Source organism: Neoarius graeffei, chromosome 26 (assembly GCF_027579695.1).
Source record: "Neoarius graeffei isolate fNeoGra1 chromosome 26, fNeoGra1.pri, whole genome shotgun sequence".
NCBI lineage: Eukaryota > Metazoa > Chordata > Actinopteri > Siluriformes > Ariidae > Neoarius > Neoarius graeffei.
Genome location: NC_083594.1, coordinates 21541199 through 21685377, shown reverse-complemented (window position 1 = coordinate 21685377; position 144179 = coordinate 21541199). Strand labels below are relative to the sequence as shown.

At 41.8% G+C, this 144179-nt stretch overlaps 1 protein-coding gene across 1 annotated transcript; it reads right to left on the bottom strand.

Moving 5' to 3' along the window:
• Positions 1-69052: 69052 nt before the first annotated feature.
• slc6a11b (solute carrier family 6 member 11b) lies at positions 69053-143970 on the bottom strand. The gene is made up of 15 exons (XM_060910488.1): positions 143889-143970; positions 143327-143533; positions 137882-138016; positions 136871-137011; positions 131410-131491; positions 130308-130440; positions 125614-125748; positions 111288-111391; positions 110727-110851; positions 98327-98439; positions 97838-97975; positions 87420-87522; positions 86730-86830; positions 85710-85880; positions 69053-69398 (listed from the first exon to the last, which is right to left on the bottom strand). The coding sequence occupies exons 2-15, from the start codon at positions 143517-143519 to the stop codon at positions 69249-69251; spliced, it is 1824 nt and encodes a 607-aa protein (XP_060766471.1). The 5' UTR covers positions 143520-143533; positions 143889-143970; the 3' UTR covers positions 69053-69248.
• Between the last annotated feature and the right edge of the window lie 209 nt (positions 143971-144179).

Here is a 144179-nt window from a genome sequence, read left to right as displayed (position 1 = left end):
TAGAATTGCGGAATGTGTAAAGGACATCAGACACTGGATGCTTATTAACTTCCTTCTGCTTAACTCTGACAAGACTGAAGTACTTGTACTAGGACCGCATGCAGCTAGAAGTAAGTTTTCTGATTACATAGTAACTCTGGATGGACTTTCTGTTTCTTCACGTGCAGCAGTAAAAGACCTCGGAGTGATTATTGACCCCAGTCTTTAATTCAGAACTCACATCAATAACATTACCTGGATAGCTTTCTTTCATCTCAGAAATATTGCTAAGATAAAAAATTTAATGTCACTACACGACAGAAAAAAAAAAAAAAAAAACTAGTTCATGCTTTTGTTAACTCCAGGTTGGATTACTGTAATGCCTTACTGTCTGGATGTTCCAATAAGGGCATAAACAAGCTCCAGTTAGTTCAAAATGCAGCAGCAAGAGTCCTTACTAGAAAATATGACCACATCACCCCTGTCTTATCCACACTGCATTGGCTCCCAATCAAATTTCTTATTGATTATAAAATATTACTGTTGACCTTTAAAGCACTGAGTGGTCTTGCACCACAGTACCTGAGCGAACTTCTGGTCCTTTATGACCCACCACGCCTACTTAGATCAAAAGCTGCAGACTATCTGCTGGTACCTCGTATAGTGAAGGCTACATCAGGGGGCAGAGCCTTTTCTTACAAAGCCCCACAGTTATGGAACAGCTTTCCAAGTAGTGTTCGGGAATCCGACACAGTCTCAGCGTTTAAGTCTAGACTGACAACATTATCTGCTTAGTCAAGCTTTTTGTTAATGGTGTTTGAGGTAAAGGTGTAGATCTGGAGGGTCCTCAGACATAGAGTTTTGGTAAATTGGGATGTATGAATGCTGTCAGTCCCCCACTCGCTTGCTCACTCGAGTTTGTTGACGGTGTAGTGGCTGGCTGCTTTATGTTCCCGGGGCTCCCTCATGCCTGTGTTTACCTTCTGACTCTCCCCTTTTACAACCCTGATTCCCAAAAAGTTGGGACAAAGTACAAATTGTAAATAAAAACGGAATGCAATGATGTGGAAGTTTCAAAATTCCATATTTTATTCAGAATAGAACATAGATGACATATCAAATGTTTAAACTGAGAAAATGTATCATTTAAAGAGAAAAAATTAGGTGATTTTAAATTTCATGACAACAACACATCTCAAAAAAGTTGGGACAAGGCCATGTTTACCACTGTGAGACATCCCCTTTTCTCTTTACAACAGTCTGTAAACGTCTGGGGACTGAGGAGACAAGTTGCTCAAGTTTAGGGATAGGAATGTTAACCCATTCTTGTCTAATGTAGGATTCTAGTTGCTCAACTGTCTTAGGTCTTTTTTGTCGTATCTTCTGTTTTATGATGCGCCAAATGTTTTCTATGGGTGAAAGATCTGGACTGCAGGCTGGCCAGTTCAGTACCCGGACCCTTCTTCTACGCAGCCATGATGCTGTAATTGATGCAGTATGTGGTTTGGCATTGTCATGTTGGAAAATGCAAGGTCTTCCCTGAAAGAGACGTCGTCTGGATGGGAGCATATGTTGCTCTAGAACCTGGATATACCTTTCAGCATTGATGGTGTCTTTCCAGATGTGAAAGCTGCTCATGCCACACGCACTAATGCAACCCCATACCATCAGAGATGCAGGCTTCTGAACTGAGCGCTGATAACAACTTGGGTCGTCCTTCTCCTCTTTAGTTCGAATGACACGGCGTCCCTGATTTCCATAAAGAACTTCAAATTTTGATTCATCTGACCACAGAACAGTTTTCCACTTTGCCACAGTCCATTTTAAATGAGCCTTGGCCCAGAGAAGACGTCTGCGCTTCTGGATCGTGTTTAGATACGGCTTCTTCTTTGAACTATAGAGTTTTAGCTGGCAACGGCGGATGGCACGGTGAATTGTGTTCACAGATAATGTTCTCTGGAAATATTCCTGAGCCCATTTTGTGATTTCCAATACAGAAGCATGCCTGTATGTGATGCAGTGCCATCTAAGGGCCCGAAGATCACGGACACCCAGTATGGTTTTCCGGCCTTGACCCTTACGCACAGAGATTCTTCCAGATTCTCTGAATCTTTTGATGATATTATGCACTGTAGATGATATGTTCAAACTCTTTGCAATTTTACACTGTCGAACTCCTTTCTGATATTGCTCCACTATTTGTCGGCGCAGAATTAGGGGGATTGGTGATCCTCTTCCCATCTTTACTTCTGAGAGCCGCTGCCACTCCAAGATGCTCTTTTTATACCCAGTCATGTTAATGGCCTATTGCCAATTGACCTAATGAGTTGCAATTTGGTCCTCCAGCTGTTCCTTTTTTGTACCTTTAACTTTTCCAGCCTCTTATTGCCCCTGTCCCAACTTTTTTGAGATGTGTTGCTATCATGAAATTTCACATGAGCCAATATTTGGCATGAAATTTCAGAATGTCTCACTTTCGACATTTGATATGTTGTCTATGTTCTATTGTGAATACAATATCAGTTTTTGAGATTTGTAAATTATTGCATTCTGTTTTTATTTACAATTTGTACTTTGTCCCAACTTTTTTGGAATCGGGGTTGTAGTTATGCTGTCATAGTTAGTTTTGCCGGAGTCCCTGCTTGTACACAGTGCAAAATGTATACTGTTCCTACTTATTCAGGTGACATTGGGCATACCTAACAACCTGTGTTTCCACCCCCCCCAATCTGTCCCTCTGAGTTACATGTCAATCCTGAGATCAAGATGCTGACCTCTTCTGCTCCTCAGATCTGCCTGATCCATCCTGATGCCCTGTGTCTGGTTGGAGTCTCATCACATCACTCCTGTGGAGGACGGCCCCATATGGACAGTTGAAAGTCACACTTGGAAGACGCTCTGGACACTTACAGTAATGTAACTTTAGGACTGCAGTTGTCATGAACAGTTTTGCACTCAAGTTTCCAACAATGAAGAGGTACAACATCAACGAAACTGATGTCATGTTAAAACTGTTCATGTTATAGTCATGTTGTCTGTTGTTGCCCAAATGAGTATGGGTTCCCTTTTGAGCCTGGTTCCTCTCGAGGTTTCCTCCTCATGTCGTCTGAGGGAGGTTTTCCTTGCCACCGTCGCCACAGGCTTGCTCATTGGGGATAGATTAGGGATAAAATTAGCTCATGTTTTAAGTCATTCAAATTCTGTAAAGCTGCTTTGCGACAATGTTTATTGTCAAAAGCGCTATACAAATAAACTTGACTTGGCTTGACTGGATGTCAGAGAATGGAATTACATCTGGATTCTAGGACAGTACTGTAAAGCCACCTCTTATACACAGTTTATCTGGTCTGTAAATCACAACTTGTATATATTTTAAGACTCAACATGCCACATAGTAAGTAGCATATTAGCACAACAAAAGAAACCACACAACGGTTTACTCTGATAAAAAACAGTTAACCTATAACTTTGAGGCATTGACCTGTTTCCAACTGAAACAAGCGTCAGCTACAGTGGTGCTTGAAAGTTTGTGAACCCTTTAGAATTTTCTATATTTCTGCATAAATATGACCTAAAACAACATCAGATTTTCACACAAGTCCTAAAAGTAGATAAAGAGAACCCAGTTAAACAAATGAGACAAAAATATTATACTTGGTCATCTATTTATTGAGGAAAATGATCCAATATTACATATCTGTGAGTGGCAAAAGTATGTGAACCTCTAGGATTAGCAATTACTTTGAAGGTGAAATTAGTGTCAGGTGTTTTCAATTAATGGGATAACAATCAGGTGTGAGTGGGCACCCTGTTTTATTTAAAGAACAGGGATCTATCAAAGTCTGATCTTCACAACACACGTTTGTGGAAGTGTATCATGGCACAAACAAAGGAGATTTCTGAGGACCTCAGAAAAAGCGTTGTTGATGCTCATCAGGCTGGAAAAGGTTACAAAACCATCTCTAAAGAGTTTGGACTCCACCAATCCACAGTCAGACAGATTGTGTACAAATGGAGGAAATTCAAGACCAATGTTACCCTGCCCAGGAGTGGTCGACCAACAAAGATCACTCCAAGAGCAAGGCGTGTAATAGTCGGCGAGGTCACAAAGGAGCCCAGGGTAACTTCTAAGCAACTGAAGGCCTCTCTCACATTGGCTAATATTAATGCTCATGAGTCCACCATCAGGAGAACACTGAACAACAATGGTGTGCATGGCAGGGTTGCAAGGAGAAAGCCATTGCTCTCCAAAAAAAACATTGCTGCTCATTTGCAGTTTGCTAAAGATCATGTGCACAAGCCAGAAGGCTATTGGAAAAAAATGTTTTCTGGATGGATGAGACCAAAATAGAATTTTTGGTTTAAATGAGAAGTGTTATGTTGGGAGAAAGGAAAACACTGCATTACAGCATAAGAACCTTATCCCATCTGTGAAACATGGTGGTGGTAGTATCATGGTTTGGGCCTGTTTTGCTGCATCTGGGCCAGGACGGCTTGCCATCATTGATGGAACAATGAATTCTGAATTAAACCAGCAAGTTCTAAAGGAAAATGTCAGGACATCTGTCCAAGAACTGAATCTCAAGAGAAGGTGGGTCATGCAGCAAGACAACGACCCTAAGCACACAAGTCATTCTACCAAAGAATGGTTAAAGAAGAATAAAGTTAATGTTTTGGAATGGCCAAGTCAAAGTCCTGACCTTAATCCAATCGAAATGTTGTGGAAGGACCTGAAATGAGCAGTTCATGTGAGGAAACCCACCAACATCCCAGAGTTGAAGCTGTTCTGTAAGGAGGAATGGGCTAAAATTCCTCCAAGCCGGTGTGCAGGACTGATCAACAGTTACCGGAAACGTTTCATTGCAGTTATTGCTGCACAAGGGAGTCACACCAGATACTGAAAGCAAAGGTTCACATACTTTTGCCACTCACAGATATGTAATATTGGATAATTTTCCTTAATAAATAAATGACCAAGTACAATATTTTGTCTCATTTGTTTAACTGGGTTCTCTTTATCTACTTTTAGGACTTGTGTGAAAATCTGATGATGTTTTAGGTCATATTTATGCAGAAATATAGAAAATTCTAAAGGGTTCACAAACGTTCAAGCACCACTGTACATAACCTAATGGACACAATAAGAAAATGACATTAATCAGTATGACTCAGCAACTCTGTTGCAAAAATAGGTTTAACTAATTCAACAAAAGTACCATCTCTATATTGTATATACTAGAATAGCTTTGTTAGAGATGCTTGTGCCCCACCATGGGGAGCTCAGTTAAATTGCTGAGACATAAAATAATTGTATGTTTTACATGTATAAGAAGTTGATCCCATGAGAAAAAGCACAAGTATAAACAGCTGTTCCTACAGTGCCTTGCATGTGCTCCAACCTGGAACTAAAATGGACTTAACTTGTCATCATTTCTTTTACAAAATATGTCTAACATTTGAAGGTGCAAAGGCTTTTTTTTTGTGCCACAAAGATTAACTAATCAAAAAGACAACTGTTAGCTGTTACTCACCCTCAGAAACACCAACTCATCACACCAGAAAATCATTCCCCCATGTTTGCTGATTCTGTGACCTTTTTTTGGCAAACCCAAAAAAGTCTATTGGCTTTTTTAAAAAAAAAAAACATTCTTAGAGTGGTGTTTGAAAGTTTGTGAACCCTTTAGAATTTTCTATATTTCTGCATAAATATGACCTAAAAAATCATCAGATTTTCACACAAGTCCTAAAAGTAGATAAAGAGAACCCAGTTAAACAAATGAGACAAAAATATTATACTTGGTCATTTATTTATTGAGGAAAATGATCCAATATTACATATCGGTGAGTGGCAAGAGTATGTGAGCCTCTAGGATTCGCAGTTAATTTAAAGGTGAAATTAGAGTCAGATGTTTTCAATCAATAGGATGACAATCAGGTGTGACTGGGCACCCTGTTTTATTTAAAGAACAGGGATCTATCAAAGTCTGATCTTCACAACACACGTTTGTGGAAGTGTATCATGGCATGAACAAAGGAGATTTCTGAGGACCCCAGAAAAAGCGTTGTTGATGCTCATCAGGCTGGAAAAGGTTACAAAACCATCTCTAAAGAGTTTGGACTCCACCAATCCACAGTCAGACAGATTGTGTACAAATGGAGGAAATTCAAGACCAATGTTACCCTCCCCAGGAGTGGTCGACCAACAAAGATCACTCCAAGAGCAAGGCATGTAATAGTCAGCGAGGTCACAAAGGAACCCAGGGTAACTTCTAAGCAACTGAAGGCTTCTCTCACACTGGTTAATGTTCATGAGTCCACCATTAGAACACTGAACAACAATGGTGTGCATGGCAGGGTTGCAGGGAGAAAGCCACTGCTCTCCAAAAAGAACATTGCTGTTCATCTACAGTTTGCTAAAGATCACATGGATAAGCCAGAAGGCTATTAGAAAAATGTTTTGTGGGCGGATGAAACCAAAATAGAACTTTTTGGTTTAAATGAGAAGCGTTATGTTTGAAGAAAGGAAAACACTGCATTACAGCATAAGAACCTTATCCCATCTGTGAAACATGGTGGTGGTAGTATCATGGTTTAGGCCTGTTTTGCTGCATCTGGGCCGGAACGGCTTGCCATCATTGATGGAACAATGAATTCTGAATTATACCAGCAAATTCTAAAGGAAAATGTCAAGACATCTGTCCATGAACTGAATCTCAAGAGAAAGTGGGTCATGCAGCAAGACAACGACCCTAAGCACACAAGTCGTTCTGCCAAAGAATGGTTAAAGTAGAATAAAGTTAATATTTTGGAATGGCCAAGTCAAAGTCCTGACCTTAATCCAATCGAAATGTTGTGGAAGGACCTGAAGCGAGCAGTTCATGTGAGGAACCCCCCCCCCCAACATCCTAAGAATTGAAGCTGTTCTGTACGGAGGAATGGGCTAAAATTCCTCCAAGCCAGTGCGCAGGACTGATCAACAGTTACCAGAAACATTTAGTTGCAGTTATTGCTGCACAAGGGGTTCACACCAGATACTGAAAGCAAAGTTCACGTACTTTTGCCACTCACAAATGTAATATTGGATCATTTTCCTCAATAAATAAATGACCAAGTATAATATTTTTATCTCATTTGTTTAACTGGGTTTTCTTTATCTACTTTTAGGATTTGTGTGAAAATCTGTTGATGTTTTAGGTCATATTTATGCAGAAATATAGAAAATTCTAAAGGGTTCACAAACTTTCAAGCACCACTGTATATAATGTCCAGGTTTGTGAAGTGCCTAGACTAGTCTGATTTGCCATTGTGCCATATGCTTTACATTTTTGATAATGGATTTAATGAGGCTCTTGGGGATACTCAAACATTTTTTTTAAGTAACCAAACTATGATTGATACTTTTCTATGACTTTGCCTTGGACATGTTTAATAGCTCCTTTCTCTTCATGATGCTGGTTGCTTAGGCATGCTCACCAACAAACTTTACACCTGTTCCAAGACGGCCTAATTTATATTGGGATTACATGGCCCCATAACTGCACACACATCGACTCCATTCAGTTAGCCATGTGATATCTAAGGGTAAATTGTTGCGCCAGAACAAATCTTTATTTGTGATTATTTATTTTTTTTTTAAACTTTACATCTTGAAGTTATTTTTTATAAACTTGATTCATGGCATATAATCCCAGGTAATTACAAGCTTTCAGATTGTAACACTACAAAATGTGAAAAAAAATTCAAGGGGATGAATACTTATGCAAGGTACAGTACATGTTCACAATTACTTAGAGTGCACTGGATGGAACAATGCACATTAGCCTGGAATTCTGAGCCTATAAAGTAAAGAGTTCCGAAGATATTGCTATAGGAGTGTATGAAATGGTGATTCAGTTCCTCTCCTTTGGCTAATGGTTCATCCTCTGCAGTTCAGTCTTTTTTTTTTTTTTTGTCTTTGTTATACAGCTGACCTCATTTCTGAAGTGAACCAAAGCTCCACTGTGTCAGAAATACAACCCGTGCTCGAACACTGAGTGTAGGAGAGAATGAAAATGAAATTGAAAAAGGTCACCGGTTAATTTGAAACAATCATTTCCTCAAGCTTTCAGACCACAAAATGTAGGCTTTTAAGTACTCCCCTTTCTCTCACACACACACACACACACACACACACACACACACACACACACACACACACACACACACACCATTTTTATTTGTAAGATCTGGAGCACAGTTATGTTCAAAAGAATAAAATGTTGAACTGCCTTTTAAAAAAGGATTTTTAAAAGATGAAAACTGAATGCAAACCCACCTTTAGGTGTTTATGTTTAGAATGATACATTTTGTGCTTCTTTACACATTAGTTGTCCACCTTATACAAATGGGCATAATACATTTGTTCATGTGATGTAACTCAAACATATCTCAGTGCTGTTCTTTACAGGTTATAATGCCTGACCTTTCTTTGAGTCTTTCACTGTGTGAAACATTCCATATTCAATGGCATCAGTAGCACAGGGGGAAAAAATCCAGTGTCTGCTGATCTTTAATGACCTAGTATGGCAAATACGTACATTGCATGATTTTGAAACGTCTCTTAGGAATATGAAGTAAATTTCTTCAGAATGAAATTCAGCATTAAGTTGCTAATTTCTCTCTCTGATCTGCTCATGAATTTTAAAATTAATTTTGGATACAAGCAACAGCACCGGGGGGAATCAAAAATGAAACATCTGTGCCAGAATCCACTCTGAACTCAACTTCCCAGCACACACAACAGTCCACAAACATGGCTGCCATGGACTACAATCCCCACCATTACATGAGTCACCAGAGAATTAACAGGCACACCTGCTTCCAATCTCAATGTTTTTTTTGTAAACAGACTCCAAACATTGCACATTGTTTGAAGTAAACATGCAGTTTATTCTTGTCTGACTTCACCAAGTCATATTATTATGATTGCTATTCTGGTTTTTGATCTCATTCTAGTTCTTGAATTTTTTTAATTTTGCCCTGTTATTATTGTTTGCTGATCACATGTCCCCTTGCTTGGTCTTGTTTATAATTTTGTGAGTTTTGGATTTGTTTGCCAGTTTTTAATAAAGTTCTAAACTGCATTTGCATCCATCTGCAGACTGTTTTATGATGGATTTACTTTGCCATCCCCATGGAGCAAAGATAAAAGCTGGCAGAAAGCCATTTCAGCCCAAGGGAAACTTGTGGGAGAACAACAGCAATGGTTGGTTGAGCTCAACACTAAATCAGCTTACCACCAGTTTCCCAAGCTTTTCCATCACATCAAGCTCCAGGTATGCCTCTGTTTCCCATCCCAATAAATCTTTGGGGAAAACCTACCAATGTAAGTTTTTTTTTTTTTTTTTTTTTAATTTATTTATTTTTTCCTTGCAGTGCTCCCTGTATGCCCAAGACAGCATCACTGATCACCAGAAGATTGGAGTTTCTCAATCGACTCACCAGTAAAGCTCTTGGACAGGCCACAGCTGTATGGGAGAAAGCCAGTGAACCTCTAGCCTCCTATGACCGCTTCACAGAAATGTTTTTGGCCACACCCCCAAAGAGAAATAAGTCAAAGAGAGCAGCTGCTGGCTGTCAAACAAGGGAAAAGACATGCAGCAGATTATAACTGAGAGTTCCATACTCTTGCTGCTGGAAATAGCTGGAATGAGCCATCACTTTAGGCTGCTTTTTGTCAGGGTCTGAATACTGAGGTCCTCATGGAACTGGGGGCTCCGCAATGGTCAGGTTTCCCTTAATTTGTTCATTGACCTGGCTATCAACCTTGATAACTTCATCCACAATCTCCCAGCATATCATGCAACAGCCAATTCTGTAAGTATGATGGCACATCATAAGCCCATGCAGATAGCCTGGGCTGTGTTAAGTCTTGCAGAACATGAGAGAAGGAGGAAGGGAGAGGCTATGTTTCTACTGCAGGGTCCCAAATTACTTCATGTCTCAGTGCCCCACTTGTGTGAGGAGCACCACTTCCTTCCCCTTCGCTGCTTAAACCACCATTCCTTCAAGAACATCTGCAGTGAATCCATGTCCGTTATTATCACACCAATCTTTCACACTGAATGTTCAGATAAGGCACTCAGAATTTGTCTTTATTCTCTCAGCCTTGATTGATTCTGGCAACTTCATTGATCATGACACCATGTTAAAGCTCAAGTTCTCACACAACCACTCCAGCATCCTCTTTGGATCAAAGGCATCAATGGAGGTCCCGTTGGAACCAGTGTTATCACTCTGTACCAAGTCTCTCCAACTCCATCAATGCTTTCCATCATGAGTCCATTTCCTAGTCACCTTCCTTCCAAGTCATCATCGGACCAAAACACCACATTATACTGGAGTTCCCTTGGATGCAAGGTCATGATCCTTAAATTTCTTGGCATGACAAGGAGATCATAAGGTGGTCCATGCAATGTCACTACCACTGTTTACACCTCCCTCACACTGTCATTGCATCCATCACAGTAGAAAGTCCAAATACTCCAGTTACCACTGTCCATCACTGAAGCATATCAAGACTTCATTGTAGTATTCACTAAAACCAGAGCTAGCAGCCCATAAACCCAGTTAGATGTCAGCCTAGGGTATGAAGGACAAAGGGTGAATGAGGCAGCAAGTGAAAACACAAACTGTTGTGGACTGCCACAACAGATTTCCTTCAAATAACAAATGTAGTATACTACATAATACAGTAGTACGTATACTACATAGTACAGTCACCACATGACAAACCACCAAGGCAAAAGCCTAGCCATTTCTTCAGGGGTAAGTAAATACCAACAAAACCCACCATTAAACTCTACCCCAAATATACCTTCCCTAAAAAAAAAAAAACCACCCAACACTTCCTTATCTCCCTACCTAATCCAAAACCAGGAGAAAAAACCCCCACAATAAACAAAAAGGCACTTACCCCCTTACAGCCAAGGTAACAAAAATACAAACAAAACATTTCAATATATTATTGCCAAATTCACCTCTGAAACAATCTCGGTAGCTAATTTTTTTTTTTTACAAGGGAATATTGTTCAAACTAATATATAAACAAGTCTGACACCTGACATGCAATATGGAGATAAGGTTGATCAAAACCTCTCTTTCATTTCCTGTTTCCTTTATGTACCCCCCTCCAGCACACAGCACTCCCAAAATGGAAACAGTCCCATCTAGGAACAGGGAGGGGAAAAAAAAGAGACACACAGGTAAGTACAGGACACCCACAAAATAAGGGAAGGGATGAAGAAACCCCATAACACTCCGGGGGAAAAAAATCAGGAAACCAGGGAACAAGACGTGGCATATGCAACAACATTTTCTGAACCTTTCTTACATTAAATGACTATGGAAAGGCAAAACCCATAATGCCAACTGCATTAAATGTTGATTTTTTTATTACACATCCAAGGAAGAAAAACAAGAGGGTTATGATCAGTGTATACCACAGTAAGGCAGGAATGAGAATTGAGATAGAAATGTTGCAGTTCTAAAAGCAATGCCAAAATTTCTTTCTCAGTAGTGCTGTAAAGCAGCTGGTAATTATTTAACTTTTTAGATTAAAAACATACAGGGTGGGCGGCACGGTGGTGTAGTGGTTAGCGCTGTCGCCTCACAGCAAGAAGGTCCTGGGTTCGAGCCCCGGGGCCGGCGAGGGCCTTTCTGTGTGGAGTTTGCATGTTCTCCCCGTGTCCACGTGGGTTTCCTCCGGGTGCTCCGGTTTCCCCCACAGTCCAAAGACATGCAGGTTAGGTTAATTGGTGACTCTAAATTGACCGTAGGTGTGAATGTGAGTGTGAATGGTTGTCTATGTGTCAGCCCTGTGATGACCTGGCGACTTGTTCAGGGTGTACCCCGCCTTTCGCCCATAGTCAGCTGGGATAGGCTCCAGCTTGCCTGCGACCCTGTAGAAGGATAAAGCGGCTAGAGATAATGAGATGAGATGAACATACAGGGTGCTCAACTCCGAGTGTCTTGCCGAATCAACAAAGCACCAGCACTGGTGTCACATGCATCCAACTCTAGTTTAAAAGGATTTGTAAAATCAGGAGCAGCCAGAACAGGAGCACTACACAACAGAGCTTTCACATTGTCAAAAACTTTGACAGTCATTACTCCAGTCAAATTTGACATGAGCCCTGAGTAGATTTGTTAGTGGGAACACTCCCACAGAAAAGTTTCTACAGATTGAGTGGTAATACTCAGCCATTCCTAAGAAGCAGCGCAGAACTGGGTCATGGTGGACAGCATTCACCTTATCAGCAGGGGCCTGCACTCTGCCCTGACCCACTTCTCTACCCAAATAGAGTGCCAATCAAAAGTTTGGAAACACCTACTCCATAGGTTTTTCTGCATTTTGACTATTTTCTACAATGTTGAACAATAATGAAGACATCAAAACTGTGAAATAACATGGGAAACATATTTGGAATTATGTGGTAAAGTGTTAAAGTTTCATTTTTAGATTCTTTAAAGTAGTCACTATTTACCTTGATGACAGCTTTGCATACTATTGCCATTATCTTAACTGGCTTCATGCAGTAGTTGCCTGGAATGCTTTTCAATTAACAGGTGTGCCTTGTCAAAAGTTAATTAGTGGAATTTTTTGCCATCTTAATGCATTTGAGACCATCAAACAGTAAATAATAAAAATACAGTAAATAGCCCTATTTGACAACTGTAGTAACCTATGTCAAGAACTGCTCAACTAAGTAAAGACTAATAACAATTCATCATTCATTTAAGACGTGAAATGTATTGTAATTAATAAAAATAAAGAAAAAACATTGAATTAGAAAGTGTGTTGTAGTAATCCCTGATGTGGGCGGGGCACAGAAGCACGGCAGGTGAGAGTTAATGTTCACACAGACACTTTATTTTGCTGTTTCCATTAGCTTTTCAGCTTTTCTCACTCACACATGCAACACACACACATTCTGGTCAGGGGAGAGATTCTTCTCTGCTCTCCCCCTCCTTTTATACTCCAACCCTGCAACAAACAAACACACACATTAATTGACACCAGGTGTAATGACTTAGCCACTTACCTTCCCCGACCCCGCCCTCCATTTACAGACTGCTGCTTGGCCACGCCCCTGCTGCCACATACCCCCACCGCGTGACTCAGGCTGGGGAGCCGTCCAGCCTGAAGCTGACTCCCCCCCCCGATGGGACAGGAAGACCGCCACCACCATCTGTGCCCCTGGCCTGTGGATCACCTCGAACTTAAATGGCTGGAGAGCGAGATACCAACAGGTGATCCGCGCATTGGCATCCTTCATGTGGTGGAGCCACTGGAGGGGCACGTGGTCCGAACAGAGAGTGAAAGGGCGCCCCAGCAGGTAGTATCAGAGGGTGAGGACCACCCACTTGATGGCGAGACACTCCTTTTCAATTGTGGTGTACTTGCTTTTGCGCATCGACAGCTTTCGGCTGATGTACAGCACCGGGCACTCCTCACCCTCCACCTCCTGGGACAAAACGGCCCCCAGCCCCCTGTCCGATGCATCAGTCTGCAAAATAAAGGGGAGAGAGAAGTCAGGGGAGTGTAAAAGTGGCCCCCCACGCAGTGCAGCTTTTACCTCAGAGAAGGCCTTTTGGCATTGCTCCATCCACTGGACCGGATCTGGAACCCCCTTTTTAGTGAGGTCAGTTAGCGGGCTGGTGACGTCCGAATAGTTAGGCAGAAACCTACAATAATAGCCAGCCAGCCCCAAGAACCGCCTCACCTCCTTTTTGGTCTTGGGCCTCGGGCAGGCCGCAATCGCTGCTGTCTTGTTAATTTGGGGACGCACCTGCCCATGACCCAAGTGGAACTCCAGATACCGTACTTCCACCCGCCCAATCGCACACTTTTTCAGGTTAGCTGTGAGGCCCGCTCGCCTCAGCAACTTTAGGACAGTCCTCAGGTGTTCCAAGTGCCACAGCCAATCATGACTGTAGATTATTATATCATCTAGATAGGCGGCCGCGTAGGCAGCATGAGGGTGGAGGACCCTGTCCATAAGCCGCTGGAACGTAGCAGGCGCCCCAAACAACCCAAAAGGGAGCGTGACAAATTGGTGTAAACCAAACGGTGTGGAAAAGGCCGTTTTCTCTCAGGATAGAGGAGTCAAGGGGATCTGCCAATATCCTTTGGTTAGATCAAGTGTTGAATAAAAGCGAGCAGCGCCTAACCAATCAAGCAACTCATCAATGCGAGGCATTGGGTATGCATCAAATTTAGACACCGCGTTGACCTTTCTATAATCCACACAGAACCGGACCGACCCATCGGTCTTGGGAACCAGGACCACTGGGCTGCTCCAGTCACTGTGGGACTCCTCGATTACGCCCATTTCGAGCACGGCCTTGAGTTCATCCCAAACCACCTTTTTCTTGTGTTCGGGCAAGTGGTAAGGGCGGCTACGCACTACCACCCCTGGAGGCGTTTTGATGTGGTGTTCTATGAGGTGGATACGACCCGGAAGGGGCGAGAACACGTTGGAAAATTCCTTCTGCAACTTGGCTACCTCCGTGAGTTGGGTCGGCAAGAGGTGGTCTCCACAAGGGACCGGAGTGGTCCGAGATGTTATCTTTTTTACCTCCGGTCCCAGCTCCGCCTTCTCTGGGACTACCGATGCCAACGCCACGGGGACCTCCTCATTCCAGTGTTTTAAAAGGTTGAGGTGGTAGACTTGCAGTGCCCCACCCCTATCCGTTCGCTTCACCTCATAGTCGACGTCCCCGACTCGCCGTGTGACCTTGAAGGGCCCTTGCCAATTGGTGACTAATTTAGAACTCGACGTGGGCAATAATACGAGTACTTTGTCTCCCGGTGTGAACTCTCTAAGGCGCGTGCCCCTGTCATACAGCCAGCTTTGACGTTCTTGTGCCTGCCATAAATTCTCCTGGGTTAAGTGCGTGAGGGTGTGGAGTTTTGCACGCAGGTCAAGAACGTACTGGATTTCATTTTTACTCGGTGAAGGTCCCTCCTCCCAATTTTCCTGCAGCACATCCAGAATGCCACGTGGCTTATGCCCATATAATAATTCAAAGAGAGAAAACCCTGTGGAGGCTTGTGGGACCTCTCGTACTGCGAATAACAGGGGCTCGAACCACTTATCCCAATTACGCGTCTTCACTTACGAATTTCCGGATTGTTTTTGAGTGCCTGGTTAAATCGCTCTACTAATCCATCCGTTTGTGGGTGATAGACACTGGTGTGGATAGACTTAATCCCCAGTAACCTATACAGCTTGCGCAATGTGCGTGACATAAACGAGGTGCCTTGATCTGTCAGAATTTCTTTCGGAATCCGGACCCGGGAGATAAAGCGGAAGAGTGCCTCTGCAATACTGCGTGCTGCGATATTGCGGAGAGGCACTGCTTCTGGATATCGCGTTGCATAGTCCACTAGAACTAAAATAAAGCGATATCCCCGTGCTGACCGATCTAATGGCCCAACGAGATCCATCCCAATTCGCTCAAACGGGGTCTCGATTAGAGGAAGAGGGTGCAACGGTGCTTTTGGAGTGGCCGCAGGATTGACTAATTGGCATTCACGGCACACCACACACCACCGACGGACATCCCCGCGATATTCCCTGGCCAATAGAACTGGGCCATTATTCGGGCTAGTGTTTTGTCTTGCCCCAAGTGTCCAGCCATGGGATTAAAGTGAGCTGCATGGAATACGAGTTCCCTACGGCTCTTTGGGATTAACAACTGGGTTACTTGTTCCTTCGTTTGAGTGTCCTGCGTCACTCGGTACAATCTATCTCTAATAATGGCAAAATAGGGGAAGGTTGGTGCCGCGCTCAGCTGAAGAGTTTGACCATCGATTACTCTCACTTGGTCAAACGCATGCCGCAGAGTCTCATCCCATGACTGCTCTAATGGGAAATCCCCAAGGGACTCCCTGAGAGAGGGAGGAGGAGCGGGCTGCTCCTCACTCTGACGCAGTATCGACGTGGACTGCTCTGCGGCAGCTTCTCCAGCCAATGCCACACCGGGATCCTCCCATGACCTACTAAGGCAGGACCCACTACGTGTTAAATACTCCATTAATTCTTTAAATCCCGGCCAATTAGTTCCCAAAATCAACGAGTGGGTAAGACGAGGACTAACCGTTGCCTTTATTCTATGCGTTTGGCCCCGGAATAGAATATGGACAGACACTAGCGGGTAATGGTGAACATCCCCATGCGCACACAACACCTTCACCGCTTGTGCTCCCCCCAATGCCTCACCTTGCACCAGGCATTGGTGAATTGAGGTCTGATTACAACCGGAATCCACCAAAGCATGATATGTATCCCCTTGAATACTCTCCGGTATGCGATACGTTCCGGCTCGATCGGGGGCAGTTTCTGGCGCGTCGGGGATCCGGATGACAGCACCCACCTCCCTTGCGGAGCTCTGACTCTGGAGATGCTCCAATTCCCTGCCGCACCAGCACACTGGCCCAGGCTTTCCCTCTGCACTGGTATTATGGGTGTCACTCACCTGAGGGGGAGACAACACATGGGAGGACACCATGGGTGCGATGGGCCAGCTGGGGAGGAGCCAGCCGCCACCTTCGTGGCAGGGGAACGGGGTGGAGAGGGGGACAAGAGACAGGAGGGAGAGAGAGAGAGAGAGAGAGAGGGAAGAGAAGCGAGGGGAGACGCCTTGTCTACCTGCCGTCAGAGCCGCCTCCAGATGGTCCTCCGCCAGCTCGATGGCTCGTTCCAGCGACGCCGGGCAGTGACACTGGACCCATTCCGCCGTTCCTTCCGGAAGTTGAGAGATAAACTGCTCTAGTGCCACCAGATCAATGATCTCCTCGGCGTCACGGTCTTCCGCCCTCAGCCACCGCCGGCAGGCATCCCGGAGATGCTGGCCGAATGCAAATGGCCGGCCGACCTCCTCCAGTGTCAGCGTCTGGAAACGCTGACGGTGTTGCTCCTGGGAGCGGCCGAGCCACTGCAGGATGGCTTTCTTTAGGCCCGCATAGACCAGCCGGCTGTCAGCAGGGAGCTGCGAGCTGCACCTTGCCAGTCAGGAGCGGGAGGAGGCGCGCTGCACGCTGCTCCAGCAGCCACCCCCATGCCTCGGCTGCTTGATCAAAGAGAGCGAGGAACAGCCCATGGCTGTTCATATTGCTCACCCATGACTGTACGGCAAAGTTGGAATCCAACCTCATTGTCAAGTTTGCTGATAACACAACAGTAGTGAGCCTCATCAGCAACAACAATGAAAGTCTCTCTGTCAGCCTTTAAGACATCAGTACTAGCTTACCAGGCTCTTAAGGGGTTAGGGCCAGCATACCTCCAGTGTCTGATCTGCCCCTACATGCCTGCCAGATCCTTATGCTCTGCTACTACTGGTCGCCTGACCCCCCCCCCCCCCCCCTCCACTCCTATGTACCCAGCCCGCTCAAGACTGCTGTCTGTCCTGGTTCCCCATTGGTGGAATGACCTTCCCGTTGAGGTCAGAACTGCTGACTCCCTGACCACCTTCAAGCACAGACTGAATTCTCACCTCTTCAGGCTGCACCTCTCCCCTGCTTCCCTGCCCACTGTGTAACTGCATTTTGGTCTAGACCAACCCAGGCTGTGTACTGTCCAGCCTGGGGCTAGCCATTTTGAGTTCTCTATTTAGTTGTACTTTATATGATTGGTTTGTTTCCTTGGCTGTTTGAGTATTGGTACTCCAACAGAATATTACACTAGATATTACTGTCACTTGTTCAGTTGGCACTAGAACTTTCTTGTCTAGAAATTCAGCACTTCATGTACCTGAGTTTTGCACTCACTGTATGTCGATCAAAATAAGAGCATCTGCTAAATGCCATGTAATTTAACGTAATGTAAAAAATACCATACAGAGAGGAGGTGGAACAACTGAGGAGCTGGTGACACACCAACAGTCTGTCTTTTAATGTAGACAAAACAAAAGCGATTGCTGTTGATTTCCAGAGAGGGTCGGATGACCACCCTCCTTTGCTCCTCAGTGGCTCTGAAGTAGAGAGAGTCAGAAGCACCAAGTTTCTTGGTGTGCAAATTTCTGACAACTTCACCTGGTCCATCAACACCAACACCAATGTGAGGAAAGCACAAAAACATCTTCACTTCCTACGGGGACTGAAGAAAACCAGCCTTCCGCCATCTAGCATATCTAGCATCTATTCATTATAAATACACTATATTGCCAAAAGTATTTGCTCACCTGCCTTGACTCACATATGAGCTTAAGTGACATCCCATTCCTAATCCATAGGGTTCAATATGACATCGGTCCACCCTTTGCAGCTAGAACAGCTTCAACTCTTCTGGGAAGGCTGTCCACAAGGTTTAGGAGTGTGTTTATGGGAATTTTTGACCATTCTTCCAGAAGCACATTTGTGAGGTCACACACTGATGTTGGACGAGAAGGCCTGGCTCTCAGTCTCCACTCTAATTCATCCCAAAGGTGTTCTATCGGATTGAGGTCAGGACTCTGTGCAGGCCAGTCAAGTTCATCCACACCAGACTCTGTCATCCATGTCTTTATGGACCTTGCTTTGTGCACTGGTACACAGTCATGTTGGAAGAGGAAGGGGCCAGCTCCAAACTGTAAAAACAGTCTGCATACAGTGCATGCAGTGCTTGATTTTATACACCTGTGGTCATGGAAGTGATTGGAACACCTGATTCTGATCATTTGGATGGGTGAGCAAATACTTTTGGCAATATAGTGTATCTTAAATTTCTGATCATAATTAATTAAGCTTTTTACGATTATAAATAAACTTAACCCACACAAGCTGGATCTTTGCTTGACTATTCACTAAGACTGTCCCTTATTTCTTCCCATTTCAACCCTTTCATGTCTAAATGATGAACTTTCATGACTTCATGGCTTTCATGACTAACTGAATCCTTTCTGTTTTAGATTTAACTTCAGAATTTGCATTTATCATTCCTGTTATAAAAGTATCCATTTTCTTTTTTCTCAATCCAAACCTTCCTTTGATCTTGCTCATATTCTATGCCCCTTAGCACTCTGCTGTTCACTATTCTTCTTGTCCTCACCAGCCATCTTTACTGCTTCTGCATCTGATATCCCTTCCTTTGTTCTTATCTGCTGAATCTTAACTTCACATTGCATTACTACCGTACATATCCCCAGTAAGCCACACCATGTTCACCACTACTATGAAAACATTTTGGTAGAACTCCATTACCACACTTTCCATATTCGCGGTCACACCTAGCACACCTTCTCTTTCCCGTACAGTATTTAGCTATGTGACCATATTCCTGATACTTAAAACATCTCATAAGTTGTGGAATGAATTCTCTTACTGAATATCTTACATAAGCAAAGTCCAAATCCTTGGAAATTTCCTTGATCTCAAACTCCACTAGAACAGGTTCTGTTTCTTTTTTTCTCCCTTTCTCTACTCTTCACTTTATCCTATTAACTGTGTTGTTATGGACTTTTAAATGTTCAGCCAGATCCCTCCTACTAAAGTTAATGGGAACCCTGGTTATCACACTCAAACCTCAATGAGATTTCTGCTCCCCATTTCTGACTGTTTTTGAGACTTTGACTATTCCTGATAACCCAGACTTGATTGCTGAGCCATATACTATGCAACCATAATCTATTCTTGTTCAGATTAATTCCATATACATATATTTCAGTGATTCAATGTCAGTTCCCCAGTCTTCCCCTGCCAGACATCTCATGACAGTAATGACTTTCTTACTTTCCTTCACTATACTTCTTGTATGCTCTCTCCAAGTTAGTCTAGGGGGTCATCTCAGCACACAGCACTCCCAAAATGAAAACAACTCTACCAAGGAAAAGGGCGGAAAAACCACACACAGGTCAGTATAAGACATGCTCAAAATAATGGAAGGGATGAAGAAACCCCATAACACCCTATGACTGTGCTATTCATCTCCTCACTTTCACCACACCTCCATATAATCATATTTACACATTTTCACTCTCTGAGCAACAGGCCATGGAGGATTATGTTCAAGAAGCCCTCCAAAAAGATTATATTTGTCTATCCACCTCTCCAACTTCAGCAGATTTCTTATTTGTGCAGAAAAAATGGGGAGGACTTTAATCCTTTATAGGGGACTGAATCAGATAGCAGTAAAATATCCCTATCCTCCCCCACTGGTCCCCTCAATCTTGGAAAAACTTTGTTTCCCCAAGATATTTGCCAAATTTGATCTCTGCAGTGACTATAACCTCATGCTCACAGGGTGACGAGTGGAAGACAGCCTTTGGCACAAATTCTAGCCACTTCGAGTACTGCATTATGCCTTATGGTCTATTTTGAGTCCCAGCGGTGTTCCAGTGATAGCCTGGTGACAGATGTGCTCAAGCTCAAGATCACCTTTACCATTCTCAAACACAGATTCTTCCAAGCCTTTCATCATGGAGGTAGGTGCCTCAAAATCAGAAGTCGGAGCTGTTGTCCCAACATCATTGCAAGAAACCCAAATACCATCTGTCAACCTTTTTCTCTAAGAAGCTGTCCCTGGCTAAACAAAATTATGATACTGGGAACTGTGAGCTACTGGTGGTTAAGATTACCCTGGAAAAAATGGAGCTACTGGCTGGAAGGAGCAGCTCACCCTTTCACAATCTTCACCAACCAATAGAACCTTGAATACCTGATAACAGCCAAGCCCAGTGGATTTATTTTTATCCAGGTTTAATGTCAAACTCTTGTATAAATCAGGCACCAAGAACACCTGACTCTCTGACTTGCATTTATCCTTCAGATTCCCTGAACCAAGGTCATGAATCCATACTCCTTCCCTCCTGTTTCAATTGAGCCATAACTTGGAATTTTGACAGAGTGATCAACTACTCACCTAAATATCGAGTCCTTTCTGCATGTCCACCTAATCAAACCTTTGTTCCAAGTCACTTAAAAGTAAACTCATAAACTGGGCCCACACAACTCAAGCCACTGATTTCTCCTGGTAACCAATGCACTTATAACCTGCTCAAGACAACATACTCATGGCTAAATATGTTAACCAATATCCATAGATACATATCTTCTTGCACAGCGAGTACCAAAGCTTAGGTGCACTGCACCCTACCAGCCATTTAGCTTATGCAATCCACTCTACTCACTCATAGTACCCACTCCTCAATGCCTACAGTCCCACATATCCACTGATTTCATCAATATCCCTACACAAGCTCACCCCTCCCTCTTCAGCACAGTATTCACCTGTGCAACTTTACGTTGTTATGCAAATGTTGAGTGCAGGTCAGTTTGAGTGAAGCAGCACCTGACAAAGAGAAAGAAAACTTGTGTGCGTGCTTGACACAAGTGCGATACATGCATTAGTGCAGAATGTGTAGCCTTCACAAGACACAGTATCGGATGGTATAAAAATAAGTGTGCTTTTATGCAAGAATAAAACTGAATAAATAAAAAAAATGGCTCAAATTACATGTTTTAGAATAATTAGTGAAGGAGACAGTGCGGATGATAGAAAATAAGAATTAAAAAAAATTAAATTCAAGTGTTGACTGTGTGAAGTCCAGACTGATGGTAATGAACTACATACATCAATTTACAGTATATAAGGTACTGTGCAAAAGTCTTAGGCACCCTATTTTTTTTTTCATACAAACTTTGGTATAGATTTCTATGTTATGACTTCTATCGAGCCAGTACAAAAACATTTTAGAGTTCCAAATGTTTGTTTTCCAGCAAATAATTAAATGTTACAGAAAAAAGTTTGTATCTGAGCAGCATATTACATACCACTTTTCAGATTAAAAAATAAAACATAATGAAGGCTACTGTGTTTTGCTGCAAAATTAAGATGCAAATGTGACAGTCAAAGTGTCCAGAAGAACTGTGGCTGGTTCTGCAAGATGCTCAGTAAAACCTACAGCTCATTTCCTTATAAAACTGCACTCATTGTACCTGAGACTACTATTTTTTCTTTTATTTAAAGCAAAGGGTCGTTTCGCACCAAATATTGACTTTGTTTCATTTATTATGGCTTACTGCTGTTTTATAGTATTTTTTGTTCCATGTTGAAACATTTCATTCCATCATTTTAAGCCATTTTTGGTCTCCAGCATTTATTTACATGTGCCTAACACTTTTGCACAGTACTGTATATTAATGTTGCGTTTAAGAGAGATGATATCAGACAGTGTAAAAATATGAAGTGTTGTGCATGAATATGCCAGTTGAGCACCATTCATTGAACATGCTCATATTGTTTAGTGAACTGAACAATTCAGTTTACAACTAATGAATGTGAACGTGTGTCAGTAATAGCACCGAAGGTCAAAGTTTGGAGCGACATCCGAACATGGCCGCTCCAGACTACATCTCCCAAGCACCACATTGCCCTGCCTCTCCTGAGTATGAGGAGCACACCTGTTCCCTATCATCTCTGTATCACCGCTCTATTTAAGCTCAGCAAACACTCACCTCAGTGCAAAGTATCGTTCTGTGTCCTCATGCCTGATCATACCAAGCCTTCTAGCTATTGTGCCTGACCTCCCGTGACTTTGACTTTGTTTACGTTTATACCTGACCTTGACTTCTCGCCTGTCCTTTGATATTCCGTCTGCACATTGATCGACCCTTGCCCAGCACTGACTACATCTTCAGTCTTTTGATTTGGATCTGGTTTCCAGTTTGCAATGCACCTGCTCTCCCCTGCACCTGCATCTCCTGCAGATGTTGCCTGCACACTGACAGTGTAGCTCATGGGTGAGAGTGAACGATGCTCACTCAACAGAAGTAGGGATAATGGGCAAAATGTAACTTTCATATTGTGCTATGAAATCCAATATATTAGGATGTCTGGGGATCGCACCTTGGAAAATTATTATTATGTGATCATCTTGATTTTCTCAAGTTCTTTGTCAAGTTCCTTGTCTTGACCAGTGTTGTCTTATGGCAATGCACTGGCTGTGACACTGTTTAGTTGCTTATATCAATAAAGTAGACTCCAGGAACATTATAATGGTCAGTAAAATTTGATATTTTTAATTGCTGATCAAAAATTTCACATTAGATTCAGTGCGGCTCATTTAAAAAAATCAGAAGACATGAACATGTACTAGTTCATTTTTGGGATGGTGAACCATGAACATGAACTGGTTCATTTTAATCTGTGTGAACTGAACTTTGAAGGATGGAAAATAAGAATAGGTAATAAAAAAAAAACATTTAAATTGACGTGTAGACTGTACAAATTAACAGCTATTTCTCATTACCATCCATTTGGACTACACACAGTCTGCACTTGAATTTAATAATCTTTTTTCTTAATACCTATTCTTATTTTCTGTCATCCACACCACACTCAACATACAAAAACATGCATACATATATTAGCCCTGAACAAAATTGATGTATTTTACAGAAACATTTGAATCAATTTTTATTCAGTTTTATTCTTGCATAAAAGCACACATTTTTACACTGTTTCATACTATCTCTCAGGAGCGTTACACATTCTGCACTAATGCATGTATCATTCTTATATCAACCAAGTGCACTCATATTTTTTTTGTCAGGTGCTGCTTTGCTAAAACTGACCAACACTCAACATTTGCATAAACATGTAAAGTTGCATAGGTGATAACTGCGCTGAAGAGGGAGGGATGAACTTGTGTAGGGAGAAAGAGGAGGGGCATCCCCTTTGGCTTGGGACAAAAATCTCCATAATTCTAGTGTTAAAATACACAAAACTGACATGTGAATAGAAGATAGAAAAAAATAGAAGAAATTCTGAAGGAGCAAGTTACTGAAGTCAAATGTCATCGGTCCTTAATGCTGACCGTTTCCAATAACCCTGCTGAAACCCACCTATCTTTAAAGGGGACATATTATGAAAAACTCACTTTTTCAGTGCTTGTGCACATATATTTTGGTATATGGAGTGCTTACCAACCCATAAACTTGGAAATAAACCAACCCAATCAATTTCTTTTGGGCTGCCTATTTCAGAAAACATGTGCTTTCCATGTCACAAGTGGAGCTCAATGGAATTATGCCACCTCCCCATCTGAACATCTCCACTCCTGGCATGAGAACTGCTTTGTGAATGAATATTCATGAGGACAGTGTAACCTGACTGGCTGGTGAAAGAGAGGGGCAGGGTGAACAATGGCTCATTATCGTTTAAAGGAACAGGCACTCAAATTGGCTGTTTTGAACAGGTCCGTTTAGACAGGGTGAGAAGGGAGCTGTGGTGCTTTATCCTTGTGGTATTTTGAGCAAAGCATGTCACAGACAATTCATTAAGACTTCAGAGAACTGTGTAAACTTGTGGAAAAAGGGAAATGTGGAAAATGTGTCCCCATAACAGTCAATTTTCAGTAAGAGCCTTCCTGCTATGTCCTTCCTTATCTTTCTTGGTGCTTTTCGTCTTCTCTCTTCCTCTGTCCTCTTTTTGTTTCTCATGCACTCGCATTCCTCCCTCACCCCATCTTTTCCTCATCCTGTCCCCTTCACTTACTAGTCTTTGATGAGCTCAAGGGCATTTGTGCTCTGACGCAATGTGCAGATGCATGATTGCCTTCACTGCATTTTGGTCTTTCCACTGCTTCTGTTAGCTATCATTTGCATCTTATTACAATTTAATCATAAAGACTCATCATTTGCATTATACAGCTGGTATTATTGAAACAAATGCCTAACATTTCCAAATCAGGCATACTCTTATAAAGGAGAAAGGGGTGGAAATTAGTGCTTATCTCCAACTGGAGGCAGGGCATGCTACTTTGGATGGCTTCCATAATAATAATAATAATAATAATAATTATTATTATTATTATTATTATTATTATATAATATGAAATGCTCTCAATTCTTTTTAAAAAAAAAATCAAAATGCTCTAAAACTTCTCATGTTCCCCATATAGATGTTTAAATAAGATCAAGATGTAATATATGAATTTTCAGCTGTAATTCTGAAAATGATAGTGAACAAAATTTGGACTATGGCACAATTTATACAGCTCCTCATGTTACTTTTGTTGTAGAAAATGAAATTCCTTTACCAGTATTTAATTTTAGCATGAGTACAGGTGGGTCTATCTTTAACCTTAAAGATTTAAACTATCAAATTAAATCAAATATTATTGGTCATAAACACCCATACACAGTACAACATGCAGTGAAATGGCTTTGACAACTGCCCAGTGACATTAAGCAGGAATTACATAAAAACAGAATTTACTTTCAAGGAAATAGAAAAAATTAAATAGAAAGCCTATAAAAGATAGATGATGAAAAATGCATGAACAGTATTGTTGTTATGATGCAACAATTATGTAGGCAACATATGTGAACAATTATCCAATGCGTCAATACTTCAAAATGAGGTGTAAAGGTCTGGGTCCCCCTGTGCACATGATGCCCTGTGTTGGCCTGTCTGGGCTGCCAGGTGTAGTGGTGTGCACCTGTTGGCGGTTGCCATGTCCATGTCAGCACCTGCCTGCTTCACTGGTGGCTGGGAGATGATAGGTTTTGCTCTCTTTTTGCATTTATATAATCAAAGATGTTTTGTTGTGAAAAAAAATGTCAGAAGAGAAAAAAAAAGGCAGATGGTATTTCATGGTATGGTCTGAGAGTCCAGCTTGCCTATCAATGATGCCCTGAGTCCTGAGAACATTGGAAACTGATGGCAGAATTGCAAATTATATCCTGTCATCAATGTCATCAAAACCATGTTATTAGAACCCATCACACACTGTTGTTATTTAGTCTTGTAGACTGTTAAGTGTTACAAGATGTTCCTGGAGAAATTACATTTCATTCCAATGTATACAAGCTACAGTGGTGTTTGAAAATTTGTGAAATCTCTAAGAATTTTCTATATTTCTGCATAAATATGACCTAAAACATCATCAGATTTTCACACAACTTGTATATATTTTAATACTCAACATGCCACATAGTGAGTAGCATATTAGCACAACAAAAGAAACCACACAACAGTTTACTCTGATGAAAACAGTTAGCCTATAACTTTTTGAGGTATTGACTTGTTTCCAACTGAAACAAGCATCAGCTACATAACCTAATGGACACAATAAGAAAATGACATTAATCAGTATGACTCAGCAACTCTGTTGCAAAAATACAGTGGCGATTCTAGAGTGATTTACTCCCCGGGCGAAACCCCCTGCTGGCCCAACCCGACAACCACCTCCCACCCACCACCTAAGAAAACACTAACTTCGTCCAGAACGCACACGACCCCATACACAAACTCACAACAGCTATTTTCAAGAACAAATTTCCAGTTTTAATGACTAGTGCAATAAAAAATACAAAGATAAACAAAAATACTCAATGACTTCGCATTACAGCTATCCACAGTTATTTAAGAAAGCACAACTGCACTACAGCACCACCCGATGGTCAAAATATTGCACAAGTCAGTCAGTTTTACCAAGAGTGCACAATGAATTATCATAGAGTACCATTCACCATTATTAACAAGAAGACTTAAACCTCCATTAAAGTCGCAACATATAAATAACAAAAGAAGCTAAACAGTTAAACAATCACAATTACAGAATAACATGAAGTGACAAAAGATCTAAAAATACTATACATTAAAGTGGGAAAAATGGTAAAACGCAATCATGTATCATAAATAAATGAACTAACAACAGAGAAGAGGTAAATCCTATACATATTACTGTACACATAAGAAATAACAAACACTATTGTGTATCATAAATAACAAGAAGTAACAAATGAAGAAGTTAACACTCTTTAAAGTGGCAAAAATGGCAAACCACTATAATTTGTCATAAATAACAAGACGTGCAAAAGAAGTAAGAGGAAAACAGTCTATATACATTTAAGTGGCAATTATATTCAGGATGTAAAAGTGAAAGCACAACCTAAAAGTTGGCTTTTCTGGCCTTCCTGGATGCAAATTCTTCCACAATGTCTTCATATGAGATTTGTTCCCCTAAGGCGTGGTTTATGCTGATCACAGCAAGGCCACTGAACCGTTCCTGTGACATTGTTGACCTTGGGTAAGTCTTGATCAGTTTTAGCTTCGAGAAGCTACTCTCTGCCTGAGCCACAGTGACAGGCAGAGTGGCAGGCTACACTACTATGACATTACACAGAGTCTTAAGTAATACATTACGACTTGATCATTGCCATTCTAGTAACAGCAAATTTATAACGGGCCGTGTCCGCGACGTACAACACACGACGAGAAATGTTTAAACGACCATGTAAAGCTGTTAACATTCTGTTGGCTAATACAGAGCCCAACATTAACCCAAGGCAATGACAGCAATAACTTTAAACGTTTTGTTGCAAAGCCTAATCGTTATGCTGAAATTAATTTTGTGTTGGGGGGCAGGCCAGGCCAGGTCGTCCGACTTAGCAAGCATCAATAATATAAGGCTAATTAGGGCACTAATTCATGTCACTCACTGAAATTGATTCATAAAGCATACCTTTTTCTTTTGCTCGTTTCTCCTCCTCCTCTTTCCTTTTCTTCTGGAATTGGGCACCTGATGGCTTTGACCTTTTCCTATCCATTAGATCTATCTCCGAGTATGACTCCGTTTATTTGTCATTCGACCTCCTCCTGAATGATTCCCCCTTCCCCCAACACAAACTCACCGTCAGTGTGTAGTGGTGATCACCTAACGCGAGAGGTGAGACTGAACCATTTCAACTTGACCAATTGACCACCACGACCACAATAGAGTGCTTCGAGGTCAGCGCGAACCCAGTGGCGGCCATATTGGAAGTCAAAGGTCGCTGTGTCAGTGCATTGTTGTTGTTCAGCGACGCAAAAAGGGGTGACAATGCCGAATACGTGTGTCATTGTTGGCTGTAGTAGCCGGGTGGAAAAGGGTGGCAAAAGCTTCTACAGACTCCCTAAAGTCGTGACTAACCAGGGAATTGCAGCACAGGAGAAAAGCGAGTGGAGGAGACGACAGTGGCTAGCTGCCATCAACCGATCAAATTTAGGACAACTTGACTGTATCCGGATTTGTTCTGATCACTTTGTGACAGGTAGGTTAAATTGTCTTGAATTTCATAGTTAGTAAAATAAATGTGATACAAACTATTATCTTTTCTATGTACTTTCAGCAATGATTAATGGATATTTGTCACATTAGGTAGCTTATGTCTACTGCAGTGCATTGTTGCATCAAATGGCATTTAAGATCTAAGCCTAGTAATGTTTATGTACACATGCTTTAGTTCACAAAATGGACTTGGGTGAAACACTAGATAGTTCACAAGATCGATGTATGTCACATGCGGCAACAAGCTGGGGTCAGCTTTCCATTCCTTCTCACTAACAGTGTATGGATCTACATTCCCAATGAAACGTACCTTCTCAGCATAACGCTCCCGTGCCTGCTTATCCAAACTTTCACAGTAGTGCTCCATCACTTCAGATATCTAAATTCTTAAAAAATCCAAGCTTCTAAGCCCTCTAACGCGGAAACGAATTGGTGGATGTGTACTCTATGAGCGCTCTGGAGCAAGTGACTTCCAAGATGGCCGCGTAGACCGCAGTGTTACTATTTTTAGCATCATCTCGGAGCACTCTATAATCTTGGGAATTCATTCGGTTCATACACACAATCAAACGTACAGCTGTTTTGAAGTTGTTTGGATTGTTCTGCTTTTCTGTTCTCTCCTCTTTCTCGCACGCACACGCACACACAAAAGCGTTTGCTCAATGTAATGTAATGTGGTCTGCACATTTGAGGGGCGTCTTGAGTTTGTGTCCTATGCATTGCGGCACCATATTTGGTTTGTTATTTAAATTATACGGGGTTTTGTGCCCACAGCAAACGTGACACATGATGGCTTTTGCTGCATGTTACACTTGTGTGTGTGTGTGTGTGTGTGTAACACTGCTGCAAACCCTTAATTACAATTGAGCTACATGAACTGACCAACTTCAGGTATTGACGCCTCTTGTTATGATGACGTCACCTGCGTAACTTTGGTATTGGGCTTCCCCATCCAAAATGTTCACCCCCCCACCCCCACCCGTCTTTTTTTCCGGGGTTTTTTTTTGGGGGGGCCCTTTTTTTTGGGAACACTTTTTTTTTTTCGCGCCCACGCTCGTGCCGCCCCCCTGCGATGCCGCCCCGGGCAGCTGCCCGGTCAGACCGCCCCCAGGACCGCCCCTGCAAAAATAGGTTTAACTAATTCAGCAAAAGTACCATCTCTATATTTTATATACTAGAATAGCTTTGTTAGAGATGCTTGTGCCCCACCATGGGGAGCTCAGTTAAATTGCTGAGACATGAAATAATTGTATGTTTTACATGTATAAGAAGTTGATCCCATGAGAAAAAGCACAAGTATAAATAGCTGTTCCTACAGTGCCTTGAATGTGCTACAACCTGGAACTAAAATGGACTTAACTTGTCATTTCTTTTACAAAATATGTCTAACATTTGAAGGTGCTGTCATGTTTGGGCCACTAAGGCCACCGTACCTTGCTCCTAAGGTCACGCACCCTGTTACATTCTACTGCAGTTATTCAATATGGCGACCCAATAAAGTCAGCAAACTATATGCCGGTGTCCGCGGAATTATTAGTCAGTTTATTTAAATACTTATAGGTGCCAGAGGGCAAAAAAGTATTACATGGTGTCAGAATAGAGGTCGGATACTCACACTACAAACACAAATGGATATGTCTGGAGTTCCTACACCAAAGATGGACTGGGAGTCACCGAATTTACCTGAGGCTTGGCGCCGTTCTCAGCAGCACGCTGAACTTATGTTTTCGGGACCCCTGAGGGAAAAACCTGAGCAAGATAAGTGTAGCTATCTCTTATTATGGGTCAGAGAAAAGGGCAGAGATGTATTTAATATGTGAACGTTGTCAGAGGCAGAAGCTAAAAAGTTAAAAACTTATGAGAAGTACTCATCGTATGTCACCCCAAAGTCAAACCCCATCTACACTCGTTACCGCTTTCACGAGAGGAGACAAGGTGATAAAGAGACTTTCGAACACTTTATTATGGAGTTAAAACTGCTTGTGAGGGACTGCGGCTACCCAAATAGCAACGAAATGGTCCAGGACCGAATTGTCATTGCCACCAACTCTCTGCGCGTGCAGGAGAAGTTACTCAGCCAAGGTGCAGAGCTGACGTTAGAGAAGGCTATTGACATTGCTTGATCGCACGAGCTAGCCCAGGCGCAGATGAGGGAGATGGTGGGACACCGCAACATTGACAGCGAATCAGTACACGCCATCAGCAAATGACCCGACAACAAATGTCCAGTTAAGGTTGGGCCAAGAAAGTTTACCCCAGCGAACAACACCTGTGGGAAGTGCGGAGGCCAACACAACAGAGATACGTGTCCATCGAAAGGAAAACAATGTCTTAACTGCAGGAAAATGAACCACTTCGCCAAAGTTTGCAAGTCAAGGACTGTCACTCGTCATAAAGCCATGCAAGCGATGACGAACAGGAGCTCTTCATAGACAGGCTCACGACCGAAAACACGGGCAAGGACATCGAACAGGCCTACGCGGGCATCCAGGTAGACACACAGCACATCACGTTCAAGATCGACACTGGTGCACAGATGAACGCCATCCCTGCACACATGTTCCAATGGCTGTTCAAAGGCAAAACACTCCAGCCAGCTACACAGAGACTGACAGCCTACGGAGGTGAACAGCTGAAGGTGAGCGGTACCTGCAAGCTTAAATGTAGCCACAAAGACCATACAGCAGTGCTAGAGTTCCATGTCATCGACACCAAAGCGCCACCCATCCTAAGCATGAGAGCCAGCTTAGACCTGAACCTGATCAAACTAGTGTTTACGATAGCAAGAGAGGACGAGGCGCAGGATCTACTGAAAGAGTATGCAGACGTTTTCCAGGGCCTCGGAGAGTTCCCGGGTGAATGTCGCCTCCACATCGATCCAAGCGCCACACCCATGGCATACCCGCCACGTCGTGTCCCCATCGTCCTGCGCGGCAGGCTAAAGCAAGAGCTCGACAGCATGGAAAAGACCAACATCATCTGCAAGGTCACAGAGTCCACAGAGTGGGTGAACGCGCTGGTAGTAGTGGAGAAGCCGAACAGCGGCAAGCTGAGAGTGTGCCTGGACCCCCGAGACCTCAACAAGGCTATCCAGAGGCCTCACTACCCCCTGCCTATGCTAGAAGATGCCACAGCAAAACTAGCCGGTACAAAGTTTTTCAGTGTTCTTGACGCCAGATCCGGATACTGGGCCATCAAGCTAAGCATAGAGTCATCTTTCCTGACGACGTTCAACACACCATTCGGACGCTACCGTTTCCTGAGGCTCCCCTGCGGGCTCAACTCAGCCCAGGATGAGTTCCAGAGACGGGTAGATGAGACATACGAAGGCCTGAACGGAGTGACAGCCATTGTTGATGACATCCTGGTGTTCGGACGAACGAGGGAAGAGCACAACGCCAACCTGAGGTCCATGTTGCAGCGCACGAGAGAGAGAGAGAGGGGTATGACTGAACCCGGACAAGTGTCAGATTTGCGTGCCAGAGGTCAGTTACTTTGGTCACACGTTGACACATGAGGGCATCAAACCAGACCCCGGCAAGGTAAAAGCCATCCAGGAGATGCCGCCACCCAAGAACAAGGCCGAGTTGGAGACCATCCTGGGAATGATTAATTTCCTGGCTAGATTCGCACCGCACCTGTCCCAAGTAAATGCACCTCTTCGTCAACTACTAAAGCAAGAAAATGAGTTTGTATGGGACCCACAGCACGATGAAGCATTCAACCGCATCAAACAGCTCATCACACACCACCCAGTGCTCGCATTCTCTGACCCCCAGAAGGAGTTAAGGCTCCAGGTCGATGCGTCAAAGTGCGGCCTGGGCACAGTCATGTTCCAGGAAAACAGACCTGTGGCGTACGCATCCAAGTCACTGAACAGCACAGAAGAAAACTACGCACAAATAGAGAAAGAACTGTATACAGTGCTGTTTGGGTGCAGATGTTTTCATGAGTACATATACGGCCGCAAGGTAATCGTCGAGTCGGACCACAAGCCGCTGGAAGCCATACTCCGCAAGCCCCTGGCTGCAGCGCCCCCCTGGCTCCAGAGGATGATCCTGCAACTTCAGAGGTATGACATCAACATCATCCACCGCCCTGGAAAACATACCAGTAGCTGACACCCTATCGTGCAAGTCAATACAACACCATGACGACAGCATCACAGAAGGGTTAGAGGCACAGGTACACACACTTATCAGCAACGTACCAGTGAGTAAGAACAAGCTGCAGGAAATCAGAGAGGCAACAGCCCAGGATGCCCAACTTACCACACTCAGAAAGACCACCAAGACAGGCTGGCCCGACGAAAGGAGGAAGTGTCCGCTCAAGATCCAGGAGTACTGGAATCACAGGGATGAGATTGCTGAAGTCGACGGCATAATGTTTAAAGGTGAGAAGATCATCATTCCTCACACACTCAGAGCTGAGATGATTGCCCGCATCCACACCGGCCACATGGATGCAGAGAAAAGCAAAAGCCGTGCCCGTGACGTCCTCTTCTGGCCCGGGATGGGGAAACAGATTGAAGCTTCTGTGGCAAACTGCGACATATGCCAGGAACGGCGCAGCTCCAATACCAAAGAGCCACTCCTTTCACATGACATACCCACCAGACCATGGCAGGTTGTGGGGACTGACCTGTTCACATGGAACTCACAAGAATTCATCATCATCGTAGACTACTACAGCAGGTATTTTGAGATGGAAAAGCTGAGTAGCTCCACGTCATCTGCAGTCATCACCAAGTGCAAGTCATCATTCGCACGTCATGGCATCCCAGACACTGTGATCAGCGATAATGGGCCGTGCTACAGCTCCACCGAGTTCAACCTCTTCTCCATAGAATGGGACTTCAAGCACGTCACCTCAAGCCCACGCTACCCACAGAGCAATGGCCTCGCATAAAAGAACAGTCCAGACGGCGAAGCAGATTCTAGACAAGGCCAAGGCTGGAAAGAAAGACCACCACCTGAGCCTACTAGAGTACAGAAACACCCCAGTGGACAACATGAGATCCCCCGCACAGCTCCTGATGAGCCGCAGACTCTGCTCAGTGCTCCCAACAACTGAGAGGCAGCTGAAGCCACAAGTGACACACCAGAGTGTAGTGCGTGAAAGGAGAAAGATATGCCAGAATTGCCAGCAGGTATACTACAACAGAACTGCCAGACCACTCTCCCACCTACCGGTCAGCACACCTGTCCGTTTCCAGCAGGACGACGGAACCTGGAAACCAGCCACGGTGACACGACTGGCAGACACTGCAAGAAGCTACCACGTCCAGACAAGTGAGGGCCAGACGTTCCAACGCAACAGACGGCACTTACGCCAGAGCATGGGAAGTCCAGACACCGTACACACACACACCCACACACGTACAAGATGCACACCAAACACGCACAACAGCAACACCTACCCGACATCAACATACAGCCCACAAAACCTGAGCCTGACAACCAGACCACCGCCGCAAGCAGGCCACCCAGCCAGCCACCAGGCAGCCACCCACCTAGCTACACCACAAGGTCGGCCGCACCATCAGGCCAAGACCAGTCTTGGACTTGTGAAAACACAACTGTAAAAGGTGTACACGGATCGCTGCCCTGTATAAAAAAAAAAAAAAGAGAAAAGAAAAAAAGAAAATTTGTACAAATGAATGTACTGTTGACCAATTGAATGTTCACCCATGTTCTTACCTTTGAAACATGCCATAATATTAATGCACTCAATGATATTACTCCTCAACGTAAATATGCTTGAAATTACTTACCTTTTACCTACCTACTTATAGTGTTTACAACTGTTTATATTGTTTACATACTAAGTGTTCAGTGTAACAAACGCCTTTTATGGTCATACTTGAAAATACGTACCTGTTTATATCGACTGCAACCATGCTTTAGTGCTCGCATGCCAAACATTTAATGCATTATGTGTCTCGTGTAATGAATGTTTCATCCCATATTCAGTAATGTGATTGGTGACCAAAGAATTCGAAGTTTAAAATAATTTAGGTGTATTTTAAAGTTGGTTAATGTTTGTAATGTTGATGTTCATTTTTATTTATAAGAATATCCCTGTTTTCTTAAGAAGGGAGATGTCATGTTTGGGCCACTAAGGCCACCGTACCTTGCTCCTAAGGTCACACACCCTGTTACATTCTACTGCAGTTATTCAATATGGCGACCCAATAAAGTCAGCAAACTATACGCCGGTGTCCGCGGAATTATTAGTCAGTTTATTTAAATACTTATATGGTAGGTGCCAGAGGGCAAAAAAGTATTACAGGTACAAAGGCTTTTTTTGTGCCACAAAGATTAACTAATCAAAAAGACAACTGTTAGCTGTTAATACTCACCCTCAGAAACACCAACTCATCACACCAGAAAATCATTCCCCCATGTTTGCTGATTCTGTGACCTTTTTTTGGCAAACCCCAAAAAGTCTATTGGCGTTTTTAAAAAAACATTCTTACAGTGGTGCTTGAAAGTTTGTGAACCCTTTAGAATTTTCTATATTTCTGCATAAATATGACCTAAAAAATCATCAGATTTTCACACAAGTCTTAAAAACAGATAAAGAGAACTCCAGTTAAACAAATGAGATAAAAAAATTATATTTGGTCATTGACTTATTGAGGAAAATGATCCAATATTACATATCTGTGAGTGGCAAACATATGTGAACCTCTAGGATTAGCAGTTAATTTGAAGGTAAAATTAGAGTCGGGTGTTTTCAATCAATGGGATGACAATCAGGTGTGAGTGGGCACCCTGTTTTATTTAAAGAACAGGGATCTATCAAAGTCTGATCTTCACAACACATGTTTGTGGAAGTGTATCATAGCACGAACAAAGGAGATTTCTGAGGACCTCAGAAAAAGTGTTGTTGATGCTCATCAGGCTGGAAAAGGTTATAAAACCATCTTTAAAGAGTTTGGACTCCACCAATCCACAGTCAGACAGACTGTGTACAAATGGAGGAAATTCAAGACCATTGTTACCCTCCCCAGGAGTGGTTGACCAAAAAAGATCACTCCAAGAGCAAGGCGTGTAATAGTCGGCGAGGTCACAAAGGACCCCAGGGTAACTTCTAAGCAACTGAAGGCCTCTCTCACATTGGCTAATGTTCATGAGTTCACCATCAGGAGAACACTGAACAACAATGGTGTGCATGGCAGGGTTGCAAGGAGAAAGCCACTGCTATCCAAAAAGAACATTGCTGCTCATCTGCAGTTTGCTAAAAATCATGTGGACAAGCCAGAAGGCTATTGGAAGAATGTTTTGTGGATGGATGAGACCAAAATAGAACTTTTTGGTTTAAATGAGAACCATTATGTTTGGAGAAGGGAAAACACTGCAATCCAGCATAAGAACCTTATCCCATCTGTGAAACATGGTGGTGGTAGTATCATGGTTTGGGCCTGTTTTGCTGCATCTGGGCCAGGACAGCTTGCCATCATTGATGGAACAATGAATTCTGAATTATACCAGCAAATTCTAAAGGAAAATGTCAGGACATCTGTCCATGAACTGAATCTCAAGAGAAGGTGGGTCATGCAGCAAGATAACGACCCTAAGCACACAAGTCGTTCTATCAAAGAATGGTTAAAGAAGAATAAAGTTAATGTTTTGGAATGGCCAAGTCAAAGTCCTGACCTTAATCTCATTGAAATGTTGTGGAAGGACCTGAAGTGAACAGTTCATGTGAGGAAACTCACCAACATCCCAGAGTTGAAGCTGTTCTGTATGGAGGAATGGACTAAAATCCCTCGAAGCCGGTGTGCAGGACTGATCAACAGTTACCGCAAATGTTTAGTTGCAGTTATTGCTGCACAAGGGGGTCACACCAGATACTGAAAGCAAAGGTTCACATACTTTTGCCACTCATAGATATGGAACATTGGATCATTTTCCTCAATAAATAAATGACCAAGTATAATATTTTTATCTCATTTGTTTAACTGGGTTCTCGTTATCTACTCTTATGATTTGTGTGAAAATCTGATGATGTTTTAGGTCATATTTATGCAGAAATACGGAAAATTCTAAAGGGTTCATAAACTTTCAAGCAACACTGTAGTTGATTAAGATCCACCTATGTGCAATCAAAGTGTCACATGATGTCTGTATAAATCAACCTGTACTGGAAGAACCCAGACTCTGCAACATTACTAAGCAAACAACATGAAAACCAAGGAGCACTCCAAACAGGTCAGAGACAAAGTTGTGGAGAAGTATGGGTCAGGGTTGGGTTATAAAAAAATATCCCACAGAGCACCATTAAATCCTTTATAGCAAAATGGAAAGAATATGGCACCACTACAAACCTGACAAGAGAAGGCCACCCACCAAAACTCACAGACCGGGCAAGGAGGGCATTAATCAGAGATGCAGCAAAGACACCAAAGATCATGCTTAAGGAGCTGCAAAGATCAGCAGCGGAGATGGGAGCATCTGTCCTTAGGACCACTTGTGCTCCACAGAGTGGGGCTTTATAGAAGAGTGGCCAGAAAAGTCAAGTCAAGTTTATTTGTATAGTGCTTTTAACAATAAACATTGTTGCAAAGCAGCTTTACACAATTTGAATGACTTAAAACATGAGCTAATTTTATCCCTAATCGATCCCCAATGAGCAAGCCTGTGGTGACGGTGGCAAGGAAAAACTCCCTCAGACGACATGAGGAAGAAATCTCGAGAGGAACCAGACTCAAAAGGGAACCCATCCTCATTTGGGCAACAACAGATAGCATGACTATAACATGAACAGTTTTAACAAGAAGTCAGTTTTGTTGATGTTATAAACTCTTCATTGATGGAAACTTGAGTGCAAAACTGTTCATGACAACTGCAGTCCTAAAGTTAGCAAGTCAATTGTAGTCCTCAGCCATAAAAGCATTACTGTAAGAGTCCAGAGCGTCCTCCAAGTGTGACTTTCAACTGTCCTCATGGGGCCGTCCTCGACAGGAGCGATGCGATGAGACTCCAACCAGACACAGGGCACCAGGATGGATCAGGCAGGTCCGAGGAGCAGAAGAGGTCAGCATCTCGATCCCAGGACCAACATGTAACTCAGAGGGACAGATTTTTTGGGGGGAGGGAGATAAAACACAGGTTGTTAGGTATGGCCAATGTCACCTGAATAAGTAGGAACAGTATACATATTGCACTGAGTACAAGCAGGGACTCCGGCAACTAACTATGACAGGGGAGAGCCAGAAGGTAACACAGGCATGAGGGAGCCCCAGGACATAAAGCAGCAGCCACTACACCATCAACAAACTCGAGTGAGCAAGCGAGTGGGGGACTGACAGCATCCATACATCCCAGTTTACCAAAACACTCTATGTCTAAGGACCCTCCAGATCTACACCTTTACCTCAAACACCATTAACAAAAGGCTTGACTAAACAGATATGTTTTCAGCCTAAACTTAAACACTGAGACTGTGTCTGATTCCCAAACACTACTTGGAAGGCTGTTCCATAACTGTGGGGCTTTGTAAGAAAAGGCTCTGCCCCCTGATGTAGCCTTCACTATACGAGGTACCAGCAGATAGCCTGCACCTTTTGATCTAAGTAGGCGTGGCGGATCATAGAGGAGCAGAAGTTCACTCAGGTACTGTGGTGCGAGACTATTTAGTGATTTAAAGGTCAATAGTAGTATTTTACAGTGGGGCAAAAAAGTAGTTAGTGACCAATTGTGCACGTTCTCCCACTTAAAAAGATGAGAGAGGCCTGTAATTTTCATCATAGGTATACCTCAACTATGAGAGACAAAATGAGAAAAAAAAATCCAGAAAATCACATTGTCTGATTTTTAAAGAATTTATTTGCAAATTATGGTGGAAAATAAGTATTTGGTCAATAACAAAAGTTCATCTCAATACTTTGTTATATACCCTTTGTTGGCAATGACAGAGGTCAAACGTTTTCTGTAAGTCTTCACAAGGTTTTCACACACTGTATTTTGGTCCATTCCTCCATGCAGATCTCCTCTAAAGCAGTGATGTTTTGGGGCTGTCGCTGGGCAACACGGACTTTCAACTCCCTCCAAAGATTTTCTATGGGGTTGAGATCTGGAGACTGGCTAGGCCACTCCAGGACCTTGAAATACTTCTTACGAAGCCACTCCTTCGTTGCCCGGGCAGTGTGTTTGGGATGATTGTTATGCTGAAAGACCCAGCCACATTTCATCTTCAATGCCCTTGCTGATGGAAGAAGGTTTTCACTCAAAATCTCATGATACATGGCCCCATTCATTCTTTCCTTTACACGGATCAGTCGTCCTGGTCCCTTTGCAGAAAAACAGCCCCAAAGCATGATGTTTCCACCCCCATGCTTCACAGTAGGTATGGTGTTCTTTGGATGCAACTCGGCATTCTTTCTCCTCCAAACATGACAAGCTGAATTTTTACCAAAAAGTTCTATTTTGGTTTCATCTGACCATATGACATTCTCCCAATCCTCTTCTGGATCATCCAAATGCTCTCTAGCAAACTTCAGACGGGCCTGGACATGTACTGGCTTAAGCAGGGGGACACATCTGGCACTGCAGGATTTGAGTCCCTGGCGGCGTAGTGTGTTACTGATGGTAGCCTTTGTTACTTTGGTCCCAGCTCTCTGCAGGTCATTCACTAGGTCCCCCCCGTGTGGTTCTGGGATTTTTGCTCACCGTTCTTGTGATCATTTTGACCCCACGGGGTGAGATCTTGCGTGGAGCCCCAGTTCGAGGGAGATTATCACTGGGCTTGTACGTCTTCCATTTTCTAATAATTGCTCCCACAGTTGATTTCTTCACACCAAGCTGCTTACCTGTTGCAGGTTCAGTCTTCCCAGCCTGGTGCAGGTCTACAATTTTGTTTCTGGTGTCCTTTGACAGCTCTTTGGTCTTGGCCATAGTGGAGTTTGGAGTGTGACTGTTTGAGGTTGTGGACAGGTGTCTTTTATACTGATAACGACTTCAAACAGGTGCCATTAATACAGGTACCTGTAACGAGTGGAGGACAGAGGAGCCTCTTAAAGAAGTTGTTACAGGTCTGTGAGAGTCAGAAATCTTGCTTGTTTGTACAGTGGTGCTTGAAAGTTTGTGAACCCTTTAGAATTTTCCATATTTCTGCATAAATATGACCTAAAACATCATCAGATTTTCACACAAGGCCTAAAAGTAGATACAGAGAACCCAGTTAAACAAATGAGACAAAAATATTATACTTGGTCATTTATTTATTGAGGAAAATGATCCAATATTACATATCTGTGAGTGGCAAAAGTATGTGAACCTTTGCTTTCAATATCTGGTGTGACCCCCTTGTACAGCAATAATTGCAACAACACATTTCTGGTAACTGTTGATCAGTCCTGCACGCCGGCTTGGAGGAATTTTAGCCCATTCCTCCGTACAGAACAGCTTCAACTCTGGGATGTTGGTGGGTTTCCTCACATGAACTGCTCGCTTCAGGTCCTTCCACAACATTTCCATTGGATTAAGGTCAGGACTTTGACTTGGCAATTCCAAAACATTACCTTTATTCTTCTTTAACCATTTTTGGTAGAATGACTTGTGTGCTTAGGGTCATTGTCTTGCTGCATGACCCACCTTTTCTTGAGATTCAGTTCATGGACAGATGTCCTGACATTTTCCTTTAGAATTTGCTGGTATAATTCAGAATTCATTGTTCCATCAATGATGGCAAGCCGCCCTGGCCCAGATGCAGCAAAACAGGCCCAAACCATGATACTACCACCACCATGTTTCACAGATGGGATAAGGTTCTTATGCTGGAATGCAGTGTTTTCCTTTCTCCAAACATAACACTCCTCATTTAAACCAAAAAGTTCTAGTTTGGTCTCATCCATCCACAAAACATTTTTCCAATAGCCTTCTGGCTTGTCCATGTGATCTTTAGCAAACCAGATGAGCAGCAATTTTCTTTTTGGAGAGCACTGGATTTCTCCTTGCAACCCTGCCATGCACACCATTGTTGTTCAGTGTCCTCCTGATGGTGGACTCATGAACATTAACATTAGCCAATGTGAGAGAGGCCTTCAGTTGCTTAGAAGTTACCGTGCGGTCCTTTGTGACCTTGCCAACTATTACACGCCTTGCTCTTGGAGTGATCTTTGTTGGTCAACCACTCCTGGGGAGGGTAACAATGGTCTTGAATTTCCTCCATTTGTACACAATCTGTCTGATTGTGGATTGGTGGAGTCCAAACTCTTTAGAGATGGTTTTGTAACCTTTTCCAGCCTGATGAGCATCAACAATGCTTTTTCTGAGGTCCTCAGAAATCTCTTTTGTTCGTGCCATGATACACTTCCCCAAACATGTGTTGTGAAGATCAGACTTTGATAGATCTCTGTTCTTTAAATAAAACAAGGATGCCCACTCACACCTGATTGTCATCCCATTGATTGAAAACACCTGACTCGAATTTCACCTTCAAATTAACTGCTAATCCTAGAGGTTCACATACCTTTGCCACTCACAGATATGCAATATTGGATCATTTTTCTCAATACATAAATGACCAAGTAAAATATTTTTATCTCATTTGTTTAACTGGATTCTCTTTATCTACTTTTAGGACTTGTGTGAAAATCTGATGATGTTTTAGGTCATATTTATGCAGAAATATAGAAAATTCTAAAGGGTTCACAAACTTTCAAGTGCCACTGTAGGTGACCAAATACTTATTTTACCAAGGAATTTACCAATTAATTCATTAAAAATCCTATAATGTGATTTCCTGGATTCTTTCCCCCCATTCTGTCTCTCATAGTTGAAGTGTACCTATGATGAAAATTACAGGCCTCTCTCATCCTTTTAAGTGGGAGAACTTGCACAATTGGTGGCTGACTAAATACTTTTTTGCCCCACTGTATAATCAATACGAAATTTGATTGGGAGCCAATGCAGTGTGGATAAGACAGGGGTGATGTGGTCATATTTTCTAGTTCTAGTAAGGACTCTTGCTGCTGCATTTTGAACTAACTGGAGCTTGTTTATGTACTTATTGGAACATCCAGACAGTAAGGCATTACAATAATCCAACCTGGAGGTAAAGAAAGCATGAACTAGTTTTTACGTGTCACGTAGTGACATTAAATTTCTTATCTTAGCAATATTTCTGAGATGAAAGAAAGCTATCCGGATAATGTTATCAATGTGAGTATCGAATGAAAGACTAGGGTCAATAATCACTCCAAGGTCTTTTACTGCTGCACGTGAAGAAACAAAAAGGCCATCCAGAGTTACTGTGTAATCAGAAAACTTACTTCTAGCTGCAAGTGGTCCTAGTACAACAGTGGCAGCTGCTGGTTTTTAAAACAGGGGAAGCCCATTTTACGTATTCATCGTAAAACCTGTAGGCCGGATATCAAAGCATAGAAAGGTGTGCCCCATTAGCATAGTGAACTAGACAACCCTACCTAGTGGCAGAAAGTATTTTTGCTTGTACATTTCATGCTATAGTCTGGCTTGCCAGGCTAGTGCCTCATATCCTTAATCAAAAATATCAAACATCCAAAAATCACTGGCTATTCAACGAAGAGCCTTGAACAATCATACCCTGATATGCAACACAGAGTCTTTAACACAACACCCAGCTGTGCAACACATCCTTGAACATCTTCTGCAACACAGTCTGGAAATTCATAACCAGGTAGGCTATGCAACACACAGAACCTTGAATATCATACCCAGGTATAACCTATAACACAGAGCCCACCATTCTCTTAACATTATTGAACAATATACACACTTCAGATTCATGAACATTATATGATGCACACTATTTATACACAAATTCTGCCCTCCGCTCCTTTTCCAGAAAATGGTCTGTGACCCTGTCATACTAGCTGGTTGTGCTTTCCAGAGACTTCACCAATTTCTGTTAGCAGCTAGCACTGCAGATCCCAATAAGGCTCAACTCTAGCCTACAACCAGATTGAACTACAAATGAAATAAACGAGTGAATTCACGAATGATCAAACTGATAGAATGGATGAAAGTTAACGGAGCACAACGAGTAATATTTACATTTATTTACAGAGTAATGTACAGAGACATCAATGAGAAGAAACATTTATATGAAAAGAAATTCGGACAGCACTTTGGCACACGACTACACTTTCTCAACATCCGCTAGGGACTGATCATACTTCCGTGTTCCTCGCCGACGCTGAAGTACAGAGCCTGCCCTCCTCACTACCTCCAATAATCCTTTATCAGCCCGGCTTCTTGTCCCTCCCACTGTCTCGTTTAGTCCCAGAGAAGCCCGGCTTCCCTGGAAGTGACGATTTTGTCGATTTTAACCAATAACAACTAGCCGAAATTGGCTGTTCAGAGCCCTCTCATAGACTGCAACGGATACCCGGCTGCCAGCCATAGAGCCCATTGAAATAAGAAAGGTTACAGCCAGTGTTGCCAGATTGGGCTGTTTTAAGTGCATTTTAGCGGGTTTTGAACATATCTTGGCTGGAAAACGTGAGCAGTATCTGGCAATGCTGGTTACAGCCTGGCAGCAAAGGTGATTCTCGTAGCGAACTGCAAGTTTGTCAGACATCACTCAAATAAGTTACAGGATAGTTATGAACGTAAATACAATCTTGGGCATATATTATGTTATGCAAGTTATTGTTTTAATGAGAATTCAACGTCATAGATGCCGCAGTTTGGGGAGAGAATTTTAGGGGAAGCTCGGCTTCCCTTGTTGTCTCTGAGAAATCGCCCCTGTAGTACAAGTACTTCAGTCTTGTCAGAGTTAAGCAGAAGGAAATTAATATGCATCCAGTGTCTAATGTCCTTTACACATTCCTCAATTCTATTAAGCTGGTGTCTCTCATCAGGTTTTGCAGAAACATACAACTGTGTGTCATCAGCAGAACAGTGGAAACTAATACAATGTTTACGAATAATATCACCCAGAGGTAACATATATAAAGAAAAAAGCAGTGGACCCAAGACAGAGCCTTGTGGAACACCAAACTTTACCTCAGTACGTCTAGAAATATCACCATTTATATCAACATACTGATAGCGATCAGTTAAATAAGAGCTGAGCCAGGAGAGGGCCATTCCCTTAACTCCCACAACATTTTCTAGTCTATCCAGAAGAATAGAATGATCAATGGTATCAAATGCTGCACTAAGGTTAAGCAACACAAGTAGCGAGACACAGCCCTGATCAGACGCCAACAGTAGGTCGTTTACTACTTTAACCAAAGCTCTCTCTGTGCTATGATTAGGTCTAAATCCTGACTGATACATTTCATGGATGTTATTCCTATGTAAATATGAGCATAACTGCTGTGCCACAGCTTTTTCAAGGATCTCGGAGATAAAGGGGAGGTTTGATATTGGCTGATAATTGGACAGCTGACAGGGATCAAGGTCAGGTTTTTTAATCGGGGTTTGATAACTGCTAGTTTAAAGGATTTGGGTACATAGCCAATCGTAAGAGAAGAATTTATTATTTTTAGAAGTGGTTCAATTACTTCAGGTATTATCTGTTTGAATAGGTAAGGGATCTAGTACACAAGTTGAGGCTTTTGATGCCAAGATTAATGAAAGTAATTCAGTTTCTTTTAGGGGAGTAAAACATTCTAACTGATGATCTGATACAGTTACTGTATATTGTTAACTACAGGGTCACTTACATTGTCTGACCTTAAATTAGTAGTTTGAATTTTTTGTCGGATAGTCTCAATTTTGTCATTAAAAAATTCATGAAATCGTTGCTACTACATACTACAGGTGTGCATGTGTCTATAGTGGACTTATTCCTGGTTAATTTTGCTACAGTATTAAATAGGAATCTAGGATTATTTCTGTTACCTTCTATTAGGGAGGAGAGATATGTTGATCTCGTGGCACTAAGAGCTTTTCTATACTTCAGGAAGCTCTCCTTCCACGTTAATTTGAACACTACCAATTTTGTTTGACGCCATTTACGTTCCAATTTTTGAGTGGTCTGTTTTAATGTGCGAGTGTCATCATTATACCAGGGTGCTAATTTTTTGTCTCTGACCATTTTCCTTTTAAGAGGAGCTACATTATTTAAGGTATAGTGGAATGTTGACTCTAAGTATTCAGTTGCCTGATCAAGTTCTGCAAGGGCTGACAGTGACCCAATCAAAGTTAATAACTCTGGGAGATCATTTATAAAGCTCTGTGCAGTAGTTGACGCGAATGTATGTTTAATACAGTAGCGTGGTGAGGTGCATATATTATTACTCAGACATAGTTTGAATGAGATGAGATAATGATCTGAGAGAACTTCAGACTGTGGAAGTATGACTATATTGTCTACGTTTAACCCGAATGTGTGACCACCATTATGGATCGGTCCTATGACATTCTGATTAATCCCTACTGAATCTAAAATGGACACAAACGCTGTTTTTAAAGGGTCTCCTGGGTTATCGAAGTGAATATTAAAATCTCCGACAACTAAAGCTTTGTCTAAGGAAATAACCAGATCTGAGATAAAATCTGCAAATTCAGAAAGAAACTCAGAATATGGCCCTGGGGACCTGTAAATAATAAGTAATGGGATTAACTGGGTAGACTTATTTTTCGAGGCTACATACATTATATGAGAATGAAGAACTTTAAATGTATTAAATTTATAACCAGGTTTGTGTGTTACAGCTAGATAATCATTATAAATAACCGCAACGCCTCCTCCTCTGCCAGTTAGACGAGGCTGGTGTATATACAGTGGGGCAAAAAAGTATTTAGTCAGTCACCAATTGTGCAAGTTCTCCCACTTAAAAAGATGAGAGAGGCCTGTAATTTTCATTATAGGTATACCTCAACTATGAGAGACAAAATGAGAAAAAAAAATCCAGAAAATCATTGTCTGATTTTTAAAGAATTTATTTGCAAATTATGGTGGAAAATAAGTATTTGGTCAATAACAAAAGTTCATCTCAATACTTTGGTATATACCCTTTGTTGGCAATGACAGAGGTCAAACGTTTTCTGTAAGTCTTCACAAGGTTTTCACACACTGTTGCTGGTATTTTGGCCCATTCCTCCATGCAGATCTACTCTAGAACAGTGATGTTTTGGGGCTGTCGCTGGGCAACATGGACTTTCAACTCCCTCCAAAGATTTTCTATGGGGTTGAGATCTGGAGACTGGCTAGGCCACTCCAGGACCTTGAAATGCTTCTTACAAAGCCACTCCTTCGTTGCCCGGGCGGTGTGTTTGGGATCATTGTCATGCTGAAAGACCCAGCCACGTTTCATCTTCAATGCCCTTTGTAACGATTCTGTGTTGGTGGGTGGAGCACAGAGGACGGCAGGACAGAGATAAGGTTTGACAGACTGTTTTATTTTACACTTTTCAGCGTTAAACATGCACTCTCCCAGTCTAACACACACACACCAGTCTTCGGGTTGGGGGAGCTCCTTTCGCTCTCGCTCTCCCTCCTGATATAGGGCACGGTCACTGGGAAGACACACAAACACAGGTTAATTGCTCTCAGGTGTAGTGATTCTGCCACTTACCTTCCCTGACTCCGCCCTCCCGTCACAGACCGGCGCTTGACCACGCCCCCGCTGCCACATACCCCCACCGCCCGACTCAGGCCGGGCGGCTGTCCGGCCTGCAGCCGACTCCCCCCCCCCCGACGGGAGAGGAAGTCCGCCACGACCATCTGCGCCCCCGGCCTGTGGACCACCTTGAAATTAAAGGGTTGGAGCGCCAGATACCAACGGGTGATCCGCGCGTTGGCATCTTTCATGCGGTGGAGCCACTGGAGGGGCGCGTGGTCCGAACAGAGGGTGAAAGGGCGCCCCAGCAGGTAGTACCGGAGGGTGAGAACCACCCACTTGATGGCCAAACACTCTTTCTCTATGGTGCTGTAGCGCCCCTCACGCACCGACAGCTTCCTGCTGATATACAGGACAGGGCGGTCCTCCCCCTCCACCTCCTGGGACAAAACTGCCCCCAGCCCTCTGTCCGACCCATCGGTCTGCAACATAAAGGGGAGAGAAAAGTCAGGGGAGTGTAGAAGTGGCCCCCCACACAGTGCAGCCTTTACCCCAGAAAAAGCCCACTGGCATTGCTCTGTCCACTGGACCGGATCTGGTGCCCCCTTTTAAGTGAGATCAGTCAGCGGGCTGGTGACGTCCAAATAATTAGGTATAAACCTACGATAATAGCCAGCCAGCCCCAGGAACTGTCTCGCCCCCTTTTTGGTCTTGGGCCTCGGGCAGGCCGCAATTGCTGCCGTCTTATTAATTTGGGGACGCACCTGCCCGTTGCCCAAGTGGAAGCCCAGATACCATACTTCCACCCGCCCAATCGCACACTTCTTTGGGTTGGCTGTGAGCCCCGCTCGCCTCAGCGACCTAAGGACGGCCCTCAGATGTTCGAGGTGCCACTGCCAGTCATTACTATAGATGATGATGTCATCTAAATACGCAGCCGCATAAGTGACGTGAGGGCGGAGGACTCTGTCCATCAGCCGCTGAAACGTAGCAGGCGCCCTGTGAGAAAAGGGGGCTTCTCCACCCCCCACCTCACCTCAGGACTGGCCCTTGCCAATAAAGGATAGAAGAAGACTTGGCAACTCAAATATAAAGTGAATACGGGTGCGAATTTATTTACAGTGAATAATAAGTGCATACAAAATAGGGGAAAAAAAAACTGAATAAACGCAAAACAAAACCGGCCTCAGTCAGGCAACTTAAATAATAACTACAACAAAAAAGTCAAATTTTGCATTGCACTTACATACTTTGCACCTACATTGCACAGCCTCACAGCAAGCCTGCATTCCCCTCACTCTCTCTCTCCATAATGACAAAAACTGCCCCTTTTAAAGGGCTCACAGGCGGCAGCTCCCTGCTGATTGGTCCACCAATTACCCAATACAAAAAAAGTACAAAAAGTATTAAAACACACATTTAAATTCCCCTAGAAAATACCCCAATATTCCCCCCCCCCATTAAAACTAACAAAAATAACAGACCACATTAACATGCATCCATAACTGAAATAAAACTGCACAAAACAATTTCCCAAACACACTACACTTCCGGAAGTCCAAATGTTCTCCCCCCCACTGCACCAGATCAGTGGTTAAGAACGGTGGTTCCGAGAGACTCTGGTTTCCTCTCGGACCAGCCTGCTGTTGCACCAGGAAGTGAGGTGAGTGAAATGTTTGTTTATTATGTGAAGTGATGGGAATGCGTATGAATTATGGAGCGGAGACAACGGGTACCGCGCTGCTCGCTAAAATGATGAGTGAATGAATGAAAAGTAGACGTTTTTGTGCAAGTCTCATTTTCACGCTAGTCACGCTAGAAAAGAAAAAAAGTTCCAATATGTGAATGTTTGGACTAACAGATGTCTCGGCTGCATGTGTGCGTGTATGTTAGCGCATGAGTGAGTCTCTGAATGTCGGGCAGTGTCTGAGCGTACGTGAAGGCATATAGTGAAAAATGTCCGTGAAAAATGGTGCTACAATCCCTCATCATTTTTCACATTTCCTCCCCCTTCTGTTGGCTCGCCACCAGGGTGGCGAGACAGGAAGTCCGCTACAGGGTTCTGTGACCCTGCCCTGTATTTCACTGTAAACCTGTAGGGCTGCAAAGAGAGGAACCAACGTGTAATACGTGCATTAGAGTCTTTCATTCGGTCCAACCATTGCAGTGCTCTGTGGTCAGTCTCTAGTAAAAAGTCTCTGCCCAACAGGTAATACTTAAATGTCTCTAGCGCCCATTTCACCGCAAGGCATTCAAGCTCTACCACCGAGTACCTCGTCTCTCGGGGGAACAGCTTTCGGCTAATATACGCCACCGGCTTCTGCTGCTCTGCCTCCCCCTGAAGAAGGACTGCCCCCAGTCCAACCCCAGAGGCATCTGTCTGCACAGTAAATGTCTGTTCGAAGTCTGGGCTCTGTAGCACAGGCTCACAAAGCAGAGCCCCTTTCAAGTCCTGGAAGGCCTGCTCCTGCACCTCCCCCCACTCCACCTTTGCTGAACCTGACTTACGAGTCAAGTCTGTGAGGGGTGCCGCGCGGGTGGCGAAGTTCGGAATGAACCTCCTGTACCACCCTGCAAGGCCCAAGAAAGAGCGGACGTCCTTCTTGGTGCGGGGTCGTGGACAGTCCCGGACCGCCTCGACCTTGTCCTTTTGGGGCTTTATCACCCCCTTGCCAATAATGTGGCCCAGGTACCGAACCTCCTGCTGAGCCAGAAAGCATTTCCTTGGCTGGATGGTCAAGCCAGCCTCACTAATGCGCCGGAACACCTCGGCCAGGTGTTGGAGGTGCCCCTCCCAAGTGGCGCTCCAAACCACGACATCGTCAAGATAAGCCGCGGCGAAGTCCCCCGTGCCCTCCAGCACACGGTCCATGAGTCTTTGAAAAGTCGCTGGTGCCCCCTGCAGACCAAAGGGCATGGTAGTGAACTGATACAGGCCTTGAGGGGTACGGAAGGCGGTGTACCGTTTTGCCCCCTCGGCCAGTGGCACCTGCCAATACCCCCGGCAGAGGTCAAGGGTTGTGATGTAAGACGCCCTTCCAAGCCCCTCAATCAAGTCCTCCAGCCTGGGCATTGGGTAGGCGTCGAATGTGGACTGCACGTTCAACTGTCTGAAATCAATACAAAAGCGGATGCTGCCATCCTTCTTTGGGACCAGCACGACAGGACTGCTCCAGCTGCTGCTGGACGGCTCAATGACCCCCAGCTGCTTCATTATCTCCAGCTCCTCCTGCAGAGCTGGAAGCAATCGCTCTGGGATGCGATACATCCTTTGCCGCACTGGATTCAAGTCCTTCAGCTGGAAGTCATGCTCAACCAATGACGTGCGCCCAGGCTGCTCAGAAAACAAGCCTGGAGGGATGATGGCCTGCAACTCCCGTGCTTGCTGGGCTGTCAAATGGGAGACATCCGGGTCAGTTGGTGCACCTGCTGCCGGGAAGAACTGCTCCTGTGGCTCTACATCACTGTCCACGTCCTGCACCAGGAGCTGCTGGCTGAGCGGCGCCTTCCGCTCCTGCCACTCCTTAAGCAGGTTAATGTGGAAGGCCTGCTTTGCCTTCCGTCGTCCTGGCATCTCCACCTCGTAGGTCACTGGCCCCAGCTGACGCACCACGGTGTAAGGACCTTGCCAGCGGGCCAGCAACTTATTCTCGGTGGTGGGTAACAGCAACAAAACCTGTTGCCCAGGTGCGAAGCTCCTCTGCCTCGCCCTCTGGTCATACCAGCTCGCCTGGGTCTGCTGGGCCTTGGTCATGTTCTCCTCCACCAAGCTAGCCATCTTCCCCATCTTCTCCTGTATCTTCAAGACATAGGAGAGCACGCTGTCTGGCTCCTGGGGTTTTGGAGTCACCCAGGCATCACGGAGTAAATCCAATGGGCCCCGGACCTGGCGCCCATACAGCAACTCAAAAGGGGAGAAACCAGTGGATGCCTGTGGTACCTCCCTATAGGCAAAAAGGAGGTATGGCAACCACTGGTCCCAGTCTTTGCCGTTATCTGCCACAAATTTCCGCAACATTGACTTCAGGGTCTGGTTGTAACGCTCCACCAGCCCATCAGTCTGGGGGTGGTAGGGAGTGGTCCGTATCCCCTTAATCCCAAGCAAACTATACACTTGTCTAAGTGTTTTGGATAGAAATGCGGTACCCTGGTCTGTCAGTATTTCATGTGGTATGCCTACTCGTGATATCAGTTGCAACAGTGCTCTTGCCACTGACCCTACTGTTATCTTTCGAAGGGGGAATGCTTCAGGGTAACGTGTAGCATAATCACACATGACTAAAATGAACCTGTGCCCTGACCTGGTTCTCTCCAAGGGACCTACAATGTCCATCCCTATCCTCTGAAATGGAATGCCCATAATGGGAAGTGGTTGCAAAGGGGAGGGTCTAGCCTTGTGTTTACTAGTAAGCTGACAGGTAGAACATGTGCGACAATATTTTTGGACATCTGTGTAGAGCCCTGGCCAGTGAAAACGTTGTGCCACTCTTTCTAGGGTCTTAACAGTACCTAAATGCCCTGCCCAGGGTATGTCATGACCTAAACTGAGCACTCTCTCTCTCAGACTCTTTGGCACTACCACCTGCTCCACATTGCCATTCTCAGGTTGGTGGTACAATATGCCATCTCTCATAAAGTAGTATTCACCAGTTAGCTGTTTAACCACACCAGTTTCAACACCATCAATTTCTGTGACCTTAGTAAACGCATCCTTCAAAGAGTCATCATTCTTCTGCAGGTCAGCAAAATTATGGGGAGCCTTCCACACATCCTTTTCATCAACAGGCTTTGGCAAGTAGCTGATCACCTTATCTGCTGTGCCCTGCAGTTTAGCAAGTCTTCGCTGCCTACGGGTTTTTGGCATTCTAGTAGACACAGGGGGATCAATATCACATTGGCTATAGGGCAACATATCACATACAACTTTCTTTGCCTCCTCCTCAGCAGACTGCTTAGCCCTAGCTCTGGTGACTACCATGCTAATGGGCTCTGCTGACTGCACCAGCTCAGGCAAAATGAGGACATCCTGACCCAAGACTACAGGATACCGTAAACCTTGTACAATGCCTGCCCTCAGCAAAAAAGCTTGCCCCTGAACCTCAAGACAAATATCTGCCACTGGATACACATGCTCGTCTCCATTCACACAACGCACTCTCAGCTGCTCTGTCCCCAATTCCTCTGACTTATCAATCAGGTGTGGCTGGACTAGAGTGTGTGTGCTGCCCGTGTCTAGTAATGCAAATGTTGGCTTATCATTCACAGTTACAGGGATAGTCTGCACTCTGGATACAGTGTCATCAGCTCCGCCCTCAGGTCTAGGGACATTACAAAAACTAGACCCCTGAGCTTTCCTGCCTGGACAGTCCCTGGCGATGTGACCAGGCTTGTTACAGTGATGGCATGTGAAGGGCGGCCTATGTATGGTAGCTGTGGGCGCTGGCTGTCTAGGCGGTGGAGTATAGGGGCGTGTAGGAGTCCTAGGTGCTGGGCTGTAAGGGGGAATATAGGTATGGTGTGGTGGTCTAACCTGACCTAACCCCCTAGGACCAAATCCCCCACCAGGAACCCCAGACTTACCCCCTCCGGCTGGTCGGCTATAGTTCTGGCTGCGGAACACCTTCGGACCCGGTCTAGCTGCCAGGAACGCCTCCACCAGTTCAGCTGCCTGCTGGCCTGTGGCTGGGTTATGTTCCTTAACCCAGATCCGGATTTCAGGAGCTAGAGTGCGCAGGTACTGTTCAAGCACAAGGATTTCTCCAACTTCCTCCACAGTCTTGCCTGCCGGCCTCACCCACTTCTTGTACAAATCCATCAGGCGGTTGTACAGTTCCCGGGGGGTCTCCTCTACTCGCACATCTGGCTCACGGAAACGCTGCCTGTACGTCTCGCCGTTGATTTCATACTTGTTGAGGATTGCTGCCTTCACTCGATCATAATCCATAGCCTCGTTCATGTCCATCGCGACGTATGCCGCTCGGGCCCGGCCCGTCAGATATGGTACCAGGTAGATGGCCCAGTCCGACCCAGGCCACCTGTAGGCCAAGGCAAGCCTTTCAAACGTGGTAAGGTATTGTTCAATATCATCTCCATCTTCCAGCTTTGGCACTGCTGCCCTTGTCCAGGCCACTGGAGTCAGTGCTGCTGGTCCTGCAGGAGGTAGTGCTGCTGGCGGTGGTGCTGCTGCTGCTGCTTGGAGTCTTGGCGGTGGCGCAACTGGATTGTCTTGAGGACTTAGCTGTAGAGGAGTCCCAGTACCGTCGTCATCTGGCTGCTGCTCCCGCTCCTCTGCTGCCTTTCGTCGCTCCCTCTCCAGCTCATCGTGCACAGTGTTGAGCTGGATCTGGACGCTGCGCCATCTCATGTCCTGCTTGTGTGCCTCACGCTGCTGATCCAGTATGGACTTCTGTAACAAACTGTATAGCATGCTCATGTCCCGTGTCTGTGGAACATCCCCTGCTCCGCCCATGGCTCCTTCAAACTCCTCACCAGCCTCTTGCTCCTCCTCCTCAGCCGTCACCCCCTTCACGGCATCTTGGGGTAGCCGCCGATAAGCCATGCCTCGTTTAGGCTGAACCCGTCGGCCTATCGTCTTCTTCAGAATCTTCCGAGGCGCCACTATCCCACTTCTGACACCAACTGTGAGAAAAGGGGGCTTCTCCACCCCCCACCTCACCTCAGGACTGGCCCTTGCCAATAAAGGATAGAAGAAGACTTGGCAACTCAAATATAAAGTGAATACGGGTGCGAATTTATTTACAGTGAATAATAAGTGCATACAAAATAGGGGAAAAAAAAACTGAATAAACGCAAAACAAAACCGGCCTCAGTCAGGCAACTTAAATAATAACTACAACAAAAAAGTCAAATTTTGCATTGCACTTACATACTTTGCACCTACATTGCACAGCCTCACAGCAAGCCTGCATTCCCCTCACTCTCTCTCTCCATAATGACAAAAACTGCCCCTTTTAAAGGGCTCACAGGCGGCAGCTCCCTGCTGATTGGTCCACCAATTACCCAATACAAAAAAAGTACAAAAAGTATTAAAACACACATTTAAATTCCCCTAGAAAATACCCCAATATTCCCCCCCCCCATTAAAACTAACAAAAATAACAGACCACATTAACATGCATCCATAACTGAAATAAAACTGCACAAAACAATTTCCCAAACACACTACACTTCCGGAAGTCCAAATGTTCTCCCCCCCACTGCACCAGATCAGTGGTTAAGAACGGTGGTTCCGAGAGACTCTGGTTTCCTCTCGGACCAGCCTGCTGTTGCACCAGGAAGTGAGGTGAGTGAAATGTTTGTTTATTATGTGAAGTGATGGGAATGCGTATGAATTATGGAGCGGAGACAACGGGTACCGCGCTGCTCGCTAAAATGATGAGTGAATGAATGAAAAGTAGACGTTTTTGTGCAAGTCTCATTTTCACGCTAGTCACGCTAGAAAAGAAAAAAAGTTCCAATATGTGAATGTTTGGACTAACAGATGTCTCGGCTGCATGTGTGCGTGTATGTTAGCGCATGAGTGAGTCTCTGAATGTCGGGCAGTGTCTGAGCGTACGTGAAGGCATATAGTGAAAAATGTCCGTGAAAAATGGTGCTACAATCCCTCATCATTTTTCACACGCCCCAAACAGCCCAAACAGAAGGGTGACGAATTGGTGTAAACTAAACGGTGTGGAAAAGGCTGTTTTTTCTCGGGATAGTGGAGTCAAGGGGATCTGCCAATATCCCTTCGTCAAATCCAGCGTCGGATAAAAGCGAGCAGTGCCGAGTCGATCGAGCAACTCATCAATATGAGGCATTGGGTACTCGTTGAATTTAGACACCGCGTTGACTTTTCTGTAGTCCACACAGAACCGTACCGACCCGTCGGCCTTGGGTACCAAGACCACCGGGCTGCTCCAGTCACTGTGGGACTCCTCGACGATGCCCATTTCGAGCATGGTCTGAAGTTCTTCCCGAACCACCTTTTTTTTTGTGTTCGGGTAGCCTGTAAGGGCGGCTACGCACTACCACCCCCGGGGGCGTCTCTATGTGGTGCTCTATGAGGTTAGTGCGACCGGGCAGGGGCGAGAACACATCCAAAAACTCGGTCTGCAACTGGGCGACCTCCGTGAGTTGGGTCGGGGAGAGGTGGTCTCCACAGGGGACCGGAGAGGTACGTGATGCCAACGTCCCTTTTTGAACCTCCGGCCCCAGCTCCGCCTTCTCCGGAACCACCGACACCAACGCCAGGGGGACCTCCTCGTTCCAGAGTTTAAGCAGATTGAAGTGGTAAATCTGTAGTGCCCCACCCCTGTCCATTCGCCTCACCTCATAGTCGACGTCCCCGACTCGCCGTGTGACCTCAAAGGGTCCTTGCCACTTGGCGATCAATTTGGAGCTCGACGTGGGCAACAGTACGAGTACCTTATCTCCCAGTGTGAACTCCCTAAGGCGCGTACCCTTGTTGTATAGGCGGGCTTGCCATTCCTGGCCCTGCCGCAAATTCTCCTGGGTTAGGTGGGTGAGCGTGTGGAGTTTTGCGTGCAGGTCCATAACGTACTGAATTTCGTTCTTGCTTTGTGAAGGTCCCTCCTCCCAATTTTCCCGCAGCACGTCCAGGATGCCGCGTGGCTTACACCCATATAATAATTCGAACGGGGAGAACCCCGTGGAGGCTTGGGGGACCTCTCGCACTGAGAACAACAAGGGTTCGAGCCACTTATCCCAATTACGTGCATCCTCACTTATGAATTTTTTAATAATATTTTTGAGGGTGCGGTTGAACCGTTCCACTAAACCGTCCGTTTGTGGGTGATACACGCTGGTGCGGATTGGCTTAATCTCCAATAACCCATACAGTTCGTGCAGTGTTCGTGACATAAACGTAGTGCCTTGATCAGTCAGAATCTCTTTTGGGATTCCAACTCGGGAGATGACGCGGAAGAGCGCCTCTGCAATACTGCGTGCTGAGATATTGCGCAGAGGCACTGCTTCCAGGTATCGCGTTGCATAGTCCACCAGAACTAATATAAAGTGGTACCCTCGTGCTGACCGATCTAATGGCCCAACGAGATCCATCCCAATTCTCTCAAATGGGGTCTCGATTAATGGAAGAGGGCGCAAAGGCGCTTTTGGAATGGCCGCTGGATTTACTTACTGGCATTCGTGGCATGCCGTACACCACCTACGGACATCGCCGCGAATCCCCGGCCAATAGAATCCGGCCATTATTCGGGCTAGTGTTTTATCCTGCCCCAAGTGTCCAGCCATGGGATTAAAGTGAGCCGCCTGGAATACCAATTCCCGGCGGCTCTTCGGAATTAAAAGCTGCGTGACTCGCTCTTTAGTTTGAGTGTCCTGTGTCACTCGGTATAATCTATCCTTCATAATCGCGAAGTAGGGGAAGGACGGGGTGGCGTTCGGCTGGAGCGTTTGACCATCGATTACTCTCACATGGTCAAACGCATGCCTCAGAGTCTCGTCTTGTGACTGCTCTAATGGGAAATCCGCGAGGGATTCCCCAATAGAGAGAGGAGGAGCCGGCGGCTCCTCACTCTGATGCGGAGATGACGTAGACGGCTCTGTGACAGCTGCTCCCGCCAAAGTGACACCAGGACCTCCCCCTGTCAAATGGCAGGACCCACTCTTTGCTAGGTGTGTCCATTAAACCCCGAAATCCCGGCCAATCAGTCCCCAAAATTAAAGAGTGGGTAAGGCGAGGATTAACCGCCACCTTCACTATAAATTTTTCCCCTTTGAAAATAATGTGGACCGACACCAAAGGGTAGCGGTGAACATCCCTGTGCACACACAACACCTTCACCCCTTGTGCTCCCCCCAATGCCTCGTTTTGAACCAGGCTTTGGCGAATTGAGGTCTGATTACAACCAGAATCCACCAACGCCTGATATGTAGCCCCTTGGATACTCACCGGTATGCGATACGCTCCGGACCGATCGAGGGCGGCCTCTGGCGTGTCGGGGATCCGAACCACCATGCCCACTTCCATTGCCGTGCACTGCTGTTGAAGGTGGCCCAGCTCCCCATAGCACCAGCAAACCGGCCCGGGCTTTCCCTCTGCACCGGTGATCTGGGGCTCACTCACCTGAGGTGGGGGAGAGACAGACACAGAAGGGAGAAACGGGAGGGCACCGCGGGTGTGGCGGGCCAGCTGGGGTGGTGCCGGCCCCCGCCTCCGTGGTGGGGGAATGGGGCGAGGACGGGACACAGGAGGAGGGGGAGAGAGAGAAGAGGAGAGAAGAGAAGATGCCATCTGCTGTCCTGCCGTCGGGACAGCCGCCAAATGGTCCTCCGCCAGCTCGACTGCCTGATCCAGCGACACCGGGCGGTGGCACTGGACCCACTCCGCGGTTCCGGCTGGCAAGCGCGCGACGAACTGCTCCAGCACCACCTGATCGACGATCTCCTCGGCGTCGTGGTTGTCGGCCCTCAACCACCGCCAGCAGGCGTCCCGGAGTTGCTGGCCAAACGCGAATGGCCGGCCGACTTCCTCCAAGCGCAACGCGCGGAAGCGCTGGCGCTGCTGTTCTGGTGTGCACCCCACGCGCTGGAGGACGGCCCGGCGGAGGTCCGCGTAGGCCAGCCGGCGGTCGGTGGGGAGCTGTAGCACGGCCAGCTGTGCCTCTCCTGTTAGCAGGGGGAGGAGGTGCGCCGCGCGCTGCTCCATCGGCCACCCTGAGGCTTCGGCGACTTGCTCGAAGAGCGTGATGAATGCCTCGGGGTCGTCCTGCGGGCCCATCTTGGTGACGGTGAGGGGAGACGGGCCCGTGGTAGGAGCGCTGGTGGACCCCGCCGACGCGAGGAGGTGCCGGAATGCCTCTCGATCTTCTTGTTGAGCTAGCACCAGGGCTTCGATCCGCTGTTCTTGCTCCTTTCGGAGGGTGAGTAGCGCCTGGTGCTGGCTTTGCTGGGCCGTGGCGAGGTCGTGGACCAGTTCAGCGAATGGGGAGGACTCCATGGGGCTGTTCAGCTGCTGTGCTCCAGATCCCGGGTTTCGGCACCACTGTAACGATTCTGTGTTGGTGGGTGGAGCACGGAGGACGGCAGGACAGAGATAAGGTTTGACAGATTGTTTTATTTTACACTTTTCAGCGTTAAACATGCACTCTCCCAGTCTAACACACACACACCAGTCTTCGGGTTGGGGGAGCTCCTTTCGCTCTCACTCTCCCTCCTGATATAGGGCGCGGTCACTGGGAAGACACACAAACACAGGTTAATTGCTCTCAGGTGTAGTGATTCTGCCACTTACCTTCCCTGACTCCGCCCTCCTGTCACAGACCGGCGCTTGACCACGCCCCCGCTGCCACACCCTTGCTGATGGAAAGAGGTTTTCACTCAAACTCTCACGATACATGGCCCCATTCATTATTTCCTTTACACGGATCAGTCATCCTGGTCCCTTTGCAGAAAAACAGCCCCAAAGCATGATGTTTCCACCCCCCATGCTTCACAGTAGGTATGATGTTCTTTGGATGCAACTCCGCATTCTTTCTCCTCCAAACACGACAAGTTGAGTTTTTACCAAAAAGTTCTATTTTGGTTTCATCTGACCATATGACATTCTCCCAATCCTCTTCTGGATCATCCAAATGCTCTCTAGCAAACTTCAGATGGGCCTGGACATGGCTTAAGCAGGGGGACATGTCTGGCACTGCAGGATTTGAGTCCCTGGCGGCGTAGTGTGTTACTGATGGTAGCCTTTGTTACTTTGGTCCCAGCTCTCTGCAGGTCATTCACTAGGTCCCCCCGTGTGGTTCTGGGATTTTTGCTCACCATTCTTGTGATCATTTTGACCCCACGGGGTGAGATCTTGCATGGAGCTCCAGATCAAGGGAGATTATCAATGGTCTTGTATGTCTTCCATTTTCTAATAATTGCTCCCACAGTTGATTTCTTCACACCAAGCTGCTTACCTATTGCAGATTCAGTCTTCCCAGCCTGGTGCAGGTCTACAATTTTGTTTCTGGTGTCCTTTGACAGCTCTTTGGTCTTGGCCATAGTGGAGTTTGGAGTGTGACTGTTTGAGGTTGTGGACAGGTGTCTTTTATACTGATAACGACTTCAAACAGGTGCCATTAATACAGGTAACAAGTGGAGGACAGAGGAGCCTCTTAAAGAAGTTGTTACAGGTCTGTGAGAGCCAGAAATCTTGCTTGTTTGTACGTGACCAAATACTTATTTTACCGAGGAATTTACCAATTAATTCATTAAAAATCCTACAATGTGATTTCCTGGATTCTTTCCCCCCATTCTGTCTCTCATAGTTGAAGTGTACCTATGATGAAAATTACAGGCCTCTCTCATCTTTTTAAGTGGGAGAACTTGCACAATTGGTGGCTGACTAAATACTTTTTTGCCCCACTGTAACTGTATCCAGGAGGACTCGCTTCATTTAATGCTATATATTCATTTGGCTTAATCCAAGTTTCAGTTAAACAAAGTACATTAAACTCCTGATCAGTAATGAGTTCATTAACCATTAGTGCTTTAGATGTAAGAGATCTAATATTTAATAGCCCTACCTTTATATCAAAGGTGCTGGCAGCAGCTGTACAGTCAGTATGATCTAATTTTATATTGATTAGGTTACTGGAACAAACTCTGAATATTTCTACCTTTTTGTTTAGCTCGGGGAACAGACACAGTCTCGATGTAGTGGACCCTGAGTGACGACTCTGTGCAGTTAGCAGACAGTCGGTTTAGCCTGTTCGTCTGCTCCCTGGCCTTGGCTCTGGATTGTCAGAAATTAACTAGGCCTGTTCTGAGACTATGACCTATGCTGCAGGAAATGAGAGCAGCACCTTCCCGAGTGGGATAGATACCGTCCCACCCTAACAGGCCAGCAGTGCCCTCAAAATTAGCCTAATTATCTATAAAGCCCACACTGTTTTCAGAGCACCACCTGGACAGCCAGCAATTCAGCGACCATAACCTGCTGTAAGCTATATTGCCATGCCGCATTGGGATGAGGCCAGAGCATACTACAGCATCGGACATCGCCTTTGTTAATTTAAACACCTCTACAAAGTTACTCTTAGTAACCTCAGACTGATGAAGGCATATATCATTAGCTCCTGCATGGATAACTATCTTTGAGAACCTGCACTTGCCTAGGACCCTAAGATTACCTGCTATGTCCGGTGCCCTGGCTCCCGGTATACACCTGACTAAAGCTGCTGGTGCCCCTAAAGGCTGAGCTAATTTCACGTGCCGTATGATAGAGTCCCCTATAACCAGAGCTCTTTCAGGTTTCTCAGTGGGTGCATCACTAAGGAGAGCAAACCTGTTCAACACGTGACACGGAGAGGAGTGGTGCTCCCGTGTGCGAGCCTCAGCAGTACCTTTGGCTCTATGCTTATGCCGCCGAACCGTCACCCATTCTCCCCACTGTAAGGGCTCTAATGCCAGAGTTGGGGGATTACTAACTCCACCTAGGGCATCCAGACTATCCTCTACAGAAACTACACTGTTCTCACGCTCACTGACCTTCTCTAAAGCCTGGACACGCGCTTCTAGCACTGTAATCTTCTCCGTCAGAGAGCTAACTAATCTGCACTTATCACAAGTAAAGCTATCACTAGCGACAGAGGAAGAATGACTAAACATCCTGCACTCAGCACACTGAACAGGCTGAAGGTGTGCCATGATGAAAGGATTCATGTACCTTAATCGAAGATCTGTCGATATTAAAGCAGATCCGATGTGGATGGCCTCCGCTTGTGGTCTTTATGCAGGAGGAGAAAAAAAAGAAAAAGAAAGCTTCCGGTCTCGGCGTTCTTCCAAAAAAAGAAAAAAAAAACAGAAAAAGGAAAGTGAAAGTGGAAAGTACAAAAAGGAAAGCGACAGTACAATAAAAATGAAGATGATACTGGAAAATTACTTGTAGAAACAATTTTTTAAAAGATTAGAAAAAAAGTCATTGCTTAAGAAAACATGTTTGGAGTTTGCTCAACAGCATGTGGATAGACTCCCCAAACACAAGGAAGAAATTTCTCTGGTCAAATGAGACTAAAATCAATCTTTTTGGCCATCATGAGAAATGCCATGTGTGGCACAAACCCAACACCCTGAGAACACCATTCCTCCAGTGAAGCATGGTAGTGGCAGCATCATGCTGTGGGGATGTTTTTCATCTGCAGGGACAGGAAAGCTGGTCAGGACTGAAGGAAAGATGGACGGCACTAAATACAGGGCAATTCTGGAGGAAAACCTGTTTGAGTCAGCCAGAGGTTTGAGACTGGGACGAAGGTTCACACTTCAGCAGGGCAATGACCCTAAACATACTGCTAAAGCTACACTGCAGTGGCTTAAAGGGAAACATTTAAATGTCTTGGAATGGCTTAGTCAAAGCCCAGACCTCAATCCATTTGAGAATGTGTGACATAACTTAAAGATTGCTGTACACCAATGCAACCCATCTAACTTGAAGGAGTTGAAGCAGTTTTACCTTGAGAAATGGGCAAAAATCCCAGTGGCTAGATGTGCTAAGCTAATAGAGACACATCCCAAGAGACTTGCAGCTCTAATTGCAGCAAAAGGTGGCTCTACAAAGCATTGACTTTGAGGGGGTGAATACCTGTGCACACACCAGATTTCTGTTTTTCCATCTTAATTATTGTTTGTGTCACAATAAAACAACATTTTTCACTTTTAATGTTGTAGGCATCTTGTGTAAATCAAATAGTGCTTACCCCCCAAAATCCATTTTAATTCCAGCTTGTAATGTGACAAAACAGGACAAACACCAAGGGGGATGAATACTTTTGCAAGGCACTGTAGATATCTGTTTTGGGGCACTCTGACATCCTGACATTCATCAAGCCATTTTTTACTTCAGTGGATTTCAGGGCTATGTTATCAGGACCATAATGTTCCCAGGAGGGACACCCTTGATGGAGTGACCCTAATGTCTCCCATGATAGATGTATGATTTGTACCCTCTCCAAAGTTAACCTAGGGTTACCAGGACCCATACCCGGAGCCATGCCTGGGGTTGGTGTCTGCACGCAAACATCTGGAAACCAGGTTACCCATGTAATCAAGTAACCCAGTCCAAAATGATAAAGTAGAGCTACCTTGTGGGCTCACCACCTGCAAGATGGTGGGGGTCAGGTACAATGCTAGTTGGGTGGAAGGCAGGTGATGTACAGACTTAGATCGACTAGAAACTTGGAATGGAAACTGACTTTGGGGACATTGAATGTTACTTCACTGATGGGGAAAGAGCCTGAGTTAGTATATGAGATGGGAAGGTATGAACTAGATATAGTTGCCTTTACATCTACACAGGGCTCTGGTACCAAACATCTTGATCAGGGGTGGTAAACCCAGGAAAGCATTCCAGGTTGCTTGGGAGCATCTGGCAGAAACTTTACTGAGAGATGAATTTAACTCACATACCATGGAACAATTGACCAGCAGACTAACTATTTATTCTTGCACAGCTTTGTGAGGGTCATAGTAGTTTGCTAATCAAGTTTACATGTACTTTGTTGATTTGGAGAAGGCTTATAAACATGTGCCTTTACATTTGTTGTGGGAAGTTCTGCAGAAGCATGGTGTTTCTGGATCAATCATGTTGAGTGAACTTGGCATTAAGTTGAGTGTCATACTCCATCAAGGGTGTGTCTTGTCTCCACTCCTGTTTGTGTTTTTTTTATAATCAGGATCAAGACTCAGACAAAGTTGGAAAGCTGCCCAGTATGGATGCTAAACGTATCATTCCTGATATTTATATATGATGATATTCTTTTGGCACAATCCAAACTGGACCGCCAATATGCAGGAATGAAAAGGATGGGATGAAAATAAGCACCTCCAAGTCTGAGGCCATGTTTTCTTCCAGAAAAGAGTGGGATGCTCTATTCAGTTTAAGTAGCATGGGAACTTATTCACATGTGATTGAATTATAGAGCATGATATTGATAAATGGATTGGGTGATAGTGTTACAGTCACTATATTGGTCTGTGGTGGTGAAACAGGAGATTTATTTTTGCTGAAAAAGCTCTCTTTACTGCTCAATCTACTGTATGTCCCCATCCTCACATGTGGTCCTGAGCTGCAGGAAGTATCAAAAAATTGTCCTGAGTACAGATGGCAGAAATGAGGTTCCTCTGTAGGGTTGCTTGACTTGCTGTCTGTATTAGGGTGAGGAGCTTGATAATCTGGGAACACTGCAGAATTGAGAGGAGACAGTTGAAATGGTTTGGACACCATGTAAGGATGCCCCTTGGCCAACTTTTTGGTAGAGCTGTATTGGACAATTCCAACTGGACAGAGACCCAATGAGCCAGAATCAGGACCTGCTTGAGATATTATATCTCACAATTTGCTTGGGAAAACTCAGGGAACCCCCTCAGAAGGATGTGGTATCAGTGACCTTGGGAATGAGAAGTCTGGACTGAACTTCTCATTCTATTGAAACCATGACCCCACCAGGAAAAGTGAAAGGAAAATGACAATGAATATTTGGGGGCAAATTTTTACCTATCTGACCTTTAAACACAATCTAAGCATGGACATGAACCATTTATTATTAACCCAGTGAAAACAAAATGATCTATAAAATACATTTTTAGGGACACAATAATCCATAATGTTCTCTACAAGACATCAAACAATTGCCGCCCCCGCAAAAAAAATGGTCTTGTAATTGACAACTCTGGTGAATCTGTTCTCACATGGAAGGATCTCACTCAAGAACTCTGGAGGTCATGAGATTTGAACTTTTGATCACTAATGCAGAACTGTAACTACTCAGCTAGCACTATTTCTTGAAACTGGTCCTAGGTAAGTCCCACTGTTCATGAGAAACAAGCATAGGTAAAAACTGCAAGTTGTGAGAGTATAAACATGAGAAATGGAACACCCCATATTATGTCATATGATCGAGCTACTGTAACTCTTTATTCATTTGAAATTCTTTCTTCACCACATTAGTAAAATTAACTTTGCTTTCACTGAATTTGCTTTTATGATGCTCTATCCCCTACCACAGTTGCAGTTTTCCATTCAGAAATGTTGGAGTCTTGAGAGACATAAAGTATTGCAGAAATTCATTTTCCAAAGAGAATGAAATGAGCTTAAATAATAATACCCTAATGACTGCCCTTGATGTTCAAAACCTTTCAAATATGAATCTAGGTCATTGTTGTTTAAGGCAATATACTGGGCAACATTGCCCTTTTGGTGGCACAGAGTACCAATATCAGATCTTTCCTGAAGTGATGCCTCTACACACTTCAATTTGAGAAAGCTGATGAACCATGCATTTGACTCCCAGCATGAGGCCATGCCAGCTTGATTGGAAAAAGCCAAAGGCCTAAATTCACTCACACACACACACACACACACACACACACACACATGACATGAAGACAAATAAAGGTTACTAAAGGATAACTAGCTTTAATTAATTTATCTTTAAAAAGACTGAGGAATTCTGCGAAGTTTATAAACATTGCTAATTTTTTTTATTGCATTTTGTTACCTTAAAGCAATAGTTCGGGATTTTTGACATGAATCTGTATGGCATCCCCATTAGGGGTCGTCACAGCGGATCTTTTTTTCCTGCATATTTGATTTGGCATAGGGTTTAATGCTTATGAATATCGCACAAAAGCCCTTGCATAGCTAGCCTTTAAATTATTACCTTAACTTCTTAAAGGGATAGTTCGGGATTTTTGACATGAATCTGTATGGCATCCCCATCAATAGTGTCGTGCAAACACCGATCAGACTTACCCCTGACAGCATCCTGTGAGTCCAGTTCTTGTCCAGTTTTGGTCCAGACGAAAGTAGTCCGGCAAGTTTGTTGGGGTCACGAAAGTAAAACGTTTTTCGTCTCAAAACAGTATGTGTTCAAAAGAGTGATATATTTGCATCACAAAACCGTTGCCAAATAAAAAGTCAGACCTTGCAATTATTTGGCGCTATATTTTGTCTCCCTCGGTATCACTGCGCGCTGTCATGTTGACATCTGCGCAGGAATCAACACCTTTCCCATTGTTTGGCAGTGATTAGGAGTTCAGATCAGTGGCGCTAACAAGCTACGGCTCCAGCTTCACCTTCTTCCACTTCTCTGTCCACCCTTTCTCTCTCTGCCCGTTCTAACTCCATCTGGCGAATTTCTTCATCTGTATATTCGGGTTCATAAAGATATCCCTTTGGCTGTGAGATGAAGTCAATGTTTTCAATGTCGCTGTCGTAGTCAGACATGTTGTCGCTAACTTTGCTAGCAGTAAACAATGAATGAAACAGCCGTGGCTGTCACCTGGTGGCAGCGCGCAGTGATAAGAAGGGAGAGAAAATAGTGCCAAGCGATTTCGAGGTCTGACTTTTTATTTGGCAATGGTTTTGTGATGCAAATATATCACTCTTTTGAACACATACTGTTTTGAGACGAAAAACGTTTTACTTTCGTGAACCCAACAAACTTGCCGGACTACTTTCGTCTGGACCAAAACTGGACAAGAACTGGACTCTCAGGATGCTGTCAGGGGTAAGTCAGTGTGTTTGCATGACACTATTGATGGGGATGCCATACAGATTCATGTCAAAAATCCCGAACTATCCCTTTAAGAGGTTAAGGTAATAATTTAAAGGCTAGCTATGCAAGGGCTTTTGTGCGATATTCATAAGCATTAAAACCTATGCCAAATCAAATATGCAGGAAAAAAAGATCCGCTGTGACGACCCCTAACGGGGGGAAGAAGAAGAATGCATAATCCTTTTAAAGTCTTTTAAAGACTTTTATAAAGCAATGATGGAGATGGCGGTTCAGGGTAGAGCTTTGACAAAGACGATGAGCTTCCAAATCAGCACAGAAATGGTGAAAGAAACACAAAATCAGTGTTTTGCAATGATCATCTATTATATCCCTACTGGCAACCGGAATTGAACATCACATGGAAAACCATAAGAATACTAAAAGCTTAAAATATTATGCACGGAGTAGTGGACCAAGATCCCTCTGCGAGTGTCTCCAATCTTGTTAGATATTACTAATTGTATGCTGCTCATTTTGAAATGAATGTTTTTTACAAAAAAAAAAAAAAACTACAATACTGAGAAATGGCCCTACAGTCAAGTCAGAAAGTCTGCACACCCCTTTCACTTTCTCCATGTTTTATTACGTTACAGACTTATCCTACAATAGATTGAGTTCATTTTTTGTCACAAAATTCTACACAAAGTAGCCCATAATGACAAAGTGAAAGCAGGTTTTTAGAAAATATGCAATTTTATTTTACTGACAAAAATAGGTTATATAGGGGTTACATATCTGTCTGTACACACCTTTGGTCTAATACTTGGTTGATGCACCTCTGGCAGCAATTACAGCTTCAAAGCATCTTGGGAAAGAAGCTATGAGCGTGGCACACTTGTTTCTGGACATTTTTGCCCATTCCTCTTGGCATATCCTTGCAAGCTCCGTCAGGTTGGATGGGGAGCATTGGTACACAGCCATTTTCAGCTCCTTCCACAGATGTTCAATTGGATTCAGGTCTGGGCTCTGGCTGGGCCATTCAAGGACATTCACAGACTTTCTCCAAAGCCACTCCTTTGTTCTCTTGGCTGTGTGCTTCAGGTCATTGTCATGTTGGAAGGTAAACCTTCGCCCCAGTCTGAGGTCCAGAGCACTCTGGAGCAGGTTTTCTTCAAGGATCTCAGTGTACTTAGCTGCATTCATCTTTCCCTCTATCAGGACTAGTCGCCCCATTCCCACTGCTGAAAAACTTCCTCACATCATGATGCTGCCACCGCCATGCTTCACTGTAGGGATGGCAATAGCCAGGTGATGAGTGGTGCCTGGTTTCCTCCAGATGTGACGCTTGGTATTCAGGCTAAAAAGTTCAATTTTGGTTTCATCAGACCAGAGAATCTTGTTTCTCATGGTTTGAGAGTCTTCTAGGTGCCTTTTGGCAAACTCCAAGCGGGCTGTAACGTGCCTTTTACTAAGGAGTGGCTTCCGTCTGGTCACTCTACCATAAAGGCCTGATTTGTGGAGTGCTACCTGGATGGTTGATCATCTGAAAGGTTCTCCCATCTCCACAAGGATACGCTAGAGCTCTGTCAGAGTGACCCTTGGATTCCTGCTCATCTCCCTGGCCAAGGCCCGTCTTCCCTGATCACTCAGTTTGGCCAGGTGGCCAGGTCTAGGAAAATTCTTGGTGGTTCCAAACTTCTTCCATTTAGGAACGATGGTGGCCACTGTGCTCTTTGGGACCTGTAAAGCTGCAACAATTTTTCTGTACCCTTCTCCCGATCTATGCCTTGACGCAATCCTGTTTCTGAGGTCTGCACATAATTCCTTTGACTCCATGGCTTGGAGTTTACTCTGATATGCACTGTCAACTGTAGGACCTTATATAGGCAGGTGTTGGCAATCCCCAATCATGTCCAATCAATTGAATTTACCACAGGTGGACTCCAATTAAGTTGTAGAAACATCTCGAGCAGTATTAGTGGAAACAAAATGCACCTCAGCTCACCAGAGCTTTTTTTAATTTTATTTTAATTTTCTTTTTCTATTTTCATTTTATTTATTTATTTTTTTCTGTGTGTTTGTGTAGTTTGATGTTTGAGTGTTTTGTCCGCCGGTTGTGGTGTAGCTCCGGACCTAGTTTTGGGCATCGGTTCCCTCCAGGCCTTGGTTCGCTGTGGGTGATGCCTGTGCTCCCAGCTATGGACTGCAGTGAGCTTGTTGCTCATTTTATATCATGGTTGTCCAGCGCTCTGCGCTTTAACGCTTGGTGTGATGTTCTGAGCGATGTTGCTCGGTGGTGTCGCGGCGGCTGTGCAGGCGGTTTGGACATACCAGCGCTCTGCATGGCGGAGCTTCTCTGCTCGCTTTGTGGATCCATGGCGTGGTGTTCGAGCGATGTTGCTGACGGCGTCACGGCGGCGGTGCTGGAGATGTGGGACTCGTTTTCGTGCGCCTTTTGGTGGGACTGTGGCTGCTACACCACTGGAATTACATCCTGACCCCTACTTGGTGGACTTTTTACTTTTTTATTTTGTATTTATTTATTATTTTTTATTATTATTTAATTTTTTTTTTCCTTGTCTATAATTGTAAAGCATCCTTGGGTTTCTTGAAAGGCGCTATATAAATTTAACTTATTATTATATTATTATTATTATTATTATTATTTTGGGTGTTGTATCAAAGGGTGTGCACACTTGTATACATATGATATTTTACATTTTGATTTTTAATAAATTAGCACAAATGTCTAAAAACCTGCTTTCATGTTGTCATTATGGGCTATTTGTGTAGAATTTTATGACAAAAAATGAACTCAATCTATTGTAGAATAAGTCTGTAATGTAATAAAATGTGGAGAAAGTGAAAGGGGTGTGCAGACTTTCCGGCTTGACTGTATATGCTTATATGGCAGCAGGGGCACTGAGTGATTTGTTTACACCTGTGTGCAGTTTATGGCAGCTAGTATGGCTATTTGTGTTTTTTCCACCTCAGTAGGCTGTCAGATGGGACTCGGTCCCACAGATGGGATTTGGTTTCTTTTTGTTTTCATGTGTGTGCACTTGGGACTTTCAAAAAGGCATGGTGTTGAAATTGGAAATAAATAAAAGAGGAACAGTTCCGCTCTCTCCATCTCCTGCCTCCTGTGCTTCTTTCTCCACCCCTTTGACCAGGGCTATCAGAGTTTATAGCATGTGTATCAGGTAGGTACACGTAAATATCTCCCTCTCTTTCTCATGTAGAGATTAAAATCTCTTATCATGCCCTTTAGCATATGCTATTCATTTTTTTATATAAAAAGGTTGCTCATTTTCATGGAATACCTATAATTATAGAAGGCAGTGTAAACCATGGTCTCAGATGTCTGTGGTTTTATCAACAAAGAACATTTTCTTACCACTAATCTTGGAAAAGCCCACTTCCATATGTACATGGAAAATCAGCAGCACATAGACTTGCCAAAGGCTAGTCCAGTTCTAGTAATGTGCCACCATATTTACAATATTTTGTTCAGAAACTCCAAGTGGATGTGTCCTCAAGTGGATGGTTGGGTTGGGCCCTTATTGCATTCCTCATTGCACTACAACAATACTCCATGATACATAAATTGTGGCGATCATTTCTTAATGTTAACGTGACAAAAGTGGCAAAAGAGAAACATTTCTTTTTAACTTTTATTTTTAAAAATGAGTAAGCAGATCATTCTTATGTCCTGTGAATACCAAAATCTGTGTAAACAGCACATATAGCATTTGCATTATATTTCTAAAACACCATGTTGAATGGCATATCAAAAGTCATCCAATAAACACATTTTTTTCATCTCAAGAAATAGTACACAAAAATACCCTAACCAAATGTAAAAATATACATCAATCTCGGAAGTTAGGCTATTAAAATGTAAAACAGTTTACTTGCACAAACAGAGGTGGCTGTGTCATGATGAATTAGACCATACCAAAGATCACATGCATGTACACAGGGTTCACAGTGGATCCAAGACAACTGGACATCTACTGTATAGTATCGAAGTAGCTGGGTGCCCTGATATGACACTCTTGTCAGTGCTCTTTCTTAATTAACACTGGATTTAATCTTTGAAATACAAGTCAAACACAGTCAATAATCAAGCTAAATCTGCCATCATAATATTAGAAATATATTTAGCATAATAGGTGAGCCTAATGGCAACTACCAACTTAAGGGCACATTTCACTCTACAATTCAGGTGGTAAAAGTGACAATAGCAGCGAGTGTGTTAACCAGTCCAAAATATTAGGACCCAATTAATCCCTTTTACTGCATATGACTGTTAAATCCTACATACCTTTAATCTTTTCCTATCTTAAGGCCCAATCTTACATAACACAGAACCAACAATTACAAGCCGCATTTATCTATAAGGTATCCTTATAGTGAATGTATACTGCAAAAAAACCCTAACCTTAATCTCATACTTCATCAAATGAATCTGAACAGTTGCCCTTGGGCCACCAGCTTGTCTACAGACTGCTTTTATAACGCTGAAAGAGTGTGAAGTGCCTACTACAGCATTAGACAATCAAGCTGTCTGTCTGAAAAAAGTTCATAAAGCACAAAAAGGATGAACTGTGTTCAGTGTGTCACCTTGGATTAAACTCAGTTTAACCTTTGTTAAGTGGCATTGAATCTGTGCTGTATAAAATGCCGTGGACACTGAGTGTGGTAAGTCATGCTCGCCCTGCGAGGAGGGTAATGCCAACCAAATGTACCATCACTTTTATCCACCAAACAAAGAATCCTCTACAAACATACCTGTAACATTTGGAATGGTCATAAAATGGTTCTTCTATGCATTAGGAACTTTCTGTAGAGAATAATACCATTGCCAAGAGTCAAAATGCAGAAACACTTTACAGCACATTTTTACCTTGGCTTCACTCTAAGTACAGTCATTACTAGTGTCACAAAAATACACAAAGTACAAGATCACCTTTAACAGTCTATATTTTTGATAAACTTGAATATAAGTCTTTTTTTATCATGAAGTTAACTTGTAATGGATGTGTTAATTATTTGTGCAAAAAGGGCAAGACTAAGAATGTGAATCTTTTCTCTTCACCAAAAATTGAGGCAAGCTTTAAGTTCTTTTCCTTTCCAGTCTTGGTGGCTGTGACCGTGTCTCGGTAGGTACAGGTTTAGAAATGTGTCTCCTTCTCCGTAATGGTAGAGATTTTTCCATCCACCCTCATTTTAGCATCAGCATCATTGATGGCGTAAGGACTCTTTGCACTGAGGTGGCCTCTCATCCTCAGATCAGAGCTCGGGGTGGTCAGCTTCTTGATCCTCTAAAATTATGAGTAGATCCAACACAGTAAGAGAATTGGTTTCCTCACACTGTGAGGCTAAATGCTTGTAAGGTCATTTGTAGACTTTTGCAGAGCTGGGTTTTATATTAAGGGATCATTTATGAAGTTCATCAGAAGTGATTATGATTGTCATTTTAGCTCAGGCCCTTTGTATAAAGTTATTTCCTTTAGATAAAATGTCTATCATTGTCACCTGATGGAAAGAAGGCTCTGGGTTCAAACCTTGCAGCCAACTGGGGCCTTTCTGTGTGTAGTTTGCATGTTCTCCCTGTGCCTGCATGGATTTCCTCGAGTACTCCGGTTTCCTCCCACAGTCCAAAGACCTGTGGATTAGGTTAACTGGCTACTCTAAATTGCCCATAGGTGTGAATGGATGTTCGCCTCTGTTTTAGCCCTGTGATAGTTTGGCAACCTATCCAGGGTGTACCCTGCCTCTTGCCCAAAGTCATCCGGGATTGGCTACAGCTTCCTTTGCAACCCTGATGGATAAGTGGTATAGATAATGGATGGATGGGTGGAATTGCTTTTCTGTCAGGAACAGTAGATGACTTTTAGCTAACCTCCTGACTCTCATTTCATGGCAGCTGCTTAATATGTGGAGGAATAATACCTGAAGAAAGTTTTTAAAAAACATTACCACACAAAGAAAGACCAACTGATCTTTCACATTGGTTTGTGAATATAAGAGTGAGTTTGCTTACCTGCATTAAATTAAATGGAGTCTGCTAGGTAATTAAGAATGCTAAACTGACCTGAAACTAAACTGAACTGAACTAAAACAAGTGTGTCCAAGGAGGCCCAAACTAGTATACTCTTCCTACTTTGACAACTCCAAGAGAGTAATAAGCAGCAAGGTGTAATTAATAACATGCACAAGATGAGCTAATCATCAAGCAATGTGACTACCTCTATAAAAGTAGAACTTTTCACAGTTCTGGACAATCAGGGGTGGGTCGACATCATACCAGGAAGAAAGGACATCAGCCATGACCTCAGAGTAGCAATTGTTGCTGCTCATCCATCTGGGAAGGGTTATAAGGCCATCTCCAAGCAATTTGAAATTCACCATTTGACAGTGAAAAGGACTTTTTACAAATGGAGAGCCATCAAGACAGTTTCCATCCTTCCCAGGACTGGGCATCTAAGCAAATTCAGTCCAAACTCAGACCATTTAATGTGAAGAAATATAAAGGAAAACCCAAAAGCTACAGTTGTGGTCAGAAGTTTATATACAGTGACATGAATGTAATTTTGGATATGAATGTCATGGCAATATTTGGGCTTTCAATGATTTCTCTGAAGTGTTTTTTTTTTGTGGCAGAATGATTGTACATCTTTTAAAAAAAAAGTAGAATTCGGTGCACAATTTTCTTTGGGTTTTCTGAAATCAAAACAGGGTCAAAAGTGTATATACAGGGTAAAAATATACACACAGCACACCTAATATTTGGGTAAAATGTCTCTTCGCAAGATTCACCTTGACCAAACATTTTTTGTTTACCATGAACAAGCTTCTGGCAGAATTCTGGTTGGATATTTCACGACTCTTCAGAGTAGAATTGGTAGAGTTCAATTAAATTTGCTTTTTTGTTTTTTTTTTTTCTTGGCATGGACTTGACTTATAAGCACGGTCCATATATTTTCAATAGGGTTGAAGTCAGGGCTTGTTTTAAGCTTAATGTTAGCTTGCTTTATCCTCCACAGCCAGCTCTGATGTGTGTTTGGGTTCATTGTCCTGTTGTGACTCCCAAGTCCCAAGTCATGTTCAAGTCATGTTTCTGATGGTTTGAGGTTATGCTGAAGAATTCTGAGGTAGTCCTCCTTCTTCATTATTCTATCCACTTTGTGCAATGAAGTTACTGTTCCACTGGCAGTAAAACAGCCCCAGAGCATGATGCTGCTACCACCACCAGCTGATACAGTGTTCCACTGTACATTGTGGTCATTCAGTGCGTTTACATGCACATCCAAATCGAGCTGCTGTCGGTAATTAAGCTAAGGGTCCCAGCAGGGGTGGCAGAGAAATCCAATCCTACATGCACACAAGGAAATCGAGCTATTGTGTGAGGTACATTGTGCACCCGAGCCACAGGTGGCGCTACACGCCCCATCGTGTTGGTACACTTCCGGTTGTCGTCATGAAGAAGAGCTATTCAAGAGTATAAACAAAGTTATCAGCATTGTTGCCAGATACTGCTGACGTTTTCCAGCCCAAAACATGTTCAAATCCGCCAAAATGCACTTAAAACCGCCCAATCTGGCAACACTGGCAGTTCCGTGTTCACAAGTTCCGTGCTCAAGCTGTTAGGCTTGCTCTAACAGACTGTATGGCTACAAACTGTCCTGTGCAGACCACTGTTTTGTAAGACAACTTATTTTGCACAATTGTATATTTTTCTAAAGTCCATTTTTTGCTTACAAAATTTTTTTTTTTTGCTTACAATTTAGCTTATGTCTTAATAAACACACAAAAAAGTTCAATTGTTTTGTTTTTATTGACATTCTTCAGATGTTGGAAATATACACACACACACAAATACAATGACTTGTTTATGTACACAATTCACAGCTATGCAACAGCTGTACAGATGTATTTGGTGATACAGTAAGTGAGCTAAATTTTAACAGTGCAAACAATGCCACAAAAAGAAAAGATTCATGCCGTTGTCATGATTCGTTGTCATGCCGACTGAGGCTGTTGTGTTTCCCGCTTGTGGTCTCGTCACTCGTCACTTCCGGAAGGGGCAGTGCTGAAGTAAGTACAGTAGCTCGACTACATAGCTCGATAGGATATACAGTGGGGCAAAAAAGTATTTAGTCAGCCACCAATTGTGCAAGTTCTCCCACTTAAAAAGATGAGAGAGGCCTGTAATTTTCATCATAGGTACACTTCAACTATGAGAGACAGAATGGGGGGGGAAGAATCCAGGAAATCACATTGTAGGATTTTTAATGAATTAATTGGTAAATTCCTCGGTAAAATAAGTATTTGGTCACCTACAAACAAGCAAGATTTCAGGCTCTCACAGACCTGTAACTTCTTCTTTAAGAGGCTCCTCTGTACTCCACTCGTTACCTGTATTAATGGCACCTGTTTGAAGTCGTTATCAGTATAAAAGACACCTGTCCACAACCTCAAACAGTCACACTCCAAACTCCACTATGGCCAAGACCAAAGAGCTGTCAAAGGACACCAGAAACAAAATTGTAGACCTGCACCAGGCTGGGAAGACTGAATCTGCAATAGGTAAGCAGCTTGGTGTGAAGAAGTCAACTGTGGGAGCAAGTATTAGAAAATGGAAGACATACAAGACCACTGATAATCTCCCTCGATCTGGGGCTCCACGCAAGATCTCACCCCATGGGGTCAAAATGATCACAAGAACGGTGAGCAAAAATCCCAGAACCACACGGGGGGACCTAGTGAATGACCTGCAGAGAGCTGGGACCAAAGTAACAAAGGCTACCATCAGTAACACACTACACCGCCAGGGATTCAAATCCTGCAGTGCCAGACGTGTCCCCCTGCTTAAGCCAGTACATGTCCAGGCCCATCTGAAGTTTGCTAGAGAGCATTTGGATGATCCAGAAGAGGATTGGGAGAATGTCATATGGTCAGATGAAACCAAAATAGAACTTTTTGGTAAAAACTCAACTTGTCGTGTTTGGAGGAGAAAGAATGCTGAGTTGCATCCAAAGAACACCATACCTACTGTGAAGCATGGGGGTGGAAACATCATGCTTTGGGGCTGTTTTTCTGCAAACGGACCAGGATGACTGATCCGTGTAAAGGAAAGAATGAATGGGGCCATGTATCATGAGATTTTGAGTGAAAACCTCCTTCCCTCAGCAAGGGCATTGAAGATGAAATGTGGCTGGGTCTTTCAGCATGACAATGATCCCAAACACACTGCCCGGGCAACGAAGGAGTGGCTTCGTAAGAAGTATTTCAAGGTCCTGGAGTGGCCTAGCCAGTCTCCAGATCTCAACCCCATAGAAAATCTCTGGAGGGAGTTGAAAGTCCGTGTTGCCCAGTGACAGCCCCAAAACATCACTGCTCTAGAGGAGATCTGCATGGAGGAATGGGCCAAAATACCAGCAACAGTGTGTGAAAACCTTGTGAAGACTTACAGAAAATGTTTGACCTCTGTCATTGCCAACAAAGGGTATATAACAAAGTATTGAGATGAACTTTTGTTATTGACCAAATACTTATTTTCCACCATAATTTGCAAATAAATTCTTTGTCTCTCATAGTTGAGGTATACCTATGATGAAAATTACAGGCCTCTCTCATCTTTTTAAGTGGGAGAACTTGCACAATTGGTGACTGACTAAATACTTTTTTGCCCCACTGTACATGCACTAAGTAGCTCAGCTAAAATCGCATAATCTAGGTCGTGTAGCTCAATTACGAGAAATCAAGTTCGGTTTGATTTCAGCCTAGCTAAGGTGTTTCCATGGCATTTAGAACTTTGATTTCAGTCGAGCAATGGCAGAAATTCAATTTTCTCTATGTGCATGTAAACGCACTGATTGTGGCCAAACAACTCAATCTTTGTCTCATGTGATCATACAGCTTTCCAGGGGCGTAGCTGGGGGGGTCCTGGGGTGCCCATGACCCCCCCCCCCCCCCTTTGTCGGACCATACATTTTTTCAATAGCCACATAAGAATATTAGAAAAGCGTCCACTGTAATTTTTCTAACATTTTTTTTCAACTAGATTGTCACCTCAGCCTTATTAGGGTTTCTATAACCTTGACTTCCTGTGATTTGGGCGCAAAAACCCAGTTTGTCAGTGTGTGCGGGAGAGGCAGATGTAAGTGCAGATATGTTAAATAATACACAGTGCGATATGAGCATAAAGTGCGTGAAACGCACACAACAGGCAAACAGTCCAAAACAACAGGCAAAGTCGTAATCGAGGAAACAGGCAGGAGGTCAATCGAGGCGTGGACAGAATATCAGAAGCAAACCTATACAAGATCAAGGGACGAGAAACAGGAGTCGAAAAACCAGGAGGTCAACAGGAACAGGAAACAAGGCTCTGTAAGACACACTAGGCGTGGCGTAATACTCATCCTTGCATGGGCGCAGTCCTTAAATAGCCCAAACATAGTTCATTGATTAAAGACAGGTGTTCTTTGTTAACAGCGCATGTGCCGGAGCTCGTTAGGCGCGCGCACAGTCCAAGGCGCGCCTTCAGGTGCACGAGCCAAGGCACACAAGACTGAAACAGTTCTGCGCAAGTGCAACACGATCGCACTAGAAAGCATGGTCAAGCTGCCAGTGTAGCTGCAGTCTTTTTAGTTGCAAATTACGAGTATTTCCTCGTGTTAATAATTCGCCATGTCAAAACAAGCAAAACTTTCCTCCTTCTTTCGACATGAAGAGAGGTAAGCAATTTATTATATATATTTTTTCCATCAAAGTTGCATTTTGTGGCTTCGAAGCTAAGTTTTAGTGTGCCGTTTCTAGAACACAACATCAAGAAAACGTGGAAGAAACAGCAATAATGGAAGAGCCGGTTTCTAAGCTACCTAAAACTAGCAATGGTAATTATTTTTTGTTACATAATGTACTCATGCTGCCAGTCAGTGTGTGACCCCCCCCCCCGAAAAATCCTAGCTATGCCCCTGCTTTCCTCCAGAAGGTTATTTCTTTGTCCATGTGGTCAGTTGCAAACTTTAGTTAAGCTTGAAGGTGTCAATTTTGGAGCAGTGGGTTATTTCTTGTAGAGCAGCCTCTTAGTACATGGTGATATAGAACTGTAGACAGTGATCCATCAGCTTCCAGTTCATGGCAGGGCTGTGCCATGGTGGTTTCCAGGTCGTTCCTGACCATCCAAACCAATTTCCTTTCAGCTGAGGGTGACAATTTAGGTTTTCTTGAAGCAAAGTGACTACACCTCCCAGTAACTTACACATAATTGTTTGAACTGATCTTGGGATCTGCAGTTGTTTAGAAATGGCTCTAAGATACATTCCTGAGTTGTGTACATCTGTGATCCTCTTTCTCAGATCTGCACTGAGCTCCTTGGACTTTCCCATTTTACTGTGTGTTGGTCAATCCAATGAGTGCTGTAAACAAACCCTTTTTATGAAGGCGCAGAGAAGCTACCAGCCGAAGTCAGTCATAATCACTAACAGGAAGTTAAGAGACCTTGGCCTTGGCAAGATAAGAGACATTTTGGAAGTCTCAGCACCTCTGAATTAATAATCTAAGTGAGTGTATGTAAATTTTTGACCCTGTATGTATAATTTTGACTAGGTGTTGATTTCAGAAAGCCCAAAATAAATTAAAACTTCTGCACAAAATTCATGGGGTTTTTTCTATTAAAGGAATATGTTGTACAATCATTTCACCACAGAAAACGAACAGTTCAAATAAATAAATGAAAGCCCAATATTGTCATGACATTCATATCCAAGATGACATTCATGTCACTGTATGTAAACTTCTGACCACAACTGTACATCATGTGACCTACAGGCCTCTGTAAGAACATTAAATGTTTATGGTGATGACAGCACAATCAGAAAAAAAAACTGAACAAGTGGCTTTCATCAACTGGTGGTTAGGAAAAAGTCATTCTCTCCACCAATAATATGGCAGCACAACTTAGGTTTGCAAAATTGTGTCTGAACCATCTACATGGAACAATATCCTTTTAACTGATTAGACCAAGGTGGAGATGTCTGGTCATCATGCACAGTGCTATGTTTGGTGAAAACCAAACACAGTGTATCTCATACAAACTGTCAAGCATCGATGTGGAGAGGTGATGATTTGGGCTTGCTTTGCAGCCATGGGACCTGGGAAACTTACAGTCATTAAGAGAAAGATGAACTCTATACCAGAATATTCTTGAGACAAATGTGAGGCCATCTGTCCAGCAGCTTAAGCTGGGCTGAAATTGGGTCACACAACAGGACAATGATCCCAAGCACACCAGCAAATTGACACCTGAATGGCTAAAAAAGGAAAAAGAATCAAGCCCATTAAGATGCTATGGTGGGATCTGAAGAGATCTATGTATAAATAGAAAATGTTTACTTCAAGTTATTATTGCTAAAGGTGATTCTATATGTTACTGAATTATAGGGTGTATTTAGTTTTTGCCACTTGATTTCTGAATGTTGGTTTCATGGTTTTTTGGGGGGAAATGACTACACATTGAAATCTGTTGTGTTTTTTTTGTTGTCACCTAAGGTTTTTCATTTATTTATAGAAGCTGGTAAGGACCACAAAATTGTTATTTTGGCCCTGATTAATAAAAACACAGAATTCAAGGAGTATGTACTTTCTTTTTCCCATGACTGTACACCTGTTTTGTCAGGAGGAATGGGCAAAAATTCCATCAAAGTATTGTGAGAATCATATGGAAGGGTACCCAAAGAGTTTGAGTCAAGTTAAGCAATTAAAAGGCAATGCCGTCAAATACTAACAAAGTGTATGCAAAAGTCTCACCAACTGAAAATCTGAAATAGTATAGAAAAATTAAAATAAATTTGCCTTATAATTACAAAAAAATTGTCTTCAAGTTTGTTTTTTTTAAGTTACCACTTATGGAAATAAAAAAGATGCTAAAAATCTCAGGAGATGCTAAGGGCCAGAGTAAGACTCCTACACACAGTGGTGCTTGAAAGTTTGTGAACCCTTTAGAATTTTCTATATTTCTGCATAAATATGACTGAAAACATCATCGGATTTTCACACAAATCCTAAAAATAGATAAAGAGAACCCACTTAAACAAATGAGATTAACATATTATACTTGGTCATTTATTTCTTGAGGAAAATGATCCAATATTACATATCTGTGAGTGGCAAAAGTATGTGAACCTCTAGGATTAGCCGTTAATTTGAAGGTGAAATTAGAGTCAGGTGTTTTCAATCAATGGGATGACAATCAGGTGTGAGTGGGCACCCTGTTTTATTTAAAGAACAGGGATCTATCAAAGTCTGATCTTCACAACATGTTTGGGGAAGTGTATCACGGCACAAACAAAGGAGATTTCTGAGGACCTCAGAAAAAGTGTTGTTGATGCTCATCAGGCTGGAAAAGGTTACAAAACCATCTCTAAAGAGTTTGGACTCCACCAATCCACAGTCAGACAGATTGTGTACAAACGGAGGAAATTCAAGACCAGTGTTACCCTCTCCAGGAGTGGTCGACCAACAAAGATCACTCCAAGAGCAAGGCGTGTAATAGTCGGCGAGGTCACAAAGGAACCCAGGGTAACTTCTAAGCAACTGAAGGCCTCTCTCACATTGGCTAATGTTAATGTTCATGAGTCCACCATCAGGAGAACACTGAACAACAATGGCAGGGTTGCAAGGAGAAAGACACTGCTCTCCAAAAAGAACATTGCTGCTTATCTGCAGTTTGCTAAAGATCATGTGGACAAGCCAGAAGGCTATTGGAAAAATGTTTTGTGGGCGGATGAGACCAAAATAGAATTTTTGGTTTAAATGAGAAGCAGTATGTTTGGAGAAAGGAAAAACACTGCATTCCAGCATAAGAACCGTATCCCATCTGTGAAACATGGTGGTGGTAGTATCATGGTTTGGGCCTGTTTTGCTGCATCTGGGCCAGGACGGCTTGCCATCATTGATGGAACAATGAATTCTGAATTATACCTTTATACTAAAGGAAAATGTCAGGACGTCTGTCCATTAACTGAATCTCAAAAGAAGGTGGGTCATGCAGCAAGACAACGACCCTAAGCACACAAGTCGTTCTACAAAAGAAGGGTTAAAGAAGAATAAAGTTAATGTTTTGGAATGGCCAAGTCAAAGTCCTGACCTTAATCCAATCAAAATGTTGCAGAAGGACCTGAAGCGAGCAGTTCATGTGAGGAACCCCACCAACATCCTAAGAGTTGAAGCTGTTATGTATGGAGGAACGGGCTAAAATTCATCCAAGCCGGTGTGCAGGACTGATCAACAGTTACTGCAAACATTTAGTTGCAGTTATTGCTGCACAAGGGGGTCACACCAGATCCTGAAAGCAAAGGTTCACATACTTTTGCTACTCACAGATATGTAATATTGGATCATTTTCCTCAATAAATAAATGACCAAGTATAATATTTTTGTTTCATTTGTTTAACTGGGTTCTCTTTATCTACTTTCGGGACTTATGTGGAAATCTGATGATGTTTTAGGTCATATTTATGCAGAAATATGGAAAATTTTAAAGGGTTCACAAACTTTCAAGCACCACTGTACATATGCAATGAGGCCAGCCACAAAAATACAGTGGTGCTTGAAAGTTTGTGAACCCTTTAGAATTTTCTATAGTATAAGGGTTCACAAACTTTTAAGCACCATTGTAGGTCAATGTCATCACATCACAGATGCCACTGGTAAACAATAACAGTTTGCCTACGGCTCATTTAATGAGCAACATGTGTCCAAATAAACAGCTTACAGGTCTTACACTAGCGAGATAACCCTTGTTGCCTTGTCACAAAGCACATTAGAAAGGATTCAAGTAGCTAATTTCCTAGCTAATGCTAACAGTTGTTTTGTTTTAGCAAACTTCTTTAATTAACGTTAATGCGACTGTAAACATCCCTCAGCCAAATTAATGCAAACAGCTTTTTTCCTTATTATTAAATCTGAGTGGAGGCGGCACGGTGGTGTAGTGGTTAGCATTGTTGCCTCACAGCAAGAAGGTCCTGGGTTTGAGCCCAGCAGCTGGCGAAGGCCTTTCTATGTGGAGTTTGCATGTTCTGCCTGTGTCCGCGTGGGTTTCCTCCAGGTGCTCCGGTTTCCCCCACAGTCCAAAGACATGTAGGTTAGGCTAAGTGGTGGCTCTAAATTGACCGTAGGTGTGAATGTGAGTGTAAATGTAAATGGTTGTTTGTCTCTGTGTCAGTCCTGCGATAACCTGGCAACTTGTCCAGGGTGTACCCCGCCTCTTGCTCATAGTCGCCTGGGATAGGCTCCAGCTTGCCTGCGACCCTGTAGAACAGGATAAGTAGCTACAGATGATGGATGGATGGATAAATCCAAGTGAAAATTATCATTTGATTAAGTCATCCATTATACATGGTAAGTGGCAGCATATGTGGTGTGATGAGATCGATCCAACCTTGCAACGTGAAGTGATGTGGTTCCTTGACAAAATAAAACATATATACACACACACACAGGGTTGGTCAAAATTATGTTAACACTAATGGATTATTTTTTCTCCTGCAGACAGACAAACGCCATGGGTGACAGATTAAATGGTACGGTTGCTCGCTGATTTTTGGTTTTTGTGTGTTGAACACGATGGCGAACAGGTTGAGACCGTCCTGTAAATTATCTTGCACACATGATATGTTTTGCGAATAAATGGTTTCTACTATTTAAGTGTTAACATAATTTTGACTAACCCTGTGTGTGTATATCTCATCTCATTATCTCTAGCCACTTTATCCTTTTCTACAGGGCCGCAGGCAAGCTGGAGCCCATCCCAGCTGACTACGGGCGAAAGGCGGGGTACACCCTGGACAAGTCGCCAGGTCATCACAGGGTATATATATATATATATATATATATATATATATATATATATATATATATATATATAAAACAAGAGTAAATTTTTACGAGGATTTTTTTCTTATAAAAATTTATAACTTGAATCTCAGAGAATTTCTGACTTTACAATCTCAGAGAATATCCAATTATATATTTTGCCTGTCATCACTAGTCAATTAGAAGTTTCTCAAACTGATTTAGCGAAGAATCTCGCCCCGTTATTGGTATGAGAAATGCTGACAGGTCACATAGTGGAAGATGAGTGAACTTTCACAAAAAGAACACATCCAAAAAAAAAAAAGAGCACGTAAAGTAAGCTAATGAAAAAGTATAATATTATATACAGGTCTGTGTCAAAAATGAGTATATCATAGAAAAAGTTCAATATTTTCCATTAGTTATTGAAGAAAGTGAAAATTAATATATTCTAGACCCATTACATGTAAACTAAAATGTTTCAAGCATTTTTCTCTTTTAATTTTGATAATTATGGCCTACAGTGCAAAAAAAACCCTTCAAATATTAGAGTATTTGAGTATTATAATATTTTCATGAGCAACAAACTATAATCATCAAAATTAAAACAAAAAAGGCTTGAAATACTTCACTTTACGTGTAATGAATATAAAATATATGAAAGTTTACCTTTTTGAATTAAATTACAAAAAAATTTTACTTTTTCACACTGTTCTAATTTTGAGATACACCTGTAAAACTACAGCTTGAAATCTTCATAACACCTTACTAGAAGTCCCACAAATAAGTAGTATATTAATACTTAACTAGTGCTTTCATAATACATGCTCTAATCCTTAGCCAAGCAGGAAATAATGAAGCATGATAATAATGATACTGTATATCAGTGTTGTAGTCGAGTCACTAAACCTCGAGTCCGAGTCCGAGTCCAGTCTCAAGTCCCCAGTGTTCAAGTCCAAGTCATTCAAGAAAATTTCGAAGCGAGTCCAACTCAAGTTCACTATTGATCCGAGTTGAGTCTGAGAACAAGACTCTAACCGCACCATTTGACGGTGGCTGTTACTGCCTTTATGTGAAACTGTCTCTGCTATTGTGTTGGACTAACGTTACTGCTTGACCGCCCCATTTTAGTTAACAGGTTACAGATTGTTCATCGTTCAGCAAGCCCCGCCCACTATCAACAGGGCAAATAACATGAGAGAGGGTTAACACTAGCTAGTTCATCGCTCAGCAAGCCCTGCTATCAACAGAGCAATGAACACAGCGTGTCACTTACTTTTCTGGGTGGAGTCTTGCCAAATGATGATTGAAGTTCGAGGTTGTCCCTGTCATCTCCTCGATAGTTCTTCTACATATGGAACACATCGCAGTGCATTTTTTCCCACTGCACGAGAAGCCTGTATAAGCAAAGCGGACAATCCTAGGGGCTTCTCTCCAGGTATTTTAGTGCCATTAATGTTAGTTTGTTCCTGAACATGACGTATGAACAGGTGAATGTGCATTCTCTTGCACAAAATTAGTATAAAAATTAATGTAGATATAAATATCTTATGCCAAATTATTATGGCATGTTACCAAAAAAATAAAGAAAAAATCCAAGTCCTCATCTCCAATTTACGAGTCCGAATGCAGTTAATGCATGAGTCAGAGTCCAAGTCAGAGTCAAGTCACGAGTCTTTAAAATTAAGGCACGAGTCAGACTCGGACTATATTCATAGCAGCCTGCTGTATATTCACAACCTTGTTGTTGAACCTGTCGTTCAGAAGGTGAAGAGTAAATATATGCCTAAAAGGCATAAAAGGTTTACCTGTACTGTTAAAAATCCTCAACTTTTTAAATAGCCTCCTATCTGTAGCAATTTTATTCAATATTAATAACAGTCTTAGCAAGGTTTGACGAATTCTTCGCTCAGATACTACATGCTGGGCAATTTCAATAACAATGCTGAACAATAGATTTGAAAGTAGCTGAATGTTGCAGTATAACTAGAATTAATCCATAATTGCAATCTGAATCTGGCAACAAAGTTTTTACCTTGGTTAATATTTTAGAGAAGGTATTATTATTATTATTATTATTATTATTATTATTATTGCAAATTTACTAAAGGCATTGTTAAATGCTTTTGTTGTTGAAACATAATATAATTTAATTAATATCATGATATAATTTAATGTGTCCATGGAAGGATCTAGAAATTAGTTTATCAACTCTGTATTACAGTTTGGCTCTGTACATTATAGTGAAAAGATTAATTAGCCTTAGTTTCTATCCATACATCCATTATCTATTGCACCAATCCATCAGGGTCATGGGAGAAGCTGGAGCCAATACCAACTGACTTCAGACGAGAGGCGCGGTAGACCCTGGGCAGGTCACCAGTCTATTGCAGGGCTAACACAGAGACGAACAACCATCCACACTCACATTCACATCTGTGGCCAATTTAGAGTAGCCAGTTCATCCAATTCGCATGTCTTTGGACTGTGGGAAGAAACTGGAGCACCTGGAGGAAGCCCACGCAGGCACAGGCAGAACATGCAGACTCCACACAGAAAGGTTCCAGTCGGCCATGAGATTCGAACCCAGAACCTTCTTGCTATTTCAACTGAACATACAAACCCCATTTCCAGAAAAGTTGGGATATTGTACTTAAGTACACTTTTTGAGTAGCTGTACTTTACTTGAGTATTATTTTTTTGGAAACTTATGAGTTTAACTTCACTACATTTGAAAGACAAATATCATACTTTTTACTCCACTACATTCCTATCAAGGTCCTCGTTACTATGAGGCAGCTTAGAAAATGGATGCTTTTTTCTTTGCTAAAACATGATTGGTTTTTTCGCAGGTGACACTGAGACAGACTATCAGTAATCACTAGGGTCATGTCACATCCATAGACTGGATAAAATCAAGCTCAATGATTTCTCAGCAGCGTTATTTAACACGATCAGTTGATAGCAGAACATAAGGAGGCGGTTCTTCTGGAGAATGCACACACCCATGGCTATAGCTAGAACCCATGTTTCAGTTTTCTCAAAGGATTAAAGATTCATTTTGTTTTAAATGTTTGCTTTGTTTGCCTAAAACGAACCACATCACAGCCTTCAAAAACTCACCATCCAACCTGTGGAAGCATATTGAGGTATATAAACATTTTATTCCAAGAGAAAGCTTGCAATGAAGTTGTCTGTGCTTTTAGAGCTAGCGATAATGTTGCAATAGCTATGCAGTCTGGTTAGTCAAATGACTTTCTATGGATTTGCCCGCCAAATTGCCATCGCCTTGTCCACGGCTAATGTTAACACATAGCTAGTTAACTTGGACACTGTTAGTTAGCATGTAAAAACAGAGTTACACTAACATGAATAACGTTAACTTATCTGAAGTCCTTTCAGAAATATGTTTTAGCATAATCTTGCCAAATAAATAGAATGTAGAACTCTTTCTTTTCTAGTAGCGTTAGCTATCCAATATGATTTTGAGTTTGAAAAGAGTTTGCTAGCATCAGGTGGCGCTTCACTGACTAGCTAGCTTAACATTAAACCACCATGATGGCACAGCATGCATTCATTTTGTAAATCCATTTGGTTGCTTCAGAGGCATTAGCATTGTAAGCATTGTGGCAATAAGACAACAATGCACTGACAGAAAATGTACTTTTAATACTTAAGTATTTTTAAAAGCAAGTACTTCAGTACTTTAACTTAAGTAAAAATTTGACTGGACAACTTTCACTTGTATCGGACTAACGTTTGACCAGTGGGATCTGCACTTTGACTTAAGTAATGAAGTTGGGTACTTTGTCCACCTCTGCTTTTCAGTCTTATTTTGCCTCTGTCCCAACTTTTTTTTAAGTGTATTGCAGGCATCAAGTTCTAATTTCACTTATATTTATGAAATACAATTAAGTTGGTCAGGAAAAGTATTGAAGATATTTTCTTGGTACTTTTGTCAGTAAACTAAAAGTTCACATGAATGTACAAATCACACGTTTTTCTTAAATTGCATTTTGGAAAATATCCCAACTTTCCTGGAAATGGGGTTTGTATATGATAGCCTACAGTGTCTTGCAAAAGTATTCATCCCCCTTGGTGTTTGTCCTGTTTTGTCGCATTACAAGATGGAATTATTTTTTTATTTTTTTATTGGGGGGCACCATTTGATTTACACAGCATGCCTACCGCTTTAAAGGTGCAAATTACTGTTTTATTGAGATACAAATTATATCTAAATAATTAAGATGAATTAGGTATTCACCCCCTTTCGTATGAAACCCCTAAATAAGAGCTGGTCCAACCAATTCATGTCATAAGTCACATAATTAGTTGATTAAGACCCATCTGTGTGCAATCAAAGTGTCACATAATCTGTCACATGATGTCTGTATAAATCAACCTGTTCTGGAAGGACCCTGACTCTGCAGCACTACTAAGCAAGCAACATGAAAACCAAAGAGCACTCCAAACAGGTCAGAGACAAAGTTGTGGAGAAGTAGGCTATAGATCAGGGTTGGGTTATAAAAAAAAATTCTAAACTTTGAATATCCCACGGACCACCATTAAATCCATTATAGCAAAATGAAAAGAATATGTCACCACCACAAACCTGACAAGAGAAGGCCGCCCACCAAAACTCACAGACCAGGCAAGGAGGGCATTAATCAGAGATGCAACAAAGACACCAAAGATAACACTGAAGGAGCTGCAAAGATCCACAGCAGAGATTAGAGTATCTGTCCATAGAATCACTTTAAGCCATACACTCCACAGAGTGGGGCTTTATGGAAGAGTGGACAGAAAAAAGAAAAAAATAATAAAACACGTTTGGAGTTTGCCCAACAGCATGTGGCAGATTCCATGTGTTTACATGGAACAAGATTCTGAGACTAAAATTTAACTTTTTGGCCTTCATGGGAAATGCCATGTGTGGTGCAAACCGAACATCCTGAGAACACCATCCCTCCAGTGAAGCATGGTGGTGGCAGCATCATGCTGTGGGGATGTTTTTCATCTGCAGGGACAGGAAAGTTGGTCAGGATTGAAGGAAAGATGGATGGCACTAAAAACAAGGCAATTCTGGAGGAAAACCTGTTTGAGTCAGCCAGAGGTTTGAGACTGAGATGAAGGTTCATATTCCAGTAGGACAATGACCCGAAACATACTGCTAAAGCTACACTGGAGTGATTTAAAGGGAAACATTTAAATGTCTTGAAATGGCCAACTCAAAGTCCAGACCTCAATCCAATTGAGAATCTGTGGCATAACTTGAAGATTGCTATATACCAATGCAACCCATCTAACTTGAAGGAGTTGGAGCAGTTTTGCCTTGAGGAATGGACAAAAATCCCAGTGGCTTGATGTGTTAAGCTAATAGAAACATACCCCAAGAGACTTGCAGCTGTAATTGCAGCAAAAGGTGGCTCTACAAAGTACTGACTTTGGGGGGAGGGGGGTGAATACCTATGCACACTCCAGATTTCTGGGGTTTTTTTTCATCTTAATTATTGTTTGTGTCACAATAAAAAAAATAAACTAAACAAAAAAATTCACCTTTAAAGTTGTAGGCATGTTGTGTAAATAAAATGGTGCTAACCATCCAAAAATCCATTTTAATTCCAGCTTGTAATGCGACAAAACAGGACAAACACCAAGGGGGATGAATACTTTTGCAAGACACTGTATGTTTACTTTCTTAAAAGCAGTAGATCATTATACTGGTAAACTCATTTAGTGTGGGGGAAAATGCAAGTGTCAAGATGAAAAATTACCTCCATGAAAGTTCCTTCTGTTTTCCAGATCTGGACTATAATGCCCAGAGGGATGCATACCATTGAAGACATTGCCATTATCCATCCAATACCGTAACCCCAGTCTGGATATGTGTACACATTGTTGTATTTCAGGGGCTTGTACTTGATCAAGAAGAAAAGGAAAATTCCCTAAAAGAAAAGGATTAATTAATGATCACAGAGACAAGATTCAAGTTTCTTGTTGCCCAACTGAGGCCATTATTGTTTTGGTTTAAATGTAAGGAATAAAACACAACAGAATGTTCTGTTATAGGATATAATCATTGAAATAATACATTGTATAATTCATTTAAAAAGACATATTTATTATCTGTTTATAGTTACATTTAAACTTGTGAAATATCCACAAAAACAAATTTGTTCCTTTATCACTTGCATTTATAGTAGCTGTAGTCATTCTCTTACCAGACTTTTTCCCCCTCTCACTTTAAGTTAAAATGAAGTTATCACACACACACACACACACACACACACACACACACACACACACACAAAACTTCTCATGAAAGTGCAAACTCCTCTGTCTTAAAGACTTTCGTGGGGTGAAAAGTTTACTTACTGTTACAAAGCTCTGATACTGAAGACTCCTTCCATAAATGTTAAATAAATGTCTCCTTCCAGAAATCCTGTCTTTGTTAAATTTTAATCAATTTATATCTTAGATTATGTGGAGCATCTGATATACAAGTCCCTATAAATTAATCATGAATCTAGAAACCATCACATATTAGAATGAGCACATTAGTGTAAACCTGTGATTAGCCTCATAGCCAAAATTACTGTCAGAACTGTTATTAAAGAAAATTAATTTACAACTTCTGACCAAATAGATTTGACAAATCAACTGTGCTGTGGTAAAATTAAGCAGAAGGTGTACATCCATTTCAAATGGATTATAGAAAAAAACCTACAACACATAATATGGAACAAATATTTTCTGTAGAGAGATCACTGCTGAAAATATGAGGCACAACTTACTGAACAGATGCCAGGGGTGAGGATCTTCCAGCACCACTTGATGAAAAATACGGGCTTGTAACCAATCATGTCCTCAATGTTCAAATAAAATCTGTCACTGCCTGAAAATGGCATCAAATGAACATCTGTTAAGTCTGTTCAGGATACTCACTCATTACTACCCAGCTAATGGTTTCTTATATACTGTGAAACTCTGATTCATATACAAATGCAGTCTTTTGCCTGGGTTCTGCAAAAATGTCTTAAATTTGCAATACATGTCACATTCCAGCAGGTGTCAGGGCAGCTACACACGTAAACATACAATGTGTATCAACAATCTTGTACATGAAAGACACATTTGAAGCAGCCAATAATTCAATACAATACCACTGAGAGTTGTTTCAATGTGATGTGGTGTGAGAGTGGGAGTATACACACACACGCACACACAGAAAAGAGAGATGTCTGGATCAAATTTTGCCCAACACATTCTGTTCTGAATCAGTGCAGCCATATTGTAAATTTTGCAATTAGAGCATGGATTTAACCCAGTCATTCTCTATAGTTACATGTCATATGGAACATGCTACATTCCTGCTTCCTGTCACTGTTAATTATTTATGAAAAAGTACATAAGAATACATAAGGCTTTTGCTTTTGCAATGTGATGTCTAAAGTGTGAAATACTGAAATGGAAGGAGGCTTTACCGTAGACCCAGCCGATGCAGATGGACTCAAAGATGGCCACGAACAGCAAACACATCCCGCTTGCAGCATAGGAATCAAATAACTGGAACACATACATGCCACCCTGACAATGGAAGAAAACAGAATACTGTTAAATAAGATCAGATAAAATAAAATCATTCACATCATGCACTAGCCTTTTCTACAGATTAAATCTATACGTTTGAGTCTATATTCGCATGCAATTTATTTGCAGCACCTTCTACACAGGAAATATTAGTGTTCTTTGACAAGCACATGATGTATACTAATGTTTTAAACTTTAACGAAACCACACTATAAGGTGGTGTAAAAGAGTTGTTTGTGAACGTTTTTCTTCCCGATGAGACTGGGTGGGATTTATTTCTCACTTGTATAGTAATCAAGTATACCATGCACTGAGAGGCTCCAGTTGAAATTTTGGATTCTCTGCGGTGACTGGCGCAGCCCCTCAGAAAATAGTACTATGCCAGTCACTGAAGAGAATTCATAATTACCGATGCCTCTCAGTGCATGGTATATTTGATTTTTATTCTATCCACATTCACTGGATGAGCAATCACGCGCTCTGATTGGCCACTCTAATACTAGGATATCAGCTCATATACTGCGAGGAAAGAAAAACAAAATGGTGGAGTGTGTTGCTGAACCAACCGAGGACAAAATAAAAACTCTACTCAAAACCCCTAAAATTGTTATCAAGTATTTAAAAGAAACAGAAATAGATAAAATAATATAGTTAATTGTTTGTTTGTTTGTTTTCCCCCAATATGTCCTGTTCCACGCTCCAGCCCAGTTGGTGGCGGTAATGCACCTTTAAATTGGTTTGCCAACCACCAAAAAACCCTAAAGAAAAAAAAAAGAAAATCCCAAAAAATACAAAAAAGCAACAAAATATGGAATAAAAGTATTTGATAGTAAGAACATATCTCTTTTTTTAATTTTTCAAGAATTATTATTATAGCATATTTCACAGTGCTACTGTCATTTTACCGGTTTGTTTACATTCTAAGCAGAAATTATTTTGTCTGACATTTTGTACAAATTTTTTATGTATCAAATTTGCAAAAAATTAAAATGAAATACATTGTTTTTCAAAATTCAGCGAATGTGGATATAATAAAACAGTTATTCCACTCAAACTCGTGATGCATGGCTTATAGCCAACTAGGCGCTGCACATTTCGTCAGCTATTAGCTCATGTACAGCTCAATTTCATGGAATAATTGTTAAATATCCCTCATCAAAAAAATTCCAAACTAAAAGTGTTAAGATTGAATCTCGATATAAACTCAATGGAGGCAACCATAGCCATGTTTGTTGTTTACGTTGGTGTGACCTTTGACCTGCGCATGTGCAATGTACCATGCTATCGTGTGCCTCGCTTGACATGATCATGATACGTAGATCTACACGCACAGAAATGCTCGCGGAGCCACAGCTGTGACTCGAGTCGGCCGTATGGCTTGAAATCGTGATGTCACTTTATGGTATATCCAGGATATACCATGACTGACTCACACCATATCCATTTTCTTTTTTTTTATTTTGGACCTCACAAGATACATTTCTTAATCAATAGTGGAACTATTTTATGTCACATGAGCCATCCTTGGTTAATCCCTGCATGGGAATTTTTTTATCTCATCTCATCTCATTATCTCTAGCCGCTTTATCCTGTTCTACAGGGTCGCAGGCAAGCTGGAGCCTATCCCAGCTGACTACGGGCGAAAGGCGGGGTATACCCTGGACAAGTCGCCAGGTCATCACAGGGCTGACACATAGACACAGACAACCATTCACACTCACATTCACACCTACGGTCAATTTAGAGTCACCAGTTAACCTAACCTGCATGTCTTTGGACTGTGGGGGAAACCGGAGCACCCGGAGGAAACCCACGCGGACACGGGGAGAACATGCAAACTCCGCACAGAAAGGCCCTCGCCAGCCACGGGGCTCGAACCCAGACCTTCTTGCTGTGAGGCGACAGCGCTAACCACTACACCACCGTGCCGCCCGAATTTTTTGATGAGGGATATAATATATAATATTCACATGACTGAACGGTATTCATAATAAAACTTATTTCCATAGCTAAACTTGATTGGTGTAGGCCTGTGTATCAAATTCATTTTACATAATGGGCCACACTACAATTAGTTCAATGTCAAGTTTGGGGTGGGGGGAAGAAAAATAAATATAACTTTCCAAATTATTTGCAAATAAAAATATGATCGTACAAGTATTCATAACTGTTACTTTGAAACCCCTAAATTAGTTCTTTGGGGAAAGAGACGTGGTTACCACATCAAATGTTTAGCTTGCTCATGAAGAATGACCTCATTAGCACTTTTGCAACAACTAAGTTTGTTGCTCTATTTTACCCTCCAGTGGAATAACAGATGAGCTCTTTTTATGAATCTTTCAATTCAATTCTGGCCCAACAAGACTATATTAATTTAGAACACAGATTCTAAATTCATTTTGTGGGCAGTCCCAGTCATATGTTTTTGACACCCCTGGTGTAACAAATGTTGTTTCGTGTAACAGACTGTTACACCAAACAGTGTTACTAAGTTTGTTATTGTTAATGGAAAATATTTATAGCCTAGAAAAGTGCATTATGTCCCACAAGGCTATGTTTTAGGTCTCCTTTTGTTTTGTTTTTTTATTCAGTATTTGGTTTGTCCCAATTTTGCTTCAACTAGTATCCTGTGAACACTTACCTCAGTGTAAAGAAAAAAGACTCAAGGAAAATCTAACCTTTTGTACAAAAGGAGTTAACATGAAGAAGAAACCTTTATTTTTATTCATCACATGCACACTTCAAGCACAGTGAAATTCATCCTCTGCATTTAACCCATCTGAAGCAGTGAACACACACATACACCCAGAGCAGTGGGCAGCCACACCAGAGCACCTGGGGGTCAGGTATCTTGCTCAAGGGCACCTCAGCCCAAGGCTGCCCCACGTCAACCTAACTGCATGTCTTTGGATTGTGGGGGAAACCAGAGCACCCAAAGGAAACCCACGCAGACACGGGGAGAACATGCAAACTCCACACAGAAAGGCCCTCGCCGGCCACTGGGTTCGAACCCAGAACCTTCTTGCTGTGAGGCGACTGTGCTAACCATTACACCACCGTGCCACCCATAGTCAGCAGCACAAATTCGCTTACATTTGAATAATGACTTAGTGCTGAATAATTACACAATCTCAAGCAAGAGTGCAGTTATACTGAATATCTGAATATATTGGTTTGCTAGCTATCATTGAATTATACATTCTCTTAAAGGTGCTTTCAGTGAAATTAACATCCCTTCTTCCTTTTCCTATGAGTTTTCATATTTTAAGTCAAAAGTTATATTCATGATGATGGGAATGCAGGTGGCAGATGGATGTAAAAGCAGCAGAGAGTTTATTAAAGGGAAGGCTGGCAGACAAATCCAAATCATAGATAAAAGACAGTGTCAATAAACAGGCAATCGTCAGGCAAGGCACAAACAGGATATCACAAGTGAAGACAGAGAGTGTAAACCAAAATACAAGCTGTCAGTAACCAAATAAACAACAGGAGTACTAAGGATTGGTAAAGTCAGCCAAGGAAACACTGAACGTTTACTTCGCACTGAGCATGTGAACTGAGAGTCCTTATATATACTGTAGTAATGAGACTATGATTCAGAACGGGTGTGAGTATTGATTAGTACTTTGGAGACTGAGAGCGGTGCGGTGCAATGTGGTTGTTGTCGTCCGTGGCGGCCATGTTTGAAGGCCACTGTGATCTCTGAGCAGTTACAGACGTAACACATGAAAAATAATTTACCAGGTCAGCTGATGATGATGTTAACACTATTTTAGTAATGGTTTCAAACTAGGAAATGGAATTTTACAGGGTGAACACAGATGAGTGATACAGTGAAACGTCCCAGTGCAGTTATACTGGACATAACTGTATAAGTACTCTTGGAACGCTGTTCTGTCATGGTAGCAAGACATTACACTACTCATCAGCCCCTGGATATCATGAACTTGTCACTTCCCTCATAAATTTGCCTTTTTAAGCACCCTATTTATGTTCTGTTGGCTGTGTTTCTTTGTCTAGCTGTTGTTGTTTGCTGTTATGTGCCACCTATGTTATGTTTTGTTTCTTATCTAGAGTCTATTTTCATACTTATAATCATATTTTGGTTATTTGTGTTTCAGTTAATTTACAAACCTGTCTACAAAAAAAGTTGGGATGTAAACTGTAAATAAAAACAGAATGTGATGATTTGCAAATTGTCAGGGATTGGTAGTCGATGAATGCAAGTGCAGAAGTGTTTATTAATAATAAGTGACAAACAGGCAAACAATGCAAATCGGCAGGCAATATCATGAACGGGAAACAGGCAAAAGGTCAGGTGAGGCACAAACAGACTAAATCAGGCAGAGACAAAAACAGAAACTAGGAACAGGAAGAAGGATCAGAAAACCAGGAAATCTACATGGGAACTAAGGCTCGGTAATGTGCACTAATGTAATGTAATACTTCGCACTGAATGCACATAGACACAGTCCTTATAGAAGCATAGATTGCACCTTAATCATGCACAGGTGAGCACAGTTAACAGCATGTATGCGACAGTCCGCTCAGTGCCTGCACAGTCTGGACCACGCCCAAAAATCCCATTGATGTATGTGCTTTGGCGCGCAGGACTGACAGAATATCCCACACACACACACACACACACACACAAGAAAATCCATCCTACCAGGACCTGGGGATGAGGGCCTGATGTTGGGTGCCATGCCATCGGGGCGTCGTTCTGAGCCAACATGGCACCAGATGCTTGGCTCAGGTGGGGGCTTGGGCTCAGTCTCAGGACAAGACTTGGTTTCTTGGCTTGAAGTGGATTTGGGTTTAGGACATGACTTGGACCCTGGACTAGAAGTGGGCTCAAGCTCTGGAGATGGTTTGGACTCTGGACTAGAAGTGGGCTCAAGCTCTGGAGATGGCTTGGACTCTGGACTGAACTCGGGCTCAAGCTCTGGAGGTGGCTTAGACTCTGGACTGGAAGTGGGCTTGAGCTCTGGAGGTGACTTGGACTCTGGATTGAACTCGGGCTCGAGCTCTGGAGAGAACTTTGACTCTGGACTAGACTCGGGCTCAAACTCTGAACATGGCCTGGACTCTGGACTGGACTCAGGCATGGGCTCGAGCTCTGTCTGCACAACATTCTGGTCCTGGTCATGACCCAGCACCGGGGTGACAACATCTTCATAGCCGGATGGCAGCAGAGCAACGATGTCTTCATAGCCAGGCAGCGGCGGGGCAATGACATCTTTATATCTGGGCAGTAGCAGGGCAATAACATCTTCATAGCTGGGCGGCGGTGGGCGACAACGTCATTCTCTGGCACTGGTTCAGGAACTGGCTCAGGTTCTGTCACTGGCTCTAGTGTTGGAGTTGGCATTGGCTCTGGCTCTGGAGCTGACACTGGCACTGGCTCTGACTCTGGCTCTGGTACTGGAGCGGACACTGGCGCTGGCTCAGGCTTAGGTTCGGGCGCTGGCTCTTGCTGTGGCTCTGGCGCTGGCAGTGACTCTGGCTCGTGCTCTGGTTCAGGCTGTGGCTCTGGCTCTGATGCAGGCTCTGGCTTTTACACTGGTTCTGGTTCTAGCTCTGGTTTAGGTGCTGGCTCTGATGCAGGCTGTGGGACTGGTTCTGGAGAGTCAGCCTCTAGGAGGAGCTTCGGAGCAATGGTTTTCCTCTGCTGTCACTGCGTCAGCTACTGGAGGGAGCTCAAGAGCAATGGTCTCCTAGGCTGCCCATTGGCCTCGGGCGTAATGGCCCCCTCCCAAAAATTTTTATGGGGGTCCTCCTTCTTTAAGGACTCATAAATGTACCAGAGCATGACCTGAAAATCATGTGAGCTCCAAAGGCATGGGTGCTCTATATTAATGAGGGACTCGGCCCATCAGCATGCTCATCCAATCAGCCAGGAAATCATGCAGCTTACCCAGATGGTTTCTGGAGGCTTGGGTTCTTCTAGGTCCACATAAAAGGCGTCACACTGTATGCTGAATCCACAAAGGTGATATTCTCCATCATAGGGTGTTGGAGTGTATATACCAGTATGCTGCCGGAAAAATAAGGCTGGAAGCTGAGGTACAAAATTCCGAGAGTGGTGTGGCATGGTGTACTGGAACCCTTCTACTGTATCCATTGTTTGGTGAAATATTCTGTCAGGGATTGGTAGTAGACGGATGCAAGTGCAGAAGTGTTTATTAATAATAAGTGACAAACAGGCAAACAATCCAAATCATCTCATGAACATCTCATGAATCTCATGAACGGGAAACGAGCAAAAGGTCGGGTGAGGCACAACCAGACTAAATCAGGCAGAGACAAAAACGGAAACTAGGAACAGGAACAAGGATCAGAAAACCAGGAAATCTACATGGGAACTAAGGCTCAGTAATGCGCACTAACGTAACGTAATCTTCGCACTGAATCTACAGTGGTGCTTGAAAGTTTGTGAACCCTTTAGAATTTTCTATATTTCTGCATAAATATGACCTAAAACATCATCAGATTTTCACACAAGTCCTAAAAGTAGATAAAGAGAACCCAATTAAACAAATAAGACAAAAATATTATCGTCATCGTGGTGCGGGATGACTCAGGGGGGCTGAACGTCCGTGGCCCGTCGCACAATATCCCTCCAGCTCTCTCTGTCTTTCGCCGCGCGGGCAGCAGTCGAAAGCCCCATCCCGGTCAAAGCCACCACTCTGTCCATCACTCGCGTCTTTTGCCGGCCCCTTCGTTGCATTCCGAAGACCATGCCAGTGATGAAATCGGTCACTATTCCCTCCGCTCTCATAACATGGCCAAAATACCGCAACTTCAGCTTGTCACAATACTTCATCAGATTCCAGCTGCCTCCAATCTGTTGTCTCACGTAGATGTTCAATTTCTTCTCAGTCCAGCTAATCCTTAACATTCTGCGGTAAGACCAGTTCTCGAAAGCTTCGATTCTCTTCCGATCAGACTTTTTCAGCGCCCAAGACTCGGCCCCATAAGTGGCAATCGGAAACACCAGTGACCGGAGGAGGCATAACTTTGTGCGTTGACGGATATTCCTATCTGTCCATACAGGGGCCAGGCTGATAACTGCCGTCTTTGCAATCGCAAGTCACCGCCGTATCTCGGTTGTCTCATTGCTGTCAGGGTTGATCATCACTCCTAGGTAGTTAAAAGCCTCGATCTCTTCCACTACCTCGCCATCAACCACCAGCGTCTCCGGTACAAATCTGTTATCGTCGTCAGTGCTCGCATCCTTGCCAACTTATACTTGGTCATTTATTTATTGAGGAAAATGATCCAATATTACATATCTGTGAGTGGCAAAAGTATGTGAACCTCTAGGATCAGCAAGTAATTTGAAGGTGAAATTAAAGTCAAGTGTTTTCAATCAATGGGATGACAATCAGGTATGAGTGGGCACCCTGTTTTATTTAAAGAACGGGGATCTATCAAAGTCTGATCTTCACAATGTGTTTGTGGAAGTGTATCATGGCACAAACAAAGGAGATTTCTGAGGACTTCAGAAAAAGTGTTGTTGATGCTCATCAGGCTGGAAAAGGTTACAAAACCATCTCTAAAGAGTTTGGACTCCACCAATCCACAGTCAGACAGATTGTGTACAAATGGAGGAAATTCAAGACCATTGTTACCCTTCCCAGGACTGGTTGACCAACAAAGATCACTCCAAGAGCAAGGTATGTAATAGTCAGCAAAGTCACAAAGGACCCCAGGGTAACTTCTAAGCAACTGAAGGCCCCTCTCACATTGGCTAATGTTAATGTTCATGAGTCCACTAATCAGGAGAACACTGAACAACAATGGTGTGTATGGCAGGGTTGCAAGGAGAAAGTCACTGCTCTCCAAAAAGAAGATTGCTGCTCATCTGCAGTTTGCTAAAGATCACGTGGACAAGCCAGAAGGCTATTGGAAAAATGTTTTGTGGATGGATGAGACCAAAATAGAACTTTTTGGTTTAAATGAGAAGCATTATGTTTGGAGAAAACACTGCATTCCAGCATAAGAACCTTATCCCATCTGTGAAACATGGTGGTGGTAGTATCATGGTTTGGGCCTGTTTTGCTGCATCTGGGCCAGGATGGCTTGCCATCATTGATGGAACAATGAATTCTGAATTATACCAAGTGAATTCTAAAGGAAAATGTCAGGACATCTGTCCATGAACTGAATCTCAAGAGAAGGTGGTTCATGCAGCAAGACAACGACCCTAAGCACACAAGTCGTTCTACCAAAGAATGGTGAAAGAAGAATAAAGTTAATGTTTTGGAATGGCCAAGTCAAAGTCCTGACCTTAATCCAATCAAAATGTTGTGGAAGGACCTGAAGCAAGCAGTTCATATGAGGAAACCCACCAACATCCCAGAGTTGAAGCTGTTCTGTACAGAGGAATGGGCTAAAATTCCTCCAAGCCGGTGTGCAGGACTGATCAACAGTTACCGGAAACGTTTAGTTGCAGTTATTGCTACACAATGGGGTCGCACCAGATACTGAAAGCAAAGGTTCACATACTTTTGCCACTCACAGATATATAATATTGGATCATTTTCCTCAATAAATAAATGACCAAGTATAATATTTTTGTCTCATTTGTTTAACTGGGTTCTCTTTATCTACTTTTAGGATATGTGTGAAAATCTGATGATGTTTTAGGTCATATTTATGCAGAAATATGGAAAATTCTAAAGGATTCACAAACTTTCAAGCACCACTGTATGTATTAGTGCCACATACATATGTGTTTTATAATTTTCTGTCAAGCATTTGTAAATACTTCCAAATACCTCTCTTGACCCTTTTGCCATTGACGGTGGCAATTTCCTCTATCACTGTCACACCTGATTTGTTCCATCAAGTGACTTAATAATTATTTCATGAACAGTGTTATGCATGGCAGAGCTTAACTGGAATAAAATACACAGCTTCCTGAAGGTTATGTTTTCAGACATCACAGATGTGAAGGACAGACATGGATTATCAGTGGATTACAGATGTTTCTCTCCTGTTGTACTTGTAAATGCTTTATTTACTTCAAGTTGCTATTTTTTAAATTAATGCACAGTTTTGGGAAACCTAAGGGAATCATTTCATATATAAAATACCCAGTAGGAGGGTTCCAGTCTAATGTAAAACCAAGCCATATTATTTAGGGAGCTAATTTGCTAGCTATGTTGGTTATATTGGTAGATATGTGTCTGTCTTTGTCGCTATGTATTTACCAGAGTATATGACTAAAACTATATATTAGACCTACAAGCACATAAACAGACATTTAAACATTACTTAGAATTTGTTTCACTAGTTTGCACAAAAGACATAACATGCCATGTTTAAAAAAATATATATGACAATTTCTGTAAAAAATGTTACATCATTTCTTGGACGTGTGTATGAGGAAGGTCTCAAAGTGGGCATGGATTGAGAATCCACCAGTGCTCTAGAATACATTTGGACAATTCCAGCGTTATGGACGTGACACTTGAACTCAAAATGGCAACAAATGACCCAGTGCATGTTTTATTGTCTCCCAGTATTTAAACAGGTGTTGCATATTTTAAGGCTGTACCATACTGGAGAAGTGATAGAACAAGAACAATTCCCATAGTACATCTAGGGCATGCCAGAAAATGCCAATAAAAGATGCGTTATGGATGTGACAGAAAAAGTATCACTTTTCTTGGGTGACTGTACATTTTTATCAAACTCTGTGAAATCGTAAACCTAATGTCGAAATGGAGATATCCATTTGATAGAGGGGTCCAAGGTGAATATTAAAAAATCTTTGTTTAAAATATTTTGTATTTCATGCAGAGTTTCGGAAGGAAAAGTCAGCGTTATGGATGTGACGAAATTCCATTATGGATGTGACTCGTCTGAAATAGACATGGCATATGTTTAGAAAATCAGCAATTTAACCACCATAACCCTTTGAAAAACTCTCTAAATATCAGCTAAAACTATCAAAGTTCTTAAATAATATTTAGGATGGCTATTGTTTTGCTGTTTTGTGGATTTTAGCATACATTTCTGTGGCTTGTGGCAATAATATAGAATTGTACATGATCAAAGTTGATTTTAGCTTGGGTTTTACATTATAAGAAAGAAAGACTGACAGTGAAATATTAGGTTGGTTACAAATTGGTTCAACTTATTCACATCTGTAAAATACAGGCCTAGGTGATCTCTGGGAGTGGTTTTGATGTATTACATGTTGCTTTATTTTTGCATGGTGAGGTTGACATTTACATGGAATTGCCCATTTACAGCACATTTCATAAAGCATATGAATGCATTGTTTTTCCATTTTTCTTACCTCTGTCAACATGGTTAGACCCAAAATATAAGAAGCCACAGACATCCCTAAGATCAGGAGCTCTCGACGGTATCCCACTCTGAAGGTTTTGGGGTACATGTCCACCACAGCAGTCACAAGACTCTCTACACACACAAACTACACCACAGTATCAATATTTAATGGGTAATCATGTGATTTCTTCATTCCATTCTAAGTATATGCATGGTTATACAGCTACACAAATTTTAGTTTTTAACCATAATCTGTGTAATTTAACTGTTACTTTTGATAATAGCTTTTCCATGCTATAGTATCATTTCATTTTTAATGAAAAAAAAAAACATTCAGTGTAATGTTTTGACCCAAATAGGACATAATGGTTAGAAGTATATTCGGGGAGATAATATAGCATAATGTTAAAAATATGAGATCCAATTAGAAATACAAAGATAGATTAGATGTATTATCTGATTTAATTTCATTTTAATCGGTGAAGATTTTTATTACTTGACTGTCCAGGCCAAGGAAGATGAGCATCATGAAGAAGAGGCACGCCCACAGAGGAGACCATGGCATCATGGTCACAGCTTTTGGATATGCGATAAAAGCTAGACCTGGTCCTGAAATAGAGGATAAATATGTAATTATAATACGAAAATATATGTGGTCCATTCTGAAGTGGTCATGATTATGCCCATGGTTCAAGCCACTGTTGGGTGCTTGATGAAAGCCCTTATCTGCTCCAGGGGCATTGTATCATGGCTGATCAACACTTATGGGCGCTGTGTGAGATGGCTGCCTCTCCAGTAGCTCTGTAGTTTTTAGCTCTTTGAACCTCTTTTTTTCCACCTTTTTTTACTTTTCTGCTCTTCTTACGAAGACATAGTGTGTTTTACTATATAACATGGATATATTTAACTTTAACACGCAACCAGGAGCCAGTTTTCTCACTTATTCGAGAGAGGAGCTGCTGGCCCTGAAAACAATGGGACGAGCCGGGATACGACACCCCATCCCGGTGGAGCTGAGGAGGAAACCCAGGGGCTGCAAAGCTGGAGCTAAGCTAAAGGCTAGGCTAGCGGACAACCATCAGCGCTACAAACCATCCATTCCCTCCATTATCATGGGGAATGTGAACTCGCTGCCGAATAAAGTCGACGAGATTTTCGCTCTGAACAACCAGCGGATTTACCGTGAGAGCAGCTTATTTATCTTTACAGAGACATGGCTAACACACCTTGTACCGGATGCTAACGTGGACCTGCAGGGATTCACTGCTGTGAGAGCCGACAGAGACACTAACACGTGGGAAAAGCAAAGGTGGGGGACTCATCATTTATGTTAACAACCGCTGGTGTAACCCGGGACATATCTCCGTAAAGACAGTTTTATGTTGCCCGGACTTGGAGCTGCTAGCCGTTAGTCTGCGGCCATATTATCTGCCGAGGGAGTTCAGTCACGTGATCACCATCTGTGTTTACATCCCTCCGAGGGCAGACGCAGCTGCTGCATGTGAGAGGATTCACTCTGTCACAGCAAGGCTGCAGACACAGCACCCTGAGGCATTTATCATCATTTCTGGGGACTTTAATCACGCTACTTTGGACTCTACTTTGGCTGCTTTTTACCAGGCTGTGGATTGTCCAACAAGGAACAACAGGACAATTGACTTGCTGTATGCTAATGTGAGGGATGCATACAGAGTCACAGCCCTCCCCCCACTAGGGAAGTCTGACCACAACCTGGTTCTTCTACAGCTGAAGTACACCCCCCTGGTTCAAAGGCAGCCTGCAACAACTAGCTCCATCAGGAGGTGGTCCCCTGAAATGGAAGATGCCCTCAGGGACTGTTATGACATCATGGACTGGAATGTGCTGCTTAGCCCACACTGTGAGGACATAGAGGGGCTGACACACTGTCTGACGGATTACCTTAACTTCTGTGCAGACATAGGCCACATCCACACGACAACGGCAACGTGATGTTATTTAAAAAAAATATCGCCTCCAAATGGGCAACGATCAGTAGAAATCAGGTCCATATGGCAACGCAACGCTTGCTGAAAACGATGCAATACACATGCCACACCTCTAGGGGCGCTGTAAGACGGTCCCTTCGGACACACCAGAACAACCCATACGAAAAAGAACAGTAAAGAACTTATAAGAGTTTACCAGTCTTAGTAGTAAATCCTTATAAATATAAATAAATATATATGCCATGTATGATTTACTCCTGAAAGTGGCCCATTTTGCATTTTCCTCATACAAATTTTTTATGAAAATCTAGTATGTATGAAGTGAACATTGTGCATGGTTTTTACAGATAATGTGTATGATGAATTACACCGTCTTTGTATGCTTCATGTAATGTTTGTAGTTTTAAATTATATTTTACAGTTTAAAATGTACATGCCTTTTATATGTAAATCCAACACAAACATATGTGGATTTACATATAAAAGGCATATACATTTTAAACTGTAAAATATAATTTAAAACTACAAACATTACATGAAGCATACAAAGACGGTGTAATTCATCATACACATTATCTGTAAAAACCATGCACAATGTTCACTTCATACATACTAGATTTTCATAAAAAATTTGTATGAGGAAAATGCAAAATGGGCCACTTTCAGGAGTAAATCATACATGGCATATATATTTATTTATATTTATAAGGATTTACTACTAAGACAGTGGTAAACTCTTATAAGTTCTTTACTGTTCTTTTTCGTATGGGAATAGAAGTAAGGACGCATGCGCATAAACTATTATGCGCGAGACTTCATATTAGCCACAAAGTCAGGAAAATCTGTTCGTAAAATTACATTATAATGACCAAATACAATGAAAAGTATTTTTCCAGTCTCACCTGTGAAAGGTAATCCCATGTGATCTCGTTTGGACGGTAAACCTGTTGGTACAGTTAAACGCAGCTAATCTTTATTCTCCGCTTTGACCTTTCCAATATGGCGGCGAGGATGACGTACGCGGAAGGCGGCGTCTTTAATGGTCCGGAATAAATTGAATACTACACGTTGATGGATTAATTTGCTGTTTCTCACCTGTGAAAGGTAATCCCATGTGATCTCCTTTGGACGGTAAACCTGTTGGTACAGTTAAACGCAGCTAATCTTTATTCTCCGCTTTGACCTTTCCAAAATGGCGACGAGGATGACGTACGCGGAAGGTGGCGTCTTTAATTGTCCGGAATAAATTGAATGATACACGTTGATGGATTAATTTGCTTTTCTACGCCCTTTTTTGAGGAATGTATTGTAGGACTTAAACCATCATCTGAAGAGGTGAGATCGCTCCTTTTTTCCCCTTATTTTTGCTGGCGGGATTGACTCTGCCCTAAGGGCTATTCTCTCTCTCTCTCACTTTGCACCAGGCATTACACAATAAATATTCACAGTGAAAATATTTTGTAAGCGCGTTTCATGAACCAAGTTATAGGATTTCTTGACAACTCGCATCGCATCGCAATGAGATCATTGGCACTACTGGTGTTAAGAATCAGACCATTTTATAAATGAATATTTTGCTGTAGAGCTGCAGTGTTTGTACAATTGCATGTTTTTGCTTCACTATTACTGTCACTATTCTGCTTCTTGCATTACTACTGTGAACTAACACTGAACATAATAATAATAATAATAATAATAATATCCAAGCTCGTGTTTCACTCTCACTAGTGCTCTGTAAGGCTTTTTCCTGGTGATATTCGTTACACTTCTACCCGGCGTGAAGCATTCACAGTCATGTGGTTGTGACGTCATCGTAAACAAATCCGTTTTACTCATCCAGACGACTTCACAACGGCAACGTTGCCAGATCTTTCCACTCTGGAACCCGTTCTCAAAAAGATTGCGTTTTGGGCACCCAAAACGCCGGCGCCGTGTGGACGCCAGGCCTAAACGATAAGCAATTGTATCGGAGTCACCTGAATCCGTTGCCGTGTGGACAGGGCCATAGTCTCCCCCGCTAAGACTGTATGGTGTTACCCTAATAACAAGCCATGGGTAACACAAGAAGTCAAAGCTGTCCTCAACAGGAAGAAGGCCGCCTTCAGGAGCAGGGATAAGGAGGCAATGAAAGCAGCACAGCAGGAGGTAAAACGCTGCATGAGGGAAGCTAAGGACAGCTACAGGAGAAAGGTGGAGCAGAAGCTGAAGGAGAACAGCATGAGGGAGGTCTGGGAAGGTGTGAAAACCATCACAGATCACAATACAAAGACCAGAGTTGTTGAGGGGACAGTGGAGAGGGCAAATGAGTTGAATGACTTTTTCAATCGGTTCAACCAGCCCACGTCCCCCCCACCCTCTCCCTCACTGCAGCCATCTCTCCTTCTTCCCTCAACACACCTCCCCCCAGTCATCATAGCAGCCCCCTCCTCCCCCACCTCAACACAGACTCCTCCATGCATTACTGCAGACCAGGTCAGAGGTCAACTGAGGAAGCTTCACCCCAGGAAAGCAGCAGGCCCGGACAAGGTGTGTCCCCGACTACTGAAGACCTGTGCTGCTGAACTGGGTGAACCACTCCAATGCATCTTCAACCTCAGCCTGCAGCTGGGGAGAGTGCCAACCCTCTGGAAGACATCATGTATCGTTCCAGTTCCCAAAAAGAATCAGCCCAGCAAGCTGAACGACTTCCGACCGGTGGCACTCACTTCACATCTGATGAAGATGTTGGAGCGGCTCTTCCTCAGCTTCCTCAGACCCCAGGTACAACATGCCCAGGAGTGTCTGCAGTTTGCGTACCGGGCAGGTGTCGGTGTGGAAGACGCCATCCTCTACCTGCTACACCGAGCCCACTCGCATCTGGATAAGGGAAATGGCACAGTGAGGATCCTCTTCTTGGACTTCTCGAGTGCCTTCAACACCATCCAGCCCCTATTGCTTCAGGACAAACTGAACAGGATGCGAGTGGACCCCTGCCTGGTCACCTGGATCTCCAGCTACCTCACTGACAGGCTGCAGTACATCAGGCTGAAGGACATCACGTCTGACACTGTGATTAGCAGCACCGGAGCACCCCAGGGTACGGTGCTGGCCCCTCTTCTCTTCACCCTGTACACCGCGGACTTCTGCTACAACTCGGAGCTGTGTCACATTCAGAAGTTTGCCGATGACACAGCCATTGTTGGGTGTATCAGTGACGACAGAGAGGAGGAGTATAGGAGCCTGGTGAGGGACTTTGCTGTGTGGTGCAATAGGAACCATCTGCAGCTCAACACCTCAAAGACCAAGAAGCTGGTCATTGACTTTGGGAGGTCCAGACCAAGGTCACGACCAGTTCTGATTGAGGGAGTCGAGGTGGAGGCTGTGGATTCCTACAAGTACCTCGGGATGTGGCTGGACAGCAAGCTGGACTGGACTTCCAACACCAAACACTTATACAGGAAGGGACAGAGCAGGCTATACTTCCTTAGGAGCCTGTGGTCCTTTAACATCTGCAGGAAACTCCTGTGGATGTTCTATCAGTCTGTGGTCGCCAGTGTCCTGTTTTACACCATGGTGTGCTGGGGGGGCAGCACATCCAAGAAGAACACATCCAGGCTGGACAAACTGATCAGGCGGGCGGGCTCTGTGGTCGGCATGAAGTTGGACTCTCTGGTGACGGTGGCAGAGAAGAGGACTATGGAAAAACTATTGAACATCATGGACGATGCCAGTCACCCTCTGCACACCGTCATCAGCAACCAGAGGAGCCTGTTCAGTGACAGAATGCTCCTTCCCAAGTGCAGGACGAACAGACTTAAAAACTCCTTTGTCCCTCACGCCATCAGACTGTACAACTCCTCTCTGGGGGGGAGGAGGGGTAACAGGAGGACAGAGGATGGGAAGGAGCAGTAGCCTAGCCTAACAATAAGCAATACCGGACAATGTGCAATATAATGTGCAATATAAAGTGCAATATCTCTCCTGCCGCCACCCCCCTTCCCCTCCTCCTTCCCCCCTTCCTCATATCTTATTATTTTTATATTTGTATATGTAAATAATTTATTTTAAATTATCTAGAAGTTTTCTCTATTTATTTTCTCTGTTTATCTGTAATGATGCTGCTGGAATCTTAATTTCCCTGAGGGAACCCGCTCAAAGGGATCAATAAAGTTTTATCTAATCTAATCTGACCCTGTGCTCTGACCCCAACTTTCTGGGACTTTCACTGTACTACTGTGTGTTATATATGTGACAAATAAAGGCTTTCATCTTTTTTTAAACTCCACATTTTCTGGCCAATTTGTTTTCTTGCTTTATCAGTCACATTTTTATTCATATTGTTTTAGATTTAAAAAGAAAGAAAGAAAAAAAAAACCTGAAACAATATGTATACACTGATATATCTGTAAGGTGCTTATTGATTCTGGGGCTAATTAGTTAGTTGATGCTGTAGTTAGCATGGTGTTTAATAAAAAGACAATCTTCAAGATGGTGTTCATGACAATATTAGCATGAAAATCAAAGCTTTGAAAGCTTTTTTGAAACTGACAAATTTTTGTTTTTTGAAAAACACGCTCATTTTGAATTTGATGTCAACAACACGTTTCAGAAAAGTTGAGACAGGGGCAACAGAGGACTGAAAAAGTTGTGTAATGCTAAAAAAAAAAAAAAAAAACCTAATTTGGTAAATTGGCAACAGGTCAGTAACATGGTCAGTAGCAAGTAAAGATGGGAAGGGGTTCACCACTCTGTGAAAGACTGTGTGGGCAAGCAGTGCAACAATTTAAGAATAACGTTCCTCAATGTAAAATTGCAAAGAATTTGGGGATCACATCATCTATGGTACATAATATCACTGAAAGTTTCAGAGACTCTGGAGAAATCTCTGTATGCAAGAGACAAGGCTGAAAACTGACGCTGAATGCCTGTGAACTTCAGGCCCTCAGGTGACACTGCATTAAAAGCAGACACATGTCTGTAGTGGAAATCACTGTATGGGCTCAGGAACACTTCTGAAAACCATCGTCTGTGAAAACAGTTCATTACTGCATCCAAATGCAATTAAGACCAGATATAAACAATATCCAGAAATGCCACCACCTTCTCTGGGCCTGAGCTCTTTTACAATGGACTGAGGCGAATTGGAAAATTGTCCCGAGGTCTGACAAATCTCATCTCATCTCATTATCTCTAGCCGCTTTATCCTTCTACAGGGTCGCAGGCAAGCTGGAGCCTATCCCAGCTGACTACGGGCGAAAGGCGGGGTACACCCTGGACAAGTCGCCAGGTCATCACAGGGCTGACACATAGACACAGACAACCATTCACACTCACATTCACACCTACGGTCAATTTAGAGTCACCAGTTAACCTAACCTGCATGTCTTTGGACTGTGGGGGAAACCGGAGCACCCGGAGAAAACCCACGCGGACACGGGGAGAACATGCAAACTCCGCACAGAAAGGCCCTCGCCGGCCCCGGGGCTCGAACCCAGGACCTTCTTGCTGTGAGGCAACAGCGCTAACCACTACACCACCGTGCCGCCCGGTCTGACAAATCAAAAGGAGAAATTCTTTTTTTTAGAAATCATGGACACCACATCCTCCAGGCTAAAGAGGAGAGAGACCACCTGGCTTGTTATCAATGCACGGTTCAAAAGCCAGCATCTGTGATGGTACCGTATGAGAGTGCAGTAGTGCACATGACATGGGTAGCTTGTACATCTGGGAAGGCATCATTAATGCTGAATGATATATACACGTTTCAGAGCAATATGCTGCCATCCAGACAAAATATTTTTCAGGGAAGGCCTTCCTTCTTTCAACAAGACAATGCCAAACCACTTTCTGTACATATTAAAACTGCATGGCTCCGTAGTAAGAGTCCAGGTGCTAAACTGACCTGCCTGCAGTCCAGACCTGTCTCTCATTTAAAACATTTGGTGCATTATGAAGTGCAAAATATGACATAGGAGACCCTGAACTGTTCAGCAACTGAAATTGTATATCAGGCAAGTATGGGACAACATTTCTCTTTCAAAACTATAGCAGTTGGTCTCCTCAGTTCCCAAATGTTTACAGAATGTTGTTAAAAGTAGAGGTGATGCAACACAGTGGTAAACATGCCCCTGTCCCAACCTTTTTGAAATGTGTTGCTGACATCAAATTCAAAATGAGCATACATTTCTCAAAAAACAATACAGTTTCTTAGTTTCAATATCTGATACGTTGTCTTTGTACTATTTTCAATGAAATATAGGGTTTTCGTGATTTGCAAACTATCTTATTCTGTTTTTATTTACAGTTTACACAGCGTCCAACTTTGATGGAATTGGGGTTGTACTTAAATTTAAGGTCTGACAGCTGGACAGAGTAAAGGTCTAAAGCACTGCTACATTGCTGTCTTTAGGTAGCGATAAATTCCCTTTGGTGCCACTATTAATAGACAATTGAAAGCATTCTGGAATGTGAAACAAAAAGAAACTAGAACAATTTGATCAAACAAGTTTAAACCAATAAATTAAACTCTGACTTTATGCATGCAATAAACACTGCATAATTGAAGATCGTATATTGATTATAAAGACTGATTATATCGTTATACAACCCCGATTCCAAAACAGTTGGGACAAAGTACAAATTGTAAATAAAAACGGAATGCAATGATGTGGAAGTTTCAAAATTCCATATTTTATTCAGAATAGAACATAGATGACATAGCAAATGTTTAAACTGAGAAAATGTATCATTTAAAGAGAAAAATTAGGTGATTTTAAATTTCATGACAACAACACATCTCAAAAAAGTTGGGACAAGGCCATGTTTACCACTGTGAGACATCCCCTTTTCTCTTTACAACAGTCTGTAAACGTCTGGGGACTGAGGAGACAAGTTGCTCAAGTTTAGGGATAGGAATGTTAACCCATTCTTGTCTAATGTAGGATTCTAGTTGCTCAACTGTCTTAGGTCTTTTTTGTCTTATCTTCCGTTATATGATGCGCCAAATGTTTTCTATGGGTGAAAGATCTGGACTGCAGGCTGACCAGTTCAGTACCCGGACCCTTCTTCTACACAGTCATGATGCTGTAATTGATGCAGTATGTGGTTTGGCATTGTCATGTTGGAAAATGCAAGGTCTTCCCTGAAAGAGATGTCGTCTGGATGGGAGCATATGTTGCTCTAGAACCTGGATATACCTTTCAGCATTGATGGTGTCTTTCCAGATGTGTAAGCTGCCCATGCCACACGCACTAATGCAACCCCATACCATCAGAGATGCAGGCTTCTGAACTGAGCGCTGATAACAACTTGGGTCGTCCTTCTCCTCTTTAGTCCGAATGACACGGCGTCCCTGATTTCCATAAATAACTTCAAATTTTGATTCGTCTGACCACAGAACAGTTTTCCATTTTGCCACAGTCCATTTTAAATGAGCCTTGGCCCAGAGAAGACGTCTGCACTTCTGGATCATGTTTAGATACAGCTTCTTCTTTGAACTATAGCGTTTTAGCTGGCAACGGCGGATGGCACGGTGAATTGTGTTCACAGATAATGTTCTCTGGAAATATTCCTGAGCCCATTTTGTGATTTCCAATACAGAAGCATGCCTGTATGTGATGCAGTGTCGTCTAAGGGCCCGAAGATCACGGGCACCCAGTATGGTTTTCCGGCCTTGACCCTTACGCACAGAGATTCTTCCAGATTCTCTGAATCTTTTGATGATATTATGCACTGTAGATGATGATATGTTCAAACTCTTTGCAATTTTACACTGTCAAACTCCTTTCTGATATTGCTCCACTATTTGTAGGGGCAGAATTAGGGGGATTGGTGATCCTCTTCCCATCTTTACTTCTGAGAGCCGCTGCCACTCCAAGATGCTCTTTTTATACCCAGTCATGTTAATGACCTATTGCCAATTGACCTAATGAGTTGCAATTTGGTCCTCCAGATGTTCCTTTTTTGTACCTTTAGCCTCTTATTGCCCCTGTCCCAACTTTTTTGAGATGTGTTGCCGTCATGAAATTTCAAATGAGCCAATATTTGGCATGAAATTTCAAAATGTCTCACTTTCGACATTTGATATGCTGTCTATGTTCTATTGTGAATACAATATCAGTTATTGAGATTTGTAAATTACTGCATTCCATTTTTATTTACAATTTGTACTTTGTCCCAACTTTTTTGGAATCAGGGTTGTAAAAGGAGGTAGTGCGGATGCTATTGAAAAACCCTGTTTGCACACATTCGTAATGGGCACACGCGTGCACACACACACACACACACACACACACACACACATACTCACTCACTCTTCAAAATCCCTGCATACCGTAATTCATACATCTATGACATTTTCCACATTCAGCAGACCAGGATCTGTTTTAGTAGGGATGCATCTCTGACATTTTTTCAGACTGAGTATGAGAACATAGTTTTTGGTACTTGCTGATACTAATGAATAACATTCTGATTATTAATCAAACAGGAGTGTCATGAAACAGACAAACAGATATTAACAAATGATTTCTAGATGATAAAATACTGTACATCCTACAAACTGCATACACTATATGGCCAAAATTATGTGAACATCTGATCATCATACTCATAGGTGGTTCTTCCCCAAACCATTGTCCCAAAGTTGGAAGCATACAATTTTATTGGATGTCTTTGTATGCTGTAGCATTGCAATTTTTCTTCAATGGAACTGAAGAACCCAAACCTGTTCCAGCATGACAATGCCCCTGTGCATAAAACAAGGTCTAAGAAGACACAGTTTACCAGTGCTGGAGTGGAAGAACTTGCCTGCACAGAGCCTTGACCTCAACCCCACTGAGCACCTTTGGGATGAACTGTAAAGCTCACTATGTGCCAGATCTCCTCAGTGCCTGACCTCACGAATGCCCTTGTGGCTGAATGGGCAAATCACTACAACCATGCTCCACAATCTAGTGGAAAGCCTTCTCAGAAGAGTGGAAGCTGTTATTAACAGCATAGTTAAAAGCTCAGTTTCTCTGTTTGCTGATTGTTTGAAGGTAAATGTATCAGCTTTGGAGAGGCTGTAGGTTAAAGTCTTGTTTAAAACAGATATTTAACACACCACCATGTTTCCCATGTGTCAGCTATGATTAAGAAGGATGAAACCCATAAAAATCCTTACTGCCAAACAGCAGTTGTGTCCCTGTGTATATACATGTATATTGGTAGTCCTCTGTATCTGTGTTAAACCAAAGGATATTTGCTATTACTTATTACCATATTTGTAGTATTAACATAACAAAAACAGAATAATTAATTCAGCATGTCATAAGCAATAACATAAAAATAGCATGTCATATGAACACACCATATATAAATAGGCATATCGGACGCTAACTATTTTAGAATATAACCATAGTTGTTTTGATGAAAAATACAGAGATCTTAATGGTCGGAATGATATTTTAAAAAACTGAAGTCAGAAACGCAAGTGTCAATTTCAATTCAGTTAAGTGGAACTGTTTATTGGATGTGAATCACACAGTTTTTTCGAGGTTTGCCTTGAAAGCTGTTAATATTATCATTTATATTCTTTAAAATAAACACTAATAGGCCCTACTTTTGAGAAATACAAAGGCCTACAGAGCACAAAGAGGGTATTATAAATAATATTTTATTACTTTTTTACTGAGTGTACCAATTTAAGGGTTTTTTACCTAATTAGCATAATGGATACGAATTAAATAATAATTTGCATAATTTGTTTTTACTAATTTTTCAAACTTTGTATTCAGTATACAATTATCTATGTGCCTGCCAATTTCCATGTAAATATCTTAAAAAATATAAAAGTTATTAAGAAAAAAACATTTGATCTCATTCATTAATGGGGCCCATTTTGGACCATGTTATCCGAATACATAATATTATGGCAGTTTTCTAAAAATTAAGCCATTTCTTCAATCTTTGATTTGCAATATCTCAAGAACGGATAAACATATTGTAATTCTGTAAAATTATGTTGTTCTACATTCATTTCTGAATTCAGTGAGAGCAGTTTCAAGCAATTTGGATTGAATTTGAATTTTCACCTGATATGCCTAATGTAAAATAGTTAAAAAATTATGAATATAGCACTAATAATGTGATAATACATTCTTCAACATGTATACAAATTCCGCAGCCACAGCAGCATAAGCCCATATTTTGTCTTTCCTGAAGGCCTAGGAGAGCAATCTAGAATCTTGCATTCTTACAGTTTTTGTTTTGTTTTATACTGTATATCCTAATTACCAAAATAAAATTTTAGCACAAACAGATTCTCATATGTGCACTCTTATATCGACTGCCGCTGTGGCTAACTCACATCTGACAAGATGAGTTAATTCACTAAAAAAAAGCCACTCTCTTCAAACAGCTATCACATGTACTGTATGCCCATTGCAACAAAAAAAATGCCCATCGCAACAAAAAAAAAAAATCAACCAATAAGGTATAAAACTCAGTCTCAGCAAACCACATCCTATGTTTAGAGTTTTAGATGGCTTGTAGAGATTCAGTTTGGCAACCTGAATTTTACGGTACATAGCCATCATCTCCATTAGTGCACATGTGCTTTAGGACAGCCTTATTTGGTTTGACATGAATAAATCCACATAATCACACAGCAATGTAGTGTATTAAATATGAACTGAATTATAATAAATATAATTGTAATTATTTTACCAGAGAGACGGCATTGCCTGACATCTCCCTCAACTTGAGCCTTATTTGTCTTAAAGTTAATATGCTCAAAGTTATATAAAGTTAAAATTCTCAAAGTTTCCTTTTCTCTATCACTGTATGAAAATGTAAGGACGGACTCATTTCTAAACACACTGCTGGGAAATGACCAGTGACTGGCCTTAGTTGGTCAGTGATGGCTACTACAAGCTATTCCATATCTCTGCTCCTGGCAGTCACACTCACCTGATTCAGCCACAGCTTCAATTGGCACATTCTGTTCATACGCCATGAAACCTAACACAGAGAAGATGGCGAATCCTGCCACAAAACTCGTGCCACTGTTCAAGCAGCATAGCATGACACAGTCCCTGAAACACAAATACATAACTGCAACCAGAACCTAGTCTCATGCGAAATTCAGAATTGTTACCATAAGTGATTCAGAGGATGTGATTTTTTTTTCTTTAATGGCCATTGTTCAACTGATGGTAACTGATTTTTAACTGGAGACTCTAAGCTTCCCTTGCATGTTACTTACATTAGCTTCATAGCTCCAGTATTAAATAAAAAAATAAATAAATTAAATAAATAAATAGATAAATTCACAACAACCTTTCAGGTACATTTGAGGTGATGGGGAAATTATCAATTTATCAAATGTCAATTTTATCTATGGCCAAACTGTTAGTTTAATTTGGTAGTATTTATCCTGGTATTGCAACAGCTATGCAAAATTAGAATTATTCTTAATTAATATTTAAAAATTTATTCTAACTTATTATAAATCACAAATTCAAAGCTTACCTGTAACAGTTGTTATTATAACTGTTATAGCTCCCAAGAGCAGTCAGACATCCCAGACAGATGGCATATGAGAAGAAGATCTGAGTTCCAGCATCCACCCACACCTAAGGATTGCATTTACATTTAATAACAGGAATGATAAAACAACGGACTACTTTAAATTGTGTTATTCTACTTAGACAACAACAATTAGCCAGATTACAATTTCTAACTTATTAATGACATATAACAAAAATTACAGTGTCTTGCAAAAGTATTCATCCCCCTTGGTGTTTCTCCTGTTTTGTCACATTAGAAGCTGGAATTAAAATGGATTTTGGGGGGGTTTGAACCATTTGATTTACACAACATGCCTACCACTTTAAAGGTGAAAATTGTAGTTTTATTTTGACACAAACAATAATTAAAATGAAAAAAAAAACAGAAATCTGGAGTGTGCATAGGTATTCACCCCCCCCCAAGTCAATACTTTGTAGAGCCACCTTTCGCTGCAATCACAGCTGCAAGTCTCTGGGGGTATGTCTCTATTAGCTTAGCACAGGGCTTTTCAAAGTGTGGGGCGCGCCTCCCCTAGGGGGCGCCATAGTTCTTCAGGGGGGGCGCAACGTGAGGAAAAATAAACCAGAATAAGTTAATATTGCGGACATTTAGCGAACTTCAGCTAGCCTTTGCCAGAGACAAAATGGATCGATTTTTAGTACCTAAAGCTACAGTGAGTGAGAAGACAGAGTCTGGGCCAAGCAAAAAAAGAAGGAAGTATGACCACGATTATTTAAAGTTTGGATTTTCATGGACTGGATCTGAAGATGCTCCACTGCCACAGTGTGTTGTCTGCCAAGAGGTGCTAGCTAACGATGCTATGAGATGTTTAAAATGTGTAAAACAAGATGTTTTTTTTTTTAAAAAAGCACAGATGTTTAAAATGTGTAAAAAAAGATGTTTTAAAAAAGCACAGATGTTTAAAATGTGTAAAAGAAAAAATAAAGATGTGTACAACAACCATTTTTTTTAAAAATATGAATGGAACAGGGTGGCACGGTGGTGTAGTGGTTAGCGCTGTCACCTCACAGCAAGAAGGTCTGGGTTCGAGCCATGTGGCCGGCGAGGGCCTTTCTGTGTGGAGTTTGCATGTTCTCCCCGTGTCCGTGTGGGTTTCCTCCGGGTGCTCCGGTTTCCCCCACAGTCCAAAGACATGCAGGTTAGGTTAACTGGTGACTCTAAATTGACCATAGGTGTGAATGTGAGTGTGAATGGTTGTCTGTGTCTATGTGTCAGCCCTGTGATGACCTGGCGACTTGTCCAGGGTGTACCCCGCCTTTCGCCCGTAGTCAGCTGGGATAGGCTCCAGCTTGCCTGCGACCCTGTAGAACAGGATAAAGCGGCTACAGATAATGAGATGAGATGAGACGAATGGAACATTAAGTATAGCAACAACAAAAATTGTAAGGGGGGGGGCGCTGTTGTTTATTTGCTCTCTGAGGGGGGGCTGACTCTCCCACACTTTGAAAACCCCTGGCTTAGCACATCTCGCCACTGGGATTTTTGCCCATTCCTCAAGGCAAAACTGCTCCAACTCCTTCAAGTTAGATGGGTTGCGTTGGTGTACAGCAATCTTCAAGTTATGCCACAGATTCTCAATTGGATTAAGGTCTGGGCTTTGATTAGGCCATTCCAAGGCATTTGAATGTTTCCCTTTAAACCACTCCAGTGTAGCTTTAGCAGTATGTTTAGGGTCATTGTCCTGCTGAAACATGAACCTTCGTCCCAGTCTCAAACCTCTGGCTGACTCAAACAGGTTTTCCTCCAGAATTGCCCTGTATTTAGTGCCATCCATCTTTCCTTCAGTCCTGACCAGCTTTCTTGTGCCTGCAGATGAAAAACATCCCCACAGCATGATGCTGCCACCACCATGCTTCACTGTAGGAATGGTGTTCTCAGGGTGTTTGGTTTGCGCCACACATGGCATTTCCCATGATGGCCACAAAGATCAATTTTAGTCTCATTTGACCAGAGAATCTTCTTCCATGTGTTTGGGGAGTCTGCCACATGCTGTTGGGCAAACTCCAAATGTGTTTTCTTAAGCAATTACTTTTTTCTGGCCACTCTTCCATAAAACCCCGCTCTGTGGAGTGTACGGCTTAAAGCAGTCCTATGGATAGATACTCCCATCTCCGCTATGGATCTTTGCAGCTCCTTCGGTGTTATCTTTGGTGTCTTTGTTGCGTCTCTGATTAATGCCCTCCTTGCCTGATCTGTGAGTTTTGGTGGGCGGCCTTCTCTTGTCAGGTTTGTGGTGGTGCCATATTCTTTCCATTTTGCTAGAATGGATTTAATGGTGCTCCGTGGGATATTCAAAGATTAGGATATTTTTTATAATCTATCCCTGATCCATTCTTCTTCACAACTTTGTCTCTGACTTGTTTGGAGGCTCCTTGGTTTTCATATTGCTTGCTTAGTAGTGTTGCAGAGTCAGGGTCCTTCCAGAACAGGTTGATTTATACAGACATCATGTGACAAATCCTGTGACACTTTGAGTGCACACAGGTGGATCTTAATCAACTAATTATGTGACTTATGAAGTGAATTGGTTGGACCAGCTCTTTCATACAAAAAGGGGTTTCATACAAAAAGGGGTGAATACCTATGCACACTCCAGATTTCTGTTTTTTCATCTTTATTTTATGTTTGTGTTACAATAAAACAACAATTTGCACTTTTAAAATGGTAGGCATGTTGTGTAAATCAAATGGTGCTAACCCTCCAAAAATCCATTTTAATTCCACCTTGTAATGCGACAAAACACCAAGGGGGATGAAAACACTGCCTATTCAAGTTACTTTTAATGTTATTGAACATCCATGAAACAAGTTGGTTCCTGTTATAGCTTAAATTACAGTAAAACAGCTAAAACCAGTCATCTGCTCACCAGCCTCTTTTATTTTCTTTTTCAAGACGTTAATGAGACAAATAATGCAGCTTGTCAAGTGACTAAGAAACCAAGAAGTGCAAACGTCCCTGTCTGGCTGACTGTCTCATTTTAGGAAACTTGTAAACTGGCTGTTACAAAGTACTGACACTGGAGACTCCTTCCATAAATGTTAAATAAAAATGTCTCCAAACAAAAAACCTTCCAACAATAATTCACAGTTTTTCTTTGTATTGCTGTCTATTTTTTTCCTTAGATTATGTGGAATGTCCTCCGAATACATCCCTGTGAATGAGCTGTTACTATGGGAATAATAACGTATTACAACTAGAGCATTAATATAACCCTATTGTTTATGTTACAGCTGGAAGTACTGCCAGAGCTGCTTTGTTAAAGTCAGAGATAAAGCAGATGTTCCTTAATACATTTTTAAAATCTAATTGCTGGCAAATTGCTATTGTTTCAGGAGGAACAAAATAGGAAAATAATTAACTTCAGAATGGTAAAAGACCCCAGCATCACACCACCTCATCGCTGATTATTTTCCTGTAACAGAATCCTGTCCTGTTTTATTCCTTACATCAGTGTTGTAGTCAAGTCACTAAACCTCGAGTCCAAGTCCAGTCTTGAGTCCCCAGTGTTCAAGTCCAAGTCAAGTCCAAGTCATTAAAAAAAATGAGTCGAGTCCGAGTCGAGTCCAGTATTGATCCAAGTCAAGTCCAACACTCCAACCACACCATTCGACGGTGGCTGTTTTAGCACCATTAACATTAGTTTGTTCCTGAACATGACGTATGAACAGGTGAATGTGCGTTCTCTTTATCAGGGAGTGCGAAGTATTCTGTCAGAGATGGTTGGGAGATGGATGTAAGTGCAGAAGATGTGTTTATTAATACAAGTGAAGACAGGTAAACAATCCAGAATGGCAAGCAAAATCGTAAAATGGTGAAACAGGCAATAGGTCGAGCAAGGCACACACAGGCTATCGTAGACTTGGCAGAATCAAAGATGAGAAACAGGAAATCAGGGATCAGGAAATAAGGTTTGGTAATGTGTCAGCAATGCAACTCAATACTTTGCAAAGTAAGTGCGTTTTCACAGTTTTTATATAGGCGCACTAATTGTGCTTTAATCTTGTGCAGGTGTGAGTTGTTTATGGCGCATGGGCGAGAGTCCACTTGGCATGCACGCTGTCTGGAGTGCATCCGAGAGTCTATCTGATGCACACACCAAGGCGTGCAGGTGTGACACTCTTACACGAATTTAATACAAAATTAATATAGATATAAATATCTTATGCCAAATTATTATGGCATGTTACCAAAAAAAGAAAGAAAAAATCCGAATCCTCATCTCCATTTTCCGAGTCCTAATGCAGTTAATGCACGAGTCTGAGTCCAAGTCCGAGCCATCAGTGCTCAAGTCCGAGTCAAGTCACGAGTCCTTAAAATTAGGGCACGAGTTGGACTCAAGTCCAAGTCGAGTACTATAAGCCTGCCTTACATCATAAATTACTGCTGTTGATGGTTATGATTATAAAGAGCTATCTTTATCAAAACTACCACATACTGTATGTATTCCCCAGCAGAACCTGATACAATTCTGGTTGCTAAGCTATGAAATTTTAAAATACAAAATGGTAAGTAGGTCTATGGTACTTGTATTGCTATTGGCCCCTTCAGCAGCTCTTGTCTGGATTCTGCCTCACTTGGATAAAAGTAGCTAATCAGTTTTCCATTGACATGCACCTAAATTATTTTAAAAAATGCCCCATATTTTGTTATCTACAGACCTGATGGGGTCTGAAGTGAGTTATTCTCTTTTGTGTAATGATGGTGTAGAAATTTGGCCATGGGATTTGTGCGTGAAAGGTTAATTAAGCCACAGCCTCTTTTAAACTGCTCTCACATAATCATTGAGCCACTAATCTCTTTCACTGGGAAAACAATTGACAGCTTGCCGTATTTGCTTCCTCTGGCAAGTAACCAGGGAAACTCATCTGACCTCACAAACTCAGAGCAGCTTCCCTCTAAGAACATCCATTCTGTACCCGTGGTCATTTACACCCTTTCTGTTTCCCACTAGGCCACTGTGGATATGCTAGAACGGCTTCGCCTGGACAAGACGCTAAGTTATTTGAGAGTTGCTTATTGGTGTTGTGGCTAATTTGGAGGTTTGTTTTGTCTTGTTTGGGTCAGCAGATGGCTGGCCTGGGGTGAAAGAAAGTTTTTCCCCGTCTTAATATAGAAATAATTCTTCTCTGAACTGCGATTCTGCACATGGTCATGCCATGCATCTTCATTCTGTGAACATTTAGTGCACATTCTGGCACACACTGTACAGCTTGGTTAATAATTTAACCCACTGCACATATTGTCTTCTTCTCATATATTCAAGTCTTGACTCTTCATCCTGTGACTTTTTTTTTTTTTTGCACATTCCAGGACATACTGTACAGCTTGGATTTCTAAACAACCCGTGCACATACTCAGAAAGAAAGAAAGAAAGAAAGAAAGAAAGAAAGAAAGAAAGAAAGAAAGAAAGAAAGAAAGAAAGAAAGAACAACTTTATTCATCACACACTTGTGAAATTCCTCTCTGCATTTAACCCATCTGAAGCAGTGAATGCACACATGCGCACACACGTGAGCAATGAGCACACACACATAAATATGTATACTTTTCAAATTGTATTAGATTCCTACTTATTTTTTATTCTATTTATATTGCTACTTTTGTCTATTTTTAAATTCTTTTATCTTCACTGTTCAAACACCAACCACCAAAGCAAATTCCTTATATGTGAGAACGTTCTTGGCAATAAACTCGATTCTGACAGTTTTCTGAACACTAACTTGCCTTGCTCTCATTTATAAATGAATGCAGCAATTCATAAATATGTAAAATTAAACAGATAAGGATCTGAATTGGATGGTGTACATGCATAGAGATACGTGTGTTCAGCTGAAGTATAAATTTAAGAAACAATTGCACTCCTTTACACATCATACCAATTTTTCCAAAGGTTTTTCTAAAGGTGTCATAGTGAGTGTAAAGGAAAGCTAAGTAGAGTTATCCAACCGCCACGTATCCTAACAGTAATTCAAAATTAATGATGTAGTTGATGCGCTAAGAATCAAAAGAGACAAATGGCTAATGGATTTGGGGTCCATACACATTTCATGAAATTCCAAAAATGGCTTGAGCATGCACAAGGCCTAGACTAGTTGGCACAAGAACTGATAAAGACAATGGCTATAGGATATTTCTTCATCTTAAAGTTTGTTTCCCTATTCCATATTTTATTATATAGTCTTAATATAATAAAAGCTGGTTAATTGAGTTAAGGAAGGATATTTCAGCCTTTTGAAATATAATAAATGTTGGTTTATTGAGATAATGAACAATGTTTAAGGCAAATTATGTATATTGACCCTAAGAGGGCTAATAGACCTACGGCTGCCGCCATTTTAAGATAATTATGTTAACATAATGTCAGTATGTGACTTTTCTTCTCTCTCTCTCTCTCTCTCTCTCTCTCTCTCTTTCTTTGACATGCCCAAATAGAAATGTTGTTTGCTTAAGATATCATATGAATGCTAAGGAGCTACTGATTGGAAGGTTGTAAGTAAAGATCCTGGCATTGCCAAGCTGCCATTGTTGGGTCTTTCGGCAAGATCTTTAACTCTCATCTCTTCAGTTATGTCCTCTCTCAAATATCAGTCACTTTGGATCAGGAGTGTCAGACAAATGAGCAAAATGTAAATGCAAATAAAGTTTAGAATAGTTTCTTGTAACTGGACCAAATGGCTGCTCTGTTATTCTGTACTATGTGTAGCAGTATGCAGTTTCTCCTCTATCTGATATTCTGCTTGGCACAACATTTTCATTTTGTCATATTATTTTCCATGCTCTGCTCCAGCATGAAATATTACATCTTGTATGTGATATCTAAATGAAAAAAGAACACAAAAGGAGGCCCTTGGGTGTAGAGATTTGAGCAGCGTGGGTGATATACAACACAGCACACAGAGTGGGAACAGACTACTTATTGTACACTCTGAAAGCTAATTAAACATTGGTGTCGGAGGATCTCCCAGCCAAACAGCAGTCCTTTATTACCCTCATTGTTTCACCCTGGTTTTCTCTCCACTTCTCAATCCTTACACATCCTCCTCGCTCACTTGCCTTTCAGCTCTGAATCTTAACCAGACTTTTAATGTACCTCCCTAACTGAACAATGGCAATGGCAAATATGACACATTAACCTCATACACTAACAACCTATGCTTACACAAAATATGGTCATTCATCCCTCCTCTCAGCCTAACATTAACCAGCTATTACTTTTCATATAAATTGGCCCATGCAATATGCAATCCTGAGACCTCAAAAGCCCAAATTTGTCCTTTAAAAAAATCTGGTACATGTCAAATATCAAATTTTCATATAATGTTCATAACTTTTATCACAATTTATAGTATTATCATATCTTTAATTATTACATATTCTTAAAGGTGCTGACTGCAAAGTCATCTGAAAATTGCAAAAAAATATTTATTGTGCATGGTATTTTCCTATGTCTCGCAAGAACAATATCGTGAGGACAAGATATGATCATTTTGGTGTGCTAAGGGTCACTTTTCTCCGTTTTGGGACCGAATAGCCTATCTCTTGTGGTAAACAGTATGGCTCTACAGAAACAGCTGAACGCAAGGAGCTTTAACTAATTAATATAACTAAGGAACTGTGTCGCACCAAGATGGCGATGCCCGGAAAACATCATGACTCTGCATTGACCTCGGAGAATTTTGAGTCGCAGGAATGTAATTTGTGGTTGTGGTAAATACGGTAGATCCATGAAACAAAAGACGAGTATATCTTTTCTGTTACTGCTTTTGTGTTATCGTTTCTTTCTCTGTAAGATCAAAATATTAGGTGTATACCTCCGTACTCACTACTGTGGAGTCGAGCCCATGCATTCCAAGGCTAAGATAGCAAAGCACTAGCTAGAATGATTTAGTTATCTTATCATGCTTCCATTGTGGTGTACTGGACCAAAATAGCAAAATCAGGTGCAGACCACCAAGCTTGATCATTTATTATTATTATTATTATTATTATTATTATTATTATTATTATTATTATTATTATCTCTTAGTACGCACAGTAATTTATACTGGAGTTCTTACATTATAGTGCTCACCATCAAGTCACTTTGACCTCAGGCTGAGAGCACTTTTCACACAATGTTGGCAGTGCCGAGCAAAACTGACTTTTGTAGAGTGGGTACATGAGGCTTAATGCCTATTTTATGAAGGTTGGCATTCAAGTTCTTTGGTACAGAGCTCAATGCACCTACGATATCACTATAGGGACTACTGTAGTCTCCATATCCCACATCCTGGCAATGTCTACTCTCGGATCGGCATAGTTGTCAATTTTCTCGATCTCCTTCTTGGCAATATTGTGATCTCCAGGGATGGCTACATCTCCCAAGTAACACCTTCTTCTTACTTTGTTGACCACCATGATATCAAGCTGTCTATGTTCGATTTTCTATTATTATTATTATTATTATTATTATTATTATTATCAGCAACAGATATGCTATGAAATGATGACCAATTCTTACAATTTATCCCCCCAAAAATTTATACAGAATATTGACCACAAATGTACCCCACATGCCTGGTTAAAGGTCAGAAAACTGACAGAGCAATGGGAAGATATTCACGATAGGATCATAATAAAGAACTCAAATCACTGCTGCTACAGTGTATTAAATAGGGAGCAGCAAATTGCCAGAGTGTCAAACAACAGAAGATTCAACAGAACACTTCAACAGAAGAATAATTTAATTATGCTTTTAATTTAACAATATGAACAACCTTATTCAGTAATATCTCATGTTTTTTTCATGCCACATTTAAGACCCTTAATAACGCACAACTACTGACAATATATTATCCAATTGTTTACAACTGAAATATTTTGGTAGCCAAATGGGGAAAAAAATTGCGCCACACCATGAAGTCTTAAGATAGGATACAGCTTAACATGTCCTCAGTTGTGATAGAAAATCATGCTACCGCTGGCAGGCAAGTGGTGATTGACAAAGTTGAGGCTGTTCTCTATGACATTTTTGAAAAGTTAAAACTTGGTGAAATCTTGGTGGTGAAATTTTCAAACGTGAAGTGGAAATTGCCATACAAATTTACTGTGTGTTCCATTTCAACCACTGTCATCACTAAGGATTTTTCCATAGATTATATTTACTGTTTAAATCCAAGTTTATTATTCAATTATTTAACTTAAAATGTATTATTCAGAAACTAATAGGAACTATACAGTACATAGTACCCCAATTCCAAAAAAAGTTGTGATATTTTCCAAAATGGAGTAAAAGCAAAACAAGAAGACAGAGTCATCTATATCCCCCGCCCTGTATACCAACTAAGTTTCAAGATATTATTTGTCACATTTTTCAAGTTCTGCTGCAGGAAACCAGCCCTACCTCTTTACACTAACCTCAGCAGCCCATGGCATAAGCCCACCGGACCTTTGGTCCAGGTGAGCTAAAAATTAAAATTTCTCACATTTCTTAGTATCAAAAGGCACATATACATTACTTAATCAACACATATACCAACTTTCAAGACCATACCACTCATAGTTTTCAAGTTCTGCTCCGGAAACAAAAGCTACCCCTAAGACTAACCTGAGAGACTAAGTCTGAAATTGTTTCCATGGAAACATGAAAAATTTACATTTCTCAAATTTCTTAGTATGAAAAGGCACATATACATCACCTTGTTAACAAGTGTACCAAGTTTCAAATCCGTATCATGAAGAGTTTTGGATATATGCTCCGGAAACGAACATTGCTCTTAGAAACTAAGTCAAAATCTATTTTATATGTAAAAATTTGAAAAATACTTTTTTCCAAAATAGCAAAAGGCACCAGTTCACATGTTGCTTGATATGTATGCAAAGTTTCATGAAGATATCTTCAGTAGTTTTAAAGATATAGCCCGGAAACAAAAAACGTGGCCGGACATACAGCCGGACAGATGGACAGCTGGACGGACGGACCCCGTTTCTATATCCCCCTGCCAAACTTCATTGGGTGGGGGATACATATGTGATTTATTAATTCATGTGAACCTTTATTTAACTGACAAAAGTACAAAGAAGAGATTTTCAATAGTTTTACTGACCAACTTAATTGTATTTTGTAAATATAAGTTACAATTTGATGCCGACAACACACTCAAAAAATTGGGACAGAGGCATTATTACCATTGTATTATATCACCTTTCCTTTAATAACACTTTTTAATCATATGGGATCTGAGGATACTAATTGCTGCAGTTTTGGAATTGGATTTTTTGTCCATTCTTGCTTGATCCAAGACTTGAGCTGCTCAACAGTCCGTGGTCCCCGTTGTCTTTCTGATGCCACATACATTCTCAATCCTTGACTTGCAATCACGTGATCAAAATCTGCTACGTCATGAGTGTCCGGCATGATGGTGGATATACAAACCAACTAAGATGGCGGCCGCTGAAAGCGTGTCTGTAAACAATGCTGAATTTTCTCAATATTACCACAATTTGAATGGTCCAGCAAAGATTCGATACAAAGAGAAGATAGATATATGTGGTTTTGACCAATATTATTTAAAAATATCAGATTTTTCTGATGATAAGACGCTTCTCCCAACCATTGAGTACCCAGATATCGCATTCTATCTGGTTTGGCAAACTTTGTGGGTCGACAAATCTCAAATGAAGGCTTATAAGTCCATGGAAGCCTATAACTTCTTTGTCTCTGGATGGGTGAATACTTTATTAATTAAACCAGTCAATGATGATAAAGTAGTTGTATTTGCAAGGGTAAGTTAGGGCTTCTTTTGCATTTGGTTTACTTCTATGTGTAAACAACAGACGAAGTGTGAAATTTTGATAATTCTCTAGCTTTATGGCTCACAAATCACATTTCAATTTATTTCAGGTCAACCACTCTCAGACAGCACGTGATAACCCTTTAAAAACATGGATTTTAGCCAAGAAAAGGGGAGACATTATGGTCACACATTGTGACTATATGGCAGAACTACGCGAGGCTTGTTCACATGTTGGTGCATTGCTCTTTGCACTCGAGACCGCTGTTCATATCCGCGACTCTACGACCTGCACTCAACAAAAGAGTAAGTGGACTATACCTGGATATGTCAAGGAGAGTCCCTATATACCTGTTTGCAAAATGGATTTTAGTTCAGCAAAAGCAACTCATGGAACAACAACAAATACCTAGCGCTTTCCTACCGACACCAGTTAATTTGCCTCTGAACAAAGTGCCGTCTACATCAAGTGCTGAACAGCTTAAATTTTTTTGTGATATCTCTAAGTGCTCAACAAAACCTACAGTCCTCTCAATGGAAATGGTAATGCATGTGTTAAAATGATAAATACGATCGAGCGAACCACGACAAGAGAATGCTCATTTTATAGCAAAATTCTAGCAACACGAAATAAAATTCTTCCATGATATTATTTAGAAAGCTTTTAAATCTCACCTTAGATAAAATGATCACTACAAACACGAGTTGTTATGATTTTAAGCGTTGGTGAAATCATCGTCAGCCCTGCCGATGTTGTTCAGCCATGCTTGTCTCCTCTCCGTACTAAGCCTCAGAGTTTCCTCGCCCTCTTTCTGAATCACGGATGAAATTCTAAAAAAATCTGAATTTACCACAGTCATGAGTACTATTGTGACCACAGCCATACACAGCACAAAGATATGGCATAGCTTAAAAGAAAAAAAATCCGCTTAAAGCAGTGAAAACGAAGAGTTGTGCATGCGTGACTACAGTGTTTTATATGGAATGTCACTGGACCCCGCATTTCTATATCCACCAACATGGCCGACATCCAGTTTTCTAATTGGCTTTGATGTCACTTGCAAGTCAAGGATGGGGACAGAGCTGGACTGGCAGCAAGCCAGTCAAGCACATGCACTCTGTGTCTACGTAGCCACGCTGTTGTAGCCTGTGCAGAATGAGGCCTGGCATTATCCTGCTCAAATAAGCACGGACTTCCTGGGAAGAGACGTTGCCTTGATGAATATGTCTCTCAAAAATCCCAATATATGCCCCAATATATCAACGGTACCTTCACACACATGCAACTCACCCATGTCGTGGGCACTGATGCCCCCCATGCCATCACAGTTGCTGGCTTTTGCACTTTTCACTGATAACAAGCTAGACAGTCATGTTCACCTTTGGCACTGAGAACTTAACGTCTGGTTTTCCCAAAAACAAGCTGAAATGTGGACTCCTCTGACCACAGCACACGTTTCCACTGACTTTTGGTCCATCTGAAATGAGTTCAGGCCCAGAGAAATTGGCGGTATTTCTGCATAGAATTGATGAATGGCTTCCTCCTTGCACAATACAGTTTCAGGTTGCATTTCTGGATGCAGCAGTGGAGTGTGTTCAGTGACAACAGTTTTCCGAAGTACTCTCAAGCCCATGTGACTATCTTTGTCACATTGGCATGATGGTTTCTCAGGCAGTACCTTTTATACCCAATCACAATCGCAATTAACCTGCTGATTGTGAAATCTTCCAAAATGGTGTTACTTGAATATCCCATGACCTTTTCAGTCTTATTTTGCCTGTCCCAACTTTTTTTGAGTGTGCAGGCATCAAATTATAATTTCATTTATACTTACAAAATGCAATTAAGTTGGTCAGTAAAACTATTGAAAATCTTTTCTTTGTATTTTTGTCAGTTAAATAAAGGTTCACATGAATTAACAAATCACAGATTTATGTTTTTATTGCATTTTGGAAAATATCCCAACTTTTTTGGAATTGGAGTTGTATGTGTGAGGGATGTACAGTATGTGTGTGTCTTGACCTGCCGGTGGGTCCTGCAGCTTTAAGGGATTAGAAAAGTAGTTTGATTTAGTGTCATCTAGGTCTAGGGGAAATCAGATCTGCTGCATCAAATAAATGGGTTTTAAAAAGTTATTATTCTGTGCAAACAGGTCAAAAAACCTTCGGACTTATTCAGGGGCGATTCTAGCATCTGATCTTTGGGGGTGTTTAGCCCCCAGAGCTGACAGACGCACCTGGCTTGAACGACAGTGTTTCCACGTTTATTCCGCATTTAGACTAGACTTAACTAGACAAGAAGACTAGACTAGACAAGACTAGACTTATGCAATGTTTTAACAGAAGCTGACCCAATAAACTATGATATCTACACATTTACAACCACTGACACAAATATTTACGTTATATTTTTATCTAAACAAGACCTACTACTGCATTTGTAATGTTGGAGCTATTCATTTTGAACAGTGGTAATTGTTAATTAATGTGTTATTGTGTATTGTGTAATGGCATATTGACCAAGGTATTTGTTATACAATTATTACCTGAGAATGAGATACAGTCTGACTGGGATTGTACTGTAAACCTTAAATTTACGTGGTCATAATTCCAGACTACGTGAATGAACATTCACTAGCCAGCTAACTTTTTAATTAATCGAGTTGGCTGTGTGGCCTCACAACTAGGCTTGGCAAGCTTTGAAAATGTAGGCTATATCCAAACCACACTCACTGTCCCCCCAGACAATGACCAGGGTTTGGATTTGTGAATGATAAGCAAACGTAAACGCTATGTTACATTAAATAAAATTGACTAACACATAGTGGTCTAGCACCGTAGCACTTGTACAGCTCTGCACAAAAGTATCTCGATATGGATGATAAATGTCGTTTTTATCATTCTGTTCATAGACCAGGGAACATCAATATTGCATTATGCATATTATTGTGTTGTGTTTAACAATTGTAACTCCAGTCCGTACCTTCACATCTCGCTATGCCAGTAATACTCAGGTGCTACTTCGAGCTCCTCATCGGCGTGGAATCCAGTTAAAAAAACACCATGTCGTAGCAAGCACTCGTGCGGACAGGCAACCCAATCAGAGGGGATGCAAGGAGGAGAGGTATTTTACTGCTCATAGAACTATCATGTAACAGGTGAATTCAAGAACACACACACGCCCGCGCACACATTCATTGCGCAGTGCGCAAGGGCACTTATTTCTGAAAATTACGTCCAAAAGCAGTGTTTTTGAGGGTGCTGAGCTAGGGGGTGCTGAGCTCGTTTTTGGGGGTGCTTGAGCACCCCCAAAAATAGGCTAAACACGCCCCTGGACTTATTAATTAGCTTGAGAGCACGTCTTGGAGTTTGTAAGCAATGTCTCTATAAAAGAACACTGTTCCGTATTTTTTTTATTAATATTTTAAATTCATAAACGAGTAACAAGCTCACCTGCAGCAAATGCGACATGACATAAAGAATGGTGTTCTTACCTGGGGGTCTGAGAGCCGAGAGATGTCAGGGTAAAGGTAGAACTTGATTCCATCCGCTGCACCAGGAAGTGTGATCCCTCGAATGAGCAAGATCACCAACATGAAATAAGGGAAGGTTGCAGTGACGTATACCACCTGCAGGAAGAATAGTATTAAAAAAGGTTAAGAAACTGAATATTCACTGAAGAAGTCACCCGATGTGGAGTAAATACTTACTCCATGCACCAGACAAAATCAGTGTTGAAAACAAAACGCTAATGTATGCTAATTGCCAGAAAGGAACTAGCAAGACCATGGTAGTTGTACCATTAAGACCACAATATTTTGCTAGTCAACTAGCATGGCCATACCTGTTGACAAGCTAAACTAGCCCCAGGCTCACATTAATTTGCATAAGCTAGCCTGGACCAGCACAGAATCCATGCTATGCCTAGCTGTTTTTTTTTCAGTAAGCATATGGTCTGAAAGATGTAGATTTAATGAGCTAAAGCAAGGATGACAAAGAAAAATGAATACATGAGGAGGTTTTCTTTCACTAATCTACCAAGTGTAAGTGAATAGCATTTCAGCGAATAAGGGAGGATGAGTGGTGGGAGCTACACTCTTGAGATGGTGAGAAGGGGTTAAGGAATGCTCTGAAGCATGCCAAGCAGGCAGGTTCAGCTCTCAAAAGCCTAATTGAGAGCCGACTGAAAGACTGATTCTCAGGGGAAAGGACAAGGTTCAGCTCTGAGCCAGAGGTTTTGATGGAAAGAAGCACTTAGCACCATGTCTCACTCACAAAAAAGGACAAAAATAGAATACCCAAGAGGCTACCGGTTTGTGATTTGTCCACATGATCTTCAAAGTCTAAAACATTATCAAGTCTCCAACAATAATGGAAAGAGATTTGTCTCATGAGATACAAGTGGATTTTGATTCTTCACTCCACCGTACAAGTCATGGCAGAACATCAGGCCACAGCTTGCCCGCAGATATACTTTAGAGATTTTTTAGCCTGGGTGGCTAACACATTTTTTTTTTTTGCAGAAACCTATTCAAAGTCCATAGAAATGAGTTCCAGCATAGTGAAGTTCTTTCAGCTCCATGAACAAAACCGCACTTGGGGGTGGCACTAGGTTCTTGTCCTTCTGGCATTGAGTCAAGTCCATGCAAGGACAAGACAGGGTTGGGACACAAAAGCTTTCTGCCCTGTTTCACTCTAGACGGAGCCCAACCGGGATGTGTTGGCAGTGTGGGAAAATGTGTGGCAAAGCAACGTACAATTGCCAATGCTTTCACTTTGACCTCGGCCATTTACTGTACTTAAGGTTACATTTACAGGACAACAAGTGTGACTTTATGGGGATTAACAGGTATCCTGTTCACATGGTTACATAATCAAGGCTAAGTATGTATGTTCGCTTATAGCCAATTCTTGCTCGCTTGTTAAGGATCTTTGTTGCAAAAGCAATTGGGTCTTTTGTTTATTTCAAGACACATTTACCGGTAATTGAAATACGAGTGAGCATTTTCTCACCTGCACCAGATGAAAAACAACTGAAGTTGTTGAATCTGGAACAACAAACAAAAAAGCTTTGAGCCTGTCACTTTTGCATATTTGATTTTCTCATGATGAGAGAAGGAACACTTCCAAGTTCCTAATTTTTTTTAGACTTTTTAATTAGTCCAACACTGTGATGACATATACCAAACTGTGGACACCACAGAAAGCAAATCATCTGTTTGGCACTTAGATGGAAGTGCATGGTTTCTACAAACTCGCCATGAGTTTTGGAAGCACGCTGACTTTCTCCCAGCACTCCCCAGGTGAACATTTAAACCCTTGGATTCACAGGTCAGCTCCATGCCATAAATCTACTGCCCACTGATGTGAGAATCACACATGGCCACAAAAGGCCTGCAGTGAGCAGCCTAGCAATAGCCCTGAATGCTCTGTTGTGTATAGCGTTCAAACAGGAGGAAAAAAGTGCTTCACTAGCCACCATAATTCCTCACAGAAGGAAAGAGGCGAGCTGAGGAACTCTGCATGCTCCTCATGAACGCTCTACTTTCCGTCACTGAATACAGAAATCAATCTTGGCCTAGCCACTAAAGCCTCGCCGTGAAGGGACATTCTTCCCCATTACTTTATGGCCAAACAAAAGCTACTTCAAGAGATACAGGGCCTCGCTGCCGAGTTCTTTTCTCTGGGACCTGTACAATGTGAACCCATTTGTTTTTCCCCACACAACCCTCTCCTTTCTCTCTTTTCCCCCTCACACATCCCTCTCCTTTTCTTCTTCCTGGCTCATTGAGTTTGTTCGGCGTTCTTAAAGACCACTAAGCAAATCGCATCCAGAGGAAGGCTAGCATCTAAGGATGAAAGTCCTCACTGGACTGGAGCACAGGGTGAAGACAACAGAACGCCAAACTTGTATCTTTCATCTGGAAAAAAAAATTTCTTCCATGATAATTTTTCTAACAGATGTTAGTAGGTTGCATGAATTTTTATATCATGTTGCACTTTTTTAAATTAAACTAACAAAAACATGAACATGGAACATGGCCATATAAGCATGAGGTTGAGTCAGTAGTCAGTCAAAGGACAGTCAGTAGTTGACAGGTGAACTACTGTGCCCTTTTGAAGACCTTTATACAGATGAGGTCCCCCTTCCTTCCAAAAGCTAAATTCATTTTTAGTTCTAAATAGTTTAGATGTAGATAGCCATTAGCCATCTCTCCTTAATCACAATATTAAAGACATTGTAAATACAAAACTGATTTCCTCAAGATTTAGATATGTAAGGAAAGAGGGAGCTGAATCAGTAAAATTCCACACTCATTCCTTTCTTTTTTTTCCTTTCTTACACAAATGCATACATACAGTGGTGCGTGAAAGTTTGTGAACCCTTTAGAATTTTCCATATTGCTGCATAAATATGACCTAAAACATCATCAGATTTTCACACAAGTCCTAAAAGTAGATAAAGAGAACCCAGTTAAACAAATGAGACAAAAATATTATAGTTGGTCATTTATTTATTGAGGAAAATGATCCAATATTACATATCTGTGAGTGGCAAAAGTATGTGAACCTTTGCTTTCAGTATCTGGTGTGACCCCTTTGTGCAGCAATAACTGCAACTAAACGTTTCCGGTAACTGTTGATCAGTCCTGCACACCGGCTTGGAGGAATTTTAGCCCATTCCTCCGTACAGAACAGCTTCAACTTTGGGATGTTGGTGGGTTTCCTCACATGAACTGCTTGCTTCAGGTCCTTCCACAACATTTCGATTGGATTAAGGTCAGAACTTTGACTTGGCCATTCCAAAACATCAACTTTATTCTTCTTTAACCATTCTTTGGTAGAATGACTTGTGTGCTTAGGGTCGTTGTCTTGCTGCATGACCCACCTTCGCTTGAGATTCAGTTCATGGACAGATGTCCTGACATTTTCCTTTAGAATTTGCTGGTATAATTCAGAATTCATTGTTCCATCAATGATGGCAAGCCGTCCTGGCCCAGATGCAGCAAAACAGGCCCAAACCATGATACTACCACCACCATGTTTCACAGATGGGATAAGGTTCTTATGCTGGAATGCAGTGTTTTCCTTTCTCCAAACATAACGCTTCTCATTTAAACCAAAGAGTTCTATTTTGGTTTCATCCGCCCACAAAACATTTTTCTAATAGCCTTCTGGCTTGTCCACGTGATCTTTAGCAAACTGCAGATGAGCAGCAATGTTCTTTTTGGAGAGCAGTGGCTTTCTCCTTGCAACCCTGCCATGCACACCATTGTTGTTCAGTGTTCTCCTGATGCTGGACTGATGAACATTAACATTAGCCAATGTGAGAGAGGCCTTCAATTGCTTAGAAGTTACCCTGGGGTCCTTTGTGACCTCGCCGACTATTACACCCCTTGCTCTTGGAGTGATCTTTGTTGGTCGACCACTCTTTGGGAGGGTAACAATGGTCTTGAATTTCCTCTATTTGTACACAATCTGTCTGACTGTGGATTGGTGGAGTCCAAACTCTTTAGAGATGGTTTTGTAACCTTTTCCAGCCTGATGAGCATCAACAACGCTTTTTCTGAAGTCCTCAGAAATCTCCTTTGTTCATGCCATGATACACTTCCACAAACATGTGTTGTGAAGATCAGACTTTGATAGATCCCTGTTCTTTAAATAAAACAGGGTGCCCACTCACACCTGGTTGTCATCCCATTGATTGAAAACACCTGACTCTAATTTCACCTTCAAATTAACTGCTAATCCTAGAGGTTCACATACTTTTGCCACTCACAGATATGTAATATTGGATCATTTCCCTCAATAAATAAATGACCAAGTATAATATTTTTGCCTCATTTGTTTAACTGGGTTCTCTTTATCTACTTTTAGGATTTGTGTGAAAATCTGACAATGTTTTAGGTCATATTTATGGAGAAATATAGAAAATTCTGAAGGGTTCATAAACTTTCAAGCACCACTGTAATTCCCTGCAAAGGCAAAACTTCAGTAACTACAATAACATAGATGCTCCAAACTATTCTACATGTTCCACCAAACATCTTGCAGGTTGATTTTTAGAAACACATTTTCTCCAGTGTAATTTTCCAGTCACTTTGTCACAAGATAAAGCAGAGATAGAAAAGATTGTTTTTGTCCCAAAGCGTTTGTCTTTGTAGGGAAACATAACCCTTGAGTTTACCTTCCCAGTTGATTTAGGACCTTTCCATATGCAGAAATAACATATGAACCAAGCCACTGCAAGGCACAGAGCGAGTTCCCAGCGCAGCTTTCCAATCTGCTCAATTCCACCAGATATACTGAGGACACGTCGTCTGAACAAAAAAATAATTTCACCATGAAAACATGGCCATATCATGAGAAGTTGTTCATATTAGTTCATATTTTCCATTCATCATTCACCATGTTGTCGAAGAGTGGAACGGACAAGTTCATTCAGTCTCAGATCAAGGGTGAAGTTTAAATTTATTATCTAAATTTGACCTGAACCGAACCCAGACATACCAGTTTACACAGATTAAACAGGTCCTGATTATATTACCTTCAAGACCCTGATGTTACCCTGAAATTGACGTGTGAAATTTTTACTTAAAATCAGTCGCGCTTTGAGTTTTGCAAGATCGCATGTTAGATGTATAAAAGCCACAGTCCTGTCTCAGGCTCTCTGTCCTTCTGCCATTAATCATCTCTGACATGTTCCTGGATGAGGTCCAAGGTCTGAGTCGTAAGAACGATCTGACTGCTAAGGCCTGGCCTTGGCAAACATACAGAAAACATTCCGCGCCAAATTTGTGTCCATACCATTTCTAGCTGTGCAAGTGCCCTTTTGATGCTTGTTCACAACAGCAATGCGAAAAGAATGACAAATTATCAGTGAAAAAGGTTACGCAGTTCTGTGGAATAGTAAGCGGCAGCCCAATTGCTCCATGGATGTGCCGTGCCAAAAACTGTCTGGCAAGCATGAGCATCACTGTGCTTTGTGACTTCCTTGGCTTTTATACTGATGACACCAGATAGATCGTAAGTGAAAGTCACTTGAAATCTTGAAACTAGTTTCTCAATGAAATCTCTACAGACTGTTGTCAAATTAGAGTCTGACATAAAAAAACCTCTCATTTAAAGAGCAGGAGTCTTTTCACAAGTTTATATGAATAAAAAATAAGAGACAAGATATTTTTCATATATATCGCTTTGATATTCAGTTACTATTTCTATGACAAGGCTGTTAACATGTCATCTATCAAATATGTTACAAATAAATACAAAAAAAAAGTTATACTTACTCCCAAAACTCCATGACTGGTGAGGTGGCATAAGGGTTGCTGAGGTTTGCCACACTGGCATTGTTGAAATCCACACAGTTTTCTAAAAATGAAAAAAAAAAAAATATATATATATATATATATATATATATATATATATATATATATATATATATATATATATATATGTGGAATTGCATGTGTTCATCAACCACTTTATCAGGGTTGTGGTATACTGTCAGGGTTGTGGTATACTGGGCACAACCATACACACATTGCTTACATTCAGCCCTGGAGCAATTTGGCACAGCCGATGCACTTACTGACAAGTTTTTTTTAGATGGTGCAAAGAAACTGGAGAACCTGGAGGTAACCCACATAGACAGAGGGAAAACATACAAAACAACATACAGTTACCTGAGCTCAGGCTCAAACCAGGGACCAAAAACATGAGAGCTGGCAACACTAATGACTAATTCTATTAGTATTTCCACTAAAATAATATACAGTGCCTTCACACTGAGAAAACTCCAACCTTTAATTGAAAATTTATTCAGAGAAAGACATATCCCTCATCAAGAAATAATTCTTTTCAACAAAACCATGTGCTACTATTATTGTCACCCCTAGAAATTATAGTGAACTCTACGCAACTGAAGCATGTTTCCCATTTAAATTGTACATTTTTGAGTTGATCAGCATGTGTAGGAACTTTCATGCTATAATCCATGACTTCCTGATTAACTGGGGTACAAATATGAGGTAACAGAGAGGCCAAATTTCCTTAGTCATCCAGCAACATGGGAAAAATAAAAGAACACACAAACCAAATCAGAGAGAAGTGCGTTGACCTTCACTAGTCAGGGAATGGTTATAAAAAAAATAGCTACACGCCTGAAAATGTCCATTTCTACTGTTAGGGCAATAATAAAAATGTGGACACCGACCGGAACTGTTACAAACTTGTCTGGAAGAGGACCGAAGTTTATTTTGCTCCATGTACAGTGAGGAAGATGGTCAGAGAGGCAAAAAAAAATCCCCAGGAATCACTGTTGGTGAATTACAAGACAAAGTAAAATCTTGGGGTTTCCAAGTCTCCAAAACCACCATCAGACTCCGCCTCCATGCCAACAGATTATTTGGAAGGTATGCCAGAAAAAAAGCCTTTTCTTTTAGTTAACAACAAGCGTAAACACCTGAAGTTTGCGAAACACTACTACAGCTTTGACTGGAACCGTGTTCTATATTCTGATGTTTAAAAAAAAAGGATCTTTCTGGCAATAAACACTTGAGGGTTGGTTTGGTGTAAAAAGAAGGATAGCTATAATGAAAAAAAAAACGATCCCAAATGTAAAATATAGTGTCAGTTCTGTGATGTTTTTTGGGGCTGTTTTTCCTCCAAAAGCCCTGAAAACCTTACTAGGGTACATGACATCATGGACTCCAAGAAATACCAGGACATTTTAAATCAAAATCTGGCTGCCTCTATCAGGAAACTAAACCTGCGTCATCATTGGATCTTCCAGCAGGACACTGATCTGAAGCATATGTCCAAATCAACACAAAAACAGTTAGCTGACCACAGAATCAAACTTCTGCCATGGCCATCTCAGTCCCCTGACCTGAACCCCACTGAAAACCTGTGGAGTGAGCTGAAGAGCAGAGTGCACAAGAGAGAGCCTCGGACCCTGGATGATCTGGAGAGATTGTCTAGAGGAATGGTCTCAGATGCCCTGCTCTCTATCTCCAACCTTATAAAATTTTATCGGAGAGACTCAGTGCTGTTTTACTGGCAAAGGGAGGTTGTACAAAGTATTAAATGCAGGGGTGTCAATAATAGTGGCACATGTGTTTTTGCTGAACATAAGTATTTCTTGATGTGGGATTTGTTTTCCTCTGAGTAAATTTTTCAATGAAAGGTCAGATTTTTCTCTTTTTTTTAGGGTGAGATGAAGCTACTTTACCAAAAGGTGGATTTCTAACCCTTTTTTACTAATCTTTACAAGGGTTACCAATAATCATAGAGGGCACTGTATCTCAAAAAGCCAGTTACTGTACATCTACTTATAGACAGTAGCATTGCAGGTTGTTGTCTTTTTTCTGACCTTAGCAAAGCTGAGTTTTAATAATATCCAACACGCTGAACTGTTTAATAGTCACTCAGTAATGTAGCTCAGCACTTAAGGCTTCTTGCTTGTGACTGAGAGATTGTAAGCACAAATCTCAGGATGAGCTATAAAGTAGGAAAAACCATGGACACCCCCATGTGTTAGCAACAAGCTAGCCAGAGATGAATGATGTATATTTAACTCTTGAAAACAGCAAATTATATGGTTAATGTTATGGATTTAACAAGCAAAGATGTTTGTATGTTGATTGATCCAAATCTCATGCTTGTATATACAGTATAACTCATTTAAAGGTAAGAAGTGCTACTTTGTTTACGGTTGATGCTGTGAGCAGCTAAGCTAATTTGGCATCACTTGCTGAATTCCTGGGTGAGGAGGCCATCTCAAGTTTACCAGTAGGGATTTGAAGTTGAGGGAGAACTTTAGTTTTTTTTTTCCTCATCTGAGATCAGAAGTTACAAGTTACGCGTTTTAATTGAATGCAGTATTATTACTGCACCTAGTGGTTAAAAATGGGAACTGCAACAAGTGCCAATAAAGGCCCATTGGGCAGGAATCATGCTGCCCCATGCTCAGGGCAGGGAGGGCCAGCAGACAGTACAGTTAATGACAGGATTGCCAGATTGGGCTAGTTTCAAAAAAGTAAAAATTGCAACATAAAAAATTCATTTTCCAGTGTGTGTGTGTATATATATATATATATATATATATATATATATATATATATATATATATATATATATATATACAGTGCCTTGCAAAAGTATTCATCCTCCTTGGTGTTTGTCCTGCTTTGTCGCATTACAAGCTGGAATTAAAATGGATTTTCAGAGGGTTAGCACCATTTGATTTACACAACATGCCTACAACTTTAAAGGTGCACATTGTTGTTTTATTGTGACACAAACAATAATTAAGATGAAAAAACAGAAATCTGGAGTGTGCATAGGTATTCACCCCCTTTTGTATGAAACCCTTCATCAGTCACATAATTAGTTGATTAAGATCCACCTGTGTGCAATCAAAGTGTCACATGATCTGTCACATGATGTCTAGATAAATCAACCTGTTCTGGAAGGACCCTGACTCTGCAACACGACTAAGCAAGCAACATGAAAACCAAGGAGCACTCCAAACAGGTCAGAAACAAAGTTGTGGAGAAATGTAGATCAGGGTTGGGTTATAAAAAATATCCCAAACTTTGAGTATCCCAGTTAGCACCATTAAATCCATTATAGCAAAATGGAAAGAATACACTACAAACCTGACAAGAGAAGGCCGCCCACCAAAACTCACAGATCAGGTAAGGAGGGCATTAATCAGAGACGCAACAAAGACACCAAAGATAACACTGAAGGAGCTGCAAAGATTTCTTTTGTGGAAAATAATGAAAGGTTTAAAAAAAGTAATTGCTTAAGAAAACACATTTGGAGTTTACCCAACAGCATGTGGCAGACTCCCCAAACACATGGAAGAAGATTCTCTGGTCAAATGAGACTAAAATTGATCTTTGTGGCCATCATGGGAAATGCCATGTGTGGCGCAAACCAAACACCCTGAGAACACCATTCCTACAGTGAAGCATGGTGGTGGCAGCATCATGGTGTGGGGATGTTTTTCATCTGCAGGGACAGGAAAGCTGGTCAGGACTGAAGGAAAGATGGATGGCACTAAATACAGGGCAATTCTGGAGGAAAACCTGTTTGAGTCAGCCAGAGGTTTGAGACTGGGACAAAGGTTCACGGTCTAGCAGGACAATGACCCTAAACATACTGCTAAAGCTACACTGGAGTGGTTTAAAGAGACACATTTAAATGTCTTGGAATGGCCTAATCAAAGCCCAGACCTTAATCCAATTGAGAATATGTGGCATAACTTGAAGATTGCTGTACATCAACGCAAACCATCTACCTTGAAGGAGTTGGAGCAGTTTTGCCTTGAGGAATGGTCAAAAATCCCAGTGGCTAGATGTGCTAAGCTAATAGAGACATACCCCCAGAGACTTGCAGCTGTGATTGCAGCAAAAGGTGGTTCTATAAAGTATTGACTTTGGCGGGGGGGGATACTTATGCACACTCCAGATTTCTGTTTTTTCATCTTAATTATTGTTTCTGTCACAATAAAAAAAAAAAAAACAATGTGCACCTTTAAAGTGGTAGGCATGTTGTGTAAATCAAATGGTGCTAACCCCCCAAATTTTAATTCCAGCTTGTAATGCAACAAAACAGGACAAACACCAAGGGGGATGAATATATATATATATATATATATATATATATATATATATATATATATATATATATATATATATATATATATAATGTCATTGTAGAATTTGGGGTACAGTTTGTGTCTCTGAGATAAACCTATCATTATTTTCCACAAAAGAAATCTTTATTGAATCAGTTTTGAACAATAATGCAAATTATGACAAACTTTCACCAACAGCAGTGCTTCATGTACATTTAGACCAAATTTATCCATAAAACATTAGCTAAATGACTCCTACCCCCCACATTATTGGCTGTCATGAACTACTGATTGAGCCATTCAGTTTGAATAAACATGAAGTGATTCAGTCTAATAATCTGTTTTCGGGGCTTATTCTATTAACTGTTATAAAATCAAATGCACAGAAAGTCTATTTTCTGTATTTTGTGAAATTTCAGTAATGAAAATATATATTTTATCCATCCCAATGTTCTTATCAACTCTGTTAACTCTGTTATAAAACCACATAAAATCCACAAAGACTTAATAATACGCATCACACCTACACCAAGAGATGTCGCTTCCTCTGGCGGGAAACTTCAGAAAGGTAGTGAGGTATGTTGGTTCTACTCTCATTAATTTGAACAAAATGTTGAGGATACACCAACAGTAGATTAATTATTCGCCAAATCTGTTATCGTGATATTGGAGTGAATCTCTCACTCATTTTTTTAAAACAATAATATGATTAAAAGCCATAAAATTCTGTTTTTATACATGCACTGTGGTAGCTGGTTTGGGGTTAGCACATGGAGTTAAGACACAAAATGGTGGAAAATGTCAACTCTGTTATCACCAATTTTGTTAATGGATTGCCCAGTTTAATGATAACAGAGCTGATGATGACTAATAGAGTCAACACTTAAAATATACCAGCAATTATAGAATGGGCCATATACACTTATCATGTGCGTAATGTGTATGAATGGTTAAGGTTAGGATGGTTTGTTTTTACAATTCTAAAAAATTAAACAAGGTGGTTTTGGTTTATTAAAATTGCTCTGAGAACTTTGTCTGAGATCAGTTTGACTACCACAGGCTGTCATAATAACACTCCTGAACTGATGTAGAGATGAACAGACCTGTATTCCAGTAATGGCCGCAGGAGGCCCAGGGCAGCTCGGTGGTGAAGCAGTTAAACAGGTAGAAGATTGCCCATGCCAAAATAATCACATAATACACGTTCAGATGCGCCTCAATGACCTGAGTTGCATAACCAATACCTTAAAAATAAAGAAGTACAAGGATATTTATCTTACTATGAGGTTCTATTAGATACTAACATTCAGATGCATATTATTTTCATTATCATATGTGCACACAGAGTAACTTCATGTTTGTCAGAAGTGTCAATAAATGTCAAACAACACTGCACTGAATATATTTTTTTCAACTGACTTTTTTACAAAGATTGCTCATGTAGTTTATCAGAAAAATAAATTTCTCTGACTTTTGCTAATTACAGAATTAAGCGACTCTGGAATAACTTTACTGTACATCATCTAAATATAAAGGGTACTATAAAACGAATAGTAAAACTATCTCAGATTTCCATATCATGGTACATCATCACATCTCTGTTTGGTATTAAGTGAAGTCATGGGCATTTACAGTTTATAAAATTGGATTATTTCAGGTTAAGTTTTATCAGTGTTGGCAAAATCGCACCAATGGAACAGCAATAATGTCCGAATTAAGAAAATATTGTTATTTTGTGCAACAACCAAACACACTGTAGGACACTAGGGGGCAGTAACCATGTGCTAATCAGATTCGAAACTGGGATCTCATGATGAAATAGTTAAACATAATTTGATTCAGCATTGTGAGAGTATACATTACCGTACTGTATTAAACTTACATAATATATACTTGTCAGTAGCATATTTTAATCTATCCAACCAAATATTTATCCTGCTAAAAGTGATCTTTTTATATTACTGTTTCTGCTGCGTATTCATTGTAATAAATTCTCTGTCATATCAACAAAGCTCTGTTTGCAAAAAAAATAAATAAATAAAAAATTTAAAAACAGTGTATAGAAATTATATTAGCTGACATTACCAGTGTAAGGAATTTTGACCTTTACGTACCCTCAAAAAGTGGACACACTTTTCTCCAGCATGTGATTCCTCCTTCACTGGTAAACTGGCCTAGCGCTGTCTCCAGGAAGAACACAGGGATACCACAGCACACGAAGAAGATGACATAAGGCACAAAGAAAGCACCTGAAAAACAGACCAGAGTCATCATTCCGCCACGGAGCAATTTCCTTTGTTCACATTGTAAGCAAACACTGAGAGTGTCGTAGTGGCTGCGTCATTTCATTACTGCTGGCTAAAAGCATCAACAAGTGTCATCATGGACAATTTTTCCATTACAAACACAGTGGCTACTTTGGTCTTTTAGTCTGTATGATGTAATGTGAATGGTGGACACTATTACTTTCAAATAAATAAATTAATTTGGTTCTTGTTAATATGATACATTACATGAGCTGACACAGATAAGTGTAAGTTTTATGTCAAGTTTACATGTTTAATTTCAAGTTGATGTAAAGAGTGTTAATAGGACTACAACCCCGATTCCAAAAAAGTTGGGACAAAGTACAAATTGTAAATAAAATCGGAATGCAATGATGTGGAAGTTTCAAATTCCATATTTTATTCAGAATAGAACATAGAGGACATATCAAATGTTTAAACTGAGAAAATGCATCATTTAAAGAGAAAAATTAAGTGATTTTAAATTTCATGACAACAACACATCTCAAAAAAGTTGGGACAAGGCCATGTTTACCACTGTGAGACATCCCCTTTTCTCTTTACAACAGTCTGTAAACATCTGGTGTCTTTCCAGATGTGTAAGCTGCCCATGCCACATGCACTAATGCAACCCCATACCATCAGAGATGCAGGCTTCTAAACTGAGCACTGATAACAACTTGGGTCGTCCTTCTCCTCTTTAGTCTGAATGACACGGCGTCCCTGATTTCTATAAAGAACTTCAAATTTTGATTCGTCTGACCACAGAACAGTTTTTCACTTTGCCACAGTCCATTTTAAATGAGCCTTGGCCCAGAGAAGACGTCTGTGCTTCTGGATCATGTTTAGATACGGCTTCTTCTTTGAACTATAGAGTTTTAGCTGGCAACGGCGGATGGCACGGTGAATTGTGTTCACAGATAATGTTCTCTGGAAATATTCCTGAGCCCATTTTGTGATTTCCAATACAGAAGCATGCCTGTATGTGATGCAGTGCCGTCTAAGGGCCCGAAGATCATGGGTACCCAGTATGGTTTTCCAGCCTTGACCCTTACGCACAGAGATTCTTCCAGATTCTCTGAATCTTTTGATGATATTATGCACTGTAGATGATGATATGTTCAAACTCTTTGCAATTTTACACTGTCGAAGAACCTTCTGATATTGCTCCACTATTTGTCGGCGCAGAATTAGGGGGATTGGTGATCCTCTTCCCATCTTTACTTCTGAGAGCCGCTGCCACTCCAAGATGCTCTTTTTATACCCAGTCATGTTAATGACCTATTGCCAATTGACCTAATGAGTTGCAATTTGGTCCTCCAGCTGTTCCTTTTTTGTGCCTTTAACTTTTCCAGCCTCTTATTGCCCCTGTCCCCAATTTTTTTGAGATGTGTTGCTGTCATGAAATTTCAAATGAGCCAATATTTTACATGAAATTTCAAAATGTCTCACTTTCGACGTTTGATATGTTGTCTATGTTCTATTGTGAATACAATATCAGTTTTTGAGATTTGTAAATTATTGCATTCCGTTTTTATTTACAATTTGTACTTTGTGCCAACTTTTTTGGAATCGGGGTTGTATTATAAGACACTACTGTCATCTGTTAAAAAAAAGGCTTCATTGCATAACTGAAACAGAATGTAGTGACAACCATTTTGAATCCTAAATCAATTCATTTGGTTTAAACTAATAAATGCTACTACTTGGCAAATGTTGTCATATGAGCATGTGATGGTTTTCATTCACCTTGAATCATGCTAACTAGAAGTCGTGAACTTAGCTTTGCTCCTACTAGCAATATTTATTTAGGTTAACAGGGTAACCGACTACTTTTTTATGTTGCAGCTTTAGGAAATTTTGCTTCCTGGACAATCCAAAATTTATTTAAACTTTCTGGCTAAAGTGTTTTCACCAATCCTGAATCTGTGTAAAACTCAATAACTCAAATTTCCTGTTAATAAAAAGCTTCCAAGTAGAAACAAGAATGTTTCCATTAGAAGGCTAGAACCCTTTGTGCCAAGAGCGCAAAATGTTAGTTTAGCACTGGGAACTTCGTGTAAACATTGCAAAACAAACCATTATTATATCACCTGGATATAATTTAAGAACAAGTTATTTCTGTAATGTAACAGTATCTTTGCAGATTTCCACAAACTTTGTACAACTTATTGGATATGTTCCTGGACACTGTCAAGCTGTGTGTTCACTGTAGTGTGAACCTAAAGATGCGAAACATGGACACCAAATAACTTGAGGGTTGGCTTTAGTTCAGTTAAGTGGAAACCCTTTCTGAAGAACAGTGTTGAATGAACTCATATGGTGTTCAATTATGACCAGCCGGACTTATGTAAAGTCTGTACATATTGATAAACAACCTCCAACCTCCCCAGTGTTAAAGTCACACTTAAAGTACTGACTTACCGTAGCCATTACTTTTGGTTTTTAAGATGCATCTATCTAGCCTGCTTAACCGAGTTTGTCCCCTAAAAAATAACCGCAATCTTTTTTCTTTTCTTTTTGTCACTTTGGGTTTTGAATTCTATGAAATTCCAATTTAAACCAATACACCATGATTATAAAGCTGATGCCAAAGCACTCTAGTGCAGACATGCATGAAGAAGCGACGGCTAAAATAATTTCTAAAAGCCTGCACAAACCTATAACTCTTTCAGTGTGCAGGAGCTCCCAGGAATGTTTTTATCACCACAATGTACACTAGTATTGTGTAAATGTCATATTTCTGGATGTTTGTCCAGACCTCAAAATGATCAAATTGTATTAAATGGGGATCAAACAAACAAACAAACAAATATTCTTTTTCCAAAGGCTCTGTTTGAAAAAGGTTTAAAAGCTGGAGGTTAGAAAGCTGGAATCATTAACCAAAAATATTCCTTGATTAACAGTAGATTAGACTGTGTAGACATTATTTCAGCACTGTAATGCAACCTCGCAGGTGTTCATTGTGCTTTGTAGGATACATCATCAGTGCACCTTTAAGAGATTTGGAATTAATGTTAATATTTTCAAATGATCAAATGATGAATGGGATGATCTGGAGCGCCTCACCTCCTTCGTTCTTGTAGCAGAGATATGACCAGCCGGACTTATGTAAAGTCTGTACAGGTTGCTAAAAAAATTCCAACCTCCCAACCTCCTCAGTGTTAAAGTCACACTTAAAGTACTGACTTAGCGATTACTTTTGTTTTTTAAGATGCATCTATCTAGCCTGCTTAAGCGAGTTTGTCCCCTAAGAAATAACCGCAATCTTTTTTTCTTTTTTTTGTCACTTTGGGTTTTAAATTCTATGACATTCCAATTTAAACTAATACACCATGATTATAAAGCTGATGCCAAAGCACTAGTGCAGACACGCATGAAGAAGCGACGGCTAAAATAATTTCTAAAAGCCTGCACAAACCTATAACTCTTTCATCGTGCAGGAGCTCCCAGGAATGTTTTTCTCAACACAAAGTACACTAGTACTGTGTAAATGTCATATTTCTGGATGTTTGTCCAGACCTCAAAATAATCAAATTGTATTAAATGGGGATCAATCCAAAGGTTCTGTTTGGAAAAAAGTTTAAAAGCTGGAGGTTAGAAAGCTGGAATCATTAACCAAAAAATATTCCCTGATTAACAGTAGATTAGACTGTGTAGACATTATTTCAGCACTGTAATGCAACCTCGCAGGTGTTCATTGTGCTTTGTAGGATACATCATCAGTGCACCTTTAAGAGTTTTTGGAATCAATGTTAATATTTTCAAATGATCAAATGATGAATGGGATGATCTGGAGCGCCTCACCTCCTCAGTTCTTGTAGCAGAGATATGACCAGCCGGACTTATGTAAAGTCTGTACAGGTTGCTAAAAAACCTCCAACCTCCTCAGTGTTAAAGTCACACTTACTGTAAAGTACTGACTTAGCCATTACTTTTGGTTTTTAAGATGCATCTATCTAGCCTGCTTAAGCGAGTTTGTCCCCTAAGAAATAACCGCAATCTTTTTTCTTTTTTTTTTGTCACTTTGGGTTTTAAATTCTATGAAATTCCAATTTAAACCAATACACCATGATTATAAAGCTGATGCCAAAGCACTAGTGCAGACATGCATCAAGAAGCGACAGCTAAAATAATTTCTCAAAGCCTGCACAAACCTATAACTCTTTCATCGTGCAGGAGCTCCCAGGAATGTTTTTCTCAGCACAAAGTACACTAGTATTGTGTAAATGTCATATTTCTGGATGTTTGTCCAGACCTCAAATTGATCAAATTGTATTAAATGGGGATCAATCCAAAGGTTCTGTTTGGAAAAAAGTTTAAAAGCTGGAGGTTAGAAAGCTGGAATCATTAACCAAAAATATTCCTTGATTAACAGTAGATTAGACTGTGTAGACATTATTTCAGCACTGTAATGCAACCTCGCAGGTGTTCATTGTGCTTTGTAGGATACATCATCAGTGCACCTTTAAGAGTTTTGGAATCAATGTTAATATTTTCAAATGATCAAATGATGAATGGGATGATCTGGAACGCCTCACCTCCTCCGTTCTTGTAGCAGAGATATGACCAGCCGGACTTATGTAAAGTCTGTACAGGTTGCTAAAAAACCTCCAACCTCCTCAGTGTTAAAGTCACACTTACTGTAAAGTACTGACTTAGCCATTACTTTTGTTTTAAGATGCATCTATCTAGCCTGCTTAAGCGAGTTTGTCCCCTAAGAAATAACCTTAATCTTTTTTTCTTTTCTTTTGTCACTTTGGGTTTTAAATTCTATGAAATTCCAATTTAAACCAATACACCATGATTATAAAGCTGATGCCAAAGCACTAGTGCAGACATGCATCAAGAAGCGACAGCTAAAATAATTTCTCAAAGCCTGCACAAACCTATAACTCTTTCATCGTGCAGGAGCTCCCAGGAATGTTTTTATCACCACAAAGTACACTAGTATTGTGTAAATGTCATATTTCTGGATGTTTGTCCAGACCTCAAATTGATCAAATTGTATTAAATGGGGATCAATCCAAAGGTTCTGTTTGGAAAAAAGTTTAAAAGCTGGAGGTTAGAAAGCTGGAATCATTAACCAAAAATATTCCTTGATTAACAGTAGATTAGACTGTGTAGACATTATTTCAGCACTGTAATGCAACCTCGCAGGTGTTCATTGTGCTTTGTAGGATACATCATCAGTGCACCTTTAAGAGTTTTTGGAATCAATGTTAATATTTTCAAATGATCAAATGATGAATGGGATGATCTGGAGCGCCTCACCTCCTCCGTTCTTGTAGCAGAGATATGGGAACCTCCACACGTTGCCGAGTCCGATGATCTCTCCGGCCACAGACAGGACAAACTCCACCTTGCTGCCCCACTGGCCGCGCTCGTGCACGGGGCTCGTGTGCGGAGCCTCGGCGTCTTCCGCGTGCCTCCCGTTCACCATGGGCACGGGCTTGTCGGCTGTCATCACCTCCCAACAGCCTGCGAGCGAAAAGCGGGTAAAGCGCTGCGTCCGAGCCGGAGCATGCGAGGAGAAAACCGGACCCGACTCCAAAATGTCTCGCGACGAAACTCAGGCACACGCGCGCATGCATGCATGCATATGCATGCATGCATGCATATGCATGCAAACATGCACACACACGCGCATGCACGCACACACACACGCACGCGGGGCAAAAGCGCATCAAAGACAGGCATTTAATTCACCAGTGTGTGCCTATAATACTATAGCTCCAACACAGTGGCCATATTGATCTCTGATTATTCAACATGCACGAGCTGCAGATCATAGCAAAACTGATGGAGTTGAATCCGATGAAGATGTTTTACTCACCAATATAAGGTCCTGAAGTAGCTTAAATCCTTTCTTGGCTGATCACCTGTTATCAGTCTCAACCCCAGAGGATCAGTTCAAGTCCCTTATACCAGAATAAAAGAAGGACAAATAGGAATAAATGTCTAAATCTGTATGGTAGGAAATGGGGGTGTTTGGAGAAAGATCTCGGCTGCCGAAAGATGGACGGATTTGCTGTTCTTGCTGTTGCTCAGCTCCGGTTCCTGTGTCTGATCTCAAAACGTCTCTGGTTGGAAAAGAGCCATGTGGTAACGGGACTCGCATCCTCCT

Coding starts and splice junctions, on each gene's coding strand:
- slc6a11b (XM_060910488.1), bottom strand. CDS start 143,519: ATGACAGCCGACAAGCCCGTGCCCATGGTGAACGGGAGGCACGCGGAA. Junction 110,852..111,287: donor TATAATAACAACTGTTACAG/GTAAGCTTTGAA, acceptor TTTGTGTTTCAG/GGACTGTGTCATGCTATGCT. Junction 85,881..86,729: donor TCACCCCTGGCATCTGTTCA/GTAAGTTGTGCC, acceptor CTTTTCTTTTAG/GGAATTTTCCTTTTCTTCTT.